This window comes from Protopterus annectens, chromosome 16.part0 (genome assembly GCF_019279795.1).
Source record: "Protopterus annectens isolate FY-2018-M chromosome 16.part0, PAN1.0, whole genome shotgun sequence".
Classification (NCBI taxonomy): domain Eukaryota; kingdom Metazoa; phylum Chordata; order Ceratodontiformes; family Protopteridae; genus Protopterus; species Protopterus annectens.
In genome coordinates this window covers 33,320,139-33,464,317 of record NC_056750.1, presented here as the reverse complement: position 1 = coordinate 33,464,317, position 144,179 = coordinate 33,320,139, and positions in this window count along the sequence as shown.

Here is a 144,179-nt window from a genome sequence, read left to right as displayed (position 1 = left end):
GACTCCATGCTAATATATATATATATATATATATATATATATATATATATATATATATAGATATGCCTAAATATATATATATATATGTATATATATATATAGATAGATATATATAGATATAGATATCTATATATATATATATAAATATATATGCATATATATATATATATATATATATATATATATATATATATATATATATATATATATTTATGGGTCTACTCACTTTAGTCAAGTAACCCATAAGTTGACCAGAAAAGGTCTACAAACTGAACATGAACGCATTACCAGAGAAAGAAACTCAGTTCTTGCAACAAATAACATCATCTTTTGAAAGGGAACAAGCCTTCCTGCAATCCCCACACTCCATGCTAATTATATATACTAACTCATGGATTGTACACTGTATGGGGAAAAGGAATATTAACCCTACCCAGGTATTGTTGAGCTCAGACACCTATCAACCATCTGCAAATACATTTAGCTGATTAAAGAGATGTTGACAAACATATGTATATAAATTTGTGAACACATATATCCCCCCCCCATACACACACACAAATATATATATATATATATATATATATATATATATATATACTTTCCCAGTTAACAAATGTTAAATAAAAAAAACTATATATATATATATATATATATATATATATATTTACAAAACAAATTTTTATGATATAAATATATCAATATGTTTATGCACATATATTCCATACTGTCTCTCTCTCTCTCTCTCTCTCTCTCTCTCTCTCTACATTAATAACAACGTACTAAGCATGCAATCAGTCGTGAGGGACTTGGACACCCAGGTTGATAGCAACCTGACTTTTGACCACCATGTTGCCTCCATTGTACAGAAGGCTTTCTGCGTGGCCCACCTCATAAGTAAAGGTATTTTATCCAGGAACAAGGAGTTTATAACATCCCTGTACATCTCCCTTATCAGACCCATTATCGAATACAATGCCCCCTTCGGCATGTACCTTGCCAAGCACATGCAGCAGTTGGAGAGAGACCACAGAGGTTCCTGACCACAAAAATCCAGGGTCTCAAACACCTATCCTATACAGATAGGCTAAAAGCCCTGTCCATCTACTCAGTCTCATACAGACTGCTCAGAGGTGACCTGTGCCTGGCATACAAGGCTGTCTCAGACTCAGCCTTGATGGAGTTGCTGCATATCCGTAAGTCAAACTCCACTCACACAACTCGCACACAAGGTCTCAACCTAGTCTGTGACATTAACAGAACTTTTTGGCAGGATAGATTTGTGTCCCAGTGACTCCCCCATCTGTGAAAAAGACTCCCTCTCAATGTTAAGCAGAGTACCTCACTAACCCTCTTGAAGAGGAACCTTCATGACTGGATGGGAAACAGAAAATATACCCCTGGGATCCCACCTGTGTCTCTGCTGGACTGTTGACTTTGTGGGAACATGGGTGAAATTCTTGGCTAGGCTTATAAGGGCCTCTGGGCCAATAGCCTAGTATCATCCTATGAACCTATGAACCTATATAGATATGGATAGATAGAGAATAAAAAAGACAACAGAATAAATAGCTAGCTGGATAGATAGATAGATAGATGGAGCGAGAGAGATAAAGAGAGAGATAGAAAATAACACAGACACACACTATGCATACACTGTCCTGTTATTAGAAATTGTCCTTGTTGTTGAAGTCACTATCCCACAATTCCTTTTGTAGGCTGTTTGATGGAGTACACAAATACATAAGCTGAATGCAACTCTGTACAAGGAAATGACAGTGAGAATCAGAGCAAATCCTGCTCAGACACCACTGTGTAGCACCACTGCAGTATGTATTTGATCATCTCAGCCAGTGGTAAGTACAACTGCTTAGAAACAGAATTCTTCCTGCAGCACTTATGCAAAACAGCAAGGGTGCTTGGGAAAGGTTTTATGAAATCTCTTATATCTCAGTATTAAAAAAGCGCTTTGGAGCGAACACAGAGAAACATGGTTATTTTTTTAGTTTATGAAATGTTTTATATCTCAGCATTAAAAAAGTGCTTTTGAGTGAACACAGAGAAACCTGGTTATTTATTTCAAATTGTTGTTTTGTACAAACTTCCAAGTATAGATGGACAGTCTGAATTTCTGTTTTTACTGAATTATTGGAATTTCTATTTGATGGAACCTCATGAGATTAGATGACATTTCAGAAAAGAAAACAGCAGAATACATTTAGGAACAAAAAACTGTATTGCATTTTGTGGCTAGAGTTTAAAAAGTTACAGTTCAATATAAGAAAGACAAATAATAAGTATTGTTTGTGTTCTTATCTTTTGTTTTCATTAATTTGCTTTTTTGATATCATTCCAGAAAATATACATAATTCCTACCACTGAATAGGAGAAGTCAAACAGTCTTTAAATAGAAAGCCAGTTTTCTAACATTTATTTTTCAATTAACAGGAACTGTGAATGTGCCGTTATTGTCTGAGTGACTTTGATACGAGACACATTTAGCTAACAAATGTACTGAAGTTGTATACATCTGAGTTCCGAACTCTGCTGTAATTGACAGCAGACATAAACACTACACACACACACATACACACATGCACACACACGTCAAAAATCCATTTTTAAAAATATATCGTTCAGAGGATACATTACATTCACTAACCAATATATTAACTAGATAATGATTAAAAACGTTCAGTGAGGGTTGTAGGTCATTCTGTTGTCTTTAAATAAAATATATCTTAGGTGCTAATCAATGTCTGTTAAAAGTGAGAAGTGTGTTTTTTTCTTGTTCTTGTCAGTGTCAAAACATGGGAGATTCTTAAAAATTACTGTCAGGTGTGTACCTTTTGGACTCCAGAGACAGCTCACAAAGAGTGCTCTAGCACTACAATTTATGAAACTGCTCAGATATATAAACCAGCAAGGCTGCACCTACCACACTGAGGTAGTGAAAAAGACCAAAAGGCCGTGCTGCTGGGGAATTTATTGGTAAGGCAGGGCTAGGAAGTGGATCTGTCAGTGTATGTGAAGGGCATGTGAGTGTGTTCCTCTGCCGCCATGGGATAATGGTAGGGCAGTTATTGAGGGGTCAGGGCTCAGGTAGACGAGTGTATGTGTGTTTGACTGGCCAAGAGTGTGAGTCCACTTGGGTGAGTAGAGGGCTGTGTGTGTGTGCATGAGTGTGTGTGTGTGTGTGTGTGTGTGTGTGTGTGTGTGTGTGTGTGTGAGAATGTGTACTTGTGTGAGTGTGTGCGTGTGTGTGTGTGTGTGTGTGTGTGTGTGTGTGTGTGTGTGTGTGTGTGAGTGTGTGTGTGTGTGTGTGAATGTGTAGTTGTGTGAGTGTGTGTGCGCATGTGTGTGAGAATGTGTACTTGTGTGAGTGTGTGTGCAAGAATGTGTGTGTGTGTGTGTATGTGTGTGTGTGTGTGTGTGTGTGTGTGTGTGTGTGTGTGTGTGTGTGTGTGTGTGTGAGAATGTGTAATTGTGTGAGTGTGTGCGCGCATGTGTGAGAATGTGTACTTGTGTGAGTGTGTGTGTAAGAATGTGTACTTGTGTGAGTGTGTGCGTGTGTGACTGTGTAGTTGTGTGAGTGTGTGTGTAAGAATGTGTACTTGTGTTTGTGTGCATGTGTGTGTGTATGTGTGTGTGTGTGTATATGTTTGTGTGTGTGTGAGTGTGTGTGTGTGTGTGTGTGTGTGTGTGTGTGTGTGTGTGTGTGTGTGTGTGTGTGTGTGTGCATGTGTGTGACAATGTATACTTGTGTGAGTATGTGTGTGTGGGACAGTGGCTGAGCAGGCAGGGATGGCTGTGTTTTCATGGTGTGGTTGCCCAGTTACCTATAATGGGAAGTGCTGCTCTGCAGGTTACAGTAGGTAATGTGATTCAGAGACATGAACTTATTCCTTAATGAGGTCTTTCCTTGTTTCAGCTACTATGCCTCTGAATGGCAAAATCCTGTATTGTGGGAGCAGGTTCTGTTTAGCTTGAGCCTTGTTGAGTCATGATAGGGCTGTTAAGGAATTCCATCTCCGTCTTATAAGAGTGTGCTCTTTTGTGCTATATTTTCCACTGTGATTAGTTTTTCTGGACTGCTTTAAGTTGAGCTGCTCATCTCATATGTGTCCTTGAACCAAAGACCAGGACTGTGACAACTGGGCTAAGACTTTTTCCTTCTATTTTAGAGAGTACGTGTGCTGATTCAAGCACTGTTTTGTGCTTTGTTAATCTTTCAGGTGGAACCCAAGAAGTAAGTTTTACTTGCTTGATGGGAGAGAAACCCATCTTTGTTCTGCATGTCTGATTGCTGGAGGCCACCTAACAAAGCTTGTTTTGATTGGCCCAGGGCCAGTGCAACCATTAAGGTAAATTAGGCATTCACCTAGGGCACAGATCATGAGAGGGTGCAGCCGAGTGGCTTGTAGTGAGTATTCATGGAACTCGAAGTTGCGCTTTAAAGAAAAAAAAAAAACACCACTGCCAGATTGCTTTAAGAACAGTCTGTATTAATTAGAGACTGCAGAGATCAACAGGATCAATTTCTGGCCAGGGATCCGAGTCTGATTGGACTGTTTATTAGTAGCCACGTATGTGATGTGGCTGCTGATTAGTTGTATTGTTCTCATGCTCTCTTCCCACTCTTTGCATTGGGTAAAGCAACAAGTGAGAGTGAGAGTGCGGCAGTGGAGTCTACTTCTGAGGCAAGGCGTGCATAAATTTTATTACAGCTATTAGCAGTCTGCTAAATGAAAACGAATCCACAGACCACAGTGATAACAGATAGTTCAGGTAAATATGAAAATAAAATGGGCCAATGGCAGGGTTCAAAATATCTTATAACTACCTTAATGTCTTTATTCACATTTGGCCAATAAAGTACTGCTTTTTGCCATATTTTTAACATTAAAATATGCACTTGTAGTTTCAGTAATACCTAATGTCATAAAACTTGCAGAATTTTATTTATTTATTTTAAAAGTAGGTGCACTAGTCTGAGTACTTTTTTCAGGTGCAACACAGACTATAAGGCAACATAAAGTGGCAATTACAAAGAAGCACAAAGGCCGGGGACACATAAAATTATAATTATTGCAAGAAACCCCAGCCAAGATAGAGTTTTCTTTGTGTGATACCTTACACCTCCTGTAATATAGACCCATGGGATATATACAAATGAATAGAATATACAGTGTTTCAGCCACATGGCTAGGAGTATGTGATGTCATGTAAGCATGCCTGCTTCTGTTTTGATTTTTCACGATTACATAAACAATGACATTGACTGGAGTCACTCCCAGCCAAGAAAACCACGGTGAAGAACTTCTCAAAAGCAAACTTCACGCTTCTCAAAACCGAAGTGGAATCCTTCAAAGCCCCCGGGCCACTGGAAAATATGGCCCAAACCGCAGAATCCTTTACAAACGCATTCGATGGACACCTACAGGAATGCGTGGATCGTGCTATCCCAAATAAAACCAAGACTCACTCCTCCAAAGGCAGGAGACCTGTCTGGTGGACCCCAGCCATAAATAAGCTGTACAACAGAAGGAGGAAGCTACTACATGATAGAGCAAAATCCCAAAAAGGGAAGGCATCCCTGATCAGTACTAGCAAGAAACTACGATCCCTCATAAAATCATCTAAGGCCAGCTTCAAAAGAAAAATTGCACAAGACGCTAAAGATAATCACAAGGCCTTCTTTAGTTATGTCAGGAACCTGGGTGGCAACTCCCAGATATGCTCCGAGTTAATGCAAAATGACAAAAAATACACTGAACCCACAGACATTGCCAACATCCTGGCAGACAGGTTCAGTGCAAACTCCCCCCCCCCTTCCCCCCCAAAAGAGCAAATGTCTATCCCAACAAAGTGTAGCCTCCCTGACATCACAGATGCACAGGTGAGAGCTGCCCTCTCCAAAGCAAAAAAACACAGCATCAATGGGACCGGACGGTGTCCCGGGCTGCGTCTTACATGAGCTCCAAGAAGAACTGAACCCTCACATAAATTCACTGTTCAATCTCAGCCTTACTACAGGATATGTACCCAAGGAATGGCGTACAGCAATAGTGGTCATACTCCACAAAGGTGGTGCCACAATGGACCCTGGAAACTATTGCCCTATAAGCCTGACTAGCCTGGTCTGCAAAGCTATAAAGCGTATCATCATGGAACTCATAAACAAAGACATTGGGAACCTCCAAACACTGGATCCTACCCAATTCGGCTTTGTTAAGGGGAGATCTTGCCTCTTGAACCTGGTCGACTTCTTTGAAACAGTCACCAAGGCCATAGGTGAAGGGAATGTAGTCCACACAGCCTACCTGGACCTCGCAAAAGCCTTCGACACAATACCCCACTCGGGCATCATAAATAAGCTCACCAGCTTAAATATCAACCCCTATGTCACAAGATGGGTTGCAAACTGGCTCAGGGATAGAACACACATGGTCAGAATTGCAGGTGCCATGTCAGACTCTAAACCAGTTACAAGTGGCATCCCACAGGGCTCAGTCCTGGGACCACTCTTGTTCGGTATATATTTCTCTGAGGTACAGGCTAACACGGGAGGACTATGGCTGACCAATTTCGCAGATGACTGCAAAATGGGTGCCATAATCGACTCGCTGACTGACACAAGCATCCTCCAAAAGGGTCTCACAGAGATGGATAACTGGTGCCAGAGCCATGGCCTAAAGCTAAATGCCAAAATGTGCATAGTCATCCCCTTTGGGAAAAACAAAGTGCCCACAAATTACCACATAGGTGGTAATCCATTAATCTGGAAGAAGTAATTAGGGATTTGGGGACCCAAGTAGATAGCAATCTCTCCTTTGACAATCACGTTGCCAAAGTGGTTAGAAAGACCTTCTATATAGCCCACCTGATCACAAAAGGGTTCACATTTAGATCAAGAGAGGTCATTGTGCCCCTCTACTCATCACTCATCAGGCCCATAATTGAATACAATGTCCCATTTGAGATGTACCTTACCCGACACCTGCAGCAACTGGAAAGACCCCAAAAGTACCTCAGCAAGAGGATCAAGGGACTCAAACAGATGCCCTACGCAGTTAAGCTAAAGAAACTCCAGCTCTACTCAGTTGCTTACCGCCTACTCAGAGGCGATCTGTGCCCGACGTATAAAGCCATGTCCAAACCAGAATTAATGGACATGCTCCACCTCAGGAAATCCAAATCCCTTAGAGCCACATGCTCCAGGGACTTAAACCTCAGCACAGAAATAAATAGGACATGCTGGAGGGACAGATTCATATCCCAGATGCTCCCCTCACTCTGGAACAAAATTCCAATCCATGTTAGGCAGAGCCCCTCTATGACCCTCTTCAAGAGAAATTGTGACAAGTGGATGGGAGATCGTAGGTTTACCACTGGGATCTCTTCTGTTTCCCTACTAGACAGAGGCACTTTAAACTAACCTTAAAAGGGCTATCTTCTGTGACCTACTATACAGAGGCACAGTCAACTAATCTAAAAGGGTGGCGAAAGCCAAACACACTCTGGCTAGGCTTATAAATGCCCTAGGACAGATAGCCTAGTATCAACCTATGAGCCTATGAACCTATGAGTCTCTGATATATTTTTTCGAGAGAGGTGATTGATGTGACATTTCCTTAAATTTGGTTCTAGTGCTCTGAGGCTAATTTACTAAAGGCTGGTAAGAAGACAATAATCTGTATTTTTTAATGAGTAGACATGATACATAAAATGCAGATAATTTGTGAAAGAAAGACAGTAACCATCATTTAGGCATCTATATGTTGGTGTGAGTGAGGGTCTGCTCTCACCTGAGAGCCAGTTTCATTTATTTATAGTAAGTCAGTGGTGTTCATGGGTCAGAGAGAGAGATGTATACACCTTAATGTTTTATTTTCTGCTCTCTATAAGCACTGCAATTTTTGGTGAGAGTATTGAAGTAGTGGAGGCAGGCAGTATTCTAACCTGAGCAGTAGCACATCAATGGCATTAGTGCTTCTAGCTTCCAATATAAGTAGGGAGGACATTTTGTAAATGACTTGAAGTTGGGTGAGTGCTTTCTGCATGTGAGCTTCAATGTAGACCTGAATCCTAAGAGTCTGATCAAGCAGCATGCACAGATATTTCTGTTGTGTGATGTGTGTTAATTGTTGTGAGCAGGGTCTGAGACTTGCAGTGGCTATATGGAGGATAGTAGTTTAATGCTTTGAATAACACAGCTGTTGATTTTTTGGTAGTTAGTTTATTTATACAGAACCAGTTCCATGGCAGCCTGAAGTCTGTTTTCCAGTGCATCTGCAGACTCTTGCTGTACTGCAGATGTTCTCTTAATAACAATGTATTCAGCATACACTATGATATTTGACTTTTGGTAAGTTCCATTGGAGAACGTTTATGAATAATGAGAAAAGCAGTGGTCCTAATATCAACCCCTGTGACACCCCCAGAGAGCTTGACATAGGTTTTGGTTTGTTGCTGTCCATTGGTAAACTGAATGTTCTACCTTGTAGGTGGCTCTGACATTTGACACTTCATCCAAGGCAATGAAGTTTTTATTTAGTATTTACCTCTAACGTTTTTTATCTAGTCGAAGAAGGCTTTGTGGTTGTCTTTAGCAGAGGCTACAATTTCTAAAGTCATACTTACTGTTGGAGGATCACGTACAAGTGCTTGGCTATGTGATGTGAAAGAAATACAATAATGTAATCGTGGCCTTTTATTTTCATTATTTCACACATTGTAGGCTCAAAGCAGATTCTCTGGGGAGGCAGTTGGAATGGGGGCAATGCCTATGTGCAAATAGAATTACTGCAGTTCTGTTTTACTTTGCAAGAGTAATGTGCATTTTAGTGAAGTAAGATCGACCACAAGCTCTCAACTCTTAAGTATTGTTTGTGTGGAAAAAAAGTATACTTAACTTAATGACAGTGTCTTCTTTTTTGTTGTTTTTGCTTTCGTTTTTAACCTCGCAAGATCTAGTGGTATACTGTGGTTGGGGTTGTGAGTCGAGATTGGGGATGTGTGAATGGAACAAATGGCTCAGCTGCTTGCTGTTACAGTTCTACAAAGCTAGAATTACAATACTTTTCTGTCTGTACTTTACGATAAGTGTAAAATAATTAACAAGTTTACAAGGAATTCTTAATGTGTTATTTCATACTTGTTCTTGTATATACCGAATGTTTGTTTAAAAATGTTTCTATTATGTTGCAACCTTTCTTTCCACACATATGTTGATTTTTTTATGTAATTCACTGGCATGGTCGACCAGATGCTAGTGGTCTGTGTGCTTTGGGGGTTATTGATGACTTTCTTTACTATTATTATTATTATTATTATTATTATTATTATTTATTTTTAATTTCATATCCTGGCAGACGTCGAAGAGATACTAGGCCTAACGTGTGTTCTAGGGAGTCTTTTAAGGATGACATATTTTTCTAACCTAATATCATTTTGTAGGGGTATTCAAGATAAATAGGACTGTTTGTCAATGTACTTGACTGGCACACACAAGGTGGGACTAATGTTTCTGTCAGCAGAATGAAAGCAAGGCAAGTATGCAATGCAACTATTACTATTATTTGTAACTTAATCCTGACAGGTAAAAAACAGCTACTTTAGTTAGGTAATGGGGGTGTTTGTGAATTAAATGAGATGACTGGCCTTAAAGTTAGTATATATAGTTAGTATATATAATTAGAGTTTACACAATTGTAGAGGTAACATAATAAACATTAAATTTTGCCATCTTGTTTAGAAAATTATTTCTTTTCTAGTATAGTTAGCTATGGCCAATACAAAATGACCATCTGAAGCTAAGAACCGAACAAGAAAAGCAGAGAAAGCCAAGGAACTAGCAAAGCAAGAGGGTTCTTTCTTGAAATATATTTGCACATGAAAAATAACTGAAGAACAGGAATCTGACAACTCTCTCAGTGAAACATCCAATGCTGAATGTTTTACTTCTATTACGAATGATGTTGATCCAAAAACAGATGTTTCTCAAATTAGAGAAAAAAGAAAATATCGGAAAAAGTGAAAAAGAAGATGCTATTGTGCCTAATCTAAGATTATAGTGACCCAGCAAACTGGCCTTTTCATTGCAATGATAATGTTCGACAGATTTTAGTACAAAATGGACCACAGCAGATTATTACGCATTATTTTCCCAAAGAAGCACAAACAAAATTTTCTCCTACACACTACCAAAGATTACTGCCTAATGGTGAAAAAGTACACCATCAATGGTTAATATATTCGATTTCAAAAGATGCAGTTTTTCTTGTTTTTGCTGCAAGTTATTCAACACAAAAGGTACATTGGCCCTATAAGAATCAGGTTCAAAAAATTGGAAAAACATTGGAGCAATTCTAACTTTACATGAAAGGAATACTTTTCATTTAAATAACTATCAGACCTGGAAAGAACTTGATTTGCATTTATCAAAAGAAAAACAGTCAATAGTGTTAACCAACAAAAAAAATCAAAGAAGAAGAACAATATTGGCAAAAAATATCGGAATGTCTCATTGCTTTGGTCAGTGTACTTGGCACTCAAAACCTGGCATTTTGTGGTACTAATGAAAAGGTGTACAGTGCCAATAATGGTCATTTTTTTAAAATTTGTTAAATATCTAGCCCTTTTTGACCCTGTAATGAACAAACTTTTACACAGAGTCAAAAATCAAGAAATAATGATCCATTACTTGGGAAAGAATATTCAAAATGAACTTAAAAATATCCTAGCAGGTACTATAAAAAAGAACATCTTGTCACTCGTGAAATCGGCAAAATACTAATAAATTATTTGGATTGCACACCAGATGTTAGCCATACTGAACAGATGACAATGATTGTACATTTTGTTGATGTTATCAAACCATCAGATAGTGAGATGTTCAAGCCTAAGGTAATAATAAGGGAACATTTCTTAGGATTTGTTCCACTAGAAGAAACTAGAGGTTCCTTCATGACAGAAACTTTGATTGAACAGCTTGAACAAATGGAATTACCAATTGAGAATCTCCGTGGTCAAGGATATTATCACAGAAGTAATATGAAAGGCAAAGAAAATGGTGTACAAAAGAAAATTCTAGACATAAATCCATGAGCCTGTTTTGTTCACTGCAATGCACACTCTTTAAACAGTGGTCAATGATGCATCAAAGTGTTGCTTAGATGCATCTAGTTTCTTCACTTTAGTCCAACTGATTTATAACTATTCCTCTGCATCAGCTCATCACTGGCAAATTTTATGTAGCCATGTCTTGGACTTAATTATTAAACCATTAAGTGAAACAAGATAGGAGATTTGGATTGACGCTTTGAAGCCACTAAGGTACCATCTTGGTAGTATATATGATGCATTAATGCAAATCTTTGATGACCCAAGACTAAAAGGTTCACTGGCTGGAAATGATTCCTGCATCGAAGCAAAGGCCCTTGCAGATGTGATTTGCAAGTTCCAGTTCATGATATCTCTTGTTGCATTGTTTAACATTCTTTGTGAAGCAAATGTTACTAGCAAGGCTTTGCAAACGAAGGAAGCTGATTTAAATTCAGCAACAAAATAACTTCAATTTAATAAAAAAGTAACTTATTTGTAAAACAAGGAGCGCAGTAATAACTTTTGCCTAGGGCACAAAATAACGTAGCTCAGGCACTGTATTGGCCACTGTACTGTTTTGTGCTACATTGTGTTTTCTTAGAATTCTTTCAGTTGTACCTGTCTGCCTCTGTTTATGACCTTGAGCCATCAGAATGGCTAAAAGAACAGGGCAATAACAACAGGGATAAGTTGTGCTATGCACAAGACCATGTTGGGGAGCACTATGTAGCAGTAAGGAGTTTGTTTTCTGTTTTAGATTTTAGCCTTCTGTGTTCCTGTAACTTTACTCCCTGAAATTATTCTGGTTTTCATCAAGTCTTGCACAGTTACTTCATGAAGTACTGTCTGACCATGGTTATTCTTGGTTGTATGATTCTGATGCACTTCATGTATAACAGAGCAATATAATAACAGCTGCTGTGAAAATACAGATACTCTGTATTTATTGTTGTATTATTGCATTGTACCTGTTGTTGTCTGACCAGTGTAAGCATATTTTACCAAATCATATTGCATCTGCTTTTCCCTAACTACTGTAAACTTGGATTCCAAATTATCTTTCAAATTATTGCTGAAATGCATATGTCTACCATCATACTGACATAATATTGTGTGACACCCCTGTCTGCCATCATTCTGATGCAATATTGTGTGGCACCCGTGTCTGCCATCACTCTGATGTAATATTCTGTGGCACCCATGTCTACCATCACACTGATGTAATGTTGTGTGGCATGGATGTCTACTATCACACTGAGGTAATGTTGTGTGGCATGGATGTCTACTATCACACTGATATAATGTTGTGTGGCACCCACCTCTGCTATCACTCTGAAGTAATATTGTCTGACACCCCTGTCTACCATCACACTGATGTAATGTTGTATGGCACACATGTCTGCCATCACACTGATGTAATATTCTGTGGCACCCATGTCTACTACCACACTAATGTAATATTGTGTGACACTCCTGTCTGCCATCACCCTGATGTAATATTCTGTGGCACCTCGTCTACCAAAACACTAATGTAATGTTGTATGGCACCAATGTCTACCATCACTCTGATGTAATATACTGTGGCACCCATGTCTAGAATTACACTGATGTAATATTCTGTGGCACCCATGTCTGTCATCTCACTGACATATTATTGTGTGACACTCATGTCTACCATCACACTGATGTAATATTCTGTGGCACCCATGTCTAGAATTACACTGATGTAATATTCTGTAGCACCCATTTCTAGCATCACACTGACATACTATTATGTGACACTCATGTCTACCATCATACTGATGTAACATTCTGTGGCACTCCTGTCTACCATCATACTGATGTAATATTCTGTAGCACCCATGTATACCATCACACTGATGTAATATTGTGTAGCACCCATGTCTAGCATCACAATGATGTAATATTGTGTAGCACTCATGTCTAGCATCAAACTGATGTAATATTGTGTGGCACCCATGTCTGCCATCACACTGATGTAATATTGTATGGTACCCATGTCTGCCATCACACTGATGTAATATTGTGTGCCACTCCATGCCTGCCATCACACTGAGGTTATATTGTGTGACACCCCTGTCTGCCATCCCTTTGATGTAATATTCTGTGGCACCCATGTCTAGCATCACACTAATGTAATATTGTCAGGTACCTATGTCTACCAAAGAAACTTTATTATCATTTAGGAAACACAAATGATACCTAAACGAAATGTTGAGTGTCAGCTCTTTTACAGGAGAAAATAAGCAAAAAAAGACAGACATGATAGGTATTAAAGATTAAATGATAACTATAGTACAAAAGTAAATATCTAGGTAGCTGACACACATGCTTGTACACTATTTATATACACTGGACAACAGTGACTACTAGATGATTGACACATGAAAACAAAAGTACACTATACACAGAGGTGAGATTGGGTGATATTGCACATAAGAAAGTGATTGGAATTGCACTTGAATGAGAATATATTAATTTTAGCATGCAATAAATAAATAAAATTACTGTATGGAAAAAAATGGCAGTGCCCAGGGAGGCTGTGGCTGTGTTAGCTCATGATACAGGATTGCTTAATCTGTTTTATTTTTCTGGCAAAACAACGAGAAAATCATTTTGCAGTCATTTAAATGATGTCACAGTAACTATCAAACATTTGATTGTGCCTTCATTCTGGCTGGATTCCCTACTTACTACAGAGCATCTAGTTACAACAATACTCTCAGAACTGCTGGAACTCAACATTCTAACAATCCATCACACTGATGTAATATTGTGTGGCACCAAAATATACCATCACTCTGGATGTAATATTGTGTGGCACCAATGGCTACCATCACACTGATGTAATATTGTGTGGTACCCATGCTAGCCATCACACTGATATAATATTGTTTTGCATCCATGTCAGCATCACACTGATGTAATATTGTGTGGCACCCATGTAAACCATCACATTGACATAATATTGTGTGGCACTCATTTCTACTATCACACTGACATAATATTGTGTGGCATCTTTGTCCATCATTTCCACAATGTAAATATTGTGTGACATCAAAGTTGATCCCCTATTGAGTGGCATCCTTTCCTATTTCACTGATGTTTAATGCTGGAGTTTTCTGCTCTTGAAATATACTGTTTTAATACTACTTTTTTCATGTGTGAGTACTCTTAGTACTGTATTCCTACTAGAATTTGCACATTTTATACTCTGATGTCACTATCTTTTTCACCTGTTTGTTCACACTGAACTGTCATTCTGGTTGTACTTGCATGCTTTATGGATTGCTTTTACCATTAGTGCAGTAGTGTATCACCAGACCCTATAAATATTTACTACTAGTGTGTTAGTGTATCAGCAGACTCAATACATTTTTACTACAACTGCATTAGTGTATCAGTAGACCATATACAGTTTTACTACTATTGCATTAGTGCATCAGCAGACCCTATACATTGTTTTACTACTAGTGTATTAGTATATCACTGTAATTTGCACATTTATACTACTAGTGCATTAGTGCATCACCAGACCCTAAACATTTTTACTATGAGTATATTAGTCCATCACTAGACCCTGTACATTGCTTTTACTACTAATGCATTAGTGCATCACCAGACCCTATACATTTTTGCTACTATGCATTACTGCATCTCCAGACTCTATGCATTTTTACTACTATTGCATTAGTGTATGACCAGACCATACCATTTTCACTACTAGTGCATTAGTGTAAAACCAGACCCTATACATTTTTACTATTACTGCATTAGTGTATCACTGGACCCTATACAGTTTTACTACTATAGCATTAGTGCATCTCCAGACCCTATGCATGTTTACTACTATTGCATTGGTGTATCACCAGACCATATAACTTTTCACTACTAATGCATTAGTGCATCATCAGACCCTAAACATTATTACTATGAGTGTATTAGCATATCACCAGGCCCTATACATTGTTTTTACTACTAATGCATTAGTGCAGCTCCAGACCATATGCATTTTTACTACTAGTGCATTAGTGTATCTCCAGACCCTAAACATTTTTACTATGAGTGTATTAATGCATCATCAGACCCTATATACTGTTTTGTTTTTACTACTAATGCATTAGTGCATCACCAGACCCTATACAGTTTTGCTACTGTGCATTAGTGCATCTCCAGACTCTATGATTTTTACTAGTAGTGTATCACCAGACCGTATAAATTTTCACTACTAGTTCATTAATGTGTCACCAGACCCCATGCACTTTTACTACTAGTGCATTAGTGTATCACCAGACCCTAACCATTTTTACTATGACTGTATTAATGCATCACCAGGCCCTATACATTTTTACTACTAATGCAGTAGTGCATCACCAGAACCTATATATTTTTACTACAGTGCATTAGTGCATTTCCGGACCGTATGGATTGTTATTACTAGTGCATTAGTGTATCACTAGACCATATACATCTTTACTACTAGTGCATTAGTGCATCACCAGACCCTATACATTTTTACTACAATGCATTAGTGCATCTCCAGATCCTATATGTTTTTACTACTAGTGCATTAGTGTATCACCAGACCCTAAACATTTTACTATGAGTGTATTAATGCATCACCAGACCCTATACATAGTTTTGTTTTTACTACTAATGCATTAGTGCATCAACAGACCCCATACATTTTTGCTACTGTGCATTAGTGCATCTTCAGATACTATGCATTTCTACTAGTAGTGTATTAGTGCATCACCAGACCATATAATTTTTCACTACTAGTACATTAGTGTATCACCAGACTCCATTCATTTTTACTACTAGTGCATTAGTGTATCACCAGACCCTAAACATTTTTACTATGCGTGCATTAGTGCATCACCAGGCCCTATACATTGTTTTTACTACTAATGCATTAGTGCATTACCAGACCCTATACATTGTTCCTACTGTGCATTAGTGTATCTCCAGACACTATGCATTTTTACTAGTAGTGCATTTGTGTATCACCAGACCATATAATTTTTCACTACTAGTACATTAGTATATCACCAGACCCCATATATTTTTACTACTAGTGCATGAGTGTAGCACCAGATCCTAAACATTTTTACTATGAGTGCATTAGTGCATCACCAGGCCCTATACATTTTTTTACTACTAATGCATTAGTGCATCACCAGACCCTATATATTTTTACTACAGTGCATTAGTACATCTCCAGACCTTATGCATTTTTACTACTAGTGCATTACTGTATCACTAGCCCATATAAATCTTTACTACTAGTGCATTAGTGCATCACCAGACCCTATACATTTTTACTACAATGTATTAGTGCATCTCCAGACCCTATGCATTTTTACTACTAGTGCTTTAGTGTATCACCAGACCCTAAACATTTTTACTGAGTGTATTAATGCATCACCAGAGCCTATGCATAGTTTTGTTTTACTACTAATGCATTAGTGCAGCATTAGACCCTATACATTTTTGCTACTGTGCATTAGTGCATCTCCAGACACTATGGATTTTTACTAGTAGTGCATTAGTGTATCGCCAGACCATATAATTTTTACTATTAGTACATTAGTGTATCACCAGACCCTAAACATTTTTACTATGAGTGTATTAATGCATCACCAGACCCTATACATTGTTTTGTTTTTACTACTAATGCATTAGTGCATCACCAGACCCTATACATTTTTGCTACTGTGTATTACTACATCTCCAGACACTATGCATTTTTACTAGTAGTGCATTAGTGTATCACTAGACTGTATATGTCTTTACTACTAGTACATTAGTGTATCACCAGACCCTAAACATTTTTACTGTGAGTGCATTAGTGCATCACCAGGCCCTATACATTGTTTTTACTACTAATTCATTTGTGCATCACCAGATCGTATATATATTTTTACTACAGTGCATTAGTACATCTCCAGACCTTATGCATTTTTACTACTAGTGCATTAGTGTATTAGTAGACCATATAAATCTTTACTACTAGTGCATGGATCAGGCAATCCCAAATAAAACCAAGACTCTTTCCACAAAGGGCAAACGTCCAGTCTGGTGGACCCCAGCCATTAACAAACTTTACAATAAGAGGAGAAAGCTATTACATGATAGAACAAAATCCATAAAAGGGAAGTCACCCCTGATCATTATTAGTAAAAAAATACAAGCACTCATAAAATCAACTAAGGCCAATTTTGAGAGAGAAATTGCCATGGATTCAAAGGACAATCATAAGGCCTTTTTCAGCTATGTTAGGAACCTGGGTGGAAACTCCCAGATATGCTCAGAATTAGTCCAAAATGATACAAAAATCACTGAACCCACAGACATTGCCAACATACTGGCAGACAGGTTCAGTGCAAACTTCACCCCCCTCCCCCCCCCCCTAAAGGAGAGATAACTATCCCAGCCGAGTGTAGCCTCCCGGACATCTCAAATGCACAGGTGAAAGCTGCTCTCTCTAAAGCTAAAAACACAGCATCAATGGGACCGGATGGTGTCCCCGGCTGTGTGCTACACGAGCTAAATGAGGAATTAAACCCGCACATAAGGCAGCTGTTTAATCTCAGCCTTACCACAGGATACGTGCCCAAGGAGTGGCGTACGGCAACTGTGGTCCCACTCCACAAAGGCGGCGCCTCACGGACCCTGTAAATTACCGCCCCATAAGCTTAACAAGTCTAGTGTGCAAAGCTATGGAGACGATCATAAAGGAGCTCATAAACAAAGATGTAGGGACTTGCAGACATTGGACCCGACCCAGTTTGGCTTTGTCAAGGGAAGATCATGCCTTTTGAACTTGGTTGACTTCTTCGAAACAGTCACCAAGGCCATTGATGAGGGAAAGGCAGTCCATACAGCCTACCTTGACCTTGCAAAGGCTTTCGACACAATACCCCACTCGGGTATTGTAGAAAAACTTTCCAGCTTAAATGTAAACCCATATGTCACAAGATGGGTTGCAAACTGGCTTAAGGATAGAACCCACAGGGTTAGAGTTGCTGGCGCTGTGTCAGACTCCAAGCCGGTCACAAGTGGTGTCCCACAGGGCTCGGTCCTTGGCCCCCTATTGTTTGGCATCTACTTCTCAGAAGTACAGGCCAACATGGGAGGACTTTGGCTGACAAAGTTTGCAGACGACTGCAAACTGGGCGCCATAGTGGAAAGTGCATCGGACACAGATATCCTTCAGAAGGGACTCACGGAAACAGATAGCTGGTGCCAGAGCCATGGCCTGAAGTTAAATGCCAAAAAATGTATAGTCATACCCTTCGGGAAAAACAAGGTAACCCCAAGCTACCATATAGGTGGCAATCCACTAAGCACAGAAGAGGTTATCAGGGACCTGGGGACCCAGGTTGACAGTGGCCTTTCTTTTGACACTCACGTTGCTAAAGTGGTTAGAAAGACCTTCTACATTGCCCACCTGATCATGAAGGGATTCACATCCAGATCTAGTGAGGTCATTGTTCCCTGTACTCTTCACTTATCAGACCAATGATTGAGTACAATGCCCCATTCGGGATGTATCTCACCCAACATCTGCAGCAATTGGAGAGACCCCAAAAGTTCCTCACCAAAAGGATAAAGGGACTCCAAAATCTGTCATATGCTGCCAGATTGAAGAAACTCCAGCTCTATTCAGTCGCATACCATCTGCTCAGAGGTGACATGTGCCTGACATACAAGGCCATGTCCAACCCGGAATTAATGGACATGCTCCACCTCAAAAATCCAAATCCACCAAAACCACTAGAGCAAGCGACTTAAACCTTAGCACGGATATAAATAGGACGTGCTGGAGGGATAGATTTATCACTCAGAGACTCCCTATGCTGTGGAATAAAATCCCGGTCCATGTGAGGCAGAGCACCTCGCTGACTCTGTTCAAGAGAAATCTAGACCTGTGGATGGGAGATCGTAGGTTTACCCCGGGAATCATCTCTGTGTCACTGCTGGACAGAGGCACAACAAACTAATGGGCACAGTATTTTTTCATATAAGGGGTGGCGTAAGCCACAAAAATTTGGGCTAGGCTTATAAATGCCTTAGGGCAGATAGCCTAGTATAAACCTATGAACCTATGAACCTATTAGTGTATCACCAGACCCCAAACATTTTTACTACTAGTGCATTATTGCATCTCCAGACCATAGACAGTTTTACTATTAGTACATTAGTGCATCACCTGACCGTATACAGTTTTACTATTAGTGCATTAGTGCATCACCAGACCCTAAACATTGTTTTTACTGCTAATGCATTAATGTAAAATCAGACTCTGAACACTGTTTATATTACTAGTAGTACTTGTACTTGCAACCCTTATATACGTTTTTTACTGTTAGAAACAAAAAAGCGAGCTGGCTGCTTTTTACTTCACAAAAACTATTTATTGAAAGCACTTTCGTCGAGGCACATGCCCCAACTTCATCAGACAACTCAACAAACATAAAAAAAATAATTTTATACTCACATTCAAATTTAATTAAACAATTAAATCGTTAATTAAACGGTTAGTTAAAACTACTTCAAACTTTAAAGTGCCCGTGCTTCCAGACTTTCAATTTATTAAACAGCCTTAGAAGCTATAGCAGCAGTGTAAGAGAAATGTTTTGACACATTATTAAAACACCTGATAAATAAACCATATTATACAATTATAAAATCATAAATTCAAAACATCCTAAACACTACAAAATTGTATTTGTGTTTATATTCAATCTCAAAAAATCATAACAATTCAGTCTCAAAAAATCATAAGCACCTCGAGCGGACCCTAACTATCCTTCTATACATAAGTACTGTATTAATTCATGAATTACATAAATAACGAAATATCTAAAACTATCAATAAAAAATCAGTTAAAATCAGTAAAAAAATCAGTTTATGTATAAACATAGCCTATACCAGTATAATAACCTTAATAAAAATGTATTGAATTAATAACACTAAATATGTTTAAAAATTCACATTTTATCTAGAAAGTGCTTTTAACTTCAATATGCATTTTATAGAAGCATATTCATTCAACCCAGGGGGTGTATGTGCTGATGTCCGAATTTGCCACATAAGTTCACATTCCTCTAATCTTAATTCCCATGGTCCCCCTCTTAGATTAGGTTCAACTTTCTGTATTACTGTAAAGGTAAACTTATGTGTTGGATTTTCAGCTATATGCCTGGCCAGGGCATTTGTCAAAATTCCCTTTTGGATGCTATATTGATGCTTGTAAATACTTTGCTTCAGCTTTCTTTCTGTTTTGCCTATGTAAAATGATGGGTAAAATTCACATAATGCCACGTAAACCACTCCCTGGGAATCACAAGTATGTTTACCTCTTATTACGTATTGGCTATCTCTAATGGTACACTGATTTCCTAATTTTATGTACTTGCACTGCTGGCAGTGTCCACATTTACCCATATTATTTCTAGATGTATGCTCCTGGCTTTGGAAAACAGGGGTGGCCATGGGGTCACCCTCTGGGGGCAGTTTTGCTAATTGTGTAATGGCATTTTGGGAAAGGCAATTCCTTTTCAGTAATAACATTTACAAGGACAATGTAGTATGGTACACAAGGTACCAGGACGATGTTTTTTGTGTGGAAGGGCCAAACAGTTATGGTGGATGAATTCATTACAAAAATAACTGAGTTTACTGATTTTTTTAGAATTCACACACCAGGTTGAAATGGATTCTATCAATTTCTTAGACATCCAGATAACAAAAGATAAACGTAATAACAGGTACAAGACAACAATTTATAGAAAGCCCACCTACTCAAATGCCTTCTGCCTATGACAGGGTGCCTAGAGAGGAGCTGTGGTATTGTATGAGAAAGTCGGGAGTGGCAGAGAAGTATGCAAGAGTGGTGCAGGATATGTCCGAGGGTAGTGTGACATTGGTGAGGACTGCAGTGGGAGTGACAGATGTTTAAGGTGGAGGTGGGATTACATCAAGGATCAGCTCTGAGCCCTTTCTTCTTTGCAGTGGTGATGAACAGGTTGACAGATGAGATCAGACAGGAGGCCCCGTGGACTATGATGTTTGCAGATGACATTGTGATATGTAGTGAGAGTAGGGACCAGGTTGAGGAGACCCTGGGGAGGTGGAGATATGCTTTAGAGAGGAGAGGAATGAAGGTCAGTAGGGCTAAAACACAATATATGTGTGTAAATGAGAGGGAGGGTAGGGGAATGGTGAGGATGCAGGGAGTAGAGTTGGCGAAGGTGGATGAGTTTAAGTACTTGGGATCAACAGTTCAGAGTAATGGTGAGTGTGGAAGAGAGGTGAAGAAGAGAGTACAGGCAGGGTGGAATGGGTGGAGAAGAGTGTCAGGAGTGATTTGTGACAGACGAGTACCAGTAAGAGTGAAAGGGAAGGTCTATAAGAGGGTAGTGAGACCAGCTATGTTATATGGGTTGGAGACAGTGGCATTGACAAAAAGGCAGGAGTCAGAGCTGGACGTGGCAGAGTTAAAGATGTTAAGATTTGCACTGGGTGTGACTAGGATGGACAGGATTAGGAATCGATATATTAGAGGGTCAGCTCAGGTTGGACAGTTTGGAGACAAAGCAAAAGAGGTGGACATGTGCTGAGGAGGGATGTTGGGTATATTGTGAAAAGGATGCTAAGGATGGAGCTGCCAGGTAAGAGGAAAAGAGGAAGGCCTAAGATAAGGTTTACGGATGTGGTGAGAGAGGACATGCAAGCGGCTGGGTTGAAAGAGCATGATGCAGAGAACAGGAAGAAATGGAAACAGATGATCAGCTGTGGCGACCCCTAACGGGAACAGCCGAAAGAAGATGATCAGATGATGATGATGATTTAGTGTTATTAATTCAATACATTTTTATTAAGGTTATTATACTTGTATAGGCTATGTTTATACATAAACTGATTTTTTTACTGATTTTAACAGATTTTTATTGATAGTTTTAGGTATTCAGTTATTTATGTAATTCATGAATTAATACAGTACTTATGTATAGAAGGATAGTTAGGGTCCGCTCGAGGTGCTTATGATTTTTTGAGACTGAATTGTTATGATTTTTTGAGATTGAATATAAACACAAACACAATTTTGTAGTGTTTAGGATGTTTTGAATTTATGATTTTATAATTGTATAATATGGTTTATTTATCAGGTGTTTTAATAATGTGTCAAAACATTTCTCTTACACTGCTGCTATTGCTTCTAAGGCTGTTTAATAAATTGAAAGTCTGGAAGCATGGGCACTTTAAAATTTGAAGTAGTTTAAACTAATTGTTTAATTAACGATTTAATTGTTTAATTACATTTGAATGTGAGTATAAAATTAATTTTTTATGTTTGTTGAGTTGTCTGATGAAGTTGGGGCATGTGCCTCGACAAAAGTGCTTACAATAAATAGTTTTTGTGAAATAAAAAGCAGCCAGGTCGCTTTTTTGTTTTTTATCAAGTTAGTAACGTGAATAGTCTATAGTTTTTTACTGTTAGTGCATTAAGGTATAAGTAAAGTAAAAAAAAAAAAAAAGAAACTTATCCATTAAGATGCCGGACAAGTTAATTAAAAACTCACTTGACCGATGAGGTTTGTGGCCTTTTCTTGCTCAACCTGTCAATTCACCACCACTACCAATCTCATCCACCACATGTAATATACATTAATTTAGTACAGAGATCCACAACGCTGCAGACCCTAAACCACCCACTCCCGCTAAATCTGCATGCACACACACGCACACACACACACACACACACACACACACACACACACACACACACACACACACACACACACACACACACACACACACAAACACACACATACACACACAAACACACACAGTCATGGAAAGTCTCAGTAATTGTCTCCATTTTAGGGCAAAAGATTCTAGTCTTACTGTGCTGTTTAAGAATAGTGTGACAGTCAGTTGTCTACCCACTGACAGGATCTGTGTCTCAGACCAAGCAAATATGATATGACTGTGACCTGTCAATGACCTGTGTGGATGTGAATGATTTAAGCCATTCATCCCCCAGAGTGACATACAAAGAGACACAATGGATCTTGTCATGCACATATCCAACACAGGCAAGACTCTGGTCCTGAGAGAAGTTCTACCATCACCCAGAGTAATACTTAAAGTCAAAGTGCAGATAATTGGGTTTACTAATTGTCTAAGTATATGGTGTTATTCTAGAGGACCTGGCTTGGGACAAGATGATTGCCAGGCCTACTTGCTTTACAAGGGATGGCCTGCACTTTTGTGTTATGATGTCCTCTTGACTGCCAAAAACCTTTGTTGCTCTAAAGTTCTTATTTTAGTAAAAGTCATAAGATCATAGGAGATTACTAGGCTATTGACCCAGAGGTCATTTCAGGCCTAATCATTTTATCTCAATATAATACCATAGAAATGTTAGTTAACACCCAAGATTGCATTTAGTAATGGCTGCCCATGTCTAGGAGGGTTGTGGGTTCTATTCCGGGTAAGAATTTATGTTGCCCCATCCACTCATCCAGGTTCCTCTTGAACAGTGTCATAGATGTGCTCTGTTTCACATGAATTGATTGATTCAATCATTAGCCTATTCCAAAGACGGGCAGTCACTGGGAGATAAATCTGTCCCTCCAGCATGTCCTATTTAAGTTGCAGGCCATATTTAGGTCCCTGGAACTGGTAGCCCTAGTCCCATTTGATTATGAATATGCAGCAAGTTCATTAGGTTTGGGTCTGAGATTGCTCTCTAAGCCAGGCATAAGTCTCCCCTAAGACGTCTATATGGTACGTTACAGAGTATAGTGATAGGGACTTTAGTTAGTCTGTGTACAGCATGTGCTGGAGTCCCTTGATCTTCTTAGTTAGAAACCTCTGAGATCTCTCCAATTGCTGCAGGTGCTTTATATGGTACATGCCAAATGGGGCAGTATACTCAATTGTGGGCCAGATTAGTGCAGAGTATAGAGAGGTTATAACCTCTTTTGCTCTCGAGGCAATGCCTTTACTAATCAAGTATGCTACATAGAAAGCCTTCCTTACTACAGTATACACATGGTAGTTGAAGTTAAGGTTGCAGTCAATTTGTGATCCCAGGTCCCTTACCACTTCGTGGTTACTTAGGGTATTGGTATTGATTTGCATTCAGTTTGATAGAGTGACTAAGACACTAGTCACTGGCTTGTGTAAGACCATCCTGGAGTATACTGACATCATTTGGGGATTCAATAATTTTACCCAGTTTGCAGTTGTCCGCAAACGTGGTCAGCCACAACCCCTTGGTTTTGACCTGAAATTCTGAGAAGTAAATACCAAACAGTAGGGGGCCCAGCACTGACCCCTGTGGCACCCCACTGGTAACAGGTCTGCTGGTTGATGTGGAGTCACCCGCTTTTATTGGTGTGTGTCTGGTTTGTAAGCCAGTTGGCAACCCATCTTATAATGAACGGGTTTGCATTCAGTTTGCTAAGTGTATCGGTAATGCCTGAGTGTAGGATTGTATAAAAAGACTTTGTCAAGTTGAGGTGTGCTGTGTGCACAGCTTTGCTCTCGTCAATGGTTCTGATCACATTTTTGAAAAAAAACCCAGATTTAACAGGCAGGATCTGCCCTTAATGAAGCCAAACTGGGTAGGATCCAAAGTTTGGAGGTCACCTATGCTTTTATTTACGAGGTCCATAATGATATGTTCCATAGCCTTACAGATGAGGCTGGTCAGGCTTATGGGTCTGTAATTCCCTGGGTCTGTTGCTAGGCCACCTTTGTGGAGAGGAATAACTGTTGTTCTTCATTCTGCAGGAACAAAGCTTGTGGTTAGGCTATGATTAAAAAGGGCACATAGTGGTGATGCTACTTCATGTTTTAGCCTGTTTAGAAGATTGTCTGGGATGCAGTCTGGTCCCTTAAAGGCTGTGTTCTTTGCCTTGGACAAGGCTTTGATGACCTGTTCTTCAGATACCCCATGTGGGGGGAGTTTGGGAGAAGGATTGTGATAGGTTTGGAGGGGATAAGGGAGGAGAGATTTTTGCCAAACCTGCAGGTTGGCTATCTCTGTGTGGTCAGTGTGTGTGTGATACCATTGGTCACTAGTTCTACACATGCTTGGCCCTACCTTTTAGGCTATGTACTTAGCTGTAAAAGGCCTTATGCTTATCCTTGGCTGTGCTTGCTAAATATTTCCTCAAAGAAGCCCTTAGAGGATTTGCCAAGTTGTCTTAGTTGCCTGTTGAGGCTGAGGAGGGTGCTTTTCCATTGTGGGGGTCTCACCTTTGTTTTCTTGGACAGCAACTTTTTGCATTTATTGTAAAGTTTGTTGATGCTAGATGTCCACCAGGGTAGCTTGATTTTACTTGGGGCTCTGGCTTTGATTCTTTCTGGGACAGCTGAGTCTATACCCTTATGCAAGTGATTCTACAGGGCTGAACTGTAAGCTTCAGTGCAGTTACCACTTCCAGCTGGTGATGGGGTTTGGGATGCACTTATACCTTCACCTTGGAGGGTACACTTTGCCTTATGAAGTTTTTTAGTCTGATTTTGGCCATTGTGAGTTCTGGTGTTAGTGTCAGCTCAAAGGTGACTAATTTGTGGTCAGATTTAATTAATGAGGGTCCGACAGTTGTAGCAGTGCATCTGTTTGACATGTTAGTGAGAACCAGATCTAGTATGTTCATTCTTCTTATTGGGGTATGAACAATTTGTTCCATGACATTTGAGTTAACAAAGTGAAGGAACGTTTGCGCTAGTGAGTTAGGGCTAGCATAGGTTTCCTAGTTGATGGTGGGATAATTGAAATCAACCATAAACAGAGTGTTCAGCAATATTTGGATTGTCTCCAGTTTGTTCAAGTTGGCTCCGTGCATGTCATGACCCATGGAGGGGGATCTATAACTGGCTATGACTTGAATGGGGATCTTACCTACCCTAACCTAAACTTGAGTAACTCTATGGAGTTGTCCAGTTTAACTAGATTGGGGGGGGGGTGAATTTATCTCTAATATAGATAGAAACAGTGCCACCTTTGGTTTTCACATGTTCATTTTGCAGTCTGAAGGTGTGGAAGGCATTGTAGCCTTGCAAGGCCAGGGTACTCTCTGAGGCCTTGAATCAGGTTTCTGTGACTACACAGACATCTACATTTTCCAGTGATAGAAGTGCTTCCAGGGTGTGCAGTTTTTGGTTTAAGCTCATAACATTTAGCAGAATGTCCCTTATTTTGTTATGATTGGCAAATTTCACATTGTTAAGTTTGTTTTTGAGACCTTGCCTAAAAAAAGGCAGTATGGGGAGGCAAGAGCCTTTGTTAGTAGCCAAAAGCCTACAGGTGCCAGGTTCAAACTGTCTCTGGCAAAGCAGTGAGGTTTATCGACCATGGGTTTCCAGGCTGACAGGAACTGGATCCCCTATAATGACACCAAATACTAAGCCAATTATTGAAATTAATAATTTTTGTTTATATTGTGGCATCATTCTAGGTGAGGGTTGTATGCTGCTCAAGGCTAGGGACATTCCTGCCTGGAACACGTACTCACAGAGCTCAATAATGTTTCTCTTCATATAGTCCAGTGTGGTACATTTCAGGTCATTCACACCAACATGTACTATGACAGAGTCATAATGGTACTTATTGCTTGGAGACCTGAGTGCTGATGAGACCTGGTACCAGACAGTCAGCTGACTGTGACTTTCTCCTTGTCCAACCTGGTGAGTGGGACATCCATGTGTCTCACTATTGAGTCTCCAATGACTAGAAAATTTGGTGTTTGACTGTTACGCCTTATGGGCTGGCTTCGTAGGTGAGACACTAGTGTTGCATTTGTCAGGGGTGCTGTGGGAATTGTGTTAGTTGTACCAGTCTTGTGTTTTGGAGGTATCTGGTGTCTCATTAGGTTTTTTTTGAGAGAACCTCCACTTATGTTGATTTTTGTGTTAGATGCATACTGTGTGTATGTGTAGTGGTACTATGTGTATGAGTAGTGGTAGTATGTGTATGAGTAGTGGTACTATGTGTATAATTTGTGGTACTATGTGTATGAGTAGTGGCACTATATGTATGAGTAGTGGTACTATGTGTATGAGTAGTGGCACTATGTGTATGAGTAGTGGCACTATGTGTATCAGTAGTGGTACTATGTGTATGAGTAGTGGCACTATGTGTATGAGTAGTGGCACTGTGTGTATGAGTAGTGGCACTGTGTGTATGAGTAGTGGCACTGTGTGTATGAGTAGTGGTACTATGTGCATGAGTAGCAGTACTATGTGCATGTGTAGTGGTGGGTGGGTTGAGAACCTCTTCTTGTGTTACTCTTTTGAGTGTGAGAGAGCATGGATTCAAGATTCTTGGTGTAGATACATCTCTCACACTCTTTGCTAGAGTACATTGTTAGTAGAGGGTTGTTGGTGTATATGAGAAACAAAGGTGGTCCAACTGTCCATAATGCTAGGTTGAAGACTGTTATCACTAAGGGGGGATTTTCAGGATCGATCAGGAGGAGCTCAGTGGATTGATATTTCTACCTGGGGGTGGGGGTTTGTTGGTTGATTAATAGATTTCAGCTCACTATCGGTATCTCTTTGACAGGGAATGTGTTAAGGATGAGGGCTACACTGATGTGGTACAGCTGTATCTAAGGGAAAATTGTTGAATTAATCTGTCCGACTATGGCGCACAACTGCATGGTAGTGCTCTGTACTGTATGATGTGCAAACAAGCAGGAACCTGCTGAAATGTGGGGATTAAATACCAGAAGCTAAAAACTTGAAAAAAAACCCCTTTAAAAACGTTCAAAAGGACCAGTGAGGATACTTACTCCAAGCCCTAGACCAACCACCCTTCACCTGACAGGTTCTAATCAGGACAATCCTCTCACTAGAGTGCAGAAAGGCCCTTCCAATCCAAGATAGCCTGGAAAACAAACAGCCACTACAAACAGATCCAGATGGAGCAAACCTGTATCTGGACTTTAAAGCTGCTAGCAACCCTAGTTTCAGCAGGAACCACTAAAAAAATTATTAAAACAGCAGAAAATCAGCAACGAGACTCTAAAGAATGTTTTAAACAGCTATTAAGTCAGTTATTTTCACACTGCTTGGCAAGAAAACCAGAACAAGCAGAAGAGATTGCTTTACAACAGTGAAAAATACCAACAAATACTTAACAAACAGTGAAAATAGCAATAACATTTCATTTAACAGCCACAGTGAGGCAAGCAATTGCAGTACAACAGTGCAGTTTAGTGCGCAGTATATAAATATAGTATAAAAGTAGGTGGCAGGCAATAAAAAGTGCAGTAAATAGTATAAATAAGCAAAAAAGCAGGAAACATATGAGTTTTGGGAAGCTCAGAAGCCTCTAGTATCTGAGCTCAGAGTTGTGGCTGGTAGCCCACCTCAGTTCAGCTCGGTATAAACAAGCCCTAGATTAGTACTAGTCTAACTGCCCTTGTGGGACATTTTAAGCCTAGCTAATTAGCCCATGTTTAAATCAAACCCTGCACCTTCTGTGTGTAAGGCAAATATCTTAACCATTATGCCAACCTCCATCTGGTAAGCCTAGGCAGTTTCTCCATGTGAGAATCAAACCTTACACCTGGTATCTGTAAGGTAAACACCTTAGTCATTATCCCAACCTCTCAAAGTCTGTAGAAAAAAAACCTCACTATATCCCATTCAGAGCTGCTCTATGTAATACCAGAAGTCTCATAGGTTCATAGGTTCATAGGTATGTACTAGGCTATTGGCCCTAGGGCCTATACAAGTCTAGCCAAAAAGGTACCCTGGCTTTCGCCACCCAATAAAATTATTTTCCTGTGCCCCTGTCAAGCAGAACCACAGAAGTGATCCCTGGGGTGAATTTCCTATTACCCATCCGATCATCAAGATTTTTCTTGAAGAGTGCTAATGAGGAGCTCTGTTTGACATAGCTATGTAGTCTGTTCCAGAGTATGGCAAGTCCCTGGGACAGGAATGTATCCCTCCAGCATGTTCTGTTTATTGTGGTGACAAGGTTTAGGTCCCTAGAGCATGTATCTCAGAGAGATTGGGATTTCTTTAAGTGGAGCATGTCCAACAACTCTGGGTTTGACATAGCTTTGTATGTTAGGCAGAGATCGCCTCTGAGTAGGCGATATGCGATGGAGTAACAAGCTGCCTGATTGTGAGGCTTTCCTGTAACTTGAACACATCCATATCGATGTAATAACAGCAATATAGTTTCAATGCAGTTAGCTCTCCCAGTATACCAAGATTCAGAATATATTGCACTTTCAGAGCTATGAAAAGCCCTGGACGAGTATCAATACTTGTTAGAGACAAGATAAACTGCCACTTCATTGCCTGCTATAGATTGCATTGCCGATAAATCACAATACTTTTATGGTGGGGGGTCATTATCCAGCTATTAAATGGAAACATACTCCACTAATGGTAAGCATGTTCAGCCTTTACCGAATAAATCAAAATCCCTGGAACAAATAGTCAACTTACCCAACAAGGGTCCTGATATTCTGGATCATTGCCTAACAAATATAGTCCCCGTTTGCACCCACCTATGGAATCTACATCCCTGTTTAAATCTGATCACAAAGTAATGGTATTCTCTGTAGAAACACAAACACCACTCTGTAAAACATACAAACACCTCCATAGAGAGCACCTTTTTAAGTTAAAAGACTTTTTCAGAAAAGTAAACCTCTCAAAACTCCATGATGAGCTTTTAAAATTTCAGTGGATTATCTCTTCCCCATTGCAGCAAGCTATACCTTAAGAGTTTTACTCATATTTAAACAAAATGTATAAATCAAGCAGTCCCTAATAGGTTAAAATATAATGGAGACATTAAAAATAAACCAGATTGGTGTTCTAGTCACATAAACAAACTACAATAAAAGGAAAAACATACTAAATGCCGATCTAAAGGACTCTTTCAAGAAAATGGACAAAGAAGTAAAAATAACCATAAAGCAGTTCAAAGGCAAACATAGTAAAAATAGCAGCAGAAACCAATGATAATTACAAATTGTTCTTCAGCTACATTAAGTAACTAATACATATATACAATATAAACTAATAAATAATACCCAACAATGCTCCAAACTAATCCACTATGACAATACCCACCCCAATCCAAAGTATATTGTTAACATACTAGCATGTAAATACAGACCTGGATCCAGCACTAGGCAACCTAGGCAGTTTCCTAGGGCCTGTGTTGGCTGTCTGAAGAAGGCCCTGAAATCTCCTGTAAATAAAAAAGTAAAACCTGACTCACCACCTTGAAAGAGAAACAGTATGCTGACTTCTGTCACTACACAACATAGAAAGCCTCAGAAACCTGTCCCATTCGAAACCATGGCAGATTTAAGACATCCATGTGGGTAATAAATTTGGAGGAATGCAATTTCCTTCACTAAACAGCACAACAAGCCCCATTAAAAACCCATTGGTAATGGACTGCACAGATAGACAGCAGCAGCCAAGCTATGAGTAGATGCAAAGTGTGTGTGTGTGTGTGTGTGTGTGTGTGTGTGTGTGTGTGTGTGTGTGTGTGTGTGTGTGTGTGTGTGTGTGTGTGTATGTATCTTAATCTGTCTAAAGCCTTTCCCATGATTCTGATGCTGGTATTGCCAAAAAACTTCAAAAGCTAAGTGGAAATCCTTATAAAGTGAGGTGGATAGAAAACTGGCTGTCAGACAGATCACACATAGTCAAAGTACCTAAAACCACCCCAGAAGCTAAAAAGTTGAGCAGTGGTGTCCCTTAGGATTCTTGTGTTAGAACCCCTCCTATGCAATATCTACTTCTTCAACCTCCAAACCAATATTCCAGATGTATGGTTTACTAAATTTGTCAATGATTGCAAGCTAGGTGTTGTGGTTTGCTTAAATTCCATTAGCACTTTACTGCATTTTGATATAGTTTACCTTACATATAACTGGTATAAAGGATGGTCTCCATGGTGCAGAGGGATGGAGCTTAGTGTGACTGAGACCACTAGGGATCAAATAGCAGACCTGGCACTGGAGGAGCCAGGCAAGGTGTGTGTGTGTGTGTGTGTGTGTGTGTGTGTGTGTGTGTGTGTGTGTGTGTGTGTGTGTGTGTGTGTGTGTGTGTGTGTGTGTGAGGGGGGGAGGCATGGCCTGCTTACCTCTGCTACAGGGTGAAGTGCTTTGCATGTACTCTGGAGCTCAGAAAGCTGGTGTGCTTTCACTTGTGGAAACTAGGACACCATTGTTCATGTTTCCTGTGGGGGTGGGGGGGTGGGGGTGAGGCTGCTTGTAGGGAACAACCCATATGAAAGATAGGGGATGGTCTCAATAGTCAGCCCAATACATGACCTCCCCCTCCCTTGCTACTTGGCTGAGGGCACGCAGGAGGTTACAGCAAGTAGGCAAAAACCCTGACCCACCCTGATGGCTTCATGAATGATGGTCTCTCTTAGCTGACTCTATTTAGTGATGTGGAATAAATGGATCTATTGGTTGAGAAAGGGCTAATGGTCAATAGGTAGAAGGGGCAAAACATAAAACATGGGATAATGAGAATAGAAGTAAACTCAATTCTAAAAATGGCAGTAGTATTAAATCTGTAAACTAAAGCTACTCTATAAACCACAGCACAGGTGGCATTCCTCTCCAGATGGATTCAGTTATTACAGACTGTGGTACCTTTACTGACAACTCCCTATCCTTTCATCACCATACTGCAATAGTAGTCAGAAAAAATCTTTTTATCTGGCATCTCCTGTAGATCAAACAAAGTCATAATCCCTCATCATTCACCTCTGATCAGAACAATCATCAAATCCAATATTCATTTTTGTACAATTTCTTAAAACACATCACACAATGCAAAATACCCCAGGCATTGCTAATTAAAATGTTCCTTGCATGGTACCCTTTTTGCTCTGTCTCAGTGTGCTTCAATACTTGTATGGTGCCCACTTTTCAGCTCCTGGATCAAACTCTTCACTCTCTATGGACCTTAACTTTAATTCCTTATACTCTCCTGCTTCGATACTTGCTATGGCACTCTGTTTTCAGCTCCCAGATTGAAGTCTGCACTCTCTATGGACCTTAACTTTAATTGTATGTGACTCTTTGGTTCTGAATATCAGTTTAAGCTTATTGTAAAATGCATATTTTTCTGATTGGTTTCTGTTCCTGCCCTTGCTCTGCCAGCTCTGTTCACCCTCGTTCTGCTAAGGCTCACTCCACTCCCCTACCCTACCCCCAAATCCCACCCATCACCACTATCACAAAACTTGTACAGTAGTCACTCCTCCCCTTAGCTCATCCAGCCAATCACTACAATTTCCTCTTCTCTCCAAATGTATCTGTATCTCCTTATTCTCTCCTATGTATACTCATCCATACCTATCCTTTGCCTCCCTGGCTTATTGTTATTTACCCACCTGCCACAAAACTTTCCTATCCATCTACTCTCCTTTCTATCACCCCTTCCTTGATATCCACTTGTATCTTCTTGTATCCCACAGTACATTGCTCTTTTATTACTTACATGGTCCCACATTTACAAACATAACTATGCTTTCATCTAGTACACACTTTCTAGCATTGTCACTTCTCTCCCTATTTCTCTATTCTGTACTACACATTACTGCCCTAAATCCCATCTCCTTCTCACCTCAACACTCCACTAACACCACGTTCATTCCTATGCAACTTAAGAGCTATATAAACATCTCCAAACCTCTAACAAATAACCCCCCTCTTCCAATACAAACTAAAACTTGTCCCTCTCACAAATAAAATCCACTGACTCCAGTAAGCAATACTACCATTTCTTCTCAAGCATGACATACCAAATCTCACTCTAAAGAAAAGCCATTAGCTTATACATTTACATTTAGTGTTGTACCTTTATCTGGATATATGCAGCATAAACCAGGTCCCTTTTCAAATAATATCTCCACACCTCCACTTAGCATCAATTCTCACAAATCCATTTACATGGTAACTATAAAACTCCAAAGTATTTGCAACAGACTTTGAGCATAGCGTTGTTTGATCTCTAGCCGTATATCCATATATACATAAATAATGATCTAGTGTGTCATACATAGACTACATTGTACTGTAGCTTAGGAAGTGTGTTTCATGGTGCATGTTTAAGTCTTGAAATCACTTTCCTTAATCCTGCCATACAAGATATTTCATGCATCACACAAATCAGAGCTAACATCTTTTTGTTTCTTTTCCCTGTTTTTTTATTTGAATTACTGTTTCCCGTTTCAAAGGCATGTAGTAGCACTGCTAGCTATTATTTCTGTTATCCACTGAACACACTGCTTTAAATATTCATAAATGGTCTATCTTGTGAAAGAATTTTACTCTGATTGTTAGCTAAGTTTTTGTCATTTTTATTGCATAATATAGCATATTGTATTATTTTAGTAGTGTAGTAAAGGATATGTTAAGAGATGTTAGTTCTAAAATACATTATTTTTTAAATAGTTAATTTAGCCTTAGTGTAGAGTTTTGTTTTCGACTCTGGTCAATTTTTGCCACTAATGCCATTTCATGATACGGTAGTTTTAGATCATCCCCAGGATTCAATAAACTCTGTGTAGGCTTCACACAGAGCCTGCACGGAGTTTACATATTTGTACAACAGTCCACGGTAAGCAGTAGTGTGCGATGCATATTAATAACGCAAGACACATCTAAGTTAGGTTACATGGCTGGCAAAAGTGTTGTCAGCCAGGAAAGCATGTAAGTGAATGCAGATACAATTCTGTTTAAAGCAGAGCACCTAGTGTCTGTGGATTTGCCCAGAATGCAATGACCACCAGAGCTTCACAGATAGCTGTGAGTCTGTTACTGCAACCTGTCTCCACAATGGCCAATATAATGTGGGGACATTTAACCAGAAATAGGGACATATTTGCCATAGATGTTGCATAGACGTGGTAGAATGAAGCTCAAATGTAACTGTCATCCTCTTGGAGCAAGATATGTGGACAAAGTCATACATAATGGGGGGGGGCAAAGGGCCAAAACAGGGACAGATTTTTAATAGTGCACTTCTAAACTTAGAAGTTGATAGAATAAATTGGTTGTACATTAGCATGAACTTTCTGAAGAGCATGAAGTTTGAAACTCAAATGTCATTTATCAGTTTCTGCCTTCATGCCACAATGACATGCCAATGATTTGCCAGAAAACAAAAATGCTGTGAGGAAAAGATCACAAATATGTGCCAAAAACTGGGTATTCTGCACAAATCAGGACAGCTGAGAGGTATGCATTCAAATTTATCTAATAGCAAGTCACATCAGTCCAGAGATCATTCAAGTGATATGGCAGAAAGCCACACATTTGATAAGGAAAACATGTGGACATCCTGGGAATATCTGGACAATTGATTGGTATGAATGTGAAGTATAGGGTCCAAACACAATACAAGACAGTGTACCTACAGTGTAGAGTATTGTGATATCCCATTCCTGGCATTCTGTACTGAAGCATTGTTAATGATCTGTAACAGGAGATGGACTGCCATGTAAAATGATTACTCAGGGGAAGTGTGTGTATTGAATAGGGACATACAGATGAACCATAGGAATGAACACAGAGAAAGAGGACAGGTAAAACTCTCTCATGTACAGCATAGGAGGGCATGTCAATGGAATATGGTTGTAGTAACAACACCAAGCCCATATCTATATAGTACAGTATGGACTGTACAGTGAAAATATGTTGTCTGTGACTGTCACACAAAGTGACATAACAATGAGGAGGATGTGTGTGTGAGATAAACATCCTTACATGAATAATGTAGAGGGCATCAATCAGGAATCTGACATGCAATTGAGGTAGGGTGCTTATTGTGAAGCAATGCAAACTGATATGCACCATCAGAAAGTCATGTATATTCCACAGAAAGAATACCTAAGTATGGCCAATAATATGGCCAGTACACTGTGCGAACGGTGGTACACTTCAGTTACACATCACTGGAAGATGTGCAGGGAGGTGCTTGAAGAAGGGTGCATTGTACGCAGTTATTGGTGTTACAAAGGCTGGGAACCATGAAGGTATTATGGTCTCTGATGTGCATGTCCTTCACATACCCGGTACTTGTGTTACATTCAGAGGAGTAGTCAGCACTGTGACCACATGTTGGTGGAAGTAACACTTACACTCTACCCCAGGACATGGATCACATACCCATTGGTCTGATTATAGAGTGTGATGCCCACATTATACATGGGTGCTACATTTGTTTCCTGATTCAACAAATCCTTCCATGTTTCTTGTCAATGCAGGTGTTGTCATGGTTGTGGCAACAGTTTTTGGTATGTGTTGATACTGTCTGTATTATACTAATTTCACAGTTGGAGTCACTGATTGCCCACAATCTGTATTCCTTCAAGCAGCTGTTTGGACACAGCATGTGTATGTCATCTGTGATGTCCTTCACTTAACTAATGGGCAGGAAAGGCCTAGCAGATGCCCCTGTTGTACCATCCTGATCATTGGACCTGACATTTAGGTCATGTCACACATTTTATCATAGTGAGATGCCACAGATGTCATACACTGGTCTACCCATTTGATGACATGGTTTGCCATCAAAATGTTGGAAAACAGTTACATGAACTTGGAAGGTCAAAAGTCACTATTTCAAGGTGTTGTAACATTGATTTTTAAATGTTTGAATCCACAAGAGGGAATGCACACTAGCATTCGCTCTTGTGGATTTGTCATTTTGAATGGGGATTGCATTATAGTGGGGATCAGGAAATTGACCCTTTCCCTCACTGCAGTGCGATCTCGGAGTTTGTATATATAAGTAGTAGGGGGTGTGGGGACACAGCCCCTGACGGGGGGTGCAGGGGGACTTGCCCCTGCAAAACATTTGTAGGACATAAACAGAAGTCCAGGTAGTTTCGGTAAAGTCGACATTCCTGAGATGTGGCCACTTTTGGTTATGTGATAGTTCGACATTTGGATTTTATGACATTTAAAGTCAGGTGAGTATTCACTCACACAAATGTGTCACAAGATTTTTATAGTAAGCCTGGTGACATAGTTGTTTATGGCCACATATGACAATGTTGATTGAATAGCTCAATGTGGATTTGTGTCAAATGCCTTGACCTGGTCAAGTTCCACAAGATGATACTGTTGTCATCATGTATGCCCTCGATGACCTCTTTGAGGACATCTATCAGATGTAATGGACTTGATGTAGCATTAACAACTCATACAGGTCTATTGCACACACCTGGAATATTACTAATGTACATGTAGAAGAGGTCTATGATGATATTTTGGTCTGCCTCACAGTCAGGAAGAGTCAGGATGTCTCTATATATGCATGCAGTGTTGTACCCCCAACTCAGATGGATGCATTTTGATGTACATCCTTGTAGGGGAACACAGGCCGTGTGGAGGGTGTGTTGTGTATTCAACCATATCAGGAAGGTGTATGTGCTGAGTCATGCCATAGGTAATCTGTGATGTTGTCACACCCCATTGATTCTGTATGATAGGCTTGGATGTAGGTAAGACAGTACATACTGCCTATCGTGATCTGAGCCAGGGTTTTGACACAATCCCCCATGCAGGTATCATTGAGGATAACCTCCAAGCTGGGGATTAACCCTTATGTCAGTTGATGTGTAACCAATTGGCTCACTGACAACACATCATATCAAAGTTGGTGAATCAACCTATACCAGTCGAGCTGTTACCATTGGCAAAACCCAGGGATCTGTGCTTGGACCTTCACAGTTTGAACTCTATTTCTGAACACTTTGGGCAAACGTATATGGCCTTTGGCTTACCATGTTTGTTGATTCGTGCATATTGTGTGCAATCATTGAGTCCAACAATGGTGATAACATAGAATGGGAGAAGCTAACACACACAACTGAATGGTGACAAAGGCACATGATCTACAAATAAATGCAGAAATGTATGTTTGTAATGTTGTCCAAATGAAAAGTGGAATTCCATGTTAATCACAATACTGACAACAATACTGCTATGCAAAAACCCAGTGATGCAAGCACTGGGAGCACATGTAGAGAGCACTCTGAACTTTGACCACCAAGTGTCCACACTGGCATTGAAAGCCTATGCATGTCATACATCATGCCATCATACTGAGATCTTAAGATTGTATGACAGCAATTTAGTTAAACCTCATCACAACACTAATAGAGTATAATGCTCTCTTTTTCGTGAACCTCACCAGACACGTAGCCACTGGAGAGACCACAGGGTTTTTTCAGCAAGATAACACAGAGCCTGCAAACCATACCAAGATGTATGTGGATAGATTAAAAGCCATGCCACTTTAATCTTTATTGTATAGGATGAGGCAACTTCTGCTTGTCCTCTGGGCAAGTCTCTGATCCTGCCTTGTTGGGAGTACTGCATATCCAAAAATCTGAAATAGCTGATGACATCAGCAGTGTCTGTTGAAGAAAATATAGCAGTGTCCCACATTCTGGTGTAAAATGTTCCTGGTGATGTTAAGCAACAGCTCACACAAACACACACACACACACACACACACACACACACACACACACACACACACACACACACACACACACACACACACTTGACTGTAGTGAGAATAAAACCCCTACCTCACTGAGTACATAGAATATAGAACCCAGTACTTTACACAAGAGCCACAGCTCAAGTCCAACTTGAAGTGTCTCAGTCAACACTCTATAGCTGATGACATCAGCAGTGTCTGTTGAGGAGAATATAAAATCATCCCACATGCTGGTGTAAAATCCTCTGTGTAATGTTAAGCAGCAGCTCACACATACACAAAAACACAGTTGACTGTTGTTATAATAGAACCCTTACCTAGCTTAGTACATAGGCTACATAATTCATACTTTATGCAAGCACCACAGCAACAGTCTGACGTTTACATGGCTGCAGACCAACTTATAGTGGATGACATTAGCAATGCATGTTGAAGAGAAGAAGTTGGGAGGCCTGCATGATATAGATGTGTAGGCATGTGCAAGCATCAAAATGCCATCAATCCATGGAATATGAATGGCAACTATAGGATATACACTTCTGTTCTTCTAGCTAGAGACAGAGACACACACATTCCCAGTTGACAGCACTGAGAACAGAACTCCTACCTATCTAAATATACAGACTACAGAACACAGTATGTTACACAAGTGCCATGATACAAGCTTGACTTTTACAAGACTACAGATGAACTTATAGTAGATAACATCAGCAGGCCATGTGGGAGACAAAATGTTGGGAGACCAGCACAGGCGCAACACTTCCTGTGTTCATAGGATACTACTAGCCAAAAGGACATACAGTGTTTAGAAGCCTAGCTGTGTAAAAAAACAAGTACCCTTATTGAGCATAGTTGGATGGTCATCGTTAGTGAGCAATTTGTTTTTGCACCACCAACTGACCCTATCCATGAAAATGTAGGTGCCACCCAAGAGGTGACTTTACAATCACCCAACCAATAGTCAAGGTTGTTCTTGAACAGGAGCATTGAGTAACACTGATTCACATGCAGTGGGAGCCTATTGCAGAGAAGTGTGAGTTTTTGGGGATATATCTGTCTCTCCAGCATGTTCAGTTTATGTCACATGCTAGGTTGACAATCCTGAGCCAAGTTATTCTTGTCCCAGTTGATATGCAGATGTCCAGCATTTTCAGTAGGGCAGGGTCTGAGACTACTCTGTAGGGCAGCCATAGGTCACCTCTCAGCAGCCTGCATGATACTGAATACACTGACAGGTCTTTCAGTCTTTCCATGTGCTTGGAGTCCCTGACATCACTTAGGCACAACCTTGTGTTTTCTCCAATTACTGCAGCTGTCCGGTGAGGTACAGACAGAAGGCAGCATTGTACTCAATTAGTGGTCTGACAAGGGTAGAGTACAGCAGAGGTATGACCACCCTGATCTTGGATGTGATATCATTATGTATGATGTGCACAATACAGAATGTGTATGTTACCACTATGGACACATACTGATGAAAGTATAGATGGCTATCAACATGTGTTCCCAAGTCTCACAACACTGTGTTTGAGCTTAGAGGGGTGTTATGTATATCATAATTAACAGGGGTACTTCATTTCCAAAGGGGATAATGAGCCATTGTATGCTTTAAGGTTCAGTCTGTGAGTTTGACACCAATCATTTGTGTGTGGCAGCCCCTTCTGGAATATGTTACCATCAATGGGGGACCAAACACATCCAAATTCAAGAAATTGTTAAAAGAATACATTAACAACATTTGGCTCTGCTTCTGCACAAAACCAGCCTAAAAGTCTATCCCATTATAACTCCCCTTACATTTACAATGTTGTCACCTTTCAGATTGTAAGCATCTCTGCTTTCCTTACATACCTGTCTATTCATGCTAACTTTTCTAGTTCCCCTTTATCTCTTTTGAAGTTACTTTATTCTTTAGTTCTTCTCTATAACCAAGAAAACTAAATAGCATTTTTTGTTTGGCTTAATTGTCTAATTAGCTCTTAGAAACTGGTCATATTGTATTTTGTGTCAAAAATGTTTTAATCTCTTATATACTGATCAAATTGTATCTTTGTATGTGTCAAATATGTTTTAAATCATGTCTTTGTATGAAATATGCTTGCGGAGCTTTTTCCCCCGAGCCTCCACTGAAAATGGATCAAAAAGCCCAGGCAGACCTTCCTGGTAAACTAATGTAAAATAAATAAATAAATAAAACAAAATAAATATGAGTGCGTCCAGTTACCAGTCATTTGCATACTTGATAAAACCAAGACAGCTACCATTGCTGGTGCTTCAGGGAAGTATTTTGCAAATAGCTGAGGGCCTAGCATAGATTGCTGTGGTATTCTAATGACAATTGGCTACTGGTGGAGATGCAGTTCACAGTTTTGAGAGTGTGGTTTATGTCAGTGAGATGGTTACATATCCCTGTACTACTGTTTGGTTTAATTCTCACATGGGAGATCTTCACTATGACACATGAATAGGGGATAGTGTCAAAGGCCTTGGATAAGTCAACATAGGTGGTATGTTTTAAAAAAAATGAACTAAACTGTAGCTATCAAAACATCTGAAAGGCACTCAATGATTTGTTACTTGAAAGGAGAATCAATGTGAATCTTTTCAACTATTTACACATGCCCTCCCCCACAATCCCCATCTTATTTAGTATCCCAAAGATACACAAAAGTGTATCAGATCCCCCAGTGTGCCCTATAGTTGATGGACGTAATTCTATCACACACCCCAGTGCAAAATTTATTGATGAAAAACTAAAAATGCACCTACACAGAAAAACACATTTGTAAAGACTCATGGTCCTTTTTAGCCACCATAGAGAGAACACATTTTGAGGATTATGACATATTTCTAACAATTGATGTAAGGGATTTATACAGTGTCATTCCCTAGGATGAAGGAATTAGTAATGTGGTTGGTTATTTACACAGAAATGGGGTCCCACAGCATGAAATCAACCTATATGAGGATCTGTGAGAGCTGGTGTTGAACAATTGTTTAGTTTTCAACAGTGATTATTATCTTCAGAAAACTGGGGTAGTTATGGGTTCCCTTGTGGTGGAATGTTTGCTAATATAGTGATGGCCCAATGGGAGTGCCAATGCATTTTAGATCATCCAGAGTACAAGGATAGACTTAAGATTTACACATGTTACCTGGATGACATTTTTATTTTATGGAGGGGTGGGGTAGAAAGGATTGAGCCATTTTTAACATACATCAACAATGCTAGTAACTTCTTTTGAAATTTACGTATGAATTCAATGGTGAGAAAACATCTTATCTGGATGTCCTCCTCAGTAAGGACAGGAATAACCACAGATTTATATCTACGATTTTTAGAAAACTCACTTATTCAAACTCTTTTCTCCATTTCAACATCTACCACCCCTCCCATCAGAAGAAATCTGTGATGAAAGGGCAATTGGTTAGAGCTGCTAGAATGGTCACCATGGATGTGAACTTTTACTGAGTATGTTCCATAAGAGAGGTTACCCCGGCAGACTGCTAGAGGAACTTAAGTTGGAGGCTATGAGAAAAAGAAATACCGGATGGTATAAACCCATCTTAGGAGGGTCAATGAATTTTATAACACAAAATATAGGAGCTGAAGTGGAGGAGGAAGTAACTAGGGATTTATACAGACCTCATTACTCCATGAATTTCATAACTACCTTTAACATGGAACACAGAACACTTAAACGGGTTATTGAAAAAAACTGGGTGATTAATTGTGAAAATCCCACTTTGAGAAAGAAGTTAGGACACAAACCCAGTTTTATATTTAGAAGAGATAGGAATCTGAAAGAAATTTTGGAACACATATCTAAAGAAAACATGCACCAGGTATGCCGTATGAAGAAATGTGGGTCCTGTTCCCAATGTAAATTCATTCTAATATGTGACAGGTTTCTTATCAAGGGCAATGAATTCAAATTTAGGACAAATTTTGACTGTAATTCTAAGAGGGTGGTATACGCGGCATTATGCCAGCAGTGACCATGTTTTTACATAGGTAAAACTAAGCGTAGGTTGAAGGAAAGAATTTACGAACACCGGTATAACAACAACAAAAGTAACTCCAACAATGCCTTGGCAAGACATGTTTTGGGCAACGAAAGTCACACATTTAAGTTTGTTGTTATAAAAGGATTAAAGAAGGGAATGAGTGGAGGTACATGGGTATAGTTATTGGAACTAAGGAAATTATATTGGCAACTGATTGAATGTCCATGGTTGGCCTGGACTTAATGAGTATTGTACCCCTGTTGAAATTTAAAGCATTGACAAGCTAAAGAAATGGGTCCATGTCAGTTGGATGAAAACCCAGATTACCGATGACCACATCACCAAGATGACATCTCCAACAACATGCATCACCAACAACGGCGAGTAGTGCAGAATGGGATTTATTCTCATTCCCTCACTGTAGTGCAATCTCGGGTGTGGAGGGCCCTGCCTGCTATACTTGTTTTGATGTGTTTTGTGAATGTATTACGGGAATGGGAATGTATTCCGTTCTGTAATATTTTGACTTACAGTTGTCAGTGATGCATGTTGTCGGCGATGTCGTCTCGGTGATGTGGTCATCTGTAATCTGGGCTTTTGTCCATCTGACATGGATCCAATGAAACAGAGGTAGGGGTGAATGGCACAATAATACCTCTGGCCCCTTTGGTACAGGTCTGTACTTTAATACCAAGCTATTTATGTGAACTTTATACTTAATACACATATTTTCCTCCTATTCAAGCCTCTTCAAAGAAATGATGTATGACATACACTTTATATACTCTTTAATTGAATGCCCCTATTGCCCGTTATAATTGGTTTTAATATCTTTTACCAATATATTTTTATCATCTCATTGCATGTATTGAACGCTGAGTTATTTTTAGGTACTAGATTTTTTGGAGTGATTTTTATGTATATGATTTTAAATTCTCATTTTAATATGATTTGATTTTTACTTATTTTATTTTTTTATCTAAGATTCTTTACAGATTCTTTACAGAAACTTATATAAAAACATAGCCTGTTAAATAAAAAAGTTTACAGTTTTTTAGCTGACTTGCAAGATTACATACTGACAGGATGAAGTCCACTTAAATCTCCAAACACTAGATGGCATTGTGATGCTACTTTGGCTAAGAATAGTTGGAGACACTCCCTCTTGAAACATCAAAGGAATTGTCATTGCTCATGGATGTGTGCATAAAAGTTTTATCTTAGCTGTTTTTATATTCTGATGAAGTTCCTATAAGAGGCGAAAGCACTTTATATATATATATATATATATATATATATATATATATATATATATATATATATGTATTTTTTTATTTTGGTTTTAACTGAAATAAAACAGTTGCTGCTCATGACCTTCAACCTTGGATTTGTTTTGGTTTTGGAGCCTCTTGGATTTTATGTTTTACCAATAGATGGTATGTCCTGTTATCCTTCATCCAGGTCTGTGGGGTCAGTATCCAAGTAGTCCACAAGGTTCAATGAGCAAGATCTACCATTAACAAAAACAATATCGGTAGGGTCAAGTGTGTTGAAGGTCACATATGTCCCTGTGGATATGGTCCATGCTGATTCCTTTCCTAGACTTGCAGATAAGTCTTTTTAGCCATATGGGTCAATAGTTGTAGTTCTTCATGTTACCAGATTGATGTGCATTGCATAGCACACAACACTTGATATTACATTTTGTACTGTGATTGATATATGTGTGGAAACAGTACTGAGACACCAAGGTTGCAGCGCTTGAGGGCTAGGAAAAAATGGATGTATTGTAAATATGTGACATATTGTTAGATAGGGTCCTCAGTTTGTAATGTTTATAGAGGTAATTTCATGTCATACACAGAGAATGGACAGTAAACAGCAGTAATACAGCATAATATATACATTTCCATAGTGCTTTGAGCAGTGGGTTGACGCATTGCTAAAGTATGACAGTTTGTACTGAGTCTATGAAATACACTTTCTGCTTAGCTGACTCTGTGGCAGTATGTGTTAATGCATTGATACATTCCTTGTTGGAGTGAGATGATACTGGCTTCGAATACAGGTTTATCTAATACATTTAAATACATTGCCTTATCTAATACTTTCAAATACATATAAATATATTGCCACCATTCCTGTTGTTGTACATTTGTGCACAATGTGTACATTTGCACAAAAGTGCATTAAAGAGGTGAAATGGGTAGATAGAACAGTGGTGAAATCAGGAGCAAGCAGGGGGGAGAACAAAGGGAAAGCAGGGCAGGAATGTGTAGGGGGGACATAGGACAGAACAATAGCTATCCATTTCTTTAACAGGGTAAAGTGAACTTATGTAGAAAATATTAACTGAATTTAGACTGACATCTCCAGAAAGAGGGGTGACCACAACACAGTCATGTTTTTTAGCCAATTATACTGAATCAAGTGCATCATGAAGACACATGTGCAAAATGGAGAGCTATGTATGGGATGAGTTTTTTTTGTGGGACAGGAGACCATTTTTTTTTCTAAAGAGAGAGAAATATTGAGGAAGGGATGTAGGAATGTCTGGGTGAGGTAAGTTGGTTCAGTGAAGCAGCAATTACAGACAGACAAGACAAATGAGACATGAGGCAGGGATGGTGATGGACATAAAAGAAAGGAGGGCACCATGATTGGGGTGAGGGTAGGGTCATCCTGAACCCATGGTCATCAAGCTCAGTGACAGTCAGAATCGAGGGTCACCCGCTGGACTGTCATGACTGTCACCTCTCAACGCCATTGGCTGGAGTGCTTAATGTCACCTTCTCTTCCTCCTGGTACATTGCAAAATGAGGGAGATTAGCCTCTCCAGCCAGATTAGGCATGCACCAGCAGTGTGGCACACAACCCTACATACCATCCCTGCCAATTCAGCATGGGTGAAAAAACTCACCACCTCTGCAACTGCTGCCAGATGGTACCAATGGACCAGCATCCAGGGCAAGTCTACCAGAGGGGGCAGGTAGTGCAGAGGCAGCAGAGGTGGTGCTACGAGTTTGGCTGGTTCTGCAGCCAGTGTAGGGAGGACAGGCAGATTCTGTGAGGCAGGCTTACCCCGCTGTGCTGTGGAGCATTTAGTGACGTGGTACACATGTAGGGTTACCAACTTTTCATGTCAAAAATTCTGGACATGTACATGAAAGCAAACTGCATGTAATGTTGGTACCCCCCCCCCCCAATGCAGCCATTCAGGTGTCCCATTACTTGGATATTTCTCCATTTTTACTCAGCTGCCATAAACACTGTTTAAAACTCTCAGCATGCATACTGTTTTATGCTTTACTTCTACAATGATTACAGATATTTGGATTTAATTTAAAACTTTATTTATTTTATTTTATAGCACAAACACTGATAGACATTTGCTAAAAAGGCAATACAGTCTCACAGTGAAAACAGACTTAGCATTATAACTTTTCTGCCTTTGAAACTCACATTCATTGAAACCGGAGAGAAACCCTCATTCAAAGAAAATGCATCTGGCCTGTGGTACATTAAGGTTACCTTTGGGCTGTTTTCAAATTATAGACCCCTTGCACACATTTTTAGGACCATGCAAAAGTTCTTTAATTCACCTTCTTGATTGTATTACATTATAATACATATTGATTGTGTTACATTATAATACATAATAATTAAATTACATCCCTTGTATAATACAGCACCACTTGTTAGAGCATATTTTAAATTTATAGTTTTGAAAATTTATACAGTAAGCAATGAAGCAAAACATATAAACCAATAATGACAAAACTGCCCAATTCCGAACATTTCAAACATAAAAGGTCACTCAAACTTCTGTCATTCAATCCACCCATATCAGTCAATATACACAATATCTGTAGAAGTAAGTCATCTGAATAAGTTCACATTAAAGAGAAGCTAATGAAAAGGTTGCTGCTAGCAAACAACTTTATATTTCAGTGTTTCATCTACAAATTCAGTGTGTGCTGCCCTTGAAGAATAAATTGCCTATGTTACATTAAAAAAATGGTAAGCTGGTAATATTGCAATAGGAAATGGATGGCAAACTGAAAACAGGTTTGTAGTTACTAGGTATCTCATCCAAAAGGAGGACATACTCAGGACTGCAGCACCCCACTCCCTTAAAAATACAACACAGTATCAGCAATTCATCTGCATTCTGTGAGAGCAGAGCACACAGCCTTCTGCATCAAAACACAAGTATGCTACCTGTTGTGCTACTAGTACTGCTTTAAAAACTATATACAACAATAGTGATACCATTTTCTAAACAAAACAGTTGCACATTGTAAACAGACTTTTCATGAGCAGCAGTAAACTTCTCTTCCCTTGAAATTCACTATTCCTTGAAAATGTACTTGAAACTAAATTCCTTGAAAAATGCAGCTTGGAAGTTGGGTGTAGAGGATTCAGGCCCTTGTTTCCTGTACCTAATGTACAGGGCTTGAACCTAAGCAGGAAAACAAGGTGAGCATGAATAACAATAAGCTGTAATATTTTCCTGACAATGATGAAGAAAGAGATTGGAGATGTTTTCCTGTTGCTAAGATTATCCCACTAATATTAAAAACCAGAATCATTCCTCCTTGATCCTAAAAGAATCTGTAGGTTATTAACTCCTGGGACTACTTAGGATTCAAAAAGGCTGAGATCTGTAATTATAAAATGTTTATCATATAAAGACAAAATGTTGGGCTGCATGGGACAATCCTTAACTAACCATGTCAAGTTCATGTTGGAGCAATGCGGTCTCTGTTGTTATGGTGTCTAAAACAAAAATATGTCATTGATCAGATATTTAAAAATCTAAGGGGTTTTCATAAGTTCATAGGTGTGTACTAGGCTAATGGCCCTGGGGCCTTTACACGCCTAGGCATAGGATTACCCTGGCATTGTGCCACCTGACCTTAGTTCCCAGTGCCTTTGTCGAGTAGAGCCATTGGAGTTATCCCTAGGGTGAATTTTCTATTTCCCATCCACTCATCAAGATTTCTCAAGAAGAGGGTTAGTGAGGTGCTCTTCTTGACATGAATAGAAAGTCTATTCCATAGCATGGGCAGTCTCTGGGTTATGAACCTGTCCCTCCAGTATGTTCTGTTGATTGTGGTAATGAGGTTGAGGTCCCTGAAGTGTGTGGTGTGGAGGAAATGGGATTTCTTTAGATGTAGCATTTCTAACATAGCTGGGTCAGACATGGCTTTGTAAGTCAAGCAGATATCCCCTCTAAGTAGGCGATATGAGACAGAGAATACTTGGAGTTTTTTGAGTCTGTCCATATAAGACAAGTGTTTAAGGCCTAGGATCCTCTTTGTGAGGTACTTTTGTGGCCTCTCCAGTTGTTGCAGGTGTCTAGTGTGGTACATGCCAAATGGGGCATTGTACTCGATGACTGGCCTAATGAGGGAAGAGTAGAGGGAGACAAAGACCTCTCTTTTCCTGGACGCAAAACCCTTAGTAATGAGATGTGCCACATAGAAGGACTTTCTGACCACAGTGGCAATGTGGTGATCAAAAGAGAGGCTGCTGTTAACCTGTGTTCCCAGATCTCTTATAACATCTTCTGTGTTCAGTGGACTACTATCAATGTGGTAATTCATGGGAACCAGGTTTTTCCCAGAGGGGATGATGACACATTTTTTGGCATTGAGCTTAAGGCCATGGTTCTGACACCAGTCGTTGGTCTCAGTGAAGCCATTCTGTAGGATGTCAACATCACCTGGGGAGTTAATAATAGCTCCCAACTTGCAATCATCTGTGAACTTTGTCATCCAGAGCCCGTTCGTGTTGACCTGGACTTCAAAGAAGTATTTTCCAAACAGGAAAGGACCCAGGACCAAACCCTATGGGATTCCACTTGTGACTAGTTGGCAGTCTGACTTGGAGTCATCCACTTTTACACTGTGGGTTCTATCTATCCAGTTTGCAACCCACCTAGTGATATAGGGGTTGATGCCTAGCTTAGTGAGTTTTTCTATGATTCCTGAGTGGGGAATGGTATCAAAGGAATTGGCCAGATCATGGTAGGATGTATGAACCACCTTGCCTTCATCCACAGGTCTGGTAACTGACTCAAAGAAGTTGACCAAGTTGAGCAGGCATGATCTACCCTTCACAAAACCAAACTGTGTGAGATCCAGAGTGTGGATATTCCCTATATCCTTGTTTATTAGGTCCATGATGATGCATTCCATAGCTTTGCATATCAGACTCATCAGGCTAATGGGGCGATAGTTCCCAAGGTCTGTAGTCACTCCTCCATTGTGGAGAGGGATGACTGTAGCAGTACGCCATTTCGTAGGGACAAAGTCTGAGGTAAGGCTGGGATTGAACAGGGCACACAGGTGAGGTGCCAGTTCACTCTGTAGTTCATGTAGAACACAGCCAGGGATATTGTCAGGTTCCACAGAAGCTGTATTGTTGGTCTTGGACAGTGCTGTTTTAACATGTGCAGCAGTAATACTGGGTGCCTGGCAATCTATTGGTATTGTGATTGGTCCTTTGGGGGGGTAAAGTTAGCAGTGAATCTGTCGGCCAGTATATTGGCAATATCTGTTGGCTCAGTATAGGAGGTACCATTGTGCAGTAGCTCAGAGCAAATCTGGGTATTGCCGTGGATATTCTTTACATAACTATAGAAGGCCTTGTGGTTGTCTTTACTATCTGCTGCAATTCTGTTTTCATAGCTAGCTTTAGAGAATTTGATGAGGAATCTCAACTATTTGTTGAGGCTGATAAGGGAGTTTTTCCAGTTTTGGGACTTCACCTTATTCCGCATCAGTTTCCTCCTTCTGTTGTAGAGTTTGTTTATGGCAGGGGACCACCTGATTGGCTTCCTATTTTTGGAGGAAAGCATCTTGGTTCTATTGGGTATGGCAAGATCCATGCATTTGTGTACGTGTTTGTACAGTGCATTGATGTATGATTTGGCAGTCATGCAACTATTCTCCATTTGAATGGGTGCCATGAAGTTAGCCACCTCTGTTTTTAGGAGCCCAAAGTTAGCTTTGGAGAAGTTTTTCATGGTGGTTACCTTTGCGGGAGGATAGGTGGAATGTGGATTTCCAAGGTGATTAGTTTATGGTCGGATCTAACCAGGGAAGAGCTGACTATTGGTGTAGAGGAATGGTCGCCCATGTTATTAATGAGCAGGTCAAGGATGTTGCTACCCCTAGTGGTGGTAAGAACGAACTGGTCCACGGCATTCGAATTGAACTCCAAGAAACGTTGGGGAAGTGTACTGGTACATGAGAAGTTTTCCCAGTTAATGGAGGGGTAGTTGAAGTCACCTAGTATGAGAGTGTTAGGATGGACCCTAATATTCTCCAGGGTGCTTAGGAACATGGAGTGTGAGTCTTGGGACATGGTCGGGGACCTATAGCGGGCTACAACCTGAATCACTGTCTTACCCCATGTTAGCTGCACCTGAAGTATCTCTGATGTGTTATGCTGGGCTACCAGTTTGGAGGTGTGCACATCCTTTATGAATGTGGAAACACCACCATTTTTGGAGATCGGTCCAAATTCTGGGGCCAAAAGGTGTGGAATGAGTTATAGTCTGGTAGTGTAGGGGTGTTTTCTGCTGCCTTGAACCAGGTCTCTGTTACAGCACAAATGTGGATGTTCTCCATTTTAAGGAGTGCTTCGAGTGAGTGAATTTTGAGATTTAGACTTCTAGTGTTGAGCAGCATGACTCTCAGATTGCATTTGCTTATAGCTGTTATGGTGGTAATTTGGTCTTTGGAACACCACCTAAAAAAGGCACTATAGGTGTGGCAAGAGCCTTGGCCAGTATCTGGAAGCCCAGAGGTGACAGACGCAGGCCATCTCTGGCAAAGCACCGAGGTCTGTCAATCATGTCATCCCAGGCAGACAGATACTGGATCCCCTTAGAATGACACCAGACACTTAGCCAATTGTTGAAATCAATCATTTTCTGCCTGTACTGTGGTATCATTCTGGGTGATGCTAGGATACTGCTCATGGCTAGAGTCATACCGCTTGGGCTAGATAATCTGAGAGCTCCTCCATGTCTCTTTTCATGTAGTCCAGGGAGGAATGTCTCAGGTCATTCACACCCACATGTACAATGACTGAGTCATATTTGTACCTGTTGTTGAAGGACCTGAGTGCATGCATTATGTGGCAGATCCTGGCACTTGACAGGTAGCTGACTGTTACTTTCTCCTTATTTAACCTGGTGAGTGGGACATCAGTGTGCCTCACTATTGAGTCACCTATGACTAGTGTGTTGGGCATGCTGTTTTGCCTTAGGGGCTTTGATTGAGTGGCACACTGTTTAGGAGAGTTATGTGTCTCGTGATTAGTGTTGTGTTGTGGTGGTCAAGTGAGTTTCTGCCTTGGAGGTGTTTGCTATTTCCCAGAGGTGAAATACACTGTTCCAGGAGTTCATTCATTTAAATTTTCACTAAAGTTGTCTTGCTGTTATGCAAGTTGACATTATGGTAATTCATTGTTTTGACATAGATCCATTTCTATGGAGAGTAATACTGAGTGGCTACCTTTTCTGTTTTATCTGGGATAAATTATTCAGTACTTATGTGATACTTATGTGTATTATCCTTCTGTTGTGTTTTTGGAAACCTACGAAAATGCCACCCAGACATGTCAGTCCTCAGAGACCCCCCTTCACTTATGCTGAGAACCAGGTCATAGTGGATGCCTTCAGACAACATGGTGCTTTTCTGCTGGAATGGGGACCAGGAGATATTGCACGTAGGATGCAAATTTGACAAGAGATAGTTGCTGATCTGAATGCTGTGGGTAGCAACGACAGGACATATGACCAGGTGCACCACAGGGCCACTGACTTGATCACATCTTCATGGAGGAGAGCATCTGCACTGGGCCAGATGGGTACCAGGGGAGGGCTTGCTAGGAATCCACCACTAACACCCAATGAAGAGTTCCTGGTCAGTGTCATGGATCCTGACAGCTCACATGAGAGTGCAGTACAGCATATCCTGAATGTTGGAGCAACAATACAACATATCCTGAATGTTGGAGCAACAGTGTCAAAGACAGAAAACATGTCTCAGGATGAACTTCCAGGTATGCTTTGGTATCTCAACCATTGAATACTGTTGTATAGTAAAACAATTGAAATCAATGTGTTACTTCTGTGTCACATGTATTTTGGGGGATGGTTTAAAGATTAGCTTAGGTTTGAGTTGACAGCCACATTTTTGTTGAAAGTATACCTAATGGACATATAAAGGGGTAAAAATATTACCCCCTGTGTCACTGTTAATTGTGATGGATGATGATGCTCTTACCTCCGGCTTAAATTCTTCTGCAGATGGTAAGCAAATATTTTTATGTCAGTACTACTGAGCAATTTAAAAAAATATATTTTAGTGCGTGATAATGTCAGGCCTGTTGTGTGCATTGCTGTACTGTCTGCAATAGTAGCAGCACTGTTAATTTGTTAGCATATATTGCAGTATAGTAATGTATGTATCAATTAATTCATTTGTCTGTTGCTTTTTATCACAGGTGATCATGACAGTGGGAGTATAACCCCTCTACCACCTGATGTCAGTGTATCAGCAGACTCTGATGATGATGATGATGGTGGCCAAATTGAGGCACAGTTGGAGGGTGCAGAGGTTGAATCTCACACTGAGGTTGATGCCATCCCATGCAATTCCATTGGATACAGCCAGTAGGCCTATGCCTACCCATTCCAGTGAGGCCACAGATATTGGACAGGTAGAGGGCGAGGCCATTGATTAGGGAAATGTGGATACTGTGGCTTTAGTGTCTTTTGTCACACAGGAGGGTTGATAAGGTTGCATAGAGGGGGCCTGCAGTCCCTCTTCCATCTGGTGTGGGTGTCTCTTCCTGTGCCACTCTACGTACTCCAGACAAATGCTTAGGGTTGTAGATGTGGCATAGTCTGACATGCGTGACTGCCTCCACTGAGTTTCTGATTCAATGGATCAAATGAATGACACATGGGAACAAGTGATGTCTGTGATGGAATGTCTGCTGGGAGGGGAACAGCATTCATATTGGCATAGATCAGCCACATTATCTGCTGTCAGCCAATGTGGCCATGCCCGATCACGCTCTATGAGTGGCAGTGCTTCCACTGCTCCATCAATAGGTTTGCTGTCCACATCCAGAAATGGCAGGCCAAGAGGTCATGGTCCTGGGCATCCCCAAGAAAGCAATAAGAAAAAACAAAGTTGAAAAACATGAGCCAAAGCACACTTCCAGTGAATTTTAATATAGCTCCACAAACTTAGCGTTTTCACCATCCACTAATGGCATCATCAGAGTTAGTAGAAGCCATAAACATACATAATTTATATACACATTAATTACTCAACCTCCAATAAAAACAAACACATCTTCTTAAAGCTACATCCCTAAAAAACACACTAAAAAAAATCATCACATGACAACAATAAAATACATTCTTAAGTATTCTTACCAAAACAAAAACAGGGAACAACCCTATCAATCACAAAAAATATGAACCTCTTGTAATTTAAACAAGTGACGCTGTGCATATATAGGGCATTATGTAAGTCGTTTACCCTGATGGCCCTAAGATGTTCAGATATCCTGTCCTTCAATCGATGTGTAGTTTTCCCAACGTAAAATCCAGTACAGGTGGTGCAAGTTGTTAAATATACCACCTTTTGAGTGTTGCAACTGCACCTACCTGGGCAGGATATAGTTCTGTTGTGCCCCGGGACAGTAACATAGGGCGCATCATTTATAAATCTACAGAACTTGCATGTCCCATATTTATACATCTTGGAACATGTATATGTGGGCCTATGTGATTCCAAAAACCTTTTTATATTTCTTCCCCCTTGAAAAAAACACCCTAGGGTAACTTTCTAACTCTCCCTTCAATTCCTTATCAAATGTTACATCCCAGGCTGTCCGAATGACATCCATTAAATCGGATGTTTGATTATTATATTTCAGAACTAAAGCTCTAGAGTCAAAAATATTAGTTCTTTCCTCCAATCCACTGTTACCTCTCCATAAAATGGGGATAAAGGAAGTTTCCCTTTTGTTGGTAACCTCATTTCGTATTGATATTAACATTTTCAAAGGATATCCCCTGTCACAAAACAACCTTATCAATGTATATAACTCTTGTTTATTAACATTATTGTCACTGATAAGCCGTGACAGCCTAACCATTTGTCCTTTTACAATTCCCCTACGTTGGTGAGGAGGGTGACAATTATTGTAATGGAGTAATGAATTGCTATATGTCTCCTTCCTGAAGACATTACTCTGCAATCCTTGAGTCATGTTGGTCAACTTAATGTCCAAAAAGTCAATAGTTTCACTATTCCATTTACTGATAAATGTAAAGAATGATGCCGTATTATTTAGGTATTCAACAAACTGCATGGCCTCTTCTCTATTACCTTTCCAAAGAACTAATACATCATCCAAAAAGCGATTGTACAAGGCTATTTTGTCTCTAAATGGTGATTGGAAAACAAACTTTTCTTCCCAGTGGAGCAAAACTGAGTTAGCAAATCCAGGGGCACATTTTGCCCCCATTGCTACTCCTGAAATTGGTGGTAAATTTCTCCTTCAAAACTCAAAAAATTATTTTTAAGCACCATTTCCATAAGTGCTACCATTGTATTTACTTTACCACCACATAACTGTCCACTTTTCACCAAACTCTCTCTAAAATAATTAATACCCTCCTCATGTGGAATAACCGTAAAAAGGTTAATCACATCTATGGTAAGGAATGTCCAGTCTATATCTTCACTACTAAGGGTACTTAATCTTTTGAGACAATGCCAAGAATTGTTCAAAATATGCCACCACCTGCTGTATACCTTTGTCCACATAAGCAGCCATGGGCTCTGTCTTTGAGCCTCTAGATGACACTATCACTCTAAATGGTGGATCATTCAAATTTTTGTGGATTTTAGGGATTCCAAATACAGCAGGTGTGACTGGATGTTCCACATTCAGAAAATGAAACTCATCTTCATCTATAGCCCCCTGATATTAGGCATCTAACAAAAACAAATCTATTTTGTGATAGGCTATGTTAGGTTAGTTTATAAAAACCCTCTGATAGGTGGTGGGGTCATCAAGAATGTCTTGCATTTTAGATATATAATCAAATTGTGACATAATGACGAACCCTCCCCCCTTATCTGGTTTCATAATTCTAAGTTCAGTATTGTTGGCCAATTCAAACAAAGCCTTCCTTTCATCCCTAGTAAGATTGTCAAAATGGCAGACATCACACCTCACATTAATTACATTTCTAATATCTTTAATACACAATTTCTCAAACATCAAAACATCCCTGTGTACCAGCGGAATAAACATACTCTTTCTAGTAAACACAGCCGGTTTTATATTGTTATTCTGATTATTTTGGTCTTTGAAAAAAAGTGCCAAATGTAATTGCCTAGTATACAGTTTCATACTTGTGTAAACATCAACTATATTCAAATTAAAATCCGGAACAAATGTAAAACTCTTACACAAAAGGTCATGATAAGCTTCTTTAATATCCAGGGCACTGAAGTTATATATAGTAAATCCAGATTTTTTAGTAACTTTACAAGCAGGCATCTCGGTCTGAGTTTCAGAATGCAACAATGAATCAGCAAGTTCATAATCAATTGTACAGCCCCCAAACAAACAGTCATCATTTATTACAGTCAGTATGTCCTCCTGTTGTTGAACCACTGGCCTTTCTTTTGGTGGCTGTTCCTCCATTGCTGTGGTTGTTGCTGCTGTTCTATAACATGGTGCTGATTCCCTTGGACCCCTTCCCTTTTGTTCTGTAAATGCTCCGATCTCCTCAACTGTGGAGACCAGTCTAAAAAACGTTGCTGTTCATTGTCCAAATCATTTGCCATATATTCGAATTTTTATGATCAAAATTAACATTTTTGTCGTAAATCCGTTCACCCCCCCTTATTAAACACAGTGTTCCCTTCAATGTTATTGTTACCAAAAGCATATGCAGTGTTGTTCTTATATTCATGCATATCCCTTGATAGTTTTCTGATCTTGACCTTAATACTTTTATCAACGCATTTTTCTAGATTAATCAAAATTGTTTGCAGTTTTGACTAATATAGATATACAGTATATAAATATACTGTTGCTGTGTGCCATTCAGTGGGCACAAAGCCTTGCATCAGGCTTTGTGCCCACTGAATGGAGCACAGCAACAGTTATCCCACTCCACAAAGGGGGAGCCACCACTGATCCTGGGAACTATTGCCCTATTAGCCTGACAAGCCTGGTCTGCAAGGCCATGGAACGTATCATCATGGAACTTATAAACAAAGACATTGGTAACCTCCAAACTCTGGATCCAACCCAGTTTGGGTTTGTGAAAGGCAGATTATGCCTCCTGAACCTGATCGAGTTCTTTGAGGCAGTCACCAAAGCCGTAGATGAGGGTAAGGTGATTCACACAGCCTATCTTGACCTCGCCAAGGCTTTCAACACCATCCCCCATTCTGGAATTATAGCTAAACTCACTAAACTAGGTATAAATCCCTACATCACAAGATGGGTTGCCAACTGGCTCACTGACAGAACCCACACTGTAAAAGTTGCAGACTCCAAATCTGACCTCAAACCAGTGACAAGTGTAGTACCACAGGGTTCAGTCCTGGGACCTCTCCTGTTTGGTATCTACTTCTCTGAATTACAGGCTAACACAGAAGGCCTCTGGCTAATGAAGTTCGCAGATGACTGCAAACTAGGAGCCATAGTCCAGTCCCCAAATGATGTGGACATCCTACAGAAGGGCCTTGCTGAGACAGATGCCTGGTGTCAGAGCCATGGCCTCAAGCTCAATGCCAAAAAGTGCAGTGTCCTCCCCTTTGGTAAAAACTCTGTACTCATGAACTACCACATAGGCAGCAATCTACTTAACACTGAATGCGTGATAAGAGACCTTGGGACCCGGGTGGACAGTAGTGTCTCCTTTGATAATCACATCGCCACAGTAGTCAGGCAGTCCTTCTACATGGCACACATCATAAAAGGGTTCTCATCCAGGAAAAAAGAGGTCATTGTTCCCCTCTACTCGACACTCATTAGACTCATTATAGAGTACAACACCCCTTTTGGAATGTACCTCACAAGACATCTGCAGCAGCTGGAAGGGCCACAGAAGTACCTCACAAAGAGGATTTCTGGCCTCAAACAAATGCCCTACACTGACCATCTCAAAAACATCCAGCTTTACTCCATAGCATATCGCCTACTCCGAGGTGATCTCTGCCTAACATATAAAGCTGTGTCAAACCCAGAGCTGTTGGACATGCTACACCTAAAGAAATCCCAATCCCTCCAAGCTACACATTCTAGGAACCTAAACCTTGTCACCACAATAAACAGGACATGTTGGAGGGATAGATTCCAGTCCCAGAGACTTCCCATACTCTGGAACAGGCTACCCATCTATGTCAAGCAAAGTTCTTCATTAGCACTCTTCAAGAAAAATCTTGATGAGTGGATGGGAAATAGGAAATACACCCCGGGGATCACTTCTGTGTCTCTGCTCGACAGTGGCACAGGAAAATAACTTTCTTGGGTGGTGTAAGCCAGGGAATCTTGTTCGCTAGGCTTACGTAGACCCTTGGGCCAATAGCCTAGTACCTACCTATGAACCTATGAACCTATGGTAACTTTTAACATGTTGAAAAAATAACAAATCACTAACAATACTTTCATTAAGGGAAACTATCTCCTTTTCAAGTATAGTTAACTTACTTTGATTATTTTTTATGATAATGTCCAACATGTCAAGAACAGTCCTATCAAATAAAGTCACAAGTTCTTTGTAGGCCTGGGACCCCTTGTCAATGCCGTTGGGAAGTTTCCAGACTCTGAGTCCTTTCGGCACTTGCTTTAGTGCCATGGATTTAGTTAAAAGAGCATTATCCAATTGCACCCTTCTGAATTTTCAACAAATGCCCTCAAAACAATCAAGTTGTTGTTTGATAGTTAGCATACTTCTTCTCTCCTCATTCGAGACAGAGAAGTCCAATTCTGGTAACTGAAGCCATTGCTGGATGTCCTTGCCAGTGGTATGCGTTTCCCCACCAACTACATTGCCTTCACCATTCATGTTGTTCACCACCTCGAGGGCCAGCGGTGAATGCAGGGTGAAGAGTTTAATCTGCGAGTCAGTCAACGTCACCTGCAGTGTACGTAGGGCATCTTTTTGGTTGAGTAAAGCCGTTAGTCTCTTAATGGAAGCAGTCAATTCAACAACGGCTGCTTCCATAATGAGTTATAGCAAAAAATAAAACACTGGAGATGTGGTTGAGTTGGAATTCAACCAAAAACAATCACAAAACACAAAACAAATTGCCCAAAGGGTGAATAACCAATAAGAAAAAAACAAAGTTGAAAAACACGAGCCAAAGCACACTTTCAGTGAATTTTAATATAGCTCCACAAACTTAGCGCTTTCACCAAACACTAATGGCATCATCAGAGCTAGTAGAAGCCATAAACATACATAATTTATATACACATTAATTACTCAACCTCCAATAAAAAACAAGCACATCATCTTAAAGCTACATCCCTAAAAAACACACTAAAACAATCACTCATCACATGACAACAATAAAATACATTCATAAGTAGTCTTACCAAAATAAAAACATTATGGAATGCATTTGTGTATAAAATATCAATGTATTACATTCATATGATATGTTACAATGTGTCATGAAAAATGAAAAACTGTCATATTAATAAATTAATTCACAGTTTATTAGCTCTTTGTTTCAAAACCGGCCTTATGGATATATGGTCATTTAGACCAGCAGCTCATCCAGCAGACATCAGTCATATTCAGGTAGCTGCAATGTATCTGACTGTGGGCATGGATGTGCCAGTACAACTCCTGGCAGAGGCAGTTCTCATGGTCTGGGATGACAATGATGAAGTGTCACCTCTACCATGCATGGCTCACACCTGTCTGACATACCAAGATGTAGAGCCAGCACAGTGCTTGGCTGTGTTCATGCAGATACTCACGCACCAATTTCACCTAGAGGACCACTACAGACACACAAAACAGTTACTCATTTTGTCTCACTGGCCATTTGTTGGTGTATGCAACTGTCTGCATGCTTCTCTTTCTTACTCACACACACTCATTGACCTTTTGTGTCAGCCTAGGCTTCCTGCCCCCAACACAACAACCTGTGCAAGTGATGATAGTGGTTCCATATCCCTGTTTTATAGCTTTTGGATTCAGGGATACACACACTTTGTGTCTGATGCTCAGGGTGCATAGCTAACTTAGTATAGCTGCATTTGTGGTGTTGAACTGTTAATTGTATCTTTGACATATATTGTCATGGGAAAGTTAGACAGCTGATAGCATCAAAATTTTCCAACTTTATAGTGAATGATCTTGTGAGGGTTGTGAAGTCAGAAACTGCAATGTGTATCATGACTTTCTAACTTTTCCAATACAAATGTATGGTGTTAAACTGAGGGCATGCAGTGATCATCAGTACTTTTGAAAGGTATGACTGTGTGAATCTTTTAATGCCTGAGGCCTACTACTTAGTAATGGACACATGTAAGTCAAATAAGTCTCTGCTGTCACATTAAGGTACATTCTGTACAAATCTCTCACCTTTTACTTGCTTACTGGACCAAGTAATGAAATACAAGGCTATGCCACACATTCATATTATTAAACAATGCACTGCAGGCTCAGGACTTACCTTGTAAACGCAGCACTTGCCACTGTTTCAGTTCATGCTTGACTCTGTCTGATGCAAGCAAGTACACAGCCAATACAAGGGGAGGTAAAGGTTGTGAGAGTTGCCTGGCATCTATGTTACTATATGTATGTGAGTAGGAGGAAGGTTTTAGGCCCGTAGGTGGTGAGTGAGTGTGCTATGCATTGTCTGTTAGCCAATGAAAGGGCATACTGAGCATGATGCATTGTCTATTAGCCAATGAAAGGGCATACTGAGCATGATGCATTGTCTATTAGCCAATGAAAGGGCATACTGAGCATGCCTACATCTGCCTACATCCACAGCAGCTGGTGGTTCCCCTCTGACTCCTCATCTGTCAGTGGCTGCGGTGACTGTGGTTGGATGTGTGCCCCTTGCCCTTGCTGATCCTGATGAAGCTGTTTCCTCAAGATTATGTTGTGTAGTATGGCACATATTGTGAATATTCCTGTACATGTCCATGGATTGTACTGCAGGGCTCCCCAAATGTATCTAGGCACTGGAACTGTCACTTCAGCAGCCCAAACACATGCTCTCTGATATTTATGGTGAGTGGGTGCCTCATTATTCTTCCATGGGTGTGTGGGCATTTCTGATGGGTGACATCAGCCATGATTCCTGTGTATAGCCTACATCCCCCAGTAAATGATCTTGGGGGATATTCTCCCTAGCAAACATCTGATAGAGCTGGGAGGTGTGCCAGATATGTGAGTTGTGGTAACTGCCAGGGTTGCCACCACACACGTTCAAGATTATTCCCTTAGCATTACACACAACTTGGCAGTTAATAGAGTGGTAACCCTTTCTGTTTATATAGAGCCTACCCTGTGTCCAGGTGGTGCCTTCAATTTCTATATGTGTGCAATTTATGGCACCCAGTACTTCTGTGTAGTGTGCTACATGGTATAACCCCTGAATATTTCTGTCCCTCTTCTCAGAACTACTGGGAAAATGTATGTGGTCACTGGCATGTTGGAGCATAGCATTCAGGAACTGGTGGAGGATCCTGAATGAAGACCCCTGTCACACCCCCAGCATGTCCCCTGTTGGTCTCTGAAAGGTACCTGTAGTTAAGATTCTAAGGGCTAAACATACCTTTGCCTCCACCAGGATGGGTTCCTCTTGGTTGGCTCTGGCTTTGGGTTGAGGATAGCAGAGATCACAGAGTTTCTGTAGTGTGTCCCTGTCCACCCTGTAGTGCTCTACAATTTCCACATCATGTAGGTTGTGAAAAGTTAAATGTGGCCTGAAAATTCTTCTCTTTCTTGGCCGAGGCCTAATAGCAGCAGCAGCGGTGGCATTGGCTTCAGCCTGTAGCACATAAAAATGAATTACAGCAGCAGCCCCTAACATCCTGTCCGTGTAGACTCCTTTCCATGGCTGCATTCCAAAAGCTTTGGAATTTACAGGAAAAACCAGCATGGAGTCTACATGGATGTTTTATAGCTTGTTGAATAGCTCCACCATGTTGGATTGGCTGATTAGCATGCAGTTCAGCTGCTTATACTGTAATTAGCATGTGGTGTTTACCTTGTTTGCATGGGGGTGCGCACCTCTGCACAGTGCTTACTGAATCTAAAACTGTCAGTGGCATGACGCGCACATAGTGAAAAATGACTGTGTAGGCTTTATTGAATCCCTGCTCGTGTTTTATTTATTTTGTATTATTTTGTTTATTTTTAATAACACATTTCATTTCTAGGGAGTGTTTTTGTGGACAGTGCTGTTTTGGGGACTGTATATGTACTTTATACATGCAACATATGATGTTTTATATATATATTTTTGTCTTTTTAGTGTGAATAGATACAGTATTCTTAACTGATGATTGATGCAGGAAGAGTAGAGATAAATGCGGGTAGGATGTGATAAAATAAAATATCTGTACTTGTAGTCAGTGTTCAGTGTTAGAATATATATATATATATATATATATATATATATATATATATATATATGTATAAACAGTGCACAGGCAGGTAAAATCTTCATTCTAGTCAGAAATTAAATGCAGCTATTCCACTATGCAGCAGCAATATGGACTGCAATTCCAGCCTGGATGGCAAGAGTGCGGCCATAGTAGAGGAATGTGGACAGCTAAAAGTGGTGACCAGTCCTCAGGACAGTAGTCCTGGTAAAAAAGAGAATACTTATATAAAAACAGTAGGCTGTTACATAAATATTAATGGCAGTCTACTCTTCCCATATAAACTATAAGAACCTCTGGGACCCCTCCTAGAGGTATGGAGAGAGGATCCAGACAGATAAAGGGCGAGCAGGTCCTTCAGTGGGCATTGTCCACAAGCAGGGCCAGCAGGCCCTTCAGTATGCATTGTCCACATGCAGGGCTAGCAGGTCCTTCAGTATGCATCGTCCACGTGCAGGGCCAGCAGGTCCTTCAGTATGCATCATCCACATGCAGGGCTAGCAGGTCCTCCAGTATGCATCATCCACATGCAGGGTTTTTACCACACAAGACCTGTGTTGACTCAGATGCACAATCTGAGTGGAAACCAGCACAGAGACACTGTGATGTCATCAGACTATATCAGGGAGAAAAGAAGCAGCTACTGCATTCCACACCAGCAGTAGGTGATGAACATTCCCATGAGAAGACAATGGTGTGGCCCACAGAGAGTTTGTTTGCTAGACTACAGTTGACTAACTGTGTTATTCTGCATTATTGACTGGCCTAGCATCCAGTCTGTCTTGTGAAGAGGACATTTTTTATTTTTGTAGCCAAGCATGATTCTGCTACTCACTTTTACAGCCAAGATAGGTGAGAATCTGGACTTTGCTACTTAGGACAAAACAGTGAATTCCTGTGACTTCCTCTGACTATTTGTCTGGTGTAAGATCTGACCTGACCACTGATGTCATAAGCCTGAATTCAACTATATGTTCCATTACCTGTGGGCTGGATCAGGAACAATAAATCTAGTTAAATATTTTTGGAATGTCCAGCCGAGTTATTCTTTCATCTGTTAGACCTAAGTAAACATGAAAGTGTTTGATAGAATTTAAATGAGGCCTTGATTACTTTGGTGCCTTAGAGGTAAGTTTTGAAGCTCTCCAGTCTGGTGAATTACTACCACAGGTTCATATGTGGTTAGTAGGCTAGCAGCCCAACAGCCATCTAAAAGCTAGCCAAGCTTACCCAATTTTAATTAATTTGTTTGTTTATTTGTGTACTGGGATAGAGCAACTGGGCCTATTGCCCCTTTTTTAGCAGATGCCCAGGAAGAAAAGCTCCTAGTATAGGTTTAGCACAGACAATAACTATATACATAGTCAACAATGATAACTTTGTGAATATGAGGAAAGATTTATCATTTATAATGGAAAAAAATAAATGAGATATAATAAGTAAATTAACAGAGTTGAGGTCTGAGAGAAGAGTAAAAGACAAAAGGAAAGGAAGAGTTAGGAACGAATAAATTGCTAAGATGAAGAGAATATTTTGGTTAAATTACTGTATAGATGGTTTGAAAAGGTAGCTAATGGCAGGAGGAAAAGAAAATTGTTGATACGTTTGCTAACCTGGAGAAGGAGAACAGAGCCAGGAACTATGCAGAAAGTCTTTCAGTAAGTCTTTAAATATTTTGAGGGAGGTTATTTGCCTAATGGATTTAGGAAGTGAATTCCACATCTTTTAGATATAGCTGGAATATAAGCAGCCCTCATAAGAGTTGTTTGACTTTGTAACAATAAGGAGGTTGCTATCTGCAGGGCAATACTGTCTGATTGAGTGTACGACTGAAGGAAGGATTTTAGGGTGGGACACATACCTGGAAAGTATAAGATGTTATGAAATACTTTTAACTGAGAACAACTTAGGTAGCTGGAGAATTCAAGCCAGTTTAATTTTCTGAATTTACCAAAATATTGCTGACATGTCAATACCCCGGGGAATTTTGCAAGTTACGATACAGGCTTGTACACATCAAGTATTCATAGGCTGTCCCTGTCCATTAGGGATGTAGGTTCCAAACCAAGAGCAGAACTGCAATTTCCCATCCATTGGTCCAAGTTATGTTTGAATATAGTTAGGGATGAGATTTGTTTCACATTGATGGAAAGCCTGTTCCACAGGAGGGATATTTTTTGAGATATACTTATTTCTAATCTGTCATATATTGGCAAGATTAATGAGAAGGTAGTTTCTGTTCAACCTGAATCTTTTCTAAATGCTCATGGACTCTTACGTCCTTAATCTGGACTTAGAACGTGACATGGTATTGAGGCTAACATACACAAAGTAAATAATGGGAGCCCTGAGGTGAAGAATCAGTCTCATTCAGTTCTGGTCCTACTTACATTCTTGGCAGCATCTGACAATGTGCTCCAAAGGGTCTTATTGGATTGCCTGTGCCCCCACTATAAACTATGTTCCACAGTCAGCTAGCTTGCCCTATACCTGGACTGCACAGTGAGGGCTCTCGATAGCATTAATTCTTCCTTGGGCTGTCTTCGGTGGCAGGAATTCCGTAGGGCACTATTTTGGGTCTTCTATTCTACATGATGTATGTGTTTCCTCTTGGAGATGTCATTCAGAGGACCCAAGCAGAACATCAGAGCTGTCACACTGGACAGTGCCGTGTCCGATTCAGGGACATGATAATGAGCACTTAATGAGGTGTTTCCTAATGTAGCTTTAACTACGTCTCTGAAATGGAATTTCTCTCTGTTGTGCTAATTGACAGACCTATGCTGGAGAATTAGCATCGGCAGAGAGGAATTCCCTGAATCCCAAGGGTGATTTAACTGTTAAAAGCAAAACTAACTAAAAAAAATCTACAAAAAGTAAAATATTTTTAGATAACCTTTACAACTCTAGTAAAATTCATTATAAAAACAGATGGTATAAATATAATAAATAAAAAGTACTTCACAGCTGGAGCAGAAAAACAGCCATATTATTTCCTAATAAAACAGTACAGACTATTTAAAACTCTATTAATCAGAAATGTAGGTGATTAATGTAGTCCATGGAAGTTAATGGAAACACTACTCTAACCTTGCCAATTGACCACCATGGTTCCACAGAACTTTGGAAAGCCTTTTATCTGGCCCATCTAATTTCCAAAGGCATCTCCACTAGATCCAAAGATGTCGTAATTTTCCTTTACTCATATCTTATCAGCCCCACTACTGAATATAATGCACCTTTTGGCACATATTTAACTAAACATGCCACACAACTTGAATGACCTCAGAGATTCATAACTAGCCCTCCTTGAGGCTAGACGGATATTTTGAATAGGGATTTTTGGGTAGGCATGAAATGGTCTGCAGACCAATTGCCTTGTACTTACCTATGAACCTTTGAACTTATGAATCTAAAATAACACTCACACAGAAAAAAAAACAAATAAAGAGAATAAGTGGGAAATTGATTTGTGGATACATAAAATATCATGTTCTGTACAAGCAAGGTACTTGGTCCTTGACAACATGTGAAGCCACGTATCATTTATTCATTTGTTTATTTATTTATTTATTCATTTGTTTATTTACATTTGTTTACCAGGAAAGTCCAACTGGGTCAGAAGCCCATTTTCAGCAGAGGCCCGGGGAGAAAAGCTCCACAGAAATACAAGCACTATACAATAATTAGATAGTAGAATAGTATACATATAGTAAGATGCAGAATACATATTTTCTAGTTAGTCTATGCAAAGTAGTATTCAATACAGTTTTCATGTAGATACAGGTTCAAAAAAAAAAAGTATTTCAGTGAAGATCACTGTGAGAAAAATAAAATTAGTACTGTGTATATATTAAGTAATGGTTATGAACGAATGAGATTTTCTTTATATATATTTATTTTTGAGTAGTAATAAACCCTGAGGAGAGGGAGAAAATGAGGTAAGGAGTGGACAGTGTGATGAGAGAGTTATAGATATCTTGTCAGTCAGGTATGGCACAGGAGCAATGCCAGTCGTGAATTCAGGTCCTAAATGTACAGTACAACATATATATCATGTACCAGAACCATGTGTGCACATGCATTGTGCATATGTGACTATGCCGTTCTTTACGAAAAGTCAGGTATGCCTCTATATTAGGTAGAAAAGTTTTGCTAAACTGTGCAGGTAACAAGAAGCTACCTTGTTAGTCTAATGTACTAAAAGGAAGGCTGTGGCCCTGGAACTCAGGAACAGCTCTCGTGCAGATAAATTTTGTTCCTAGAGTAATGGTTCTGGAAAGGCTGCAGTGAAAGAGAAAATACAACATGAAGGAGCCAGAAACATTCTGATACAAATCTAGCCAGGAAGAAACTATCTGAATTTATTTTGGGACTAAACCTGAACTGGTGTAACAGACTGAAGAGTTTGTGTTCAAAGAGTTTATATCACTGCACTGCTATTTTGCCTTCTGTTTTAGTAATAATGCATTAGTTTATGAATAGAGTGTATTGCTGCCTTGTTTTAATAGCATTGTATATCTTGATTGGTGAGATTAAAAAAAAAAAATCAGGTACAAAAGTTGATATTTATATATCATCACTCTGTACAAATGATCAGATATATATCAACACACTATGTGCATCATCAGAACTTTTAAAGATGTGATACAGCATCACTCCATTCCCATAAAAACACACACACACACACACACACACACACACACACACACACACACACACACACACACACACACACACACACACACACACACACACACACATAATACTCATGCTCCATAAAAGCAATCATACCTATATAAACCCAGCTCCTAGAAAATAAAGATAAATGAAAGTCACAAAACAACTAAGCAATCAGATTATTGCATTATGGCATTACTAAATGCACACTTCATAAAACAGCATGCAACCTTTCCAAATTTAACCTGGAAATGTTCATTACTACCCTATCATCTATTAACTGGAACTCCCTAAAAATCCTCTCCTTAGATGATGCTGTAAATGAATTCAATATGACTTTCCTGAATATCATAAATAGTCTTGCACCTAATAAAGGGAAGAGATGAAAAACAAATAATGCAATTTGGTTAAGCAAAAACAGTAGAATGTTAATGCAGGATAGAGAAAATGCATGGGTAGAACAGCAACAAGAAAGAAAAAAACATCAGAATATCTAACATCTTGAAAACTTCAGAATGCTTCAAAAAAGAAAAAAATAGACTACAATAACTTTCAAATGATAATAAGCACACCCCTAAAAAACTTGGAACAGCCATTAAAGAAATCTTGCATCCCAGCCAAAAATTCAACCCTAACCCCTCTCCCAATAACTCACCACTTAAAACCGCAATACAATTCAACTTTTATTTCAAAAATAGTATAGCAGCTCTAACCTAAGATTCCACAGCATCTAATCCTATCCTTGCTCAACAGCCAAGTATCACCACCAACACCTGTATCACCTTCAAACATGTGTCCACATCCTGAATAAATCTACTCTGAAACAAACTGAAAAGATTCTCCACTTCAGCTAATAACCTTCCAAGAGAGAGTACCTTAAAATAGCAGCTAACATCACCTATCCTGTTTAAATCCTTAAAAATAGGCCAGTCAAGGAATCCCATATTCCCTCTCTCTCTGGAAAAAGTCACACATTATCCCTTTGCACAACGGATGAAATTCAACAGACATTACTAACTTTAGACCTATAGAAATCTTATCTCCCTTCACCAAAATACTTGAAAAATGTACTCATAAACAACTGCTAAACTGGCTTCTGCAGGAAGAACTCCTATCTCCCACACAGCACTTCTAACATATATAGATACTGTCAATAAAGCTAGAGATAACAGCAAACTAGTCTCCTCCATATTTATAGACTTCTCTGGCAAACTCTACTTCAAATGTCCTCATTAGGTCTCTCTCAGACCATATTTCTATGGTTCAAAGCTACCTTTCAGTAGGTATCAGTCAGTAAAATGGCACTCCGCCCTCTCCCCATACCTCCCAGTCACCACCAGTGTACCACAATGCACATCTGTCAACATGGCACACCTCCAAAAAACTACTGAGGAAGATTTAACGACCACACATGGCTTTGTAACTCACAATGCATGCTCAACTGTAAACAAACAGCTACTTTTTTACCACCAAAATCCCTCTCTTGTGAAGAAACAAAATGTGAAGACCTCTCTCTTGACAATATAACCATTGAAGTCACTTCTCATAGGAAATTATTAAGGATGATAGTGAATAATAATCTTAAATGTAATTTGCATATAGAAAATAGAAATTTGCATAAGAAAAACTCATCAAAAACTATGGATGCTTAATAGAGCCAAAAACCTTTTTGCAGATGCTGCTAAAACTACACTTGCCAATACTTATCTCCTCCCCACATTTCTCTATGGTGTTCCCATCTTTACTAACCTTCAGGTATTGCATAAATGAAAAATTAAACAGTGTTGTAACAAAGTTGATAATTGCAACCAAATACTCCTTTCAGAACCCACCACTGTATAGCACTAAAAAGCCTAGATTGGTTAGAACAACCCCAACAACTAACATATACACAACTTCTTACCACCTAAAATTTTTCCAGAATCCATTTACTTATCCAGTACTAAATAACATTCTGCACAACAATGTTCCCTGTCAGTTATTATGGTTCAATAACCAAAAACTTCTGTCTGTCCTCAAACCTGTCAAATCTGCTGAGCATTGTCTGTACTCACACCATAATGCTAAGGCCTAGATCTCCTTACCTGTATTCATCAGGTCAATAGTTAAGATTTCAGCATTGGTGTGTATGTCCTTATTTGTCTTCCTAGCATTGGCTAGGATGGGTTCACTCCTGTCGCTCTGAATGGAAATCCTATGGAACTGCATAGAAGAGTATTTTGATATGACACTAGAGTTCTCAGGTGATCAGGATGTCTGAAGGTATTTTTAGCTGCTTGGTCTGCCCCCTCAGAGACTCCATTTTATTGAGGACAGTGAGAAGTCGATATAATATGAGAACAGCAACAGTCATCAGCAAACTGTTGGAATTATGTTGACACAAATGGCTTGCTGTTTTTTGTAACCATTTCAGTGGGTATTCCTATCTGGGAAGCATAGTTTTAAACCATGCTATTATTTGTTAGCCATTCATATTTGGTACATGTATTATGTCAGTGTGATAAACATAATAGTCCATTAGTATTATCTCAATATGATAAATGTAATAGTCCACTACTGCTTAGCAACATTTTCCCTAAAAGTCACACAGGTCAGTACTATCTTTTGCCAAGGACCTTCTGGTAAGGGTATCAGCAGTAATGTCTCCCTTATTTGAGATGGTTTATGAATAACACAAAATTCATACTTTAACACAAGCTTTGCAATGTCATGATTAATGTTTGGCCACTACACTGTCATCTTCATTCTTTCACAACATTTCCTCAAATCTCAGTGCCCTTCATGTATCTGCTTAACACTTCGCTATGTTGTAATGAGGGTAGTACTATTGTGTCTTGGTACAGTAGCAAACCATCATGTTTGGATGATTGTCCTCTAACAAGGATATTTTGTCTGCGTCATCTGTCATAAACATATCTGATGACAGTTTGTAACTCATGATCACTCTTGTTTTAGCTTGGCTAATCTTTTAGTCATCACTGGTGGTGTTGTCATAATGTTGTGCACAATGGCAGCGGTGTCTTTTTTGTTTGACTACATCAAGTTACATATAGGATTTCTGGATAACATGTCAGCTACAATTAACTGTTATAAAAGCCCATGGATTGCTCTGGCATTGAATTCCATTAGACTCATGACAGAAGTGATTCAGTAGAACCAGTGGCTTGTGGTCAGTATGGAACTGGAAACTCTCTGTCCCTATAGGTATCTGGAGAACTTCTCACATGCCTACCAGACATTCCTTCTCAATCTGTGACTAACTGTGTTCTGCAGTTTTTATTGTCCTTGAGCTATAACCAGCAGGTTAGAACTCTTAAAGTGCAAAAAATATGCTGAGAATAAAAATAGAATGGTACAATAACAAGAAACTACTAAAAAAGAAAAAAAGTACCGAAACTAACACAGCTGAAGGCAAAACAAAGAACTTTAATGCACACAAAAGAGAGTAAGTGCTTTCATAGTGTGCTCTCACCTCTTCATCAGACTGTTCTCAACTAGTAAAAAAAAAGCACTTAAATAGCATAAGTTAATCAGTCAATTAAGACACTAATCAAAGCAACAATTATCTAAAAGGAAAAAACTCACAACTGGAAAACAGGTAAATAAAACATATAGAAAGCATAAAAAATATATATAAAAAAACAGTCTTATACTTAGTGTTTGAGAGGTCTAGCTTTTAAAAAAGGCTTAAGAGAGACAACTTCATTAAGACCTGGTGTCTTATCAGCATTAAGAGAATCCATTTTTGCTCTGCAGATTCTGTGCGATTCCTAAGGTCTCCCCCTCTTAGACTCTCAGGAGTAATCTAGCACAAGAAATTTAAAATTATGTTCCTGTCCCTGGCACATAATATGCTTAGCAAGAGCATTAGTATGTTTCCTGTTTCTAATGTCTCTCTGATGTTCCAGCACCCTGTCTTTGAGTTGTCTATTACTCAAGCCTACATAAAAAGCATGACAAACAGTGCAGTAACTGAAATAAACAATGTTCTTAGTCCTGCAATCAGCATAAAAGTTTGTATCTATTTTAAAGTGCATGTTAGGGTGTATGTAAGTAGGATTAGAATGTATAAACTTGCAGGCTGTGCAAGTCCTGCATTTAAAAGTCTCTCCTTATATGCATCAGTAATACTACATTCAATATAATTTTCCTTATAGCCTCTATCTATAAAATCCTAGTAACTAGTATTTATAGGAAACCCACAAAAAAGAATAATCTGCTCCATAGAGATAGCATGCATCCTAGGCATGTTACCCGGAATGTTGTTAAGGGGCAGGTATACAGGGTCATGAGACTCCATAATAACGACAAACATCTTGCCGAGGCCTTGGAGACCTTGAAAATGGATTTTATAGATAGAGGCTATAAGGAAAAAGATATTGCCAGTTGTATTACTGATGCATATAAGGAGAGAGAGAGAGGACAAAGGTAGGCCATATTAAGATGCTGCATCTAACACTAAAGCCATAGCTACAGAACAAAGGACAGGACTGATTAGGTTTCCCCTCACACACTCTTCTGATGTTAGTAGTATATGTGACATTATTAAAAGGAACTGGGGCATTTTGGATACTGTAGATGAATTAAGAAATGACATAGACACTGTTCCATATTTTTCTTTTAAAAATAACATCTTTGAAAAGGCATTTGTGCTATAATACTTCTACTTTTAACAACGTTTTACAGTCAGAGAGGCATGGCACTTTTAAATGCAGGAATTGCACAGCCTGCAAGTTTATACACTCTAATCCTACTTACGAACACCCTAACATGCACTTTAAAATAGACACAAACTTTTATACTGGTAGCAGGGCTAAGAACATTGTTTATTTCAGTTACTGCACTGTTTGTCATGCTTTTTATGTAGGCATGAGTAATAGACAACTCAAAGACAGGGTGTTGGAACATCAGGGAGACATTAGAAACAGGAAAGATACTAATGCTCTTGCTAAGCATATTTAGGGTTTTTGACCGGACTGTCCGGTTTTCTGACAAATTGTCCGGTTACGAATATCATTCAAAACCGAACACGTGAAGTCCATTTTTTGTGCCACCGTGAGCGAGCGACCTCCCACTTTTACAGCTGCAGCAGGTACCGTTGATTGTTATTGCGGTATTAGCGCCGTCTTCTTCTTTAAGGAGAATCATGTGTGCTTACAACACCACACCAGCGTGGAAGTAATTCTAATTTTTAGTCATGCCAAACTTTAAGCTAGCAGTTCCGTGACCGTGAAAAGGGGGCTAAGTCCATGTGGCAGCAGGTGCTAGAGGACATTGTCCAGCATACGAGAGCTCTGGAGCTGAGCAGAGAGAACAAGATATGGTCCTCCTTATGAGGAATGTACGGTACGTACCTCATTCAGGGTCTTAAATAGCTCATGTTCCTCAGTTCCACATTGAAAGGGTTTGCGACACATTCGGTGGGAATTTTTCAACTGATATATATGTGGTAAATAAAAATGAATCTTATTAATTTATGAAAAAAATCTTATTTTATAAGTAAAACTAAAAACATATATTATCCTATGACTTGAAGTTGGTAGTAAGCTGTTAGTTAGTATGTGTCTCACATTTTGCCCATTTCTTCCACATAGGGAGTGCTAGTGTGTCCCTCATTTTGGAAATGGAAGGTTGAGACCTATGTATTGCTCTTTTAACTTTGATGGCTCTGTTTTCCTTTGAGAAGGCATCAACTCCCAAACATTAAACTCAAGTGTTAGTTTAAACTTGAAAACAGTGGAACTTTGGATTACACGTGATAATAGATAATTTAGGGTTATTAGCCAGCCTTGTTTGTCATTAAATACAGGCGTAAATAATTGTATAACCATACATTTGGTCATTTCCAAAGTACACTTCAGCAGATATTTACGAGAACCTGTTTGGAACAAAGTGACTCAAGATTGTAGGTTTTAAAAAAGCTATGTTTGAATGCAGATATTTATGCAGGTCGTTTATTACGTTGAATTGAAGTTAATAGCACATATGTTTAGTAAGCCTATGGATCAGCCATGGAAAACCCCATATTCTTATTATTTACCTGCTGCTGCTTAGTGCTAACTTGGATCTTTAGTCCCTAAGCATTATTAAGTGTAGAGAGAGAAAGAAGGATCAAGTAATTTGCAATTCTTTTTTTTTATCTAAACATGAACTGCCTGCAAACCACTAGCATATGTGTATAGATCAAGCCTGTTATCCCCAGATAGTTCTCCTAAACACATGGCCACTATCTGAAAAATAAAATAAATTAAAAATGTGTGTGTAATAGTGCTGGGTTTTGTGTCGATGAAAATCAGACAACTTTTTAAGAAGTTTTTGGACAGTCTGAGTTCTTGATGTGCGCATGTGTGTTTGTCTGTGCATCTCTCTCTCTCTCTCTTTGTCACTGCATCTGTGCATATGTATATACACACACACACACACACACACACACACACACACACACACACACACACACACACACACACATATAGGTTAGCAAACAAATTGCAAAGACAGGGAGTACACTGATTTCTGAGTAGATAATTAAAATAAATTATGCTACAGCACTCCCTGTCTTTGCAATTTGTTTGATAACCTGCTGCAAAATACTTTACCAAGTATGTTGCATAAATTGTTGTCTACAGACAGCTTCTCCATTAGCATTCACTAGAATGAAATGTTGACCCTCCCATTGTGAATCCATTATGAGTTAAATGTTATGCCCACTGATTTACGGGAATTCCAGAATGATTTCCTTTGGTAGCAGTGCTGTAGCATTGAGGTCAGATTGACAGTATATGCAGTTTTGTCATTACTGGGTCATACACTTTGTTACTGGGTCATACACTTTGCTTCATTGCTTACTGGAAAAATGTTCAAAACTACAACTTTAAAACACACTCTAACAGGTGGTGCTTTATTATACAAAGAACTACAATCAGGAAGGTGAATCAAAGAACACACACGTGCCTACATGGCCATTAAAATGGGTTCAAAGAGACTATAATTTGAAAACAGCCCAAAGGTAAACTTTATTCTCCACTGGCCAGTTGCATTTTATTTGAATCTGGGTTTTAAAACTGTTTCAAGGAATGTGAGATTCAATGGCAGAGAAGTTTAGGGCTTGTGCTAAGTCTATTTTCATTGTGGGACTGTTTTGTTTCGAAAATGGCTATTGGTGTTTGTGCATTTTATTTTAATATCTGTAATCATTGTAGAAGTAAATAAAATAGCTGCTTACCTATTTAATGGTGAAGAAATACAAATAAACCAAGAAATGTTTACCAATTTGCCATAAGCTCAGATAAGAGTAATTTATTTAAAATAAGTGACACAGCTTTGCCTTGTGTTGTGTATGAGTAGATCTCAGGATTTAAATTTTGCTTGTGACATAAATAGGCCATGTTGATGAGACACAAATGTGTCTCAGAGGGTCCCCATGCACTGGAACAAGCTTCCCATCCATGTGAAGCAGAGTCCATCCCTAGCCCTATTTAAGCATAACTTTGACCAATAGGTGTGAAATTGGAAATCATCCCTGTTGCCACCTATCCATTTTTTTTTTCTGGACTATCAACAAATCAGTTCAATTCTCTGGTAGTCAGGAAAACATTGTACAAACTCCAGTATTCTGTTTCACAAAAGGAAACAGACTATCAGTGTTTGTTAAATTGGCTGATGTACTATGCTTTTTTAAAGAAAAGTATAGTAAATCGGCTGAAAGCAGGTATCTGGAACAGAAAAAGAGGGCGCTCCCATCATCTGATGTCATTGTGATGTCACAAAATGCGTGGGGCATGGGTGGGAGAGGGGTGGGGATGGGTGGAGTTAAGGGTGATGCGAGGGGCATGACCTTAGTCCTGTTTTAGCCACAAAGAAATCTGGCAACCCTAAGCATATTATGTGCCAGGGACAGGAACATAATTTTAAATTTCTTGTGCTAGAGATTATTCCTGAGAGTCTAAGAGGGGGAAACCTTAGGAATCGCACAGAATCTGCAGAGCGAAAATGGATTCTGTGTCTTAATGCTGATAAGACATCAGGTCTTAATGAAGTTGTCTGTCTTAAGCCTTTTTTAAAAGCTAGACCTCTCAAACACTAAGTATAGGATTTTTTTAAATATATTTTTTATATATTTTTTATGCTTTCTATATGTTTTCCAGTTGTGACTTTTTTCCTTTTAGATAATTGTTGCTTTGATTACTGTCATAATTGACTGATGAACATGCTATGTAAGTGCTTTTGTTACTAGTTGAGAACAGTCTGATGAAGTGGTGAGAGCACACCGTGAAAGCGCTTACTCTCTTTTGTGTGCATTAAAGTTCTTTGTTTTATCTTCAGCTGTGTTAGTTTTGGTATTTTTTTGTTTTTTCAGTAGGTCAAAACTCTTGTCCATCCCTTTGGATTTTAGCTCTAAGGCCGTAGTTACTAGCATCATAACTACTATTGTTAGTTTGGTTACAACATTGTATGCTAGCAATGGACCGATTATCAGCATTTCTTTTAGTCTTCTTAAAGTCTGGGCTTGAGCATCTCCCCATGACCAGGGTACATCCTTCTTTAAATTGTCTGTCAGTGGATGAAGCATAGTTGACAGACCTGGCACACATATGATCAAGACGTTAATCATGCTGGGACCCTGTTGATGCTGAGCCAATCACATGGGTTTGACTCTAACTCTGCAGTTGTTCTGACTTTGGCTTCTTATGGTCTGATTCAATTAGTACTTAAGCTGTGATAGAAATACTGAAGACTTTCCAAAGCAACATTTGTCTTTAGTTTCAAAGGTACATTTTTACTAGTTTGTAGCACTGCATTCAATCTTGAATCATATCTCTTTTTATCAGGACCAAACACTAGTGCAACATCCATGACAACAACAATGTAATATTAATGACCTTTTAAAAAAATGACTTCTTAAACATTAAATATTTCTGGTACAGAAGTTATACCAAATGGAATTAATTTAAAACACAACCTTCCTATTGGACTAATTAAGGGTGTCAGCTTTGGGCCATCTTTCTTCAGGAGTATTTGTCAAAACCCACTGGAAGAATTTAATGTGGAGAATATCTTGTCATCATGCAATTTGACTGCTATATGTCCTAATGCAGTAAGAATAAACATCTCTCGCAGGATAGCTTTTTCAGATCCTCTCATATTCAAAAATTGCCATTCATTTTCATGATATTTGAACACTGTCATGTGTTTTCATGAAATTCAGACACTGACATTTGTTTTCCTAATATTTGAACACTGTCATGTGTTTTTATGATATTCGATCACTGCTGTTTGTTTTCATGATATTTGATCACTGCTGTTTGTTTTCATGATATTCGATCACTGCTGTTTGTTTTCATGATATTCGATCACTGCTGTTTGTTTTCATGATATTCGATCACTGCCGTTCTTTTTCATGATATTTGAACACTGCTATACATTTTCATAACTGGAAGCATTGGTACGCATCATTTATTTGGTTCAGTTACACTTTCAATTACATCTAGTGCTTGCATTCATTTAAGTTTTGCTTCTACTTTAGATAGCATGGGAAAAGGCACTCTTCTGGGTGTGGTCAAGGCATATGGGACAGTAGCTGGCTTTAATTTTATCTTTACTAGTTCAGTTAACCAGACCAGCTTCACCAAACTCATCAACATGGACTTCATTTTGAATGCTAATTAGGTCCATCTTATTTGTCACAACTCTGTGGAGCAGATTATTTATGCATGTACAGCCCATCCAGCACATAAACCCAGAGCTCATACTTCTGTCCCTTCCACTCTGGTATGGCTAGAAATCTACCAAAGCTCTTAGGTTCATAGGTGTACACAAGGCTAACAACCTCTAGAGCCTTTATAAGCCTAGCCATGCAATCTAAATGTACCCCACGAGTTATTGTGCCTTAGAGGTTATTCTAATGTATGTAAATTAGCTATGGCATGATTTAATAGTTGCCTCTGTCTTCAGCAACATAGGTGCCAGATCTGGGGTGAATTTTTGATTTCACGTTAACTGATTCAGGTTGCATTTGAATAGCTTTATGAAAGGGCTCTGCATCACATGGATGGGAAGTCTATTCCAGAAAATAGGAATTCTCTGAGATACATATCTGTCCCTCCAACATGTCATATTTATGTTATCAGCAAACCTTAGATCCTTAGACCTCAAAGATCTAATACTGTTCTTTCTGAAGATCTGCAAAAGATCCATCAGGGTGGGATCCAAGGATGCCTTGTATGCCAAGACATAGATCACCTCTCAGCAGTCTGTAGGAAGCAGAGTATAGAGATAGGGCTTTGAGGTGACCTGTATAGAACATTGTGTTTATGCCCTGTATTCTTTTTGTGAGGACCCTCTGTGGACATTGCAATTGTCACATGTGTGTAGTCAGGTACATACTGAAAGGGGCTTTATAGTCAATGATGAGTCTGATGAGGGCTGTAAAAGGTGGCATGATGACCTCCTTGGATATGAATGCCATGCCTTTACTTATAAGTTGAGCAACAATCAATGAGTTTCTTACCACCTTAGACACATGTTGGCCAAAGGTCAGGTTACTATCTATGTCATCATCATCATCAACCCCATCCCATTTTCTACATGGGATTGGGGTGTCATGTCATCTGTTGCCATCTCTCCCTATTCAGTGTCACTCTCCTGTCTTCTTTGACACGCATGCCTGACTGTCGCATATCTTCTCCCACACAATCCATCCACCTCTTGGTTGGAGGCTCTCATTTCCTCTTGTTTTCCTATCTACGCGTGACCTGAAATCCCTGACTACTGGGTCTACTCTAAGGGGTATTTTATCAATGAGGTAGTTTCTGAGGGTGCCCAACTTCCCAAAAGGTACTGTTATCCATTCTTGGCATTAAGTTTTAAGCTATGGCTTTGTCACCAGTCATTTGTTTGCATTAGACCTTCTTGTACTATGTTAGTATCTTGGAGGGATCCTATGACTGCTCCTAGTTTGCAATCATCTGCAAACTTGGTCAGCCAGAGGCCCATGGCATTAGCCTTGACTTCCCCAAGAAGTAGATGCCAAAGAGGAGTGGACCCAATACAGAGCCTTGTGGGATTCTGCTCATGGCACTACTTTCTGTAGAGGTGGTCTCTCTGATCCTAACTTCCTGAGTGCTATCTGTGAGCCAGCTGGGTATCCAGCTTATTACATTGGGGTTTATGCCTAATTCCATGAGTTTGTTTACAGTGGCTACATGGGGTATTATATCAAATGCTTTAGCCAGGTTAAGGAAGGCAGTATGCATCATTTTGCCCTCTTACATTGCCTTGGTAACCTTCTCAAAGAAGTCTACCTGGTTTAGTAGGCATGACTTGCCTTTGACAAAAATAAACTGGGTGAAGTCCAGTGTCTGAAGGCTTCTTATGTTATTGCTAATCATTTCCATGATAATTCATTTCATGGCTTTTCATATGAGATTAGTCAAACTAGCCACAGAATCTGTTGATGGTCCACTCTAGTGCAGTGGGATAACCATTGCAGTCCTCCATTCATATGGCAAAAAGCCGGTTTAGAGGCTATGGATGAAATGTGACTTCAGGCTATTTGGGACAGATCCTAGGATATTATCATGGAACACTGAAACTGTTTTCTTGACCTTTGAGAGTGCAGCTAGGATATGTTCCCTAATGATAGCTGGAATTTCCTGGGCGGTGACTGGGGGTGAGTGGGGGGTGGGGGGTGGGGGGTAAAAGTGAAGTTGAATTTGTTTTCCCGTAGATTTGCTGTATGTTGTTTATTTGTCAGTAATGCAAAGTTTCTTAGTAATTATTCATGTAACTATGTATTGTTGGAGCTTTTCTCCCTGGGCCTCCACTGAAAACGGGCTCCCCGAGCCCAGTGAACCTCCCCAGTCATCAAACTGAAATAAATAAATAAATAAAATAAATACATGAATGTGGTTCCATTTACCACCAGTTTGGCAGACTATTGTGTGCTGCCTTAGAGGTTTCTGACATAACTTAATAAAGCTTTGTTGTTATCTTTGGCCACTATCACCACCTCAAAATTGGCTTTCTTGTACTTAATTAACCATCTTAGTTGTCTATTTAGTTTAATAAGAGAGTTATCTTTTTGGATATTACAATTTGTATTTTAGCTATGATTTTTTTACTTTATTGTACAACCTGTTTAACTGGATTCCACCACGGTATTTTTATTTTAGAGTTTGTTTTGGGTTTACTTCTGGTAGGTACAGCAGCCGCTGTGCTACCATTGACATGGTTGCACAGAGTTTCTTGAATTTTGCACAGGCTGCTGCGTTATCTGGGTTTGGAAGGGCTTGGAATTTTGAGATGCTATCGCTTAGTAAAGTTTGTTGCCTTGGAATAGTTCCCAACTATTATAGGGTTTTCTGGAATTGTAGAATTGATTTTTTTTTTTATTTCAAAGGAGACCTCTTTGTGATCTGACTTTACCAGACAGGACACGACACTGGGTGGGGTGCTGGGTTCTCCTATATTTGTGAGTGTCATGTTCAATATGTTTGCACCTCTAGTGGGTGTATGCACTACCTGATCTAGGATGTTTGTATTTACTAAGTCTAGGAATCTCTGTGCCTGCAAATTTGAGGTCTTGTAGGATTCCTAATCTATAAAGGGGTAATTAAAGACCTTATGACTATGGTATTTGGTTGAAGGTGAATGTTTCCAGTAGGCCTAAGTATGAGTTGTGGGTTTCCTGGGACATATAGAGTGACCTATAGCTTGCTAGAATATGGTATGGGACTTTATTGTAATCTGTACATGGAGAAACTCTATCACAACATCCTGTTTAACCAAGATAATTTAGCATTTGATATAGCAGTTACAAAACCAAGGAAAAAATACTTTCTGAATACTGTTTTCCTGGCAGTAGGCACTTCTTTAATTAATTTAGATTCTTTTTACATTTCTTACATCTTCGCCACATGCTGCACACTGCTGTGAGCCAGGATGATGATGAAGATGAAGATTACACCTCATACATTTACCAAATTTACATTCCTGCTGCTTCTTATGCCCATAATTTTACCGGCCTGTGACATGTTTCTTTTTAAACTTGCCATTTTCCCAGTGTTTTACTTCATACACACTATTTGCCATATTCTTGTTAGCATTTTCTTTACTGGTACAGCCTCTCCAGCAATCCATACTGTTTCCAAAAGTTAAATTCTCTTGTAATTGCAGCCTTTGAGATACTTCAACATCAGTCAGTCCTGTCCAGTAAAAACTTTGTCTGTAATCTGTTTATCTTTCATTTTATCAAACCCAGAGTTTTCAACCAGTTCATACAAGTGCCTTGCAACAGCTTTAATGCTTTCACCTTTAGCTTGTACATATGTGTGAAATCATCTTTTTTCATTCATTTGCACAAAATGCTTACTGAGTTTACTAACTACAAACTCATATGTTACACCCCAACCCTCAGACAGTGAAAATTAACTGTATATTGCCTCTGCTTCACTGCCCAAGGCTTACAATAAAGTGTTTGCTTAAATTGTTCCAGTTTATTTATCTAACTCGCCTGCACTTCTGAAATGTGTGGACCTCTGCCTCTGTGCTGGCTAGGCAAAGCTTTGCAATGTTAAATGGCTCTGGTGCATTAAATTTAATAATTGTCAACTAGAACTCTGTTTACTACGGGTAAACAGCAAAAATTCTGTAAAGCAACCATTTTGTAAGGTAAAAGTTCTGTTTCTCAGAAAAAGCAATTTACGCTGGTTCACCCAAATTGTAGGTGTGTTTTACTGGTCTGAAACAATACTTTTAGCATTTCTTTCCAAAAAGATCCTGATTCTAAGGAGATGAGTATCTTTGGTCACCCAGATTTCTTCATTGTCAGTATAAATAACATCAGGATACATCAGCACTTGAAATTAAAACACAGCAACTTTAATGGCACACAAAATGGTAGCACAGCAAATATGATATCAGCTTCATCAGCCATCATGAGCACACTAGTAACCATCAAACCAGACTCATTGCATTGTGGGATACATTAGTTCTTAAAGACACAGTACTGTTATACATATTTGCAGTATATGTAAGTAGAGATTGTATATACATTTCTTATCACAAGACGATTTATGGCAAAGTACAAAAAATACTAAGTTAGTGCGAGGAAGATGCAGTGATCATAGCTATCCATAGCTCTCGGCAGTGGAATTTGTTTTAGATAGGTTAAATATTCATTTTAAATGGCTACTATCAGTCAAGTTCATTGTAACTTCTAAAATTAACACCACCCATGACCTTATAAGTCATATTAGATTTAGACCCCACATTGAAGATGTCTATTCAAAATAAAACAGTATAAAAACTGCCATCCGAAGTTGGAGGTCCCTACCCATGGCCTCTGATAAATTTCAAACACCAAGTAGTTGTACCTTTGCCCCCCCCCCCCCACACACACACACACAAACAAATGAATTGTAAGCAATATTATTTTCTGAGGGTTCTTCTCGTATATCTTTCTTCACAGTGCTTTTCAGGAATAAGGGCAGCATTTTCTGTTTACCTTCTTTTACAGATGGTGATTGCCACACAAAACTTCTCTCAGGTAAAAAGCTTTTCTTCCAAATTGTATTTTTAACAGTTAGTCTTTATAATAAACACATTCTTGCAGATAGGTTTTGCACACTGGGGATTAAAGGAACAACATGTTTTTTTCACTAGTTTGGTAGATGTATTTAACAGTTATTTAAGGATGTACAAGTTTGCCTGGATTCTGTCTGTCTTAACATGCATTTTTCCAAAGTATTTTGCTGGTCTGAAACAACTGCAGCAAACTACTTATTATATTTGCAGTAAGCAGTTTGCTGCAGTGAGAGGAAGGTATTTTTTGTTGCTGTTTCTTTTGCTCCTCAACTTTGAGAGGACTTTTTTTGCTCCTTAATTTAGAGTTAAGATCAAGAGGGGAGATCAAGGACATGTACAGGGCAAAAAATAACTTAGCTATGGTTCTGCATACATACTTACATATGCGCGCGCGCGCACACACACACACACACACACACACACACACACACACACACACACACACACACACACACACTCACAAATACACACACACACACACACACACACACACACACACACACACACACACACATATACACACACACACACTCTTACACGCACATAAAAACTTTCTTAGTATGTGCTTTATTGTTTACTTTTACCTTCAAGATAACTTTCTGATTCCCTGTTTTTACTCCCCCCCCCCCCACGTTGGTGCTAATTTTTTTTTTTTTTTCATATCCTGCCTTCTTTCCAATATTTTCCAGTCTTTTGGAAGTACAGGGCACAGTTATGCCCTGTTAGATTTTTTTGTCTTAATATTATAGAGTGCCGATTTCATGTTTTATTTTTTAATATTATAGGCTGCCAGGTTCATATTTAGTTCCCTTGTTTATTAATGTAAATATAATTATCTACAGGACTCACTTTTCTCTGCTTTCATATCTTTTAATTAACTTCTAACCCACTCTTTCTCAGTAGGTCCAAAAAGTAGCCCTAAGCAGACTTTTTAGCTGGTATAGCGTCTTGCACATGGTTAGTTATCATTAAACAATGTTGCACCATGTAAAACTAGGGCTCTCCATATCCTGAAAATTAAACAGGATCTAAGGTAGTTTAACATGCTGCTATTATTGTTGCATGAATGATGACTGTGGTATTCACAAACTTGTGCAGCTGTCGTTGCAACATCACTCGCTGTATGTGACAGCAGTTTACAGTCGCCAATTCCACATTCAGTGGTGGGCATCATTTTTACAACCCCAGCTCCCATCTTTAGGTCATTTCAGCCATCCAGTTCAGACTGTCTGGTGGCAATTGCTATCACCAGTCCCCTTAATATGCAGGTCATTTATTAATTTCCAGATTACAGTTCATAGTAGTAGGGAAGCAAAAGTCTAGGTGGGAGAATGGCATAGTGATTAAAGTGTTTACCTTACAAACACAAGGTGCAAGGTTTTATTCTCACATGGGGTAATTGGCTAGGCATAAAATGGCCCACAAAGGCGGTTAGCCTAGTACTAATCTATGAACCACAAAGCAGAGAAATTAGTTCTGGTTAGAATGTCAGATATGCACAATAGACTAGCATTCTAACCAGTCTATTGTGAAATGAACACATGCGCACACATATTGCTTTTCTTTCTCATGTATGTAATAAACTGAAAAGAAAAGAGGATGACAGAATTTTGAACATATGTTTTGCTGTTTTTAATTGTTAATTAATTTTTTATTTGTGTGTTGTTTATTACATCTCATTTCATGCCCTTATGGAAGCGGTTGCACATAGGACAGGACGTCAGTCACATACATTACCATGAGTACTACCAATTTCCAGTAGAATGTACCTCTCATACACAGAACATTTTACTCCAAGCACTGCCTTTAAATGATATTCCTCCAAACAGCACAAGAGCCAATAGTCATACACAAGTCTGGCTCAGCAGTTAAACCCAGAAATGTGTAACGACATCAGCACTCCAAAACCTCTTAGACCATAATTACACCAGACAAGAGAGCAGAAAGGCAAGACTTAATCATAATCAAGTTAACTAATAAAGATAAAAACAGCAATACCAGTCACTAGAATATTTGTCAGAAGGCCATCTGCTGCGCGTATGTATTCACAGGTGTAGATACTCATGCTGTGTATTATGTCCCTCAGTCACCGCATAAACTGCAGTATGCTTAAATACATACAAGAAGTCCTGTTACTATGTGAACACTTTCTTTGGAAATGTATTAAATCTTGCCATTTACAAAAGAGATGTGACTGTTAAACTTAGGAAAAATTTTAAATTTAAAAGGAGCAATATGCATCTGTCAATGTCATGTCATTCAATGAAACACCTTTGTCAAAACCCAGAGCAGCTTTCTCTTTTTAGCACAGTAATAGGACATAGCTGGTGGATAATACCTTTACATTTAATTTCATCTTAACTTTCGAAGTGCCGTGTAAATTATTAATCTAATATTTCTCGTTTTGGATATAACACAGAATACTAAAAGAAACACAATAAGTCACCAGTTTGATTTTGCAGTTCTGTGGTGTTTAAATATTTTGCTGGCTGATAAAAATATTTATCAATCTGTACATTTGCAGTAGGTCACTTTTTTGTAATCTTTGATCTATAATTTAGGGTGGCTTGGTGACAACTTTAACTGCAGGCTAATTGTTGTGTTCTGTTATTTTCACTTGCAAATATAAGAATTTCCGTTGACGTTTTTTTGCTAGCTGGCCTCTTCATCTGCAGAAGCTCAGTATCTTCAAATTCTTCTGCTTTTTGCTTGAGGTAAGGATTTGTTTCCAAATCAGAGCATACAATATTTTAATTAAAGTCAATAAAAATATAATATATATATATACATATATTTGTGCATGCATATAGAAATAAACGAAGAGCTGAAGACCTCTGCAACCATGTGGAAACTTAAACGCAGGATTTTAAAATTATTAATCGTCTCTCATTTTCTGCACCAGCAGTCAACTCTGAAACAGTAATTAAAAGCTGTGACCATCGACCCTAGATCCTTTCAGACAAAATTCTTGGCTACATACCATCCAGACCTCAGTCGGGTTTTTATTTACATATTGCATTCAAGTGTTTGCCATTTTGGTGACATTTCTGAAATAAATGAAAGTGATAGGGCAGAGACTCTGTATATAGTAAGGAAAACAGTTTCAGTTTGCTAAGTTTTTTAATAGAATTTGAAAAAAAATGAAAGTTTAAGGAGAAATATGCATACTTTTAAGCGCAAGGTTCATCAGGAAAAGTAATTTAGTTTTGTTGTTACATAGAATAAACCCAGTCATAAGAAATTCTATGGACTAAAAAGGTCAAACTATTTTATGACAAAGAACCAGGCTGAATAAGGTTTTCATATATGCCAAGCATGTAACAAAATGAACAGGTCATTAGGACGTCTTATGTAAAGTCTGTAATCAGAATCAATTTACTGGCTGAGATTCAATTCTTAAAGCAAGCAAAACACAGCTAAAAGAAACCATGCAATGAAAAATGTTAACTTATAAATAACAGCAAGTGCTCCGTGTTCACCACCCTTAACATTTAGATTTCCTGTATCTTCAACTGGAATAAACTTGGTATTTTATAAGCTGGAAAACATATGGATTTTTTTCACACTTGCCTATTGTATAGTGTCCGCCAGGACATTCACAAGTGATTTATTGTTTTTGCATGTTGTTTACATGAACCATGATATGGTTTACTTTTTCTGTCATTTTTATAATTATGCAGGCCCTCCCCTGAGACCAAACATTGCTTGTTAATGACTGAAAAGATGTTTATAATAGAGACATTGTGAGATGATGATTTCTGGCTTTACTTGCAAGCTGCTGTGACTGTGTCTTCATTGTCCATTTCATTTAGTACATTTGGTGTACGGGGCTCAGGGGGCTGAGATTTGCCACAAAGATGAAGGATAACAATTCATGGATAAAGAAGGACATTTTGAAGATGTTCTGGGTACAGAACCAAGCTTGTAGTTTTCTTCTTATCTACCATCTACACAATAGTATGAGAACTTTCATTCTAGGGTTTGGTGACTTCATTGTTGTCCCTGTGTTGATTCATTTGACACAGCTAGTTCAAAGTTCATAGATAAATATGAGGGTAGCTGCCTTGTGGGCCATTTTAATCCTAGCCAATTTATGTTGGTGAGAATCAAACCCTTTGGTTTGTGTCTGTGAGGTAAACATCTTAAGTATTAAGCAAATACCATAACCTTGATTTCCACATCTGGGTTGATGAGGAGTCCTTGCGTTTATGCAATCTTGAAACAGGTATATATAAAGTGTTGAAAGTATTGGGGTGCATGGCAGTTTGCCCCTCCAAAAATGTTGATTTTTGTTTTCTTTGTTTACTAGTTTTTGAGTTTTTTTTGGTTGGTGAGTTCTGGTTAAGTCATTTGTGCATTCACTGACGTTTGAGGCTGATATCTTTTGTTAACGCAGTTATACACACATACACACACACGTGCACATGTGTGTGTGTGTGTGTGTGTGTGTGTGTGTGTGTGTGTGTGTGTGTGTGTGTGTGTGTATGTCTGTGCGTGTGAAAGACTGTGTGTATGCACTAGAATATTATAATGAAATCATGGTAATGACCAGGAACAACAGGCAAAATTCATGGATATAATCCTCAGATTTTATCTCATGAAAATTTATATATTTTGAGTATGTCTAATAGATTTAACCAACCAGCCATGCTCTTTTGACTAGTACTCTGGCTTACAGGCCAAACTATCTGTACAATCATAGGGCTTTTTCATCATCTTAATATGAGAAGGTTTGCTTGGCTTATGACAGACAAGGTTTATTTGGGTTGGAGATGCTTTCTAGTGCATTCTGGGTTACTGTTTTTGGACCTGTCATACTGTGAGTTTCCAGTGACCAGTTACTCAAAGTGTATTACTTGGTATTGAGCAGACTATGAAATTTAGATACTTATTCTACTAACTTTGTTGTTAACTGCTTGGAGGCCTTTTACACAGTTATTTTCAGACTGTGAGGTCCCCACCGTCTTCTAGTCTTAAGAAGGCGTTGATCTCAGGAAAACATACTTGTATCCAAATGTTTTTAACAGCCCACCATAAGGTGATCAAGAAACTAATTCATGCACATATTTTCTTAATATTCATGATATTTTTGAACCATTTCATTATGGGTTATAGCCTCATCCTAGTGGCGAGCAAATCTTCACCAGGGTAATAAGTTATTTATTGAGGACAACACATCATCATCTTTTCTCAGTACTGGCCATTCTTAATGTTTCTGGGTTTCTGACATAGTTGATCATGGGATCCTTCTAGAATGACTTGGGAGTTACTGTCATCTGCCCTTTACTGTCTTTAAACCCAATCAGAGATGTAAGTAAATAGCCAACCCCAGTGTTAGAGTAGCAACCCATCTTCACTTGATTAAAAACAGGCCAATTAACTAAAATCCAGCATTTAAAAACAGTTCAAAGTAGGCGAAATCTTCAAGAATCACTACTAAGTGATAATAATAATAATAATATTAGTAATAATATAATAGTAATAATAATAATAATAATAATAATAATAATAATAGTAATAATATAATAGTAATAATAATAATAATAATAATAATAATAATATTAGTAATAATATAATAGTAATAATAATAATAATAATATTAGTAATAATATAATAGTAGTAATAATAATAATAATAATAATAGTAATAATATAATAGTAATAATAATAATAATAATAATATTAGTAATAATATAATAGTAATAATAATAATAATAATAATAATAATAATAATAATATTAGTAATAATATAATAGTAATAATAATATTAGTAATAATAATAATAGTAATAATATCATAGTAATAATAATAATAATAATATAATAGTAATATTAATAATAATAATAATAATAATATTAGTAATAATATAATAGTAATAATAATAATAATAATACTACTACTAATAATATTAGTAATAATATAATAGTAATAATAATAATACTAATAATAATAATATTAGTAATAATATAATAGTAATAATAATAATAATAATAATATTAGTAATAATATAATAGTAATAATAATAATAATAATAATAATAATATTAGTAATAATATAATAGTAATAATAATAATAATAATAATAATAATAATAATAATAATAATAATAATAGTAATAATAATAATAATAATAATAATATTAGTAATAATATAATAGTAATAATAATAATAATAATAATAATAATAATAATAATAATAATAATAACAATAATAATCATGCACAATCATGTTCAAAGTGGCAAAACAGAATTTTGTATCTGCACTGTTTCTACATAACGGCAATGATAATTGTCATGCATTATCTGTTTCTGCCCTGTATTCACATAAAATAGTGTTTTTTCTGTGAAAATAAGTCTATTAAAAGTGTTTGGTTGCTAAAATTACATTTTACCCTTCCAGTGCACACACCTCTGAAGGGCATTAACTAATGACCTCAGTGTGAGTGCAGCTCTCCAGACTTCCTGCATCGTATTATGCTGTCAGTGTGTTTGCCAAATTACACTGGCACACAGGAACAGATGGAAATAAAAGCACAGTTACAGAATGAACACTCTAACAAAATACTGTTTGATGAGTTATAACATTATTTGTTATATATTACTTTTGCTTGAGTGTCCATTTTGTAACTTTGCTGTAAACTTCTGTTTTTCTTTGACTTTTGAAAAAACATTTACTTAGTAACTGCCGAGTACAACTGCTCACCATTTCACATCAATGTGATGTGATCACCTGACTGTGTGTGACTTGTGTGTAGAGTGCATGCAGAAAAACAAACTTTTTAAATTTTATTTTAAAATGTTAATATATTAACATTTTTTTATTCCTGTGTTGCCTTCCTGCATTGGAAAGAAAATACCAACTTTCCAATCCTTTCTCCGGAGTTTTCTCCAGATATGTCCAAGTATTAAACTTGATCTTTTAAATTAATAAAAACAAAATATTCAACCAGACCTAGTCAAGGAAAGAACTCAGCTTTATTTATGTATGATAAGTGCTTTCATCCACTAAATGGACTGCATTGGAGCATCTTTTCGAAAACAGCTTTATTCACGGAAAATATATATTGTTCTGAGGTGAGTTTTCTGCTGCCTCTCAGTATATTCTCAGATGGTGGTGTTTGGTAAAATTTTCTTCTTATGGTCTGCTGTGTGAAGTACCAGAGTTCTAGTTTTGGCTCCCTTCTTGGTGTCTATGTTTCCCCCCCAGGAGATCTGTCCCTGAAGTCAGGGAATTTGAATTAGTTCTGGTGCAAACTGAAAGCTGTACTAAAAGACATAGCTTCCTACCCATGTGTCACGCAGTCTATAATAGTATAAGATGCCTTGTTGTCTGATCAACCATATCCAGCTTCCTTCATTGCTTTAATCTAGTTATTTTGATAACAGTTTAACCCATCAGAAATGTGGCCACCTCTAAACAAAGGACCACCTCAGTGAAGTATAAGTTCATAGGTAGGTACTAAACTAGCTGCCCTTGTGGGGCACTTTAATCCTAACCAGGTTCTCTTTTTCTACTCTAAATAACCTATCCTATTTAGTTACAGACTGGCTTTACCCATCTCATAGTCGATAATTATATATTTCTCCTAATGACGATAACTGGGATCTACCATAGATAATTTGAGGGGACCCATGCATGGGCTAAAGCATTTAGGAGTTGCCTCTGTCCATTAGTAGTAAAGGGGGAAGTCCTGGGGGTATATTTTCTGTTTTCCATCCATAGACCCAAGTTACACTTGAATATAGACTTCTTTCCACTGTGTGGATTTATACATTTTGCCTTTAGGGTAACTTAAATCAATCAATATTAATACATTGGATTACACTGAAGATTGAGGCATCATGAACCTTTTCTGTTCCATTATGAGCATTTTTTGTTCACTTTCAAATCTACTGTGATATTGTTTGTGAAGCTTCTTCACAGCAGTGTTACTATGTGTATATCTTTTGAGAAGCTAGCTCACTTAGTTATGACAGTCCCTAAACTGCCTGATATGGCTCTGTATAATATATTTCTTAACTAAATTTCCTGGATCACTAGACAAAACTGCACATTCTGCTTGCTTGCTTCCCTTCTGTTGGCAGCCTCTTAGGACTCAGTATCCTCAGACAGTGTAGTAGCTGCCTTATGCTTACAGATAACAATTTTTAACTCAGAGCAAATAATTGTCTGTCAGAGGTGCCAATAGTTAACCACTTAGGAGGCTTCTTAATTTCCACAAAAAACATAGACATGAGCAATAATTACTTCCACCACAATCTAAATAAAATAATATTAAAACAACTTCTGTTGAAGCTTTAAAAATATTTATGAACAACTCCCAGATCTAGGAAGACTAGATCTTACTGTAAATCCAACACCTAATATCTTTCATGCATACCTATAGCAAAGAGTCACTAAGAGTCAGATCAATTCAAATCTATTACTCCAAATCACTGTGCAAATAAAAATGTTTTCGCAATAGGCGACTCTATAATTGAGCACACAGATTGTCCATTCAGTATGCTTGACCAAGGGTAATAGATTGTCCATTCAGTATGCTTGACCAAGAGTAATAGATTGTCCATTCAGTATGCTTGACCAAGTGTAATAGTGAGTTATCTTTCGGGTATCAAGATCTCTGTCATTACAAAGCCTCTAAATGTACTTTCACCTAAGAGATGTGACTACAACATGGTGGGGATCCTCTTCAGAAGCTCAAATTTTAAAAACTCTGAACTTCAAACATCCGAGACCATAAGATCGATGTTTTGAAGTTTTGAATGTTTTGAATAGCGATTACCATACAGCACGGAACAGAATATTTAACATTTTCCTCACTGAAGTGTGATCTTGAAGTTGGCATATTTATTTAGCAGTGGGTGTGGGGGTGTAGGGGCACTTGCCACCCCCCCACAAAAACGTAAAAAAATGTTTTTGTTTTTTTTTTTCTATTTAATTATTGAACTTTCAAAACTAAAATTTTCTAGTCTCAGCCATCTGAAGTTTGAAGTTTTGAAACTTTGAGTTTTAGAAGTAGATCCTGTGGTGGTGGTCCAGGTGTGAGTGAATGACTTGAGATGGAAGGGACATACAGAGAGACATATCAACACTATTCTTGCATGTGTGTAATACTTCCTTCACCAAGAATGAGGAATATGTATAAAAAAAAGATATTTAGGTTCACCAGTTGGATAAGTAGTGTCATTCCAGGCAGATCCAGTATGTGTTGGAATGAGATTCTCAATAGTCTAACTTGCTTCTGAAAGATGGCCTGCACCTCTCTTCACATAACTTCCACATACAGGCTGAAGTTCTGGCTGCATCCATAGTGCCTTTATAGGCAGAGTCCAGATAATAGATTTTCCAATGTAACAAACATATCAAATCCAAAAATTGGGTCACATTAAAGTGTCTCTAAACTTCCTGCAGCAGAAATGTATCCATATTTCAGTAATTACTGAGGCATAGTTTAAATGTAAATTAAGCATTTCCTCCATACCTGGTAATTGTGCCCTCAGACTTGATGTCATCTGATGTGGCAACCCCATATTTCTCAAGGTGTCAGGACAATATCACCTCTACGTAGATTCCCAGAGACCCACTAATGGAACTCACAGAATTTCAAATCACCTTAAACAGGACAAACTATCAGCTTGTAGCTTGTTAGGACACCCTCTGTGACCCCTGATAATCGTGCAATGTTCCTAAATGCACATTTCATGGAATTCATTAATTCCAATGCCCTGGACCAGCTCGTTCTTACCTCCACTAGAGGAAGCAACATCCTTGACCTGGTCATTACTCTATAACAATAGTCATCTCCTCCCTGGTTAGATCTGACCACAAACTAATCACCTTGGAAATCCCCATAAAGGTAACCACCATGAAAAACTTCTCCAAAGCTAGCTTTGGGCTCCTAAGAACAGAGGTGGCTAACTTTACGGCACCACTGAAAATGAATGAGCATTCTTACGACTAAAAGCTCCTCATCCAAAACACGAACGCACAAGAGTCATGAATAGCACCATGACAAGGTCAAGCACACCAGCAGTACTATAACAATCTTCTTTAATGACAATTGAGGTTAAGTGCTCTCACCCACTAAACGTAGGCTTCATCAGAACACTGTTACAACATTTGACATCCATTTAAATACTGTTTTTGGTGCCAAAAAACACTGATTAAGGCATTTTCTCTAAACGTGAAAAGGCACAGTATATGCTTCATGGTATTCACATTAACTTTCAATAATATTGTGTACACCACTTGTCTAAGTAGAAAGTAAAAATTAAACTGTATAATAAATGCATCACTCTGGTGTACTGCATAATTCCAAAAAATTATAAAACATCAGAATATTAAATATTATATTATTGAATAATAAAATAAAATAATAAAATGATATTGAATAATGTACATACTTATATATGTTCACAAAACTAGATCAACATCAAATATATACAATGTAAAGCCAGTGTAGAATTCATTCCTTTTTCTAAATAGCAGAAATATAAGTATAATATAAAGTTCATAAATAAATAACCTGATAAAACCCCTAAAAGCTCATGTGTGTACAAAAAATACATCAATATTAAATAGTAAAAAGTGCTAATATTTAACTACATAAATATGAACATTTTTATGCGATACTTATTATCTCATTCACCTTATATACTGCATTTTCCTAAACATGTCATATAAACTAACATCACTCATTTACATTTTTGAATCAAAACTGGTTTAATTGTAATGTAATCATTAAGCCCAGGCAAAGTGGATGCGTCCATAAAAAGTTGCCGCCAGATCTCCTTATATCCTAATACAGCCTTAAAATTCCCTCCCCTAGAGTCAATCTTAATGATCACATTACAATTAAACCATAAATCAGCCTCCATGGGACCTGATAACATCTCAGGCTGCAGCCTACATGAACTCAGGCAGGAACTTGCAGCACCATTAGGCACCTTATTCAACCAACACCTGAGTAAAGGCTTTGTCCCAGCCTAGCAGAGGGCAGCCACTGTCATCCCTTTGCATGCACAAAGGTGAAGCATCCACCAATTCAGGAAATTATAGACCCATCAGCCTAACTAGCCTCATCTGCAAGACCATGGAGCGAATTATCATGGACCTCATTAACAAGGACATTGGCAACCTCCAGACACTTGATCTGACACAGTTTGGTTTTGTCAAGGGGAGGTCACGCCTGTTAAATTTGGTCGATTTCTTTGAGGCAGTCACCAAAGCCATGGATGAGGGCAAAACAGTGCACACCTCCTACCTTGACCTGGCCAAAGCCTTTGATACTATTCCCTACTTGGGTATAATAGATAAACTCTTTCAACTAGGCATCAATCCATATGATACCAGATGAGTAGCAAACTGGCTCAAAATAGGGGAAGCCACCTCAAACAGTAGACCAGTAATGAGAGGTGTACCCCAGGGATTTAACTTGGGGCCTCTGTTGTTTGAGATGCAGGCCAAAACCAGTGGGCTGTGGGTGACCAAGTTTGCAGATGACTGCAAGCTGGGCCCTGTCATCAATTCCCCCATTGATGTCGACATTCTCCAAGAGGGTCTCACCCAAACAAATGACTGGTGCCAGAAACATGGCCTCAAACTGAATGCCAAAAAAATGCATCATCATCATCCTGGGGAGATTAACGTCACCACAAAATATCACATTAATAACAAGGTCCTAAGCACGCAGTCAGTTGTGAAGGACTTGGACATCTGAGTTGATAGCAAACTGACTTTTGACCACCATATTACCTCCATTGTATGGAAAGTTTTCTGCACGGCCCACCTTATTAGGTAGGGTATCTCATTCAGGGACAAGGAAGTCATAACATCCCAGTATTCTTCCCTTATAAGGCCAATTATTGAGTATAACACCCCCTTCAGCATGTACCTCACAAAGCACATGCAGCAACTGGAGAGACCACAGAGGTTCCTCACAAGGAGAATCCAGGGGCTCAAATGTCTACCATACACAGATTGGCTAAAAGCCCTGTCCTTCTACTTAGTTTCATACAGACTCTCTTCAAGCGAAATCTGGACGCGTGGATGGGAAATCGCAAATTCACCCCTGGGATCTCTTCTGTGTCCCTGCTAGACAAAGGCACAGTAAACTAATCTTAAAAGGGTACCTTCTGTGACCTACTTTACAGAGGCACAGTAGGCTAATATAATAGGGAGGCGGAAGCCAAATACACTCTGGCTAGGCTTATAAATGCCCTAGGGCAGATAGCCTAGTATCTACCTATGAACCTATGAACTCCTCAGAAGTGACCTCCGTCTGGTGTACAAAGCAATGTCAGACTCCGCCTTGACGGGACTGCTGCATATCCACAAATCAAGCTCCACTCAAGTAACCTGCACACTCAGCCTGGTCTGTGACATCAGTAGGACTCGTTGGCGGGACAGATTTGTGTCCCATAGACTCCCTCTTCTGTGGAATAGACTCCCCCTCCACGTCAAGCAGAGTACTTTATTAACCCTTTTTAAGCACAACCTGGATAACTGGATGGGGACAGAAAATACACCCTGGGATTCCACCTGTGTCCCTGCTGGACAGGGTCATCAGGTGCTGATTTGTTGGAACATGGGCTAAATTCTTGGCTAGGCTTGTGAGGGGCTCAGGGCCGATAACCTAGTAACTTGCTATGATCCTATGATCCTATGATCCTATGATCCTATGATCTTGTCCTTACAAATATAGCCACATCATCTACTTCTTCTCTGGTATCTTCTTCCCCAGTTAAGTTGGATCATAAACTAGTGGCATTCACCTTCAGAATCTCCAGAGCCTCTACATGAAGTATCTCAGGATTCAAGGAATTCCATTGTACTAACCTAATAAAATGATATAAGTTTCAAGATTCCCTTCTGACAGCATCAGTTCAGTCACTCATAACAGGTAGCTTCAGAAAGGAGATCTAGGCATATTTAGAAAAATGCTTCTAGTTGCAAGCCACAACCTGAATAAATATAATGGGAAATCCAAAAACACACTTTTGTGGTGGTCTTCCAACATAAATACACTTTACATTACAATGCTCCACCTAAAGAAAACCTTATCCCCTCGAGCCACACGCTCTAGGGATCTAAACCTCACCACAACAATAAATAGGATGTGCTGGAGGGTTAGATTCCTGTCCCAGAGACTTCTTATGCTTTGGAACAAGATTCCAATCTACATTAGGCAGAACTCCTCACTAACACTCAAGAGAAACCTTGACGAGTGGATGGGAAACAGAAAGTTTACCCCGGTGATCACTTCAGTGGCTCTGCTGGACAGAGGCACAGGGAACTAATATAAAGGGGCAACGAAAGCCAACACATTCTGGCTAGGCTTATAAATGCCTTTGGGCAGATAGCCTAGTACCTACCTATGAACCTATAAGAAAACAAATCTCCTTACACTATACAGGAGATCCAAAAATCCTCATATCAAGGATAGCATCAGAAATATTACTGAAACACTGAAAAATATTATTAGGTCAGATAAAGTAGCCCATAAACAAGGGTTGGTATCTGAAGCTAAGGACAGTTATAAACCCTTCTTTAGCTATATTAAGAAATTGTAACATAACATCCAACATTGATTTGAATGTATTCAAAATGGCACCATCTACGTGGACCCAATAGGCTGCCAATAAACTAGTAAACAAATACATTTTTAATTTTACACAGGAGATTTTTTTCCAAAGTCCTCATATGCCTGAATCCCTCAAATCCCCTATTATCACAAAGGAATATTTACTGAAGCTGTCTCTAAAATGAAAAATACTTCATTCATGCCATCTACAATACATTTGGTTGTTTTAATAAACAGTAGTAAGCACACTCTTGACGACTAAGTAGAAGTAGGCATGGTAGAGGTCTGTTATTCGGGTTCGAAAACAGACTAAGAGATACTGAAACCACAGGCTCAGAAAACTGAGTAAGTGCAAAACTGTCCTATGCACCACTGAGAAACAGTTTTAGGTTGCTTAGACATTGCATTGCATTAATATAAAAGTACTCCTAATTTTGCTACCATTGCTTGCCCCTTGAAAGCTATGTGGAAACTTGAAGCAGAACAAACCTTTAGACAACTAACATATATGCTGTACTTAGAGTCAATACTTGCAATTCCAGACTTTTCCAAGCAATTCTTAATGCATACAGATGTCTCAAAGGTAGACGTTGCTGTAGTTTTGTCTCAGACTATAGATGGGGTTGAGCATTCTTTGTTATACCAGTAGAAAACTCAACAATGGAGAGAGACATTATTCAGCCCTACAAAGTGAACACCTTGCCATAAGGTGGGTCCGGGGTCCATACCACCGCAAGTACTATTTATTAGGTCAGCAGATTGTGATACTCATTGATCAAGACCTTCTGCAGTGACTATGTCAACAGGACGATTGCAGCCCAAAATGATCAAAGTAGGCTTTGACTTTCCAAACTGTTAAGTTTAAGATCTAGCATAATTCAGGTTGCAGTTACTTAAATGTGGATGTGCTGCTTAGGGCTAATGTCCCATCCAAAGGGCTATAAATGGTGGTTCTGTGCAGAAGAAGGGTTCATATGGCATAGAGACTGCTCAGTAAGGAAAGCCAAATGCCTAATGCAGAAAAGGGTTTATCAGATAGCTTAAATTAGGCTGGTAAACCATCTCCAAAAAAACTAATGGGTAACAGGGAACTTCTTATCTCTATCCAACAGGTCAATATTCTGTCTCTATCCTTCAGGTGAGTATCCTCCCGCCCATCCTTCAAAACCATTCTGAAAGACTTCCTAGTCAAAAACTGGCTCTGTTCTTACTCAGCACCAGGATAATCTATATCCCTAAATGTGAACAAATACCGATTCATACCTCACATCTCCTTACTCTCCCTTCTTCATTCACTTCCATAGTTCTATCAATTTCTGACCCCTGGCTCTCTCTCTAAATATACCATGATCCTGCTTTTCTCTCACTTTGTAGTGCAACTCCTGTTTGTATCTTTCAGGGAAGTGTACTCTGCCATTACAAAGGTACTAAACACTCTTTCACCTAAGAGATATGACTACAACATGGTGGTGGTCCATGTGTGAGTGAGTGACTTGAGATGAAAAACCCGAGGGACACACAGAGAGACATATCAACACTTTTCATGCATGTGTCTAATACTTCCTTCACTAAGAATGAGGAATAGGTGTAAAAATATATATATTTACGTTTTCCAGTTGGATAAGTAGTGTCATTCCAGGCGGATCCAGTATGTGTCAGGTTAGAACAAGATGCTCAGTAGTCTAACTTGCTTCTCAAAGATGGCCTGCAGATTTCTTACCATAACTTCTGCATACTGGCTAAAGTTCTGCTTGCCTCAATAGTGCCTTTTTAGGCAAAGTCCAGGTAATGGACTTTTTAAAGTAACAAACATACCAAATACAAAATGTGGATCACATTAAAGTGGTTCTAAACTGACCAGTCTTGAGACTCCAGCATTAGGAACATATCCATATTTGTGCAATTACTGAGGCATAGTTTAAATTTAAATCAAGCATTTCCTCCATACCTGGGTTTTGTAGCTTCTGGCTTAATGGCATCTGATGTGGCAACTCCATATTTATCAAGGAGTCAGGACAATATCACCTCTACGTAGATGCCCAGAGACCCCTAAATGGAACTTATAGAATTTCAAATCACCCTAAACAGAGCAAACTATCAACTTGCAGTTTGCTACAGACACACTCACTGACCCCTGACAATCATACAATGTTCCTAAATGCACACAATAAACCATCTGTTAACAAGTATTCCATTATATTGGGAGACTTTAACCACCCGTAATTAAGTTGGAGCACCCATACGTCCAGTGAATGTATGCCCTGAAGTTCTTAGATTTAAGATAAATCCTAGCCCACAGACAAGACCCAGTAAGTTAGAATTAGGGAGTCACCTCGACAAAAAGGCCATTCACAAGCGGAGTCCCTGAGAGATCGGTCCTGGGACCACTCCTTTTTGGCATTTACTTCCCTGTTGGTTGACTAAACTTGCAGATGATTGCAAATTAAGAGTTATCATTGAATCACCCACTGACGCAAATATTCTCTAGGAAGGTCTGACAGAAAAATGACGTGTCAGAGCCATGGACAAAAATTAAATGCCAAGAAATGAATAATAGTATCCTTTGGGGAGTCATCCACCACTGGTAACTACCATATTGGCAACAGAACCCTAAGAGCTGACCCAGTAGTCAGGGACTTGGGGACCCATACAGGCAGTAATCTAGCCTTTGACCATCATGTGTCTACAGTAATGAGGAAATCATTCTATGTTGTGCAAATTATAAACAAAGGTATGGCATCTTGGTCCAAATAAGTCATTGTTTCACTGTATTCAGCATTCATCAGACCTATCATTGAGTATAATGCCCCCTTTGGTATGTACTTAACTAGGCATATCCAACAAATAGAATGTCCACAGAGATTCCTCACTAAAAGAATACAGGGGGTAAGTAACATGTCCTTTGCAGACTGCTTCAGAATCCTATCCTGTATTCTGTCTCCTACAGGCTGTTGAGGGGAGATCTATGCCTGGCATAAAATGCATTGTCAGACCCCACCCTGATGGACCTCCTGCATATCCACAAAATAAACAGTAGCAGAATTACCCATTCTAAAGACTTAAACCTTGCCTGTGATATAAGTAGGACCTGCTGGAAAGACAGGTATGTATTCCAGAGACAACCCCTTCTCTGGAACAGGCTCCCCATCCATGTGAAGCAGAGATCTTCCTTAATCCAGTTCAAGTGTAACTTGAACAATTGAATGGGGAGCAGGAAAATCATCCTTGGTTTGGCACCTATGTCTCTAATGGATACAGGCAGCCTGTAAATATTTCATTTCCCAAGAGACAGCTTGGAAATATTTCACCTTCCAAGTCCCTGCTTACACTTATCAAGGGTACCATAATTTGTCAGAGATTTGGGATGTATGGCTAGGCTTTAGAAAGGCCCTTGTGGTCATTAGCCTACTACCAATGAACATATGAACCTATGTAGTATTGGAATAGTGATTTCTCTGACCCTTGCTATGGGAATTACTACATTTTGGGATTTTTTTCTCTGCTGTATGGTATTCCCGAGTTAACTCTATCTAATGACAATTGTTATACAATAGGGAAAAAAGGGTTCTACACCTGGCAAACCCTGTAGTTTGTTATAGTTCATCTAATTAATACTACTTACTAGTGTGTGCACAGTATAAGCAAAAATCTGTACTGAAATAATTAATGTAAGTTTTCCATAAGTAAAACTGAGAAATTACTGAAGGTACAGAGAACCAGGAAAGAGTAGGCCATGAGAGAAGCTAAGAATGTCATAAATGAACATTTTATGTAAATGAAGCAATGGAATAATAATATTGTTTAGTAGTTAAAATAAGGAAATGGTTATGATAAGGGTTGTGGCACAAGGCCATGCTTCCATGAAATGTTATTCTGTGATTCACAGCTATATTAGCTACACTGAAGAAGATCTCATTATTGGGTAATTTGCATTACCTATGATGATAGCTACACTGAAGGAGATCTCATTATTGGGTAATTTGCATTACCTATGATAGCTACACTGAAGAAGATCTTGTTATTGGATATTTTGCGGTCTCAGCTGCCGTTAACTATGATGACTACAGATCAGCACTTTCCTTCAGTAGTTTACGCTGGCAGCCCCACGCATCTCAGTGGCACAAGCACCCCCCATTCACTCCCCATGCACACACTCCACCCTTACTTGTTCTGGAATTAACAAAATGTCACCTATGTCTCCCCATATGTTTTGACTACCTTCGTAAATCATGGATGATTACACTCAGTCATTAATGCCAGACACTAGAGTTTCAGATGTCATATCCTGCAGTAACTGCATGCTCATGCAAAATATGTTATTCTATTGACTTTCTAAGTGTATAAAAGTAATACTTAAAATCCATCCCTGATGTGTGTCTTTGTCCCACCATTAATGTTGGCTTTGTCTGGATGTCTTGCTCTACAAGGCTGAGAGGTGTGCTTAGGTGTGCCCCATTCCTCTCCCTTATAATTCACAAACCATTGCAGGCCTTGAAGATGCCTGAGATCCTCATTTTATGGTAAAACCCTTCCCTGCACTAGCTTATCAATTAGTGCTGCTGTTGCCTGTCTCCAGTGGGCAGGGTTTGAAGTCTTTTTCGCTGATTTGTAATTTAACATTTATTTCCCATGTTACTCATGATGGAGCAAAGAATTAATGTCTTCAGTGTCAGGGTGGATGGTTTTAATCCCTTTTAGTGCCTTTAAGGCATGCCATTTATAGTACCTCTGATGTCTAGTGTTCCCCGACCCACATTGTCATTCCTTTTCTATTGCAAGTACCCTTAGGGTACATAGCTAAAAGGTTATCCCTGGTGTCTAGTGTCTCTCCAACTCTAAGAGCTGTTAAGGAATGTAGCTAAATAGTTATCCCTGGTGTCTAATGCTCACCCCACCCCTAAGTGTCTTTAAGGTATGTAGTTCATAACTAGACCTTCCCCCAATCCACAGTGTCCTTTCTATTTTTTTATTTTGTTTTTATTTTTAATAACTACCTTTAAGGTATGGTATATAGGTTATCCCTGATGTGTAGTGATTCCTCAGTCCCTAAGTGCCATTGAGCCATGATGTTAAATGTAATCCCTTGTGTTGCAGGGTTTTACTTGTTAGTCTAGGGGAGTTTAGAGGTATGACAATTCCCCCCAAACTTCCAGACATACACAGACAAACACAATCAGTCCAGAGACACACACACACACACACACACACACACACACACACACACACACACACACACACACACACACACACACACACACACACACACCTCTATTCTACCCCCTCAGTAATTCCTTTACTGCAACTGCAATCACTAAAGCAGACACACACTGATGCATACACTTACACATGTAGCCCCTCATATACACATATGCATATATGCCCAACACTACCTATCTGCTAAACTCTTAGGCACGTACCTCAATTGTGATGAATGAACCTGAGCTTTTGTTCACCTTCATTCACGAGTGTCAGAGCAAAAATGCCCCCACACAGGCAGTTCTGCAGAAGAGTATATGGCTAATTAGCATACGCCTCTCCCAGAATACCTCAGTCTCCCTTAGCATGGCTGCAGAGACATCCCACCATGCTTCTGCATGTCTTTGTGCTAGCACACTGTGGTAGAGCTGGATCTCAATATGGGAAGGTTACCATAAGGGGTACATCCCATGTGCACTTCGTGGTAACCTTTTTGAATCAGCCTAAATATTAAGAATTATTATATTCATCAGTGTTTGGAAGTATCTGATCATAGAATGATGGAAGAAATCAAGATTAGAAGGAATAATATGGATAATACTTTGGGAATGTTGACTTTTGTCATGGATAATACTTCGGGAATGTTGACTTTTGTCATGGATAATACTTTGGGAATGTTGACTTTTGTCAAGGGTTAATACACAAGAAACTGACAGTTAAAACTAGAAAAGCTACAGGAAGATTGAAGAGAGATCACAACTAGTTAGTGGTGAGAGGTAAGGAGTTCTTTAACTGCCGAAGATTTAAAAGTTTAGGGAAAGTGTAGCAAGACTATGTGATGAGAAGCTCAATCATTTAAGGGCAATGCAGTGGAATAGTGCTTAGCACTGGTGTAGAAGTACTTGCTTCCTCAGTTCATTTTCTTGCCATGGTACCTTCTTTGTGGAGTCTGAATGCCATCCCTGTGCCCACCTGGGATTTTGTCATGAGCTCTATTTTCCTCTCACATCTCAAAGTTGTGCATAGATGAGCTGGCAATGCTCAAAGGTATGAGGACTATTTCTAATGTTTTATTCTGCAGGACCCACATACTCATCAATGTAAATTCAACTTCTTTTCTGGATTGCGTATAGTTTTGGAATATCATTTTACTGTTGCTGACATAGTGTTCGGGGACTGCCTCTTCCCATGTGTGAGTAAGATTTCAGCAAGGTCTGCATGACAGATTAAGGCAGGGTTCACAAAGCAGTACAGGGTTTACATGACATTTTATCCTTACTGTTCTATTCTTGTTTTGCTGTTGTGGGAGGGTGAGCTACATATTGGGTTATGTTATTTGCTAGCACCAATGACTAGCCTAGGGTTTTGGGAGGATGGCCTAATGGTTAAGGTGTTTGCCTTACAAACACGAGGTGTGGGGTTTGAGTCTCACAAGGGATAATTGGCTAGGCTTGTAAGGGCAGTTAGCTTAGTACTAATCTATGAACCTATATTGTGGAGCAGGTTACACATCAAAGCAATATGGCTAGCTTTGGTGAGAATACAGCATAATATTCTGTTAATACGTCTGGGCATGGGTAAAGTGGTATCCATCCTCTCCTGTTGCTTTTAGTTGCCAATGGGTACCATCAACCATACTTCAAGGAAGTATAAAACACCTGAGAAAACAATCAGCTCACCAGATTTTACTACCTATGATATATGTGTTTATGTTGGTTTTTCTCTGGGTATCTGACAGCCAGCAGTTGCAAAAAATAAATAAATAAATAAAAAACAATTGCCCATACTGCATGCCCTCATTCACAGATCCACGAAAGCTGTTTGTTCCATCCAGATTGAAACAAGTCTCATTTGCATACCATCCTTATAGAGATTGTTGAAAATTTGCATTGAAAATGTTTTAGTGCTTTTTGTTTGGTCTGAGATGCATCTGATAAGGTCCTCAAAGCTGTATACTTTTGTGATAAAATCAATAAATGCATGGAGAAATAAAAACAAACAACTAAAACATATGTTGTAGTTTTTTTATGTAGGAATGTGATAATAGAATAACACCTTAAAAGAAAACATCATGTTTGTTTTACTGTACCTAATGTTTTTTTCCCCACAAGCCACATTCACAGCTTTTTCTTGCATTTAAAACGTTGGCCTTTGGTCTTCTGTGTTGTGGCATAAAACACTGTTTAGTATGATCTCAACTTAATATCATGCATGAGAGAGAGAGAGAGAGAGAGGGAGAGAGACGTTTAAGAGGACCAATGCAGGCTAATATGTAATGACTGTTACAGAACAAGGGCAGTCACATAAAGGAGTAGAAACTTTTACAAAGGAATTGGAAAATTATGTTTTACACATATGTGCATGTATCTATTTCCATTTCTACATCTCCCTTTCTATGTCTTCAAACTAATAAAAATACTGATGCATAATAAACTGTGTGTGTGTGTGTGTGTGTGTGTGTGTGTGTGTGTGTGTGTGTGTGTGCGCGCGCTCATGCATGTGTGTGTGTGTCTTTGTGTAAATATATGTTAGTGTATGTGTGCGAGAGAGAGAAATGAAAGAACAACAAACAGATGAAGTATGCTGTTAAAAGTTATAAAAATTTGCTTTGTTTGGTTTTAGATATGAGATGGTACCAAAGTAACTGAAAACCAGGGATGTAGCCAGGCATACTCAATGTACTCAAATAAAGTAATATATTTTTCTAAGGAACTCAAAAAAATATCTTACAGAGGCCAGACTATATCTATAACTGTTCTAAAATTCTAAACTACAGACCTATACATAACCTATTAAAAGTAAGCCTACATTTGAAAAAGAAACTACATCAGTTGCTTTAAGGGCAACATTTAAAAAGATCCACCATTTCTACAGTGTGTAAGGGGCAGCATTTAGAGAGGAGTAAATAATTTGGACATGATGGGGGGCAGTGATATAAGGCTTTGAGTACAAAAGAAAATATCTGGCTACATCACTACTAACAACAATATGCAAGACATAAGTTAGTTCAAAAGAACAAAGGGCTCGATCCAGCATGTTAAAAGAACGAGAGAAAGAGGCACTCATTTGACAGTGCTACGATCCTGCTGTGAGATGAATCAGAGTATAGCGTGACAGGAGTTTGTTTCCATGAGGGTCCTGATTATAGAATAATATGTCAGATGCTGTAATATACACTCTGAACAGTCTTTAAACATGGCAATACCAAATAATAAATATATTGCACAGAAAATACGTTTTCTCATGTAATGTATGCAAACTATGCAGTAGGGAAGAAAAAGTAGTACATTTTGCAGTCATGTGATCACATGTAGAACCAAGCAAATCTTTCTGAACAGGAAGTAACACACACACACACACATACACACACACACACACACACACACAGACACACACACACACACACACACACACACACACACACACACACATGATAAGGTGATAGGCGACTTCTAAAGCTTACATTGTAATAATTTCTACAGGAATATTAAGCAACTGAGGGTCACCAACCAAATTATTCTTTATTGTGAAGTAGCTTGCTTGCCAATACTGCAAGTCTGAACAGTTTCAGTAAAATATTGAATGTGCAAATGAGGATAAAATATATAAATATTTAGCAGATGATGCATCCAATTCCAGCTTTAGCTGTACAGACCTGGCTGCTCTGTTTTGCTACTGTTATAATTATTGGGCAGTGACTTACTGTAATATAAATGTAAATCTTCGTGATATGCTGTAGCGTGACCTATGCTCAATGAGGTTTGCCTTTGGAGGAAGAAATAAATAAAAGAAATGCACTTATGTTCTTCTTATTAAGTTTCTTGTGTACCTTCAAGTAAGCTATAATAAAAGTACAGCTCATATATTTGTAACCGTAAACTACGTGTTATCGCCAACACTGGCTAAAAACTAGAAACAGCTTGCATGTGTTAGTTGTTATAACCTTTATTCTGACCAGAGAAGTCAACGTTTTTTCTGTTTCTGATTGGGGAAGCCTCATTTCAGGACAATCTATGCATGGTAAGGGGGAGGTGGTTCTCAGTTTGGTAGTACTTAGCTGGCTTCTTTAAGCTGCCATGGACTGATGTATATAGGTGATTGCTGTGAGTGGATCAGTTACATGCATCAGACTAAAAATAGAATAGCTACGAGAAAAAAACGTGTACATTTTGTAGCCGTCATGCACATAAAACCTCTTAAATTCTGAACTTGCAGCATTATAGTTCAAATTAAAGTTAAGCAAATCAACATAAACATTTCATAAATGGGATTCTAAACATGTTTGAAGAAGTAAGGAAAGTGTAAGTCCTCACTTCACAGAGCTTTCTTTTTTGTAAGATGTTTGACATGACATTGACTATATGCAAACTGATTTATCTCACATTTGGAGGATAGTTTTCAAACTCATCTGGTCTTGCTAAGACATTCTAGTTACATATGCTGTAGGTTCTAGGTTTGGACACGCTGCTTATTAAACAATTTTCATCAACTCTCCTACACTGTTAGAAATTACCAAAAGGCCCAATTTCAATTTCTTTTGCCAGTCATATTCATGGGGAGTATGCATCTGAATCTTACAGTAACAAAAGGTCAACACATGTATAAAAGTTGGCACTTACTCTAAGAGGACCATAATGATAAAAACAGATAATGTAGATATTTAGTAGGCTAAAATAATTCATGTTTCTCAGAAAGGCTAATATATAATTAACTTCATTTTCTTAAAATGCCATATAGTGGCATAATGTCCACAAACGGCTAATATATGGTTTGTGGACCTGCAGTTTTGAAGCAGAACAGACAAGGAGAAGGATCAGAAAGAAAGACAAACAGACAGACAGACAGGCAGGCAGGCAGAGAAGAGATGTAGGCCTCTTTATCAGAGAGAGGAAGCACTGTGGAGAGATTCCCAGGCAGGGGCCTTTAGATCATGGCAAACTAAATACCAAAGATGTTGGCATGTCAAGTGAGAGAAGAATTAAACTATGAGCTATTTTCATTATCTGAATGTTGAGTCATTTACCTTGACTGAATTGTGAGTACCCTGTATAATGTTGTTGAATGCCATGATGGCATTGTAAATTAACACGCATTGCACCAAAATCTTTGTAAATAAATTACACTGAAACCACACAATGAGTTGCCCACATTCTCCACCAGCCAAATATTAACCACCACACTGGTGGTTAATATTTGGCTGGTGGAGAATGTGGGCAAAGTTTGTTCTAACTATCCCAAATTATAGCATATTTTGATCTTTATATCACTGCCTTCAAGTGTAGACCCAATTTGAGTTAATTTTCTCTATCTATAAAAATAGAGGGAGACTTGAGCATATCCTTCTTGAGGAATTATTTCTTTCTGTTTGGGAAACAGTGATTCCTACTGAGTTACTGTGAGTCAAAGAATGGTGAAATTCAAAGTACATTGTTATGTGAATTATTAATTAAAAACTTAGCAGACTTTGTTTTCCCCCAACTTGAGGCAGAGAAACCTATAAGAAGTGGAAAGTAACTCTGAAAAGGAAGCAAGTCCAAATACTAAGTTTAAAAAAGAGTGTATGGCACACTAGTGGCAGAATGACAACTATTAAGGGTTACAGCAAAGTGATGTGAACTAACTTGAAGGCTGCTTATAAGGATATGCATGCTGAATGTAGTATGCTGATGGAAGAAATGCGTTGGAAAAATGTTTTTCAGTATGAAGCATTTACTCAGGAAAGAAATTACTAAAGCAAGTAATAGAGATGGCAAAATGATGTTGGATTTTCAAACTGAAAAACATAGCATACTATATTTAAATGAACTGAAATCAATGAACTATAAACCATTATGGAGTTAAATTACCTATAACTTAGAGAAAAGCTATAGAAACTCACTCAGTAAATGCAACATGTGGAAATGTAGTGTGCTTAAAAAGTGACTCAGACTGTTGGAAAAACACTGTGACAATATAAAGGCTATGTTCAACAGTGTGCGGAAAATAATTATTGCACTTACTTTTCTGTTAGACAACTGTAGAGTTGTACACCGGAGTGTACTGAAGAAAAGTGTTGCACTGCTTTTGAGAATAGCAAGTCAGCCAGTTCTGAATTGTATGCAATGGAAAATGGTAACTACACTGCTCATTTTTACTACAGGCTAAATATAAAAGGCCAGATTTCAAAAGCATTGTCTCAGTGTAAGTCTGCTCTGATTCTGAAAGGCTTCTTCTCAGTGTAAGTAACTTCTTTTGGTGTAAGGACTATCTATAAATAGGCTTACCATGAACCAGATTCCAAAACACCTGCTTTCAGCCGGCTCTCAGTGTAAGTTGTCAGATGCACTGATAGCAAGTCTTTTGGAATCTGGGCCAAAGTCTGTGTATGTAAAGGTTTAAGTAAGTTAAGTCTAAGCAATTTTTGAAGTGGTACTAAAAATTATGGTGTGGTATTCTGAAGTAACTCAGAAGTGCTAATGAAGATGTACCAGTGGTGTGGTATTAATGAAACATTTCAAAGATATCACAGCATAGAAATACACCTAGTATTATTTCTGCATTCCATAAGCTGCTGTGTGATGTTCTGCTGAGGAAGTTTGTAGCCTGTAAATGAACTGTCCACTGAAACGAATGATCCAAATATGGGCAATTTTACAGTGAAAAAGGAAAACTAAGTTACTGTTGCTGAGTATACAAGTGATGACACTGTATTGTGTACAGTGAAATCTTAACAGGCTGTTGAAGTAAAGTCAGACTTAGAGAATGGTATCTTGCAACTCTGGAAATACTTATCCAAGACAGGCCTTTCCTGTATCTGTAAATTGTCTTGTGTTTTAAGCAAGTGAAACTCATTCTTTACTAATATTTTCTGGAAATAACTGTATTGCTTCTGAAACATGTTGTTTTTCCTACCTACAGAAGGCTGCCAGCTGCCATATGCTTCTCTCCTCATTCATCAGGTCTACCAGAAGTACCTTAGCTTCCCCTAGGCTTACCTCAGCCCATATTTTGGGACAGGTGAGGAGATGAGAGGCACTGATGTAGCATCATTCTGCTACTTGGGAATGTACCTTAATCCCCCCTCCCCCATAGCAGCCTTGCAAGCTGTCTTTGGGAGAGCCATGTGAGCCTCCATGCATGTACAACCTTGCAGTTAGGCAACTCACTGGTGATGCAGCATCGAGCTCAACAGGCTTATAATGCAGCTTATTGCAGTGAGCCTAGGCTGCCCCCCTTAGGACTGGGTAATGCAGCTTATTGCAGTTGCCTAGGCTGCCCCTGTTAGGACTGGCTAATGCAGCTTATTGCAATGGGCCTAGGCTGCCCCGCTTAGGACTGGCAAACATTCATTGGCTGCTCACTGACATTCTCTGCCTGTGGCCTCTTCAGTGCAACGTTACTAAATGAACATGGATCATCTGACACACAGTAAAGGTTTATCTGTCTGCACCATGGGGCCACACTCTGAAATATATTTCTTTAGTAGAAACTGTTGAAAAGTTATGTGGGGAAGCCATGCTTGTTAAGAAGTAAAAACAAAGAATTGTGCAGTGTGTAGAAATCCATGGTAAATGGTGGCGCTTTATACAACACTGCATTTTACTTGTTGATGCCTAAGGTAAGGTACAGTACTGTACTGGGTGCTGCCTGAACAGCAGTGAGAAATCTGTGGTTAGATGTTATCAGACATCTACATATAATGTCTTGCTGAATAGTGAGTTGTTAAAACTAAAGACCTGGCACAGCTACAACAATATTTGACAGTGCCTATACAGAAGTTTGGTCTAGCAATAAAAGTGGGACTTTGGGGTAGTTAAAGAGCTGCCTGGCAAAGGAAGTTTTTGGTTGGAATTATATTAAAAGACATAAAGTTGTGTGTTTGTTTTACTAAAGAACTATATGAATTTTATAAAACTGAAGTTGCTATAACATAGTGTTTTGTGAAAAAACAACACAAAATGTTTTGCCAGTCGTAACAACATCAAGGATATGTTCTTGAGAAGAGGTTACCCAGGGGTCTTTGTTGACAATATATTACAAGAAGTGATACAGAAAAGAAGAACCTTGCATTTTGCCACTATTTTTACTGAAGGTAACAAGGGAGAGAATGTGGTTTGTGATTCCAGTATGGACATGGTTACACCTGTGAAGTTAACATATGCGACCAGTTTCATTACTTCTTAGTGCCATAACAGCTATACTTATTAAGAACTGGGCTGCATTGAATGAATATGCTGGGGGTAACAAAACGTTGGGAGAATGACTGAGTATAGTTTTTAGAAAAGGTATTGCGTTAAAATCTTTTTAGAGTGAAGTGTTAAAATGCCAGCCTCTATACAAATAAAGACCATGTTTAAATGTCAGTTTGTAAAATTTGCAAATACATTGCTATTGGTGAAAGCTTTATTATTAAAGGGAGAAGGGTTTATAACCCAAGTAGATTCAACTGCCTTACAAAAAGGGTTGTTTATATTGCATTATGGCAGAGTTGTCCGTGCTTCTATGTAGAAAAAACAGAATTTTTTTTAAAAGATATAGTTTATGACCATCTGAATGATATAAAAGAACCTTAATGAAACAAATGCTCTGGCTAAATATATTAATATTTACTCTGACCATGTTATTAAATTTGTTATAGTTGAACAGCATATTGAAAGTGGTGGTGGTGGTGAGAGGGGGGGTCCCTAGGGTTTAAAATTGGAGAAAAAAAGAGTTTGCCTGGCAATTAAGATTAAATGCAGGTTGTGCACCAAGCATTAATAGTACAATGTCCATCGCCTGTCTGTTAAGACATAAAGCATATTTTAAATGATGTGTTTTAGATGTTTTTAGTTGTTTGCATTTGTGACGATTGGGGAGAGAGGGGCGAAGGCTGTCAGCCTAGTCAAATAGAATTTGATATATAATTCTGCCATTTGTAAATAAATGTAAAATACAGGCATGTTTTCTTGAGTGTAAAAGAATACTGTGAAATGTGGAACTGCAAAATATGTGACAACACTGCACTCTACTAGCCCAGTGAAGCATGTTGTGACCCTTTCATGTTAGAATTCGGCTCCAGTGAGTCTGGATGAAGGTTTCATGCCCATTGTTTTAAGGCTAAAGTTTATGACCAGAATTTACATGTGGATGGAGCTTTACTGCTTTGGTTTCTGTTAGAATATACATGTGAAATTTCTTCTATTGTTGTAAGTTTCTGAGCAGGTGTTAGATTGCTTAATAATGCAGTTTGTTTGCCTGGGAAAACCTAAGTTTCAACATGATGTAATTTGGGAGGGACCCAGCAAACATGTTTGCTAGTAATGTTTAAATACTATTTCTCACAAGAGACTAAAAGCATTTTGACCTTGGACATCCAACTTATCAGCACTCTGCCTTATGCTCACATGTAAATTTTAGCACTGTGATTTCTTGTAGGAATAGTTAAAGCTAGTAAAGATTAATTAGGTATTTTTCTTTGAAATTAGACCTGTCCTACTGTATTATTTTAAGTTTCTGTGTGATCTCTGAACTCTTAGATATCTCTGTGGTGTAGAAATTTTGTCTTGTGTTTTAATTATTTATTATTAAATATTTTTGAAACATTCTACCTGTGGCTGATTTGTGTAGAGATAAGCTCTAGAGTACATTGCATATTTATAGAGGTTATTTTAATAGGACACTCTAAAGTAAGCCTTGACTGTTAGTCATACTACCATTGGATAATAATATTGCACAGTAATAATTGGACACCCTTTTAAGGGCCTTTTAGTAGCTGATATTATTAGCTGGGTGGTGGCAGCAATTACTACCGTATAGTCTGGGTAAAGGGGCACAGCTAGATAATCTGTGTCAGCCTTTCCCAGGAGTGTCTGTGAAGTTATATAAATACTTATCTCAAAGTGTGTGTGTTGTGTAGGCTACTTGGCAGGGACACAAAGCACTGGTTGGACAGAGAGGGTACTGGAGGTTTTAGCTTGCCCAATTAGGCTAAGACCTGGACCATAGAGCTGTGCCAGTAGGGAGTCTTATTGGGGACCTGGTGAGCAAAGGAGCAACCAGCCCCAGACTGACTGTGATCTCTGTGTGCACTTAAGGGAAATTGTACTTTACTGTGTGTATTAGTTATCCTTTCCTCTTCTCGGAGACAACCTCCCTGGTGTTAGTGTTGAGGATTGAGGCTCCTTGATTGCTGGTCCAGGGCATGGTCATCACAAGTGTTTGGCAGTGGTGGGATCTACTTCACATACTAATTGGCTTGCAGTGGTGTGGGTAGAGCGAATTCCTGTAGCTTATGTACAGTGATCTCTAAAAGTGTTTTGTACTGTAAAACAGCCATGCAGTGTATACTCAGAGTTCAGATCACAATTGTTTTATTGCTTTTGTTAGCTTAGTGTTAGTCAGGGTGAGCAGGCAGCATGTCAGCAGAAGAGTATGGAAAGCTGACAAGGAGCCAGCTAGCAGAGATGTGGCAGGCTAGGGGACTGGTGCATGGAAACCTGACTAAAGCAGACCTGATTGCAACCTTGGTTACAGCTGCATCAGAAAACAGCAGCCTGGAGGACAATCAGACTGACAGTGGAGATACAATATCCTCGGAGAATGGACAGCTCAACCTTTCTGCAGTGGACTTAAAAATCTAGCTGGAGCTAAAGAGACTTGAGTTGAAAGCCAGGCGTATGGAACTAGAAGCAGCTGAGAAAATGAGGAGTCTACAAGCCGAGGGAAATCAACGGCAGAGGAGGCATGAGAGGGAAATGCTGACTCTTTGCCAGAGTCATGGAGGTAATGGGGAAGGGAGTAACCAGACCCCAGAAGCACAAAAGGTCAGTACATTTCTTCCACAGTTTAAAGAGGGGGATAATTTTGATAGCTTCATTCATATGTTTGAGCGGGTATGTAAACAGTATGAAGTTGACCAAAGGCTCTGGGTACAGTTCCTGACCCACTTACTCCAAGGTAAAGCTGTAACTTCTGTAGCAAAAATGCATGACACTGACTGTTTTGATTATACTGCTGTCAAAAGACATTTATTAGAATGTTTTAAGCTAACACCTGAAATGTATAGGAAAAAGTTTCATGAGCATAGACGCAAGGCAGATGAAAGTGTGTGTGAATATGTTGCTGAACTGAGCACTTATTTTCATAGCTGGGTGAGTGGATGTCAGGTCACTACTTTTGAAGGGCTGGCAGACAATTTGGTAATGTAACAAGCCCTCAGCACTTTGCCTGAGCACAGAAGGATCTGGTTAGCTGATAGACAGTGTGCTACTTCAGAGGAGTTGGGAAAGAAGGGAGACCCATACCTAGCAAGCAGGGCAGCACTGCATGGGAAAGGGACCCCCAGTACATCTCATGGGACTAAAGGAACCCATGGTGGGCAGCACAGACTGCCCCAACAGAATAGCCAGTAGCAGTGGAAGCCACTAGTCCAGGTACACATCCAGGAGCTAGGGTTAAATGTTTTGAATGCAACCAGTGGGGCCATGTGGCATATAGATGTCCGTGGAGGCAAGGTGGGGAACCAAAGATGAGGGAGCCAGTAAGTGGGAAAAATAAAATGCCAACAGTGGGTTGTCTTAAGACAACAGGGGTATGGAACTACCATACTGCAGATGTCCTGAGAAGGAAGGATTTGTATGAGGCAGTACTATGTACTTATGCAGTTACATGCAGTAAGGCTAGGAGGCAAGCATGTAAGTCTGGAAGCCTGGGAGAGACCTAGACAGACTGCATACTTGCAGCCAGCACTGCTGAGGTGGTTACTTCAGGGTGTGAGCTACACTGTAGCAGTGAGACTGAATGTGAGCCACAGCTGCTTGTGGGTACTGATGTTCCCTTGGACAGGGTAACTGCAACAGTAGAAGTGAGTAGTAGTACCCAGGCTGACAGTGAGGCAGCACTGTCAGAGGATGCCAGACTTCCTGTAGAAGGGGAGCTGAGAAGGGTTACAAGGAGAGACTTGAGACAGGCTCAGCTCTCAGACCCTACATTGCAAGGCCTGAGGCAGGTAGCTAGGGAGGCATGTGATTCTCAAGGGAAGGGGAATCAGTATACTGGGACAAAGGGTTACTATACAGAGAGTGGACCCCTGAGGGAGGGCTAGAATGTGAGAGAGTACAGCAGTTGGTAGTGCCTAGAGCTTACCATCTGGCACTTCTAGCCATAGCCCATGATATTCCCTTTGCAGGTCATATGGGCATAAAACATACAAAGAGGCATATTATGCAAAACTTCTATTAGCCTGGAATTTCCAGAGATGTAACAGGGTACTGCAGGACCTGTGAGCAGTGCCAAAAGGTAGGCAAGGCAGGAGACAAGGTGAGAGCTCCTTTGATGCCTTTGCCTGTGATTGAGGAGCCATTTCAGATGGTAGCTATGGATATTGTGGGTCCTCTGAGTACCCCAAGTTCCACAGGGAAAAAGTACATCCTAGTGATTGTAGATTATGCTACACGATACCCTGAGGCAGTGGCTTTGTCCTCCATTGAGGCCGAGAAGGTGGCAAATGCTTTGCTAGATATTTTCAGCAGGGTAGGTTTCCCAAAGGAAATATTGTCTGACAGAGGTGCCAATTTTATGTCAGATCTGCTGGCTTGTCTGTGGAAGTCCTGGAGGTGAAGCACATGAAGACCACCCCCTACCATCCCCAGACTAATGGTCTTGTTAAGAGGTTAAACTCTACAATCAAGTCCATGCTATGGGCATTTACAGATCAGTTTAGTGGACAAATATTTGCCCCATCTGTTTGCTTACTGAAAGGCTCCCCAGGAATCCACAGGTATTTCACCCTTTGAATTGCTGTATGGGCATAGGGTGGGGGGACCTCTAGATTTAATTTGAGATGAGTGGGAAGGTGAGTGTGAGTCTCACAAGGATTCTGTTGTGACATATGTCCTGAACCGCAGGAAAAGGCTCAGTGAACTCATTTGCCTGGCCCAGGAGAACCTGGCAGAAGCCCAACAACAGAAAAAGGTGTGCTATAACAGGAATGCTCGAGCTAAAGAGTATGCTGTAGGGCATCGGGTGATGGTTCTCATTCCTGTCAGACACAACAAGTTGCAAGCAGCTTGGGAGGGACCCTACAAGGTGGTAAGAAAGGTAAGTGATGTTAACTACATGGTGGAACTGCTAGGCAGAAGGCAGAGGCACAAATTGTACCATGTTAACATGATGAAACCTTGCCATGATATGGAGCCCCTTGTGCTGAGCATTTGCAGTGGATTGCAGGAGGAGTCTGAGGGAGATCTGGGGACTGATCTCCTCAGTGAGGCTCGGGCTGACACCTCAGTGGAAGGGGTAGCAATGTCCCAGCAGCTATCTCCTACCCAGGTTCGAGAAATCTGAGCAGTGTTGCAGGAGTTTGGGGACGTGTTCACTGGGAAACCAGGGAGCACCGACCTGGTGCAGCACCAGGTGAATACAGGACCCCAAAGGCCTATCAGGCAGGCCCCTTATAGGGTGCCTGAGAGAGTCAAACAGACCTTGAGGGAAGAGGTACAGGAGATGGTGGAGCTAGGGGTGATTCAGGAGTCCAACAGTCCCTGGGCCTCCCCAGTGGTACTGGTGCCAAAGAAGGATGGCAGGACCAGGTTCTGTGTGGATTACAGGAAATTAAATAGTCACACAGAGGCAGATGCTTACCCCATGCCTAGGACAGATGAGGCTTTAGAGCAGCTGGGTTGGGCTAAGTATCTTATAACCACTGATCTTACCAAGGGTTACTGGCAGGTGCCCTTGACTCCCAGTGCTAGAGAGAAGTCAGCCTTTGTGACTCCTTTTGGCTTGTATGAGTTCACTAAGATGCCCTTTGGGATGAAGAATGCCCCAGCGACTTTCCAGAGGCTGGTAGATCATATCTTAGCAGGAGCAGGAGGGTTTGCCCTTGCTTACATGGATGATATTGCTATCTACAGGCATTCCTGGCAAGAGCACCTTCAGCATGTCAGGGATGTGCTGGGCAGACTACAGAGGGCAGGGTTGACCATTAAGCCGAGCAAATGTCAGGTGGGTATGGCAGAGATCTCCTACCTAGGACATAGAGTGGGAAGTGGTAAGATAAGGCCAGAACCTGCCAAAGTGGAAGCTATTCAGGAAGGGCCTGCACCTGTTACCAAAAAGCAGGTGAGGGCATTCTTGGGGACAGCAGGGTACTACAGAAAGTTTGTTCCCAATTATAGTACCATAGCTGCTCCCCTCACAGACCTGACAAAGAAGGACAGGCCAGATAAGGTAGTGTGGACACCAGCATGTGAGCAGGTATTTCAGAAGTTTAAGAAAGCTTTGGGAGGACCCTCTGTGTTAGCCAGTCCAGACTATAGCAAAGAATTTTTTGCGCAGGTGGATGCTTCAAACTATGGGGTGGGGACTATACTTATCCAGATTTCTTCAGAGGGAGAAGAGCACCCTGTGGCTTATCTCAGTTGTAGGTTCCAACCCAGGGAGGAATGGTATGCAGCGGTAGAAAAGGAATGTCTATCCATAGTGTGGGCACTACAAAAACTTCAAGCTTATCTCTATGGAAGAAAATTCACTGTAATGACAGATCACAACCCTCTAACATGGTTAAACAGAGCCAGTCAGGAAAATGCCAAGTTGCTAAGATGGAGGCTGGGGTTGCAAGCATATATGTCAGTGCAGCACTGCAGTGGAAGTAGCAATGCCAATGCAGATGGGCCTTCAAGACATGGAATGGGGTGAGGTACACCCAGATAGACCTGACACTCTCAAGTGATGTTTCTCAAGGGGCACTTGAAAAACTTGCTTGAGTTCCCCTGGGGGGGGGGGGGATGTGATGATTGGGGAGAGAGGGGTGAAGGCTGCCAGCCTAGTCAAACAGAATTTGATATATAATTCTGGCATTTGTAAATAAATGTAAAATACAGGCATGTTTTCTTGAATGGAAAAAATACTGTGAAATGTGGAACTGCAAAATATGTGACAACATTGCACTCTACTGGCCCAGTGAAGCATGTTGTGACCCTTTCATGTTAGAATTCGGCTCCAATGTGTCTGGATGAAGGTTTCATGCCCATTGTTTTAAGGCTAAAGTTTATGACCAGAATTTAGATGTGGAATGTGCTTTATTGCTCTGGTTTCTGTTAGAATATATATGTGAAATGTCTTCTATTGTTGTAAGTTTCTGAGCAGGTGTTAGATTGCTAAATAATGCAGTTTGTTTGCCTGGGAAAACCTAAGTGTCAACATGATGTAATTTGGGAGGGACTCAGCAAACATGTTTGTTAGTAATGTTTAAATACTATTTCTCACAAGAGACTTGAAGCATTTTGATCTTGGATATCTAACTCAGCACTCTGCCTATGCTCACATGTAAGTTTTAGCACTGTGATTTCTTGTAGGAATAGTTAAAGCTAGTAAAGATTAATTACGTCTTTTTCTTTGAAATCAGACATGTCCTACTGCATTATTTTAAGTTTCTGTGTGATCTCTGAACTCTTAGATATCTCTGTGGTGTAGTAGTTTTGTCATGTGTTTTAATTATTTATTATTAAATATTTTTAAAACCTTCTACCTGTGGCTGCTTTGTGTAGAGATAAGCTCTAGAATACACTGCATATTTATAGAGGTTATTGTAATAGGCCACTCTAAAGTAAGCCTTGACTGTTAGTCATACTACCATTGGATAATAATATTGCACAGTAATAATTGGACACCCTTTTAAGAGCCTTTTAGTAGCTGATATTATTAACTGGGTGGTGGCAGTAATTACTACCATATAGTCTGGGTAAAGGGGCACAGCTGGATAATCTGTGTCAGCCTTTCCCAGGAGTGTCTGTGAAGTTGTATAAATACTTATCTCAAAGTGTGTGTGTGTGTGTGTGTGTGTGTGTGTGTGTTGTATCAGCTACTTGGCAGGGACACGAAGCACTGGTTGGACAGAGAGGGTACTGGAGGTTCTAGCTTGCCCAGCTAGGCTGAGACCTGGACCCTATAGCTGTGCCAGTGGGGTGTCTTATTGGGGATCTGGTGAGCAAAGGAGCAACCAGCCCCAGACTGACTGTGATCTCTGAGTGCACTTAAGGGAAATTGTACTTTACTGTGTGCATTAGTTATCTTTTCTCTCTTCTAGGAGACGACCTCCCTGGTGTTAGTGGTGAGGATTGAGGCTCCTTGATTGCTGGGCCAGGGTATGGTCGTCACAGTATTTATTTAATTAATGTTTAGGAAGGTGATGTTTTTAAGGTTTAGATATTATATTTTAAGTACTTTTGTATAAAATGGTTAATGTTTCTTTAAAATGTTTGGCGGACTCAAGTCACATGACTTGTTGCAGATTTTGAAATAGTAACTTCATTTTTTGTATTTCTCTGATGAAGTCTGTAAGTATTTGTGAAAAAATAACTTATCTGTATAATTTGTTCGTGGGTTTGTGCAATAAACCATTTTTTGTGGTGTGGACCTCTTGCTTCCTATGCCTTCGTATGGTCTATATTCCATACTGCTGATACATCATACAGCTGATTACATTTACAATAAGTAATGAATTTATTACATATGTTTGCACTTTTCATTCATTACTCATTAGCATAGTTATGTCAATTATTTCAGAATGAAGTAAGAGAAGACATTGGGCTATCACCAAAGTATTTACTTCTTTCATGTTTGTGTGACCAATATCCCACCTTGTGGCTGTAAAGGTTTTAGAACTCGTTCAGTTAGCTGGTTAACAAAAAATAAATATACAGTGCTTCTGCAGCATTCTTTTATATGCTGTGTGTACTTAGTCTAATAAAACTTTTGGGTTAATTACCGCACAGTGTATGCAGTATCTACCTCTCCAGCATAGCCTTCATCTTTCAACTTCCGACATTTAAAATAGTCCCTGTCATAATGTGGAAAAAATGGCTAAGAATTGCTAATAGGTTTGAAATACTGTGCTTTGTGTGATGGTTGGAATGTATGATAACCCGTTCCTTTCCCTGGGTAACTTGTTCATTGTATTGAACGTTCGTTGATGTGAACATTCGCAGTATTAAAATTAACCTTTGATGAACTGATATAGACCCATATTAATAGATCCTGGTTAATATTATTCCACTCTTACAAAAAGATCTGTTGATAATCTTGTAAAATCCAGTATTATTTACCATGGATATTTCTTAAAAATTGTGTCAGTCCTTTTCAGCATGGTAGAACTTGGAATTTTTAAGACTCAAAATGTGGAACTGTTCCTCATAATGAGGTACAATTGAGAGGTTTCTCATCTAGACATGTCACAATATCGCTCAGAAAGAAAACGCTCTATTCCTTCTTTGCCTTCATTTTCTTTGTGCAAAAGAATACAAACTTTTATGTTTCATGTTTCCTTGACTGAGTCTATAATAATGCAAAATGCTATAGTTTCTGTAACAAGAATAATTTCCTTGCACTATTACAAAGTACTCATATTTCCAAAGGCCTTTGTTGCAGATGTTATTTTTTTCTCTTCCTTTGCCCTGCTTGAGTTATGGTTCACTCCAATCTTCTCATAGGCCCTGGCTTTCTCATTTTGTAGCACATTAAATAAATTACTCTAGTCTCTTGGTATTGGTTCACCTAGATAATTATGGATTTACTGTTTTTCTTTCAGTATATTTTCTTTTACATTATGCATTATTTATTTTGCCATCTCTTTTGAACTTTGGAAGCATGCATGTTACTTCACAGACTAATTATTTTATTCTGTCCTGAGCTGCACCTAAAATATGCCATTAGTTTCTAGTGTGGTGCCCATTTTTTGAGTTTGTTCTCAGTTCTTTTGATTTTTTTACAACATGTGGAATAAAGAATATTGGCTTGAGAGAAGACTGGGTTTACTGATTTGTATCAATGACTAATGGTCAAAGTGGATCACAAAGGACCTAAAAATTGGATGCAAAGATGTGTTCTGAAAGGGGTCTATATCGCTTTGTTGAAGGTTCATTTCTGTGTGTTCATAAACCCTAATACAGTGAATGTCACATCAGCAAATGTTCACTTCAATGTACGCCTTACCCAGGGAAAGGAATGAGTCGGCCATCATAAAAAATTTGCCCTTTTCCCCACTGTAGTGCAATCCTGGAGTTGGTATATATAGTTATTTTGCCCCCTACATGGGTGGGTTTGAAATACTGTGCTTTCTGTGACAGTCAAAATGCTGGGAAACTTGTTCCTTTCCCTGGGTAAGTTGTTTGTTGAAGTGAACATTTGCTGATGTGAACATTCGCTGTATTAGGGTCGATGAATGAAGGTTTGCAGAAATGAACCTTCGATGAATTGATATAGACCCACATTGAATAGGCTTTGTCCAAGAGTATACTACTAAGTTGTACTATTTTTATTATTTTTCATAGATTTTGCATACTTTCATCTCTGCTAATAATGCTGTTTTGAGTCATCTTACTATATTTTCATAACCTATAATTTCCCTAGCATATGCTTCAGTAGGTTACTTTCCATTTAGGCTGCAAATGCCATGTTACAGTGCTGTCATTCAGGATGGGCTGTCTAAGCAAATGTTATTTTTAAGTGGTAAACTTACTTACAATATCAGCATGGGCTATGGTACCTTGGCCAGGTCAAGATCTGCCATGTGAACAGTATGACCACCGATAACAGCCTGTGTCACCCTCTGAAAGCAGTTAACCAAACTCATTACACAGAACTTCCACTATCAAAGCCAAATTGCTGTGAGTCAAGTCGTAATGAAACTTTTTATAGTTCATAAAATCAACTATAATACATTACATGGCTTTGCAAATGAAACTCGTTAGGATAAGGGGTCTCTATTTCCTGGGGGGGGTTGTAAGGACACCCTTATAGAGTAGCATCACCACAACTGTGTCCCAAACTTCAGTGAAAAAATGTTGCTAAACTTAGCTTTAACAATTTGTTGAGTGACTTTCTCAGATCATGCTTACTACTGTTTATTAAACAACCAGGTGTATTGTAAGGCTGCATGAATGAAGTATTTTTCATCTCAGAGATACCTTCAGTAAATATTCCTTTGTGATAATAGAGGATTTGAGGGATTCAGGCATATGTTGACTTTGGAAAAAAAGTCTCTGGTGTAAAATTAAAAATGTGTTTGTTTGCTGGTATATTGGCAATCTATTGGGTTCAAATAGGTGGTGCCATTTTTAATAAGTTCAAATCAATGTTCTTAATATACCTAAAGAAGGATTTATAATTGTCCTTAGCTTCAGATGCCAACCCTTGTTTATGGGCTGCTTTATCTGACCTAATAACATTTTTCAATGTTTTAGTAATATTTCTGATGCTATACTTGATACAAGGATATTTGCATCTGCTGTATAATTTAAGGAGATTTTTTTCTCATACTGTAAATTGTATTTATGTTGGAAGACCACCACATTGGTGCATTTTTGAATTCCCATCACATTTTTTAACTTTCAGGGTCAGGGTCATTAAGGTCAGGCTTTTATGTTTTTGGCCATAGATGTGGTAAATCTTTTAATGGTGATACCCCATGAGATAGGCCTAGAATTTTATGAGTGCAGTTTGGCCCAGGATGGTCATATGAGTCAGACCAAAATTAATTTATTGGCTGAATTGATAGAAGTGGTGCTAAGAAATAATTTCTTGTTCTTTGAAGGGGAATATTTTTGGCAAATCTCTGGTGTTGCAATGGGAGCTCCATTTATGTCAGAATATTAACTTATTTAAGATTTCTGTACGATATATTAGTTTTATGGACAGGAAATTTGGATGAGACAAGAGTATTTATTGAATATTTGAATAGCTCTATAGTTTTTGAAGTTTGCATATAGGATTCACAATGAGGAATTGGATTATTTAAACATCCTTTTAAAGAAAGATGCTATAACTGAGACCTCTCTTCTAGTATTTTTAGGAAGAAGACCTATTCTAATATGCTTGTCCATTTTGATAGTTGCCACCCCAACCATCAATAAAGAAGTGTTGTAAAGGGGCAGATGGTCAGACTGTCTACCTTAGTTAGTGAAGATTTGAAATTTTTGGATGAAATGGCCATTCTCATAGGAATGTTCAAAGAAAGAGGTTATCCCCTTCGTTTTTTGTTGAGAATAAGGAATGAGGTGATTAGTAATCGAGCAAATAGATTCGCCCCCATTTTGAGACCAGACATAAACAGTGAAATATATGGTCATCAAAAGGCTTATGGCAATGATGTTATGGCATTGCAATATAATCAGGATGCCTCTTATTTGGCTGAGGTTGCGTATGCTATGCGATGGCATTTTTGATGTAGATTTGAAAGAGAAGCTAGGTTATAGACCTAAAATAACATACGGTAAGGGAAGAAATGTGAAATAAATTTTACAAAAGGACAACAAGAGAGAAAACAGTACTTATAATTCTAAAATATAAAAGTGTGGCGCCCACAAAACCTGCAGATTCATTAATGATGGCCCATATGTGGCCTTAGAAACTTACAGCAAGAATCTGCAATGTCCTGGGTGGTGTAATTGTAACACGACACTAGTGGTTTTATGTCACTACTTGTACCACCTGTCCAGCATTTTATGTGGGAAAAACCACCAGAAGAGTGAGGGACAGAATTGTTGATCACAACCGGGACATTAAAAACAGAAAACGTATTAGTGCACTGTACATGCATAGTATAGATTAGAAAGTTTATATTTTTTATTATTGATAGAGTTTTTGTTGATGGGAGAGGAGGGGATCCTAATTTGGAGATTGAGGTAAAGGAAACAGAATGGCAGTTGCAGCTTAATGCCAAAGTGGAACCAGGGATCAATGATAATGTTTCCGTTTCTAGTGTGTTAAAGAAAAGAGCGAAATATTATTTGAATACTAATGACATGAACATCATTGATCATTATTATTCACTCTTAGAGAAAAATGTTGGCTGACGTTACATCTTATTATATATTTTATTCAATATTATTGCCTGCGTATCAACAATTAGGCAACATGTATATATATATATATATATATATATATATATATATATATATATATATATATATAAAATGCCTAAGATCAATTTTTAATCCAAATGTTGAAGCTTGTTTAGAAAATATTTTATTATTTATATGTTGTTGGTTGATAAAAAAGAACGGATTGCAAAGAAGTCTTAATTTAAAACTGGACAAGAAATTACATGTATGATTGTGACTTCAGCCTATAAATGAGGGCTGTATTAGTTTTTTAATTAGACTTTGAAGATGCCTGATTATTGAAGGGTGAAAGCGCTAAGTCTTTTAAAGTATTTTAATTGTGTGGAAGTTTAAATAAATGTGCCATTGTCATTTGACCGCTTTGTGGTTTATTTTTTTTTTGTTTTTACAAGTTTATGGGTGGTGTTTGTCATGTTTTGAACCTTCTAATTCTTGCCACAATTTTCTTCCTTCTGTTATATAGCCTATTGATGTTGTGATTCTACTAGTGTGGCTTGTTTTTTGAGTTAATTTTGTACTTCTTCCTAGTGGGTACAGCTGCCTGTATGCAGCTATTAACATGCTTGCATAGGGTTTCTCTGAACAGGTCTGTATAGGCAGCAGCTTTCTCTAGGTTTATGGGGGCTTGAAATTTTGCCAGGTTATCACTTAATAGTAAGAAATTATCGTAGGGTTAACTGGGGTTCCAGGTTTTATTTTTAATGTTCAGATTTTTTCCTCACATTTTTGGTCTATTTCTCATAAAATTGTGGTTTTCTGGCAAATCACTGGGAAATCATTGAGGACAGAAGTCAGAAAATAATGGCACACATTTGAGGTTCAGACTTAATATCCTTCAAAAAAATCATGCAAATGCATAACTTGTTATTCTATCCACTTTCTAAGTTTGTAAGAGTAATATTTAAAGAGTGTCCCTATTTTTAGGCCTTTTTTCCCCCATTAGTTGAGCCTTTGTCCAGATTTTTTGCTCTAACAGGTTGAGAGGTATGGGTCTGACCTTACCAGGGAAGACATTACAGTAAGGATTGTGCAGCACTTTCCCATATTAGTGAGGACCAGATCCAGTATGGTTACATCCTTGGTCAGTGTATTGACAGTCTGGTCCAAGGAATTTGTGTTTACAAAATCCAGGACTCTCTGTCCCTGTACGTTTGATATATATGATTCCCAGTTAATAGTGGGGTAATTAAAGTCACCCATGTACCTGTATAAAATGTATATTACCCAATAATTGTACAATCTCTATTATCAACTTTCATTGTTTTTCTTACCATGCTTGTATCGCTGTTTTACTTCATAGTTTATACCTGAAACACTAGTCAGTTTTGTTTAAAACATGCACTGTTCCCTGTCTGACTCTTTCTCTGAAACCTTTGCATGTATTCCCCATTTCAGCTCAAAGCCATTTGTTTGAATTTCTTCTAATAAATCTAATGCTTAAATTGTACATTCTTGTCTTTTATTGTCAATACAAAATCATACATACAGTTCATGATCATGAGTCCCAACTTCCTTGCAAATATTCTGCCTTTGTCATGTTAATTCCAATTTAACTTAACATATTAGATAGCAAACTAAATGACACAGGGCTGAGAAGACCCGCCCTTATTTAATCAATTAATTTTTCAAAATTTTCTACCGAGCCATCAATTCATTAAGACAATTACACTTCCTTCTGTATATATGCTACTTAATAAATGTACCAAATCTTATCAGCATCCTTCAACTGCTATCTAGTCACCTCTGACTCCTACAGCAACTCTGTGAACAGCCTCCATCATCCCAGACCTTACTAGGAAAGTTGGGAACATAAGTAGCCTAGCTGGCATTTTTCATGTATCTCACACCTACAGACAATTTAGAATCACTAATCATATTATTGCTTATCATTGGAATGTAAAAGGAGATCATAGTAATGCAGGAAAAAAAAAACATGCAAATACAGGGGGCATATTTAGAGCCCACACAGAAAAAAAAACAGCTGAGAATCAAATCCCTGCAACCATTCTGATGTCCCTTTACTTGTCTCATTTCCCCCAGTTATCAGAAACAGTGTTCAAAACTGTCAGAGTGCATTCTGTTTTCTTCTTTACTTCTGAAATGAAGACAGAGATGTGGATTTAATTTAACACTTTTCATTTTTTAGCTTTTGTTAATGAGGTCAGTCCCACTAGGCCAGTCGACTCTTTAAAGCAGAGACTTTTGATGGCATTTATACTGCTAGGAGATATTTTGGCCAGGATATCGGAGAACTTCCTCTCCTTGTCATTGTTGTGACTGAGACCCATTTTGGTGGAGCACTTTCTGTTTTCTTTCCAGGCAAAGAGGTGGCCAGCAGAAACAGGGAGACAGATGCAGAGAGAGAGAAGGAGATGACAGAGTGGTGAAATAAATTAAGGAGAAAACAAATATTGAGACTGGGGAATGTGTACAGGATTCTGGGGAAATGTTTAAAAAAACTGTTTGATGGATATGAATCAGCAAAAGATGGATATTTAATATGAAGGAGCTGTCTCCTGGGGGGACATTATGGAGAAAATATGAAACGAGAACACAGAGACAATCCTTTAGAATAATGTTGAGATGAAAAAGTAAAACATATGTAGAGAAAGTAAAAGAAGGCAAAAGTGGAGTAGCAGAAAAGAAGGCAGAATAAAATAAAAAACAGAAGTATGTGGCAAGGATTCAAACTAAAGAAGATAAAGAAATGGACAGGTACGAATCGTAGGACAATTTAATTGCTCCTTTGTGCATAAAAGCACATGAGGTAAGAGCATGCATTCTTATCAACAAAAAGACATTTTGTGACATTATATTTGAGACTGCTTTTTCATTTGGAATATTTTCTTGGAGATTACAAAAGAAAGAAAGACTGTAACCCATGGAATCTTTATGTGAGAAAAGCATTTTACAGGGAAACAAAAAAGAGGATTCATGTAAAATTTTGAACATAGGTAGAAGGAGAAACTTTGAAAGGACATTTGAAAGCTTTTTGCAAATAAGTACTGGACATTTCAAAAGTTTATGACAAAAGGGGTTTATTTGCTGGTGGCTGGGATTCTAATACTGTGTTACAAATAGAAAGGGAAAATTATACATATACCAAACCTGTTGTGATGAGAGGAGGTACTGTCAGCACAGCTAGCTGGAATTTTGAAAATAATTACATGTCATTTGTGAATATCAAAATAATTTATATAAGATGCTTGTGTTACAAATGTATTAGAACTGTATGTCATGTGTATATCAAACTGCTTTGTATAGATGTTTGTGTCAAAAAGGTATTTGCAAAGTGCTTGTGCTTAAAATGTATCCACAGTGTGCCCTACTGGAACAGAACAGAAATGTGCATGCACTATTGTAACTGTTTAAATGTATATATTAACAGAGGAAATTGAAGAGTTAACCTCAGTCCAGCAAACATTAGAAAAAATATTTGAAACTAAATCACTTTATAGGCTAGGTCATAAAGTAGCTATCTGACAGGTTTCAATACAACTAGAGACACAAAGTCTATACTAGGAAGTTTTCTATATTGTCTTTGGGGTGAACTAATTGCTACTTTGGAAGCATGAAAGAATGCAATCGTTTTATGAATTCCAGTACCTGCCAAAGATCTGATCAAAAGCCCTTGTCTATGTATTTTTACAGGTAGATGCTAAATGCTGCCAGCTGCCAGCAAAGGGGGTTTGCATGAGAACTAGAAGTCAGATGTCTGGAAATGATGTCATTCTGCAAGCTATTACAGCAGTAATAGTTTAGATATTATTTTCAGAAGTCTCTCAGTGAGACAGAGCATTCTGCATTCTGTCTTGGACCTGACAACAATAAGAAGAACCATTCACCACATCTGCCTTGTGCAAAGTAAGTTATTAGGGTATAGCAACTCTCTTAGATACAGTCAGGAATATAGAGAAGCTTAGTTTAGATTTTGCTTTTCTTTATTTGTGTGAGCCTGTACTGTAAAGTTATTTTAAATATTTGCTCTGGTTTTGAACTGTGATGTCACTGTGAATATATATTTAATATTGTCTTGTTCTTTTATAATTTATTATTAAAAATATTTAAACCTTTTATTGTGGCTGATCTGTATAGAGGTAAAGTTTTGAGAATACTTGCATATTTATTTGGTGACACTGTGTGGGCCACTCGTAATAGCTTTGCTATTGGTCAAACTACCATTTGTAATAGCATTAATATTACACAGTAAAATTGGACACCCTTTGTTAGGCCCCTAAAGTAGCTGGCAAGGAGTGACTGGTGGCAGTGGTAGCTACCTTATAGTCTGGGCAGAAGGGGGCATAGCTAGTAAACCTGTGCCAGCCCTTTCCAGGTGTGCATGTGTGTGTGTGTGTGTGTGTGTGTGTGTGTGTGTGTGTGTGTGTGTGTGTGTGTGTGTGTGTGTTTGTGTGTGTAAATCAAACCTCAAAGTGTGTGCATGTCAGCTACTTGGGTAGGGACAAAAAGCACTGGTTGGACAGAGAGGGTGATAGTGGTCTTGGCTTGGTCACTCAGCTGAGATCTCAGCTCTATAGCTGTGCCAGTGGGGTGCCTTACTGGAGATCTGGAGGGAGAGGGAGAAACTAGCCTTAGACTGACTCTGGTCTGTGTGTGCTCTTAAGGGAAAATGCACTTGATGCAGAAAGCTGCATTTGAAAATAGTGTGTGTCTATCTGTTATCCTCCCAGTGAACGTTCCCCCACAGGTACCAGTGGTGAGGATTGAGGCTCTTGATTACTGGTCCAGTAGATGGTCGTCATACTTTTTTTTTTGTGTGTGGAAAAGAAGGACGTTTATAAGTAACTTTGAAAAAAAATGTTATATTTGTGGGGAAATGGAACATAATGCAAAACATGTGAATTAACTGTTATAAATATGAAAAAATGGAGATTCATGGATGCACTGCAAAATGAAAATACGAATAAGGAAAAAGAAAAAGATAAGAAAATGAACAAAGATAAAAAACTTTAGAAGTAGTAGAAATAGATGAAAAATTGGATGAGAAAAATAATAAAGAAGACATAGAAAAAGGTTCTGAAATAAGTGATGAAAAAGACATAAATTAGGAGGCAGTGAAAGAAAAGAAAAATAATTCTATTGATACAAGTCTAAAAGACAGAATAAAATACATTTAAAGGGATAAGTACAAAAGAAAAAAGAAAATAAATGGATGAAAAAGAAGATATACAGCTAAAGACTGGAACTTGGTCTAATAGTTAAGGTGTTTAACTTATAGACACAAGGTACAGTGTTTAATTCTCACCTTTGGGAAGGAAATTGTTTAGGGGTAGAATGGCCTATCAAGAAAGCTAGCCTAGTAAATAGGTATGAACTTATGAAACCATGAATCTAAGGAAAAGGAAAAATGAAAAATTTTAGAGTACTTTCTGTAAATATAAATAGTATTAAGAATATAGTAAGAAGAATAGGAATTTTGTAGCTGTGTAATACATGTGATGTAGATGTAATTATATTAGAAGACACATGATTTTTAACAAATGAAGAAAGATTGCAAACACAAAAACAATGGGGAGGAAAGATAATCTGAAATTTGGGAAATGAAAGATGGAATAGTGGTATTCTGTAGAAATACAGTAAAGATATTATATTTAACCTTAACAAAAATAGGAAGATTAACTATTGTAGATATAAAATGTAAAGAACAAGTACATATAATTATAACATTATATGATTATACTAATTGTAAAGAAAGAGAACCCTTATTTCATTAAATTTTAGACTATGTAGTGATACATATGAATGTTATAATAACAGTATATGTTAATTGTGATGTATGAAGCAAGTGTAAAAAGAAAGGAAATGATATAAGAACATGTTAGAAGTTATAAGATATAGTAATTAAAACCTTTGGCACAAAAATTCATGGATTTACAAAAGATATATATATATATATATATATATATATATATATATATATATATATATATATATATGTATGTATATATATATATATATATATATATATATATATATATATGGATTCACTATACAATCTCGAAGTACTGAAATGTCGAATTTCAGTATTTCGAGACTGAATAGTCGAAAACTCACATACACGAAAACCCACAATCACGAATACCACAACCGACGACCATTCACACACACACACACACCCACACACACACACACACACACACACACACAAACCAAGACATAATCACACACACATACATCTACCTAACTAAACAAACATAACAACACACAGAAACACACCTAACCTACCTATAAGCAGGGGGCCTGCACCCCCAACACCACCCCTATATATTCTAACTCTGAGGTCGCACTGAACACACAGAGACACAAAAAACACCATCGCACACACTCACACACACTAAAATCCCTACCCAATATCCTCAAACAAACAACACTTACCTGAAACCCCAGATAAATCCACAAGCCGCACCACATGTAATGAACGCCACACCATGATAGCGGTGGATTCGACATTTCCAGATTCGACACTTCCACATTCAGCATAGTGTCATTTCCAGTAACTGCACTTTCCACTATTCGGTCTCGACATACTGAAATTCGAGATTTCAGTACATCGAGATTGTCTAGTGTATCTATATATATATATATATATATATATATATATATATATATATATATATATATATATATAAAACAGAACTAGACTATTTTATAGCAACACAAGGTTTAGTTCTAGGAGAAGGGTAGATATTTGAAATAGGATTGTCAGATCATCTTGCAGTATGGCAGAGAAAAAGGAAAACAACGAATATATAAAAATAGTCAAAGAAATAAAAAGGATAAATGAGAAAGCATGGAATGAAGAAGGAAAGAGAGTAGTAATACAGTTATGGAAAAATCATATAATTTTATAAATTTGGTCTGAATGGTGGATGATACTCAAAGAAAACTATAAAATTTTTTTTTTTTTTTTACAGTGGCAATATGATGTGAGAAAAAGTAGAGAAAATATAAAATAACGTGCAATGATGCATTGGAAGATTTAGAACATAATGATAGGAAGCACTTTTACAAAAGAAAAATAATTATACTGAAGAAGTCAAGAAAAATACAAGTATTGTTATATAAGCAAAAATATTTTTACAAGGAGAAAGAGAAGTATCGAGTTACTTAAGCAGATTAGTAAAGGAAGATAGTGTTGTGTGGGAGAAATAAAAGATATGAGTGAGGAAAGTTAGGAAATTATATACAGCATCTACTACTAAAGTGAAAATACTTGTAAATGTCTGGTTAAGCCAACAGATACATATGAAATGTGGTATAAGACAGGGATGTCCAAAGAGCTGAATACTCTTTATGTAGCTCCCCCTACTACCACTAGGGAACAGGTCCTTAATGCTCTCTCTAAGACCAAGAACACTGCATCAGTGGCCCAGACAATATCTCAGGATGCCTTCTAAATAGCATGAAACATGACCTATCAGGGCCTCTGGAATTACTATTCAGCTGTAGTGTTCAAACAGGCTGTGTGCTTTATGAATGGAGAACACCAACAGTCATCCCTCTGCACAAAGATGGGCCATCTACAGACCTGGAAACTGTAGACCCATAAATCTTACTAGTCTTATATGTAAAGCCATGGAAAGAATTATCATGGAGATGATCAATAGAGATATAGTAAACCTCCAGACACTGGACCGACCCACTTTGGTTTCGTCAAGGGCAGATCATACCTACTCAACCTGTTGGACTTCTCTGAAAAGGTAACCAAAGCAATGGATGAGGGAAAAACGCTTCACACTGCCTACCTTGACCTGGCAAAGGCATTTGACACAATAACCCACTTGGGAATTGTTGACAAACTCAGGAGTTTATGTACAAACTCATATGTCACCTGGTGGATAGCCAACTGGCTCCCAGACAGGACCCAGGAACTTGGAATTGGGAAGTCCACCTCTACAAAGAGTCCAGTCACAAGTGAAGTCCCTCAGGGCTCAGTCCTTGGACTGCTTTATTTGGCATTTATTTCTCTGAAGTCAAGGACAATCGATGTCAGTGGTCTCTGGCTGACTAAATTTGCAGATGATTGCAAATTAAAAGCTGTCATTGAATCCCACACTAAGACAAATGTTCTCCAGGAGGGGCTGATGCAGAAAAACAACTGGTGTCAGAGCCATGGACTAAAATAAATGCCAAGAAATGCATAATATTATCCTTGGGGAAGTCATCCACCCCTGACAACTATCATATTGACAGCACACTCCTTAAAGTTAACCCAATAGTCAGGGCCTTAGGGACACACATAGATAGTAATCTAGCCTTTGACCATCACGTGTCTACAGTAGTGAGGAAATCTTTCTATGTTGCACAATTTATAAACAAAGGTAAGGCATCTAAGTTCAAGAAAGTCATTGTTCGACTGTATTTGGCATTCAGACCTATCATTGAGTACAATACCCCCTTTGATATGTACCTAACCAGGCATATCCAGCAATTGGAATGTCCACAGAGGTCCCTCACTAAAAGAATAAAGGGTATACGTAAAATGTTATATGTAGACTGCCTCAAGGCCCTATCCCTGTATTCTGTCTCCTACAGGTTTTTGAAGGGAGATCTATGCATGGCATACAGGGCATTGTCAGACTCCACTCTGAAGGACCTCCTGCATATCCACAAAACAAACAGCACCAGAATTACCCATTCTAAAGACTTAAACCTTGCCTGTGATATAAATATGACCTGCTGGAGAGACAGGTATGTATCCCAGAGAATACCCCATCTATGGAACAGGGTCCCCATCCTTGTAAAGCAGAGTTCCTCCATAACCCAATTCAAGTGCAATTTAGACAATTGGATGGGAAATAAGAAATTCATCCCTGGTTTGGCACCTATGTCTATAATGGACACAGGCAACCTGTAAGTGGTTCATCTCCTAAGCCCCACTTGTAAATGTTTTATCTCCCAAACCCCTGCTTACACTTATCAACGGTATCAGAACTTATCAGAGATTTGGGATGAATGGCTAGCCTTAAAAAGACTCCTGAGGTCATTAGCTTAGTAAGCACCTATGAAGCTGTGAATATATGAATGCCATAGTGTGTGAAATAAATTACAAAATGAAGGAGGCAAGGTATATAACACCTGACGGGTAAGAATTCCAGTTTTGTTAAGATATGCAGATGACATTATAATAATTGCAAAAAAATAATTTGGATAAAAGAAATAATAATTTGCACAAATGGTATCTAGAGATGGTAGGGATGGCTTTAAATAACGATAAAAGTAAAGGTTTATGTATTTATGTTCATCACTGTGACAAAGCAGAAATTCCCTGAGGCTCCAAGAGCAGAATACATTTTTTCTTACATTTATTTCATTGAATTGCACTTAATGCTGATAGTTGTGCTATACAGCTAATCTACTACATTTTGCTCTGTTATAAAGCTTTTTTTTTACTGTTTCACTGCATTTTTGTACTATTTTATACTGTTTTAACTGTATTTTCATTGCTAGATAGTGTCCCATTACTGTAATTGTATTTTTTTGAATTACTTAACTGTAAACTGCTTTTTCATACTAAGAGTTGTATTTTCTCTTTGTGGGTGCTCTATCTTTGCTTTTCTGTGCATTTTTATGAGGTTTCTGTGTCATACCTGTCAACCTCTTACAGTAAGAAATCTGGACAAAGCCATAAAAAAGTGGAACAAATAGGGAGAATTTTGAAATATTGCTCTTGTCAACTTAGAAAGTTGATAGAATAACATGTTTTGCATTAGCATGAAATTTCTGAAGGGTATGAAGTCTAAAACTCAAATGTCTGTCATTATTTTCTAACTTCAATCTTCAATGGTTTGCCAGAAAAGCCACAATTTTCTGAAAAATGGGCCAAAAATATAAGGCAAAAATCGGGAGATTCTGTGAAAATCTGTATAGTTGAGAGGTATGTTCTTTGTTCGAGTCAGGTAGTATAGTTTGCATAGAGGCCTGCTCTTATCCAGGCCTGGTTGTTTTGCTTGTTGAGTTTCCTGTGTTTCTGGCAGCCATCTTCTGCTGGTAGTGTCTTTTCTTCTCTGTTAGTGAGAGTAACAGGGTTGCCTGACCTTTTCTAGCATGAGTGACTGGTTGAGAAAGCAGGGGCTAGCAGGATTGGGTATTAATTCAAGCTTCTATGTTCTTCCATTTTTTCTGGTATTTATACCTTGTGTTTGCAGGGTGTTTGCAGGGTGTTGCATTTGTTTGCTCATTATGCACTGCCCCTGTGCTGTTTTAACTCATTGCTAGGTATCTCAGTTGCATTTGTTCCCCTACCAACACTCCTGTGTAACTGATTCCCTTCCTTGCAACTATTGTAATTTTATCAAGCCCTACTCACACCTATAGGTACTCTGTTCCGATAGTACCCACTCTACCATCCTTTATCTCTCTTCCACAGATTCTGACAACCATGGATGGACAATTTCCTGTGGTTTCTCCTGCTAGTCTTGTTGATATGGGCATCCTGAGACAGTGTAGCAACTACCTCATGTACACGAACAACCCTCTTCTTCTACCACCTAGGAACACAATATGTGAGAAATGCAATTGCATTAAGAACCCAGAATCCTTGCTGTCTCTATCACAAGCCAATACATCTGGCACTGAGAAGGTTGTCTGCATAAACACCACTAGCACCACACCTCTAACACCACCCATACCTGTACGGTACATTCCTACATATGTAGGGGTTCTCAACAAAAACATACCTAAACAAAAGAGACCTTTGAGGCAAAAGCACACACGCACATCACAACCCACCGCACCAAGCATCACACTTAGTACACATGCCTGTGTCACACAGCCTCAAAGGCCCAGCCACAAACTCAACATACTAGTCATAGGAGACTCTATTGTGAGACACACAAATGTACCCCTCACCAAGCTAGATAAGGGGAAAGTGACGGTAAGTTGCTTGTTAAGTATTAGAATCCCCCATATCACTCACGCACTCAAGTCTCTCGACAACAGGTACTGTTATGACTTTGTCATAGTCCATGTTGGTGTAAATGACTTGAGATGTACCTCTCTGAACTATATGAATAGAGACATGATTGAGCTCACTGAATGTGTGTCCCAGGCATGTATGTCCCTAGCCTTAAACAGCATCCTGCCATCACCCAGAATGATGCCTCAGTACAAACAGCAAATTATTGACTTTAACAATTGGTTTAGTTTCTGGTGTCATTCCAAGGGGATCCAGTACCTGACAGCCAAGGAGGACATGATTGACATACCACAATGCTTTGCCAGAGATAGCCTTCATCTGTATCCCCTGGGCTTCAGGCTTCTGGCAAAAGTTCTTGCCTCCCCCATAGTGCCACTTTTAGGCAAAATCATGAGGACAAAATTACCAATGTGAAAAATTCTTCTAAATGAAATTTAAAGGTCATTCTGCTAAATGCTAGGAGACTTAATATGAAACTGCACTCACTGCAAGCATTCCTTGCCCTGGAGGATACTGACATTTGTGCAGTCACTGAAACCTGGTTCAAAGCTGTGGAGAGCACCCCAGCCTTACTAGGATTCTTGTCCTACCGTACTTTCAGATGGGTCTATATTAAATCAGCGAACATTTAAAATAGCAAACACTGATTTATTGACCATTTAAGAGTGAAAGCTGACAATCCCGAAGACATGGAACAGCGATTTTCTTCCCAGGGAAAAAAAATCGCTGGACCATTTTTGGGACTTTGCCATTTCCTCTGCTGTGGTACTTGGAGTTGTAATATTTAAGTAGGGTGGGTGTGGGGGGCACAGCCACCCACATTGGGGGTGTGAGGTGGGCAAAGCCCACCACTTTATTTTGTGTTCTGAATTTTTTTTTTTGTGAAACAGTGATTTTTTTTTTTGTTTGCTGATTTAACACAGAGCCTTTCAGACCCCAAACAGAGGGCTACAAAGCCAAAGGAGCTAGAGTTTCAATATTTATCAAAGACATACACACCTCCAGACTAGTCAAACAGTATGACATGCAGGAGACACTCCAGGTGCAGTTAATTATTGACAAAACTCCTATTCAAATCATAGCTAGCTACAGACCCTAAACCATGATTCAGTATGCCAACTCCACCTATCTGGACTTACTTGAATCCATCAAGATTAAACCCTCTACCCTAATCCTGGGTGAATTTAACTACCCAACCGTAGAGTAGAAGACCTATTCTAGCTCAAACAGAAATGGCCAGAGATTCCTCAGTTTCATCAGTGCCAATGTATATAATCAACTGATCAACACCCCCACAAGAGGTGAAAATATTCTGGACCTGGTACTAACCAATATGAGTAGCCACTGTAGCACCCTTACAGTGTCATCCTGCTTGGTAAGATCTGATCATAAAGCAATCACATTGAAAGTCACCATCTCCTCCGACCCACCCCTTGCCAGGTTCGAACAAAAAAATGTTTTCAAAGCTGTCTATAACCTCCTGAGAACAAGTATAAGCAGCTTCACAGCCACCATCCCTTCAGCTGAATCAAGCACTAATGTCCAAGCCTACACCAAAAAATGATATGAGCATCTATGTAGCTGCAATGACTCAGCAATACCTGACAGGACCAAATCATCTTCCTCAAGGAAGAGTAAACCTGTCTGGTGGACAGCAGCAATAAACAGACTCTATAATAAAAGGAAAGAATTGCTGTCCAGGACCAAGAAGGAGCAGGTGCCAAGTTGGAAGCAATCTTTCCTTTGTCTGAATAAGCAAATAAGGTCACTGGTGAAATGCTCTAAGGCTAACTTCGAGTCCAAATTGTCCACATCCACTAAGGACAATCACAAGGCCTTCTTTGCAAACATCTGCAATCTCAAAGGTAATTCCCAAATCTGCTCTGAAGTGATGGTCAAGAATATCACATACATAAATGCCATAGATATAGCCAACCTGCTGGCAGACAAGTTCAGTGAAAACTTCACCCCCTGTTTCCCCCATCAGTAAACCAAGACATCCCCAGCATGTGACCCCTCCCATCATCACCAGTGAGGAGGTTATTAATGCCCTTTCAAAGGCAAAAAATTCCGCCTACATGGGACCCGACAACATCTCTGGCTGTGTTCTACATGAACTCAGGCAAGAGCTCTCAGCACCACTAGGCACCCTATAAAACCAAAGTCTATGCACCAGCTTTGTCCCAGCAGAATGGAGGACAGCCACTCTCATCCCTCTGCACAAAGGTGGAGAGTCCACAGACCCAGGCAATTATAGGCCAATCAGCCTAACTAGCCCAATTTGCAAGGCTATGGAATGCATTATCATGAACATTATAAACAATGACATTGGCAATTTCCAAATGCTTGATCCCACTTAGTTTGATTTTGTCAAAGGGAAATCATGTCTGTTAAACTTGGTCGCCTTCTTCAAAACAGTCACTAAAGCCATGGATGAGGGCAAGACAGTACACACCACCTACCTTGACCTAGCCAAAGCCTTCAACACTATTCCCCACTTGGGCATACTAGATATATTTTTCATTTATATAGGGTTCTAGATCAAACCCAGTAAAAAGAGGAGTTGTGTATGTAAATAAAAAAGAAGGCGGTTTATGGTTAATTAACCCAATGGAATATGCTTCTTCATTAAATTTGTACAAAGTGTTAAAGTGGATAAATGTAAAAGATGAGAAATTTGTAGTAAAACTGTATACATAAAAGTAAGATAAATTTTGGGGTATGGAAAAAAAGAGTAAAAGAGAAAGAAAGTGTATAAATGAAGAAACAAAATGTTACCAGGCAAAAAACATTTTTATGAAAAATAAAAATGGTGATATAGAAAAAGAAAGGAAAGTGTGGTATAAAAATGTAATGATAAAACATTACTATGTAATACTATGAAACAGATGAAAAAAATTAAAGCTATAAAAATAAGAAGCAAATCATGTAAAAAGAAAGTAGAATGTCAAGATTTTTTGTGGAGACTGGTAATAGATAAATTGTCATTAAAAGGAAATATGCCTTATAAAAAGAAAAGCAATAGAATATGTTTACATTGTCAAAAAGAAGAAATTGCAGAATGTGTGTTTTTGAAATGTAAAAAGAGTAAAAAAGTTTTCGGAAAACTATGTTTTTTTTTGAAGATATAAAAGAAGTGGATAAACTAAACATGGATATAATTAAATATCGATGTTATAAGAACAGAGGTAAATAATATATTAAAAGAATAGATAAAAAGTTATTTTATGTTATATGAATTATAAGGAATGAAAGAATAAATGAAATTATGTTTCATGGTTAATGGATTTTAGCAACAATATTAAATAAAATCAGATGGTGGTTATGGAAAAAGGAGTGGGGGTCTAATAGGGATGAAAATTTAGTATGATTGTAAAGGAAATTATTAATATGTTTATTTGTAAATATTTGTAAATATATACATATCTTGTATATAAGAGTCATTTTTGTATGTAAATAAAGGACCCACACTCTTTGCTCTGAGTATGAGACCCATTTCATTGAGGAACTTCCTGCTTCTGTTCCAGGCTCAGTGGTGGCTCAGAGAAGCAAGGAGAGTAAAATGGAGGAGAATAAGAGCAGTGTAAGTGAGTTTAGTATTGAGCTGTCTGGGCATCTGGACATGAAAATAATAAAGAGTGGAACTGAGGAGAGGTCAGTCAAGCCTTCCGTTATTGGCAAGTGGAGAATGAGGAGTCTGGAGGGAAGGCATTCATAATTTCTATCGTGGATGGTGATGCAATGGAGAAACAGAGCATAGCTATGAAGGATGTCAAGCCTTCAGGCAGCTTATTAATTGGGAGGAATACGAGTAAGAACAATGATGATTCTTGTATGGATTCTGAAGAATTGTTCCAGCAGACTCTTTTTGCTGAAACATGGGACATGACCAATGGATGTGTTGTTACAACCCTCCAGTTGGGAGGGTTGCAGGATGATTCTTTGGTTAACTTAATAGAGGCAAGTGATCCAGGGAGTGGGGAGGATGTATCATGTGGAGAAATCATGGATACAATACATAAAGAAGGAGTGAAAAATATTCAGAAAGAAGTATTGTCCAAAAAGAAGTTGTATGTAGACATGGTCAGCAAAGAAGGAGGTAGAGAAAAGACAGAAAATGAAGGTGTTCCAGTTACTTATAAAAAGAGATTCACAGTTAGAATCAGCAGTAAGGAAGAAAAGGAGATTGACAGATATGAGGTGTGGGACACAATCGTATCATCCCTAGGAACTAAAGCATCTGAGGTAAGAGCATTTATTCATATAAATAAACTTTTTGCAATAGGATTTTTGAATCTAGTTATATGATGGAGATTTTTTTAGGGGAATATGAAAAAAGAGATTCCACATACAGTTTAGAACTGAAGTGGAAAAATAAATTGTAAAATGTTTAAATGAGGTAATGGACATATCAAAAGTCTATGATGCCAGAGGACTACAGACTTGGGGTTGGGATAATAATGTAATACTGAAAATGGAGAATGTAAATGTAAGGCATTTTCCTAGTGTTATTAATGTTAATGGAGAGAGGGGTATTGTTAAATATTGGGGTCAACCCAATACATGTTTTTGTGTGAAAAGAAAGATCATTTAATTAGTAGTTGTAGTAGAAAGAAATGTTATGTATGTGGTGAAAAAAGATGTAATAAATGTAACAAGATTAACCACTTATGCATAAATTGTAATGATAAGTTATAGGTTATAGACAGATGCAAGTAATAAAAAAGAAGAACAAGTTCAAATAAATCAAGAAAAGGAAGCAAGAAAGGAACGTGAACATAAAGAAAGGGAAGATAAACAAGAAAATGGTAAAGAAAAGGATAGTATAGATAAGTCTGAAATAAGTAATGAGGAAGATATTAATTGTTGTTGTGTCTTTCGGCTTTTCCCAGTTAGGGGTCGCCACAGGGAGGAAGATATTAATTGTAATATAGTAAAAGAAAAGAAAAAGAAACCTATTAGTAAAATGGTTTGGGAAAGAAAAATAAATGTTTTAGGGATTAATATAAATGAAAAGAAGAAAGGGAATGGTTAAGGAAGCTGTGCACTCTTTTAAAAGTATATTTAATACACATCAGTTGTAGAATTGTAGAAATAAATATTAATAGTATAAAACGTTCCGTGAGAAGATTAGGTATATTAGAATGGTGTAAACATTTGGATACAGATATAATAATATTAGAAGATATAAGGTTTTTAACAGAAGAAGAGAGAATACAAATTGAAGAATTATGGGGTAACAATGTTGTTTGCAATTTGGGGAAAGATGCATGTTCAGAAATAGCTATATTATGTACAAATCAATTAAAATATTGTCTGTAACATTAAAAAGGATAAATGAACATGAACAGAGTGAAAATGGAAAGCCTGTGATAAATTAATTATGGAATGATCATACAGAAATGAATCAATTTACCAGAACTGGTCAGAATGGTGGATAGCTTTTAAAAGCAAGTTCACAAAATGTTACTTGGAATGGGAAATAAATATGAAAAAAAGAAGTAAAAGAAAGATGTAAAAAAGAAGTGAAGCCAAGGTTCCTGATTTAGAAAGAAATGGCAAAAAATATTGTATTATAGAACATGAGATATTTAGGTCAAATAAAAAATATTATTTAAGCAATGGTATCTCTTATAGGGAAAGAAGGAGGCAGTTACTCCTAATTTAAGTAAATTAGCCAAAGAGGATAATAGTATAATAAGGTAAATGGAAGACAAAGAGTGAAGGATACATAATCAGCAGGAAGAAATAATGGAGATTATAATGAAATACATGAGGAATATATTTAAAAAAAGATAATAGAAAAAAGATATGGAAAGTGAAACCCTTTTCAGAATTAGACAAAACATATGAAAATAATATAGTTATAGAAGAGTTAAATACAATTCTAAATATGGTGAATGTGAATTCAGCAGCAGGGCCAGATAGGACAGAATGTTTAAAAATATGACAATATTACAAAAAAAATACTTGTGACACTATTGAATGAGTGGTTAAATGAAGGATTTAAATACTCAGAATTATCTAGTGGTAGCCCAAAAGAACTGCTGATTCTGTCAAAACTAGTAGAAACAAAAAACAAGTGCCAAAAGCAATGTCAAGCACAAGGAAAGTTTAAGAGTCCATATAGTGATAAGTGCTTTTGGTCTATAAACCACAAGGACTTCATCAGATAATTGGTAAAACCAAGAAGCAGTTAAGGACCAGGACATATGAAGATTGTTATGCCATAAAACACAAAGATCACAGTACACATTGTATAAGCATGCTACCTTATGTAAGGATGTTAAAAAATATTTGCTTTATGCATTGGAGAAGGTCCCAATAACTGTTTTGGGAGGTAACCAGGGTAACTGGAGTGCCATTATTGAGGCTAGAGAGCTTTACTGGCAAATTAAGTTAAATGTGACATCACCTCTTGGACTTAATGATAATACCTCTTTGAATGGGGTGTGACAATTGAAATCAATGGACATTTAAAGAAAACTTAAAGGTTAACATTTTGTTTCAAGTGTTATATTTTAATGTATGTCACTTTACGTATGACTATATGTAGAACAATATTTATTTTTAGTATTTTGTATTTGTTATATTTACTAATTATGCTTTAATATTGTATTTGATATAGTTGTTTTTTAATTTGCTAGATCATTTACAATTATTATTGGATGATTCTTGTCACGTGTTTTCTAGGACAGTTTTTTAAAAGGCAGCATTTTCTTATGTGAATTATCTGATGAAGTCCTTATTGTTTAAAGAAAAAAAGTGTTTATCACTATATGGACTATTAAACTTTCCTTGTGCTTGACATTTTTTCTGGAATTTGTTTTTTGTTTATGTAGTGGTATAGTGAAATTTATATAGAAAAGGGAAGCAAAAACATTCAAAATTGGAATCCAAAAGGTTTGAATAACACAGGCTATAACATCTTTATGAAACTTATACAGAAGAGAATAGATATAAAACTGCATAGAGTTATAGGGAATGCAACATATAGTAAAAAAGGTAGATATTGCCAAAGGTTGTTAATTTTTAATTAGAGAATTGGTGAATGATATTTTGGGAAAAAGAAGACATTAAATAATGATAGAAAATGTAAATAAAGCATCTGACACTATTCACCATAATATTTTTTTGGGAAATGTTTCAGTATTATAATATTAGTAATGAAATAATAGTAATGAAATAAAGAAGGGTTATATTTATGCATATAATCATAATAAAATAAAAGTTTTGGTGAATGGCTAGTTATGTAAGAAATTCACATAGTTAGTGTTTTATTCACATTAGTAATGAATTTAATAGTAAGCACTATGAATTTAACATGAAGACAGCAATACACACTACAAAGGATGGTACAGCTATTCTGATTATGTTACCTTATGCTATTATGTACTAAGGATATAAAAAGTATAGAATCAGTATTAGACTGGGAATTTAAATGTTGTAGGCCTTAATTTGAATAAGGAAAATAGTAAAGGATTGGGATGTAACTGTAAAATAAGAAGTATTGGGTTTAAGACAGAGGAGATAGTGTTACCAGATATAAGATTTGGAACTTGAGATATTATACAATTACAGTGGGGAAAAATATCAGAAAAAATAAAAAATATTTGTAAATTTTGGAAATCTATTAGATTATCTTTTAGGAAAAAATAATATTTCAGTAACTCCTTTGTTAGGAAAATTGGCCTATATGGCTGGGGCACTTAATTTACCATATAGTTTTTAGTAACAGATAATTAACATAATATTTACCTTTATATGGGGTTCTAGATTAAACCCTGTTAAAAGAAGGATTATATATAATAGTAAAGGAGAATGAGGTTTGGGTTTGATAAATTCTGTGGTGTATGCATCATAATTGGACTTAGATAAAGTACTTAAATGGTTGAAAGAAAAGCAAAACAAATTAATAACAAAAATATTACATCAGAAATATGAAAAGGAATGGAACTTGTTAAGAAGATTTAAAAGAAAAAAGTGTAGAAACAAAGAATGTCAATTTTTTTTTATGAAGGTTATCTATAAAAAAATACCTCTAAAGGCAAATATGCCACACAAAAAAAATGTGAAATAATTTGTAATTATTGTGGAGAAGAAGAGACTGCTAAACATGTTTTTTTTAAGTGTTGAAGGGTTATTAAAGTATGGAAGAAATTAGGGGAGAAAAATTATTCTGAGGACACAAAGGGAGTAGAAGATTTATGTATGAATAACACTGAATATTTTTTAAACAAAAGTAAAATTTATATATAAAAACTGATAGAAAAGTATTTATTTTATTACGGGGTTTTATGGAATGAAAGCGTATCAGTAATTATGTATAATGGCAAATGGGATTTGGCTATTATTTTAGACAAAATAAGATTTTCATTGTGGAAGAAAGAGTGGCGGGTCACAGTACAAATAAATGAAAATTAATGAGAAAAATTATAAAAATATAAATTTTGATTGTAGAAAGAAATGATGGATATGGCACATACATTGTAAATATTGCATAGATATCTTGTATATAATTGTAAATTGTAAATAAGTTTTAATAAAGGCCCCCTGCTCTTGGGAACTGCTGTATGGTGCTAGACAGCTCCTACAGCAGTAAGGAAGAGGCCTAAGGGAAGCAGCAACATGGACAAGGAGAGAAAAACTATGGAGAGTTTGGCAGTGGAAAGTAAGGATTTGTAGAAAAATTTGTTTGATAAGGAGCTTCAGAATGTAAACAAAGATTCATTTGTACTGGATGTTAAAAATAATCAGCAGGAAGGTGTTTCCATGGAGTAGGAAGTAAGTGAGTCCAATGAAGTAGAGTAGGTATAATTTGTATTTGGAGGGTTTTCAAATGATATTTTGTTAAAAATATTCAAGCAGGATGATCCAGGTGACAGGTCTGCTATTTCATGGGGTAACATGGCAGATAACTTTTTCAAAAGTGCTAAGATGGTAATTTGGAAAAGAAACAATGTGATGTGGCAGCAGTGAATGCAGCAGATAAAACCTATGCAGCAGTGACAGAAAGTAAAAGAGGAAAGTAGCAGCAAACTGAGAAGGTGTCTGATTTTGTGGCAACATATAATACAGTAACTGAAACATAAACAACAATGGCAATAGGCAAAAAGGAGAGCAGCAATAAACTGTAAGTGAAACTGTTTTTAAAAAGAAGAGCACCAAATATGAGAATAAGAACAAAACAACAACACTGTAATAGACAGATGGAAAGTACAGTTGTGTACTCTTACCATAAATGTAGATGTTCGAGTGTTCATTGTTGCAGTCATCACTGTAGGGTTCTTTCTGCCAACAGCAGGCCCCCGATCGGCCAGAATCCCAAAGTCTGGATCGGGCACCAGCTGAGGTCACATTTATCCTGACGTCAATGCGCCAGAAGGTATAAAGACCTCAGCTGATGCCATTTCCCCAGTTTGTCTTGCCCCAGATGTCAGGTGCCCAGAAAGAAAAGGCTAAAAAAGAAACCATGCTCAAAACCTCAGCAGCCAAAATACCTCATAACAGACAATACTCAAGGAAAAAACAAAAGAGAGGGTAGGAGGGAGGGTAACCCAGACTGCAACAGTGAACACACTCGAACATCTACATTTATGGTAAGAGTACACAACTGTACTATGTCCTTCATGGTTCACTGTTGCAGTCATCACTGTAGGGTTGAGTCCCAAAGCTAAGAAAGGGTGGCTGGAGGAGAAACTGAGGGAGCGGTCACAAAACCTTGCAAAACTGCAGAAGCAAAACCTGCCCTGGATTTAGAATAGAGAGGGAGATTGTAATGCTTCGAAAAAGTATGTACAGAACTCCAAGTAGCAGCTTCCAAAATATCCTTGGTAGGAACCCCACAAAGAAAAGCTGCTGAAGTAGCATTATCCCGGGTAAAATGAGTCCTAACATTAACAGGAACCGGATTGCCATGATAAGAGTAACAGAACTTGATGCAATGGGCAATCCACTTGGAAATAGTTTGCTTAGTGATTGCTTTCCCCTGAACAGTAGGAGCATAAGCGACAAACAACTGATCAGATTTCCGGAATATCTTGGTCCTGTCCAGGTATAGACAAAGCTGTCTGTGCATGTCTAGAGAGTGCAAAAGACTTTCTTCCTCACTTTGAGGATTAGGATAAAAGGTAGGCAAATGAATAGACTGATTCAAGGCCACTGCCAAAACCACCTTGGGCATAAATGTGGGATTAGTCCGTAGAGATACCCTGTCCTGATGAAAAATAAGGAAGGGTTCCACAGCCATGAGTGCTTGCAATTCCGACATTCTAGCAGAGGTAATAGCTAAAAGAAAAGCAGTTTTCCAAGACAAAAATGTTAAATCCGTGGAAGCTGCAGGTTCAAAAGGAGACAAAGTTAATTTCTCCAAAACATAGTTAAGATCCCAAGTGGGAACAGGAGCCCTTATAGGGGGCTGAATATTCTTAGCCCCTCTAAGGAATTGTTTAAGTAATGGATGAGAAAAAATCGGAGGATCCGTATTGTAATGTGCAGAAATAGCAGAAGCATGAAGCTTAACAGACGAAAAAGATAGGCCCGTATGTAATAACTCTGTCAGATACTGTAAAATCAGAGGAATGTTCAGAACAGAAGAATCACCACCCTGGACTTGACTCCAGGATCAAAATCTTTTCCATTTTCCGGCATAAGATTTTCTATAGCTGGGCCGTCTAACTTCAAGGATTATATCCAATACCTGTTTGGAAAGGGCAGAGGTGTTTACAGACCCTGGATCCGCCAGGCAGCTAGATGCAGCGTCTCAACATGACTGTGCAGTATCCGGCCATCCTGTTGAGACAGTAGATGAGGGATTTGTGGCAGATTCTAGGGAGGCTCCTGAACCAAGTGCATCAGAGTGGAATACTAGAATTGCCGAGGCCAATTGGAAGCCAGTAGAATCATGTGCGGTCTGTACTGTTTTATCTTCAGAAGTACCTGAGGTAGAAGAGGAAAGGGAGGAAAAGCATATACTGAGAGGTGTTTCCAACTGAATGAGAGGGCATCCACTTTCCATGCTAGTTTGTGGTAGGTCCTTGTGCAGAATGTTGGAAGTTGATGATTCTGAGGGGATGCAAAGAGATCTATGTCTGGACATCCCCAAGCCTTTATAATCATCCTGAATATCCGACCATCCCACATCCATTCGTGTGGATCTGAAATGCATCTGCTCAATGTGTCTGCCACAGTGTTGTCTTTCCCTGGCAGGAATTGCGCCTGTAAGTCAACACTGCAGGTCAGAGCAGTGTACCAGAGATTCATAGCTAATCTGCACAGGGGGTAAGAGTGAGAGCCCCCCTGCTTGTTGATGTACCACATCACTGTAGTGTTGTCTGTCCATATCAACAATTGTCCTGGTAGAAGAAAGTCCCTGAAGGCAATCAGGGCTTTCTGTACAGCTAGCATCTCCTTCAAATTTATGTGCAGGTGCATTTGCTCCTTTGTCCAAACACCCTGAAGACATCTCCCGTGCATGTGGGCTCCCCATGCATAATCTGAAGCATCCGTTGTCAGAACTTGGTTGGTCGGTGGAGGACAAAAAGGCTTCCCCTTGTTCTGTAGACAGGCTTCGGCCCACCAAAGAAACTCTTGCTGGAGACAAGGCAAAATCGTGACCACTGTTTCCAAACTGTGGTAATGCTGAGACCAGACACTCTTGAGGTACCACTGCAGTTTCCTCATATGCAGCCTTGCATATGGTATTAGCAGAATGCAGGAGGCCATGTAACCCAAAGCCTGCAGAATTTGTCTTGCAGTCAGCTGTTTCATTGAAGCCAGGTGTCGGAAAAAAGAAGCCAGTTGCAATTTTCTGTCTGGTGTCAAGGAAGCCATCTGGGTTGAAGTACTCAGAAGAGCACCCAGGAAAGTAATCTGTTGTGTGGGTACCAGGTTTGAGTTCTTTAGATTCACTGTGAAACCGAGGCACTGAAGAAGATGCTGCACAAAGGCTAGATGCCGAAGTAGAGTGTCTTTATTGTCCGCTTGAGGAAGACAGTCATCCAGATAAGGGTAAATTTGAATCCCCTTCTGTCTGCAAAATGCCATTACTGGTGCCAGGCACTTCATAAAGACCCTGGGCACAGTAGATAAGCCAAAGGGCAGCACAGAGAACTGGTAATGTTTTGAGCCCGCTTTGAAATGCAGATACCTTCTGCACTCTTGCCTTATAGGAATATGCAGGTAAGCTTCTTTTAAGTCCAAAGTCACCATCCAAGCGTTCTTGCCCAACATAGGCAGCAGCTGCTGCAGAATGAGCATCTTGAATTTTGGTATATCTAGGAAGGTGTTTAGTACAGAGAGGTCCAGGATTGGTCTCCACGAATTTTCCTTCCTGGAAACCAGGAAAAGTCTGGAATAAAAACCTTGCCCTATTTCTAAATTTGGCACCAATTCTATGGCCCTCATAGCCAGGAGGGACTGAACCTGCCGTTGTGCCTCTGCCCACTGAAGATTTGGCAGGTCTGGCCAACCGTTCGGTTTTGGCAAAGTGTGGAAATGAAATCTGTAACCTCTTGAGACTATGCCCAGAAACCATTTGTCCTGGGTTATGTGGTTCCAATTTTGATAAAAAAGAGAAATCCTTCCCCCCAAAGGAGCTTCCAGGAGAGGAGCCCCTGGAACCAGAAAGGGAGAGTCATAAAGAATGTTTTCAGTAGGGTTGAGACTTATCTTCACCTCCCTTGGGAGAGGGGGCACTCCACTGCCTATTCCTAAAATGAGACTGTGACTGTCCCCTACCTCTGGAATGCCTGAATCTGTCTCTCTGAGACCTGTCCGAGCCCGGAAAGGACCAAGGTTTAGTTGGCCAGTGTCTGCTAAATCTAGGAGGTTGCACCTGTAGAATATCCTTAACCGTCTGCATAGATTTGGCTTTGTCTTCCATTTTCTTCAATACCTCTTCAGCTTTGGACCCAAACAGAACATTGTGCTGCAAAGGGGCATCCAAAAGTTTGGCTTTAATCTGATCCAGCAAGCTTTGATCCCTTAACCAAGCATGTCTTCTAATAACAGTGCCAGTTGTTGCAACCCTACAAGAAGCTTCCAAAGAATCAAAACCACAATGCAGGGTATGTCCAATACAGGGGGAATAGCCAGAGGCTTATGCTGTGGGAGAAGAAGAAAATCCCTAAGCCTTTTCTTGGATTCAGAGAATTCCTGCCCTTCCCAGTGAAAATGCACCCTCATATCATGCAAAGTTTCACCAAAAGAATAATCCTCAGGAGGAGAGGCGGAAGGAAAGGAATCTTCAGCATCAGAATCCTCATAAGGAGGAAAAGAATAATCCTGCTCAAGGGAAGAAGCAGAAGAAACAGAAATTTGGTCTGAAGAATATAATCGGACTGTAATCTAGGCTTCTTGTCAGGAGGGAGATGAGAACCCCTGATCATAGTTAAGAGATCTTCAGCCATCCTAAGCATCTGCCTCTGAGGCTTAGGACCCTGATCAAAAGGTGCCTGTGCTAGCCACTTTACTTTAGCTGGAGCCTTAGACTTTGATTTAGCATGTAAACCTGAATCCACCTTTACAGGAAGCTGTGAAGGCCTGAGAACTCCCTCAGAAGCCAGTACCTGCCTACTGGCTCCGGACCCAACTGAGGGAGCAGTAGCCAAAGGTCCAGTCCCTGGCAATTCTGAAGACCCCATCAGCTCCACACCGGAGTTGGTACAGGCAATTGGTTCAAAAGAGGCGGATGACAGGGGCTGCAAAGGCACCTCACTGACGACCGATGAACCAGCAACTGGCAATAACTGAGTAACATCCTTTGCTGTGGACCTCGGAGGCCTGTCTGCATCCCTGCACCTCTTACACACACCAGACGCTGGAAAAGAATCTGAAGACATGTTATAATTAAACCCTTTTCCAAAATAGTAAAAGGCAAAGTTATATCTATGCCTAATAGTACGCTGATTAAATCTAGCACAAAACACACAATTAGCAACGTCGTGGTCAGGAAC